Below are 144,179 nucleotides of genomic sequence, written 5' to 3'. Positions count from 1 at the left end.
AGTTGTTCAGTGGCAGTGGCCTTGATAACATATCCAGAACAAAATAGGTTTCCCACAGACTTGTCTGGGCCAAGCAAGAACAATGGGAACTAGGTATCACCCTTTACGCGCTTAGTGTGTGAAGGCAGAGTGTTTGTCAGTGAGGTCCCATAGGAGGCTAATGCCTCTTAAAAGAGGCGCGCCGCGCGCGCACACACACACACACACACACACACACACACACACACACACATATATGGGGAGAGAGAGAGAGAGAGAAACTATTTTAGGTCTAGTAGATTCTGTAAGAAAAACAGAAAAAATATACTCCCAGAAGGATTCCTGGAAAAAGCAAAGTTACTTTGACCAGCTGTGGCAGTGGTTCTTTCAAATTGCCAAAGAGGAGACAGGAACAATTTTCTATAATTTATAATACTAACCCCCAATACTGGGTAGGGTTGCCTGAATGGAGATCCTTGGGAGGCTTTGCTGACCACTCCGGATTTATATCAGGGGCAGGTACAGTATAAAGAGTGCGTGTGTGTGTGTGTGTGTGTGTGTGTGTGTGTGTGTGTGCACGCACACATGTGTATTCTAGCCAGAACACAGGCTAGGCTTGCCCTCTGAGCCAAGCCTGAGACACAGTTCCAGGTGATATCGCAACTCATGTCAGAGCTGAGGCACGACTCAAGACTGTGTAGAATATGCCTAGTCCTCTTCTGCCTCCTTCAGACAAACAACACAGCAGTTTTGCCTTTTGCTACCTGAGAAGCAATGTTTGACATAACATACATGCCACCCTCCCAGCTGTTACCCAGCTGTAACTCAGGACAGCGAACTTCTATCCCCTGCGAATGTGCGAAAGGTTCTTGGCCCCAACCCCAGTGCTGCCCATCCAGTCAGTGCTTAATAAACATTTGCTGGTTATTCGTGAGTGTCTGGTCGCTTTGTGCTGCTACGGACTGGATAACTTATAAACAGCAGAGATTTATTCCTCGTGGTTCTGGAGGCTGGGAGGTCTAAGATCAAGGTGCCAGCAGGATGTGACAGGCGAAGGCTGCTCTCTGCTTCCAAGATAGCATTGCCACATCCTCTGGAGGGTGTCCTCACTTGTCAGGAGGGACAGAAGGGTCAAAGAGTGCTCCCTTCAACCTTGAGCCTTTCATAAGGGCACTAATCTCATTCATGAGGTAGGCGTCCTCATGACTCAGTCACCTCCCAAACCACAGCAGCGAGCCAGAGGACGTTTCCACTTTATACATGGGCCCTTCCGTCCCTTTAAAAGTCATCATGACATAGAGGAATAAGTATTTTAAAACAAAGTTGGTTTCAAATGTCTGATTTGTCTCTTATTAACTGCATATCCTTGAGGAAGTTATTTTGCCTTATATATAAAATGGGATTAATAATGCCTGCCTTAACTGGGGTTATTACAGAGCTTAAGCAAGTTCTTGCTTATGAAATGCCTACAACATCTAGTAAACACACTCAATAAATGCTGGTTAAAACAACTTAAAAATTTTGTCTGTTCTGTTAACTTTATTTTTATATCCATTTATCACTTTGTGTTTTAAAAAACCCTTAAATATAACCTGCTCCCATGCCTACTGCCTCGGGTTGTCTCCTTAAAGGACTAGCATGACAAGAGATTTTAAACAGCACAAGGATGGTTTTTCTTGCCTAAGAGAACCCACACATGCAGTGTACACACACACACACACACACACACACACACACACACACACACACACACAGGCTTTCTAAAGCGTCTCAAGCTTTGGGTTGCCATCATAGTTAAGAAGGGGACACGTTCACCGTGAGAAACACACTGAAGCCGTGGACGTGCAGCGCATCCTGGGAGATGTATTCCTCCCCGACCTGTTTACAAACATACTTTCCAAAGAGCCTGGCAGGAGCAGGGTGCAGGCCCAGCTGCCTGCAGATCAAGATGGCCAAATTCTGTGCCTGTATTGGAGGAAAAACAGGCCAGAATTCAGCAGTCACTTGCTCTAATCCAAGACCGAGGCAGCTGCTCATGAACGTTTAATGGTGATTAGTTTCATTCGCCCTAGAATCTCTGACAGGAAAACTTTCGGCAGAGGTGTGAACAATAGCTAAACAAGGCCACATCTCTAGAGAGAACAGCCAGGCCACTGAAGGGGTTTCTTCTCTAGCCGTGTGTTTTCAATCTGACTGCCTCATGTACAGCGAGCCTTTTCTGTTCTTGCTCATTCTTGGGTGGGCAGTAAATCAAACACCGTCTTCGCATTTCTCTCTTCTGCCAGTGACATCTTTGAATTTCGTATTGCTCAGGGACAGATGGCGTCCTGGAGAGCCGGTGCCAAGTGAGTCAGGAAGAGGAGCCCAGAGCTTGAGGGTCACAGGGTGGAAACCCCGGCTGGAGAAAGGCTGTGGGTGTGCTATGTCCCCAGAGAGGAGAAGGTTCTCAGAAAAATTCTGTTGGAAATTAAATGCTTCGAACGGTTAGAAGAAGACAAGTGAATCCCTTTATCACAGAAAGCTACGAATCTTATAGATAAAGGCGGGAGGAGCCCACGAAGAAAAAAGACAGTTGACTTTTACTTGTTTTAAAAATTAAAAACAAGGAATGCAAAACAGTGGCTTTAAAAAGTCAGGTTTCATTTATGGCTGGTTAAGAGGGTAGAAGTGAAGGAAAGGAAATAGAAAAAAAGATGCTGGGGAATGTGACAGTTTATGAAAGATGAGCTCAGTTCGGGCACACGTTGTGCAATCCCTTGAGTTCAAACACATCTTTACTTTTAGGAACTCGAAGAAGGCGAGAGCACAGCACACACATGAAACAGAAGGAGGCTCTGTAAGCAGTCGTGTCTCCAAAGCCGTGCAAGGGGCACAAGAGGCCAGCTCAGGACAGAGGCCTGGGAGGCTGCAGCCCGTGGGTCCAGGAGGAACGGAGCCCTGGGTGGAGGCCGAGAGGGAGTGGAGAACACGGGCACAGCTGGGGCCAAGACTGGAGAGAGAACTGCGCGACGGCGACCTCTGAAGTCTTGTGGGAGCGCTCCTGGCCACACACCCACCCACGCACTCACATCCTCTTCATCTCCATGGGACTTGGGACTACGAGGCCAGCCTGCTCATGCCCTTTTTCCCTCTTCACCTCTGTCCCCACGAGAGGTCCCAGACTCAAAGAGCATTCCTCATCTCCTGGCCTCTCGTGCACATTCAATCCACCACGTCACATTTGCTGTGTCCATCTCCTCCCCTCCCCTGCTTCTCCCAAAACTCTTCTGTGCTCCCTGGAACTCACCACCAGGCATCAGCAAAATCCCTACATCCACCACTTCTCTGAACGTTCCTCTCTCCCTGCTGAAACTTGCTCTTCTGAGGACACTGCTCGTCCTCAGACTCCCGAATCCATTTATCCTCCTCTCTCACCCCCCAACTCCTTTTTTCCAGCTTAAAGTCCATAGTCAATCATAACAATTCCCAAATCTCCATCTCAAGCTTGGACTTCTCAGCTGAGCTAGAGTCAGAGATCCAATTGTCTATTTGGCATCTCCACTTGGACGTCTAATAGGCTCAGACTTTAACAGGTCTGAAATCAAGTTTATTTGTCTTTCCCAGGTGCTCTTCCTGTAGTCTCCTCTGTTTCAGTAAGTGGTGACATTTTCTTCTAACTGCTCAGGTCAAGGACAAGACACTTGGTGTCATCTTTGGGTCTTTTCTTTTCTCTTATATCTCATAATCTGCCAACAAATCCTGTTGGACCTTCCTTAAAAATATATCCTGGATTTGACGACTTCTCCCCTCTCCCCCGTCACACGCTAGTCCAGGCCACCAACATCTCTTGCCTGGATTCCACAGTGGCCTCCTACGTGGTCTTCCTCGCTCTCTCCTCCTGCCCTCTGCTCCAGCCACAGTGGCCTCCCTGCTCTTCCTCACAGTTCCAGGAGTGAACACCTACCTCTGGGCCTTTACACTTGCTGTTCCTGCTGCCTGGAGTCACCTCTCTAGTCTGTCCTGTCTTATGTCTTCTCAAAGAAGCCTCGCCCTGGCTAGCCCGTCTAAACCCCACCCCAGACTCCTACTCTTCTTCTTGTGTTATCACTGCCTAACATACTATATCTTTTCCATACTGTCGCTCTGTTGTATTTTGTCCTATTTTTGTCTGTCTCCCACTCTAAGAAGGCAGGGACTTTTCCTGTTTACTGCTGAGTCCCCATCGCCTTGAGTAGCGCCCGGCACACTGCTGTGGAATAAATGACTGAGTACCTCAGGCTCTGGGAGCCGGGCGTCAGTGAACACGCAGAAGAGGAGAGCGGAGGGAAACGTAAATGTGCCAGGCTGGGCTTCACAGGAAGAGGGGACTCGGAGGGTGACGGGAAACCCAGGGATCAGGGCCAGACTTCTGGTCATCGTTGCATCTCCAGCACACGACCTGGCCCCAGAAGCCCCTCAGAGATATTTATTGAATAAGTGAACACACTTTCTTCAGATCGGAGATACCTGAACAAGGATAAAGGCAAAACTAATCAGAGTTGTTGACGTCACGATCCTCCTGTAACCTGAAGTTACACAGAAGTTTGTCACCTGGGTGTCCCCTTACTAGGTTATCTTTTTCTTTACTGTTTAAATGAAAACACCTCAAGTCCTGTGGGCCAAATGCTATGAAAAGTCCAGGGACACCGCCCCTGCCCCAAACTCAGTAAATCCCCAAGGCCTAATTGTGCGAGTTACCTCTGTCGCTGACTTCTCGGGCCCACTGACTCCACATCTGACATGTGGCAGAGTAGGCCTGGGGCTGTTCTCTCTCGTCCCGTGGGGACCACTATACCCTGCAAATACAGAGTAGCGTACGCAGCAGCCTCACCCTAAAGTTGGGGATTATGCCACAGCACAGCATATTAACAAACTGAAAATGAAAATTAGTTATCCCTGTTCCTAAAAGTCCCTTGCCCATCCCCCTCCCCTGGGAGCTCTCACTGCCGTACTTTTCTCTTCAGGCCACACAGACACGGGCAGGGGAAGCCTGGCCATAGCTGTAGCTCTCCTCCTTGCGTCTGTGAAAGTCCCCTGGGATGCCTTCACCTGCAATGTCAGGGACATTGAGGCCAGGTCTTGGAAAGTGGTCTTCTAGTTCAATTAACTATGTGTGATGTGGATTTTGAAAATATGGTTTGTGGTTATCTCAGTTAAATGTTTTATAAACACAATTTCCATCTTGCAAATGGTTACAAAATTGTTTCCTTCTCAATCCAAGTGTGTGGTGGGAAATTAAGAACAGCAATTTCAGTGGGCCTCCCCTTACCCAAGAGCTAATAATCCAGACCACAAGCCTCACTCAAACGCCAGACCCATCTGCCACTGTAGGTTTAGGAGGGGCAGTAAGAGGACAGGCACCAGATGGGGTGCTCCAGCTATTACTAGGCAATGGGAAGAAATTAAGGATACAAGGAAATCTGCCTCATAACTCACCTGGGTCATACTCTTTCTAGGAATCAAGTTGCAAATAGCCATTTGCCCTAAGAGTAGGCTTTTCTTTAGTAGAACCAGATGGCCTCCCAGCCTGCCGCCAGGGGGTCAGGAGCCCCTGGAGCGGCACGTGGTGAGGCTGGCTGCTCACACTCTGCCCGGCTTCCCCGAGGCAGCGGCTCTTGGAGTGTGGGCCCAGAACAGCAGAATCAGCATCGGCATCACCTGGGAACTTGTCAGACATGTCCATTCCCAAGCCCCACCCCAGACCTATGGAATCAGAAGCGCTGGGAGTGGGGCTCAGGAATCTGTGTCCCAACGAGCCCTGCTGGTGGTGCTGACACATGCTCAAGTTTGAGAACCACAGAACTGTGGCTTCCTCCCAGGCATTCTGTATAGCTCAAAGTCGGGCCTGCAAATACTGTGTGATGAAATCTGTTCAATCGTTTTCATGTGATGGAAAAACAATAAAGAAGAAACTTTATGTGTTTATACATACAGATGAATGAGAAAAGTCACAGGGAAGGCGCTGGATAGTGCTGCTTAAAATCACTAGGTCCAGCGATGGTCTGCCCATGTTTTTGGAGGCTAAGTGCTGGCAAGGGCAGCCTTCCAACACCCAGCAAAGGACACGCAAGTAAGTAAATAAGAGCCCTGAAATGTCACAAAGCCCCAGGGGCCTTTCTTAGGACCTATTCAGTTTTAGGAGTCCTCTATAGAAGCTGACAAACTAGTGTCTGAGCCCTAGAAGTCTCTGTGCCTGACTCTGTGCGAACATCACTTCATCTCACAACAGTCCTATGGGCAGGTGTAGGTATTTCTTGTCCATTTTATAAACGAGAAAACTGGGGAAATTGTTCAAGTTCACACTGGCAGTAAGTGGGCATGTTGCAGTCCCAACCTTCTGCCCTGGCCTGTCACAATCTGCTTCCCTGTGATCAGAAAAGCTGAGCAGGGGAAGGAAACGCTAAAGCAAAGGAGGGGCCTGAAAGCTGCCATCAAAGATCCACACGCATCTTACACATCTCAGTAGCCCTGGAGCCAGAACTGGTTGGTAACTGGTGACGATAATTCATTTTCACAAAGAAAAAGTTGTTTGTTTACTTCCCTTCAAAAGGTAGGAAAGTATGCAATTATTTTAGAAAGACTAAAAAATGTAACATGGTTACACTGAATGCTTTAGAATAAAAATATAATTTAGTCACTTGGAAGATTCACTTTTATGGAAAAAAACCCATTTATTTATGGTATTGGATAAATGAGATATTATCACAATATATTTTTATTCAAATGCATGGTGAATGTTTTGAAGAATGGGTTTAGTGTTAAATTCTAGACAGCTGAGCAGTGTAGCCATTCTTGCGTTTCACCCCATGAACCCAAGAGATGATGGAGGCAACCAAAGCATTTCTTCTGCAGTCTGGGCAGTCCGCATCCTCCCAGGAATGCACTTTAAGCTGTGAAGTCTGACCAAAGCCAAGAAAATGTAAGCACCGTGTTATTACTATTATTGCTTTAATAAGCATCTTCAGCAAACTTTCCAGTCTTATGTTCCTGAAAAAAAATGATCTAATTCTTTTTCCCTGGTAACAAGGGAACAACTTATGGAAAATATCACACTATAATACTCGGAATGATGCAGTGGTAGGCAACATTCAAACTGGAGATTAATTAGTATTTGAGTCTCCTGCCTATTTCTAACATGTTTATTAGTTCTACCCCTGCAAAGTGGGTTGTGGTTTTCCATATGAAACACTACAGAAGTCAGTAGCATTCCTATTCTGAGGATGGAAGAAACATTAATTATTCCTTTGAATTCTATTGTGTAAAGTGGTTTTTTCTTCCCTTCCCCAAACACAACAGGAGAATTATTTCCTAATAAAACTTCTACTAGGCCAGACAGTGCTGATGGAACATAATTTTTAATATGCAGTGGCCTGGAATCTGACAGATATTGGCAGAGTGGGTGCCCCTGTTTTAAAAAGCTGAATGTGGCTGACAGTAATATCACTGCTTCCTAATGTCTATTATAGTCAGTGCAAGGTTAGACAAATACATTCCCACCAGCACAAAACAGCAACCTTCCAAAATGTATGTCAGTGGTGTATTTACAGCCAAATCCAGAAGGAGCCTGTACTTCTTATGCTGCTCCCATTAATGAGACAAATGTCAGCATCCATAAGCTATTTTTTTGTTCCTGCTTATCAAATCTTTCAAAAAATTGATAACTAGTCTTTATAGATTGTGAAAGTCAGATATAACTCTGAATGTATTACTTTACTGGACCCCTTGGGGTAAACTTATCACCTGGAAACCATTTTACATGGACGATTTGACTTTCATGTGGAGTGTCATAATGCACCCTAGATGGAAATCTAAAATAAAATATCTGGACTACAACCTTCCTCTTGGTGGAATTTATGATTCCCTCAGTACAATAATTTTGAAAATTGTATCCCTTAAGCTACAAGACTTGATATATTATTAACTGCTTGAATTGAAGAAGCTTTCCAATAGGCTTAGGTGCTGTCTAGAGGCACAGATTAATTTCTATGGAACTACAAGCTTATCTCAAACTGTTTTTCAGCAATCTAAACTGCCAGCTTCATCTTCTTTCTAGGACAGAACAGAGTGTCCATTTCATCTCTGGCAGCTCCGGGAGGCGCTGCTTTTAGCAAAGCTCTTCCAGGGGATGATGGCTATTGATCCACTAGAGAATTGGTTGTGTTCAGTCAGTCACACCCCAGAGAGACTGACATCCACTTGGGGCTCTTATCTTTCCATTTCTCATGGCATTTTCTGGTTTTAATTCTCCTCTGCCCCCCCTGAACTGTTGCACAGAGAATGCTGTAAGAGGGAGTCAGCAGGGCATTGTTTTCATGAAGTTAGAGAAGAGCGTTAAAAAAAAAAAAAGCAAACTTGAAGGGGCTTGTGCTGCCAGAGGGAAACTGTTCAACTATCTTCTACTGCTTTTCATAACCCTTCTACCCCCATGACAGACATGAGGACTTGAAGGTCAGCAGTGACCTGGCATAAAGAACCATCAGACTATCCAATGGCAGAAAGGACCAGAAATCTCTCAGCAGGGCTCATTCTTTCCCCATTCACTCATGGCAAAATTGAGTTGGGAATACATTAATTTGGGAATACATTTAATTTTGTGTTTCACAGTCAAATCCTAGTGTAGTAAAGGTATTGCTAACCTTCCTGATATAGGGACAGCTTCCAGAAATACTACTTCCTACTTCTGGGGACACAAAAGTGCAGAGCCCAAGGGCATGTTGCAATAGAAAACAATGCGTCCTATGGCCCCAGGTACTAGAAAAATGTGGTGCTATTTAGGATTAGTCACTACATGAGACAATTTGAAATTCCCTAAAATTTTACAGCTCATATATAATAGAAATAAAGGTTTTACCAAAATTTTATAACAATCCTAAAACTTTACATGAAATTACCTATACAAGTTGTGGAAGCAAAATAAATTTTTCTAAATTGCCACTACTAAAAAACAACTTTTTATCAACCATATTAAAGGATAGACTTAAGAGGCAGTCAATTGTAAGGGGAAAATTTTTAGAGAGATGTGTCAGCCAGTTAATAAAGGTAGATTAGTTTTGTGACTTTTGTGAGGTTTACAATTTTTAAATTTTTTATTTATAATTTGTTGTTTTTCTCATCCTAAATAATCACTTTTGTATCCAATACTGTAACGGCAATTTTGTATTCTTTTTCTTAAAGAGAGCCCTCCAAATTATATAAGCTTCAGGCCTCATAATACCTCCTGGATCCACCCTTAGGTGGCCTGAATCACCCTTTCTAATCCTGGGATACCAAATGTTGGATAATGCATTCATCTTCTATGTGTATAATTTGATAAATAACCAGGACTAATCTTTTTAGAATTTACAGTTTTAAAATCATTATTAAACCTAAACCACCATATGTACTTCCATAAATCATGTTAAGAGAATACATTGAATATATCAGCAAGTTGACACTATGATCCTTTTCCAACTTGCATAATAGAGTTCTCTAAAGTTTTCTGTGAAACACATGTTTATGGTGACAGTCTAAATTTTCCTTTTTCCCTGATATTTAATTATTTATCAGCCATCTTTAATTATCTCTTAAAACGTGTGTATATACCAAGGACTTTATTCATCCAGTAAATGTTAATACACAGGGTTTTAAAATATGTTGAGAATTAGTTACCTGACTTATTTAATAAATAATTCAATGATCAAATGTTGAATTGATATGAATAGAGTCTGTTACTTAAAAGAAGACAAGATATTGATTTTCTAAGTGAACATCTAAAGTTATCACTTAAGGAATCATCATTTATGGGAAAACTTTCTCTCTGAGGGATCTGTGGGCTGACTGGCAAGGTGAAGGCAGTATTATAAATTACTGTGCCTTCCTAGCAGCTAATGTACAACAAGCCGTTTGTAAACAATCCCTATTTTGCAGGTGGGGAGGGAGCCAGTATGCACCCCGTCTGATGCAGGGCCGGAGTTCCAGGTGGATTTCAGGGGCGCCCACCTACTTCTTCCAAGCAGTGTAGAGGACTCATGCTTGGCTGGGTCTCTTGCCAGCTGTGAACCTTAAACCACAGGCCGTGGGGCAAGAAAATAATGGTAGGCACTTGGCAAATTTGTGGAAATTTGGGGGCTATAATAATTGCTGCCCTAATCTTTGAGCCAGACTGTAGGAAAACTTCTTAGAATATGGAAACTGAAGCTTCCTTGGTCCTTCAAAAAAAAAATTGACCCCACGGTGGAGATACTGGAATCAGAGAAAGTTCTGCAGTCTCTTCCCCAGGAAACACCTGGGCTCACAAAATTCCTCGTTAGCTGTGAAGAAAACCAAGTTTGTAGTTGGTAACTTTGGCTGTTGCAGAGCCTATGCATTTGTAGAGCATTTAGCTTATTGACCTAAATATTCTCATCTTTAGGGAAAAAAAGAGTAGTTTAATTAATTCACAATAAAAATCCTCCATTTCATAGAAGATAAAACTCATATAACCCAAACAGAATTGGATGTGTGATATGATGCAGTCATCAGCACACGGCAGCCTTAAAAATTACAGTATCTGACCTTAATATGTGTGAATCTATCAGGATTCCATTGTCGACATGTATATTTTTCAATATTCTTCTCTGAGCTGAAATCATGTCATTTATATGCAAATGACCACATCTTCAGCAGCTGCAGTTTCTCCGTTGAAGCCCAGGGACTTATTTGCACTTAATAAAGCCTCATAAATAGGTTTTTCCTCTAAATGGGTGGGGGAGCAGGAAACCCATCATAGTCTTTTACAGTTACAAGCTTCTTTTTGTTTTGAAAGTGAGAGGGCCACCTCTAACAGGATGGTTCTCAGTTGCCAGAGAAACACAGTTCCCCATCCAGCCACTCGCTCCCTTCTCTCCTTAGAAAAAAGTTCTTTCCTCCTCAGTGGTGCCTTGGTCCCCATCACAGCTGTAGGTATGGTACAATCTCCAGTCTAGGTTGTAATTTAATCCAGAGTTCCTTATAAGGAGAGTTGCCCTTTGAGCATAGTCTCTTGCCAGGTGGTAAGGGCAGGTGTCTAACCAGGAAAGACCCCTCAACCTCCCTTCAGGCTATCCTGTCTGAAGAGAAGAAGAGGAAGAGGGAACTCCTGGAAAGGTGAAGGAAAATTTGTCCTTTCCTGGGTTACGGATTTCCCTTTTAAAACACTCTATTACAGGGAAGGGACAGTATATGTATACTCTGATTGCCTAATCAAATAGCAGTAAGAGAACATTAAAAACTCACCTTAATTCATGTGATAATCACATAGTGCATCTTCTCCTCCCATCCCCACCCTCACCCCACCCCCATTTTCCTAGCTGGTCATTCTTTTTCAACAGAACTAGATGGAAAAGGAAGAGATTATATGAACTTGGTGTGCATATAACATGAATTCTATCCATTTGCTATTAATGCTCCTCTAAACCCACCAATGCTTTTACTTTGGGGTCAACAGAAACATTCCATTTACCATTTAAGACCATGTAAGACAGGTTTTTTAAAAGTAGAAAAAAATTATAGGATAATTGTCTCCTGCTGTTAGATGCAAGACAAACCTGAGGCACTTATGAAAAATAAATAATGATGGGAGGCAGGATCATTTATTTTTAAAGCACTGGCTGCTGATTTGGTAATAATGACCTATTATCCTTGTCAGAGTAATAGACTGTTTCTGGGCCTTCATTTCTGGTATGTGAGCAACTGGCATACTGGAGATGATCACACTGCCTGATAAATGTGGATAATCATCGAAGACACTGGTTGACGATACTATCATTATATTGTCACCAGCTTGGCAAAGAGACAAATATCCCTACCTTGTCAACTTATCAGAGATGTTTACAATTGCTAAAACATCCAGGCACAATATTAATCTAGAAAACTGAAACACACACACACACACACACACACACACACACACACACACACACACACATCCACCTCAAACTTCAGACAGTAGAAGCAAAGCCCCGCCAGGGAAGGTTTGAAAGGGGATATCTGGCCCTGTAGATCAGCAGTCCTGGGCTCTAGTTTCATCCCTCTGAGCCTCAGTTTCTTTAATTTTTAAAATGGGGATTATTTGTGTCCCCCAAATTAGCTAAATGTCTAATTATATATATAATTCATACACACATATACAGTGATATCTAAGAAGTTTTATTATTTATATATAAATTACAAAACTTCTTAATTTTTTATATATGTATATGTACAAAACTTCTTAGATATATCAGTCAGTCTTAATCTAGGGAATAAGAATCACTGGAAAGCCTAAAACCATGCAGGTGCTCAAGCCTCATCCCCAGAGATTCTAATTCAGTCTTGGTCTTGATCAGGCCCAGGTGTCAGTATTTTTAAATTTGCCCAGGTGATTCCTAGCACTTCTAGTGTGGCAAACTCCTGCTAACCTTTATCCATTGCATTGCAATTTAAAATCTGTTAGTCCCTTGCTTTTCAAACTGTGGATTTGGGGTCATATTGTCATCATCACCTGGGAGTTTAGAAATTCAGACTATCAGGCTCCACCTCAGACCTACTGGATCATAATTAGCATTTTAAAGAGATCCCAGGCAATGCATATATGCATTGAAGTTTGAGAAAAGCTCATCAGTGGAGGAGAAAAGTTGATCACCATCAACCACACAGTACTCCTTTTCAAATGCCTGCACACTAATGTGAACAAGTCTTCCTTTGAAATAGTCAAGGAAAGGGAAAGTTAATTTCAACCCTATTGCAAATGTATGGTAGCTCAAGTCAGCTGAATTCTATTGCACAGGGGATGGCAGCTGAGTTCTGGTAGCCATGACTGCACCTTCCCTATGGTCATCACTGCTGCCAGCACTGTAGCTCAATCCCACATCAGCCCCCAAACTGGGCATAAATGGGTCCACTTGCCCAACCCCAGCCCCTGCAGCAGAACAGGGATGGTGTGAGTTATGGCTGGGCTGCCTACAACATTTAGCCCTAGGTCCTCCCCATCTCTGATCAGCAACATGAAAGCACCCACTTTTGACCTCCTGCCCCGTCTTTAGGATAGGTGTTTTTCCTTGCCTTCGTCACAGTGGGTCCCTGCTGAACCATTTCTTAGATCCTTGGGCCATGTTTCAGTTTTAGGACAAAGAACACACCAGGATCTAATGAATGATTGATCTAGGATCTTAATTTCATCTACTCCAGACTCTCATCTACAGAGTGGAATCCCCTCAATAAAGTCCTGGAAGTGGTGTCTTCTCTGTGCTTGACTATTTCCAGGGATGGAAACAAAGTCACAGGTTGACTTATACTAGCCTCGCTCTTGGATAAAACCGTGAGAAAAAAATACAAGCTACTAAGACAGGTACCCCATACTCTGCTTACAGAGTTTGATATTGGAGTATGGTAATAAGACTAGACTTTTTTTGTGGGCACACCTCATACTGTTGGATTAGGTGTGTTGTTTTAGCCATTTGAGAAGTTTTTGGATCTTAATTTTATAACTCAGTATCCTTTCACTGATCAGCACGCTGCAGATGTCAGCATAATAGTCATAACGGTCATTAGTGAAAATGTAGAGAAACTTAGGGCTAAGGGACCACCCTCTAAGTTATTCCTCCTAATAAACTTCTAGATTTATAATACGTCTTAACTAGCACTGTTTGGGTTACTCAACAAGTTTAAAATCCTCCTACCTGTGACAACCAGCCCACAGTCCTTTCACAAGATTCTTGCATGAGATTCTTGGTCATGCTGAAATCCCAATACTCTTTGTCTATAAAATTCCTTTGACTTCCAGTATATAGTCGTTTAGGAAAAGGAAATGCACTTAGGTTGGTATGACCTATTCTTACTGAACTCATGCTATTCCTAGAGATCACTATTTACTTTGGAAACTATAAACAGTAAACTTGTCTTTAAAATCATTAGTTCTAGTCTCATTGACTCCTTATTCATAATATTCATTCTTTCTCCATAGTTTCTTAAAGCTTACTGATGTCATTTCAACAATTCTATGAAAATAATAGTAATAAAATGAACAGCTACCATGTATTTATTATGAGCTAGGTACAATGTTAAAATGCTTTACACTGAATTATCACCTTAACCCTGTGAGGTATGTATTGTTATCCCAACTTTACAAGCGAAGAAACTGAAATTCAGAGCTGTTAAGTAACTTGCCAGGAGAGCACAGTAGACCCTAGGTCAATCTGACTCCAAAGCCTGTTTTCTCAATCAATATATTATTTTCCCTTAGGGTATAATGGTTCAGATGTGGAATATTGAACAGACTGGGTTTCCAACTATGTACTATTTCCATCCTTTCTAGTCAACTCTGATGAGCCATTTCCTTGCCCGGTGGTGGGAGGCGGGGGGAACATAGTAAAATAGGAGTAAAGAGGGTCTACTTCTTCACTGCTGTTATATGTTAACCTAGCATCATTATTTTCAAGCTGGGCCCTTTCTCTTCCTAGAACTCTTTCTGCTCTGAATTTCATGTTGTCTTTAGCATTTTTGTCTCATTCTGAGTGTTAATCTTCCTCCCCAGTGTTCTTTGCTGAGTTACTCCAAGACCTTAGGTATCTGGCATCCTGTCTACCTTTTATCCATGCTCATCAGAAAGTTTGCTATCCAACCTAATTGGTCTCATTAGATTGCTTCAGCTTTTCTTCCTCAGGACCATTGCAATGGTCAGAATCAAAATATGCAAAATATTTATTTTCATTGTTTCCCCTACCTCTGATGGAGTCACTATCATGACATCAGTTAGCAGGCTTTTCCACTGGGCCCTTGAGAACTAGTGCACTTCAGAGAAAGCCAATCTTGCACTGCATTGTCTGTCTGACCATTCTCTGCTTCATTCGGCAGTAGGGCTTTGCTTGGTGACATGTTTCTAGCAAACTCTTCCTCCATTCTCAGAGGTTTTCTAGGGTAGCACACTGAGAACATTGAGAAAACGAATCTGCCATAACTGTGTCATATAGAAAACTTCCCAAGTTTTTAGGTTCTGATATGGAGAAGGGAAGGGACAGAGAGTGTGATAAACAACCCAGGCTTAGAATGAGTCAAGTGCATAGGGAGTCTCCTGTAGGTAACAGTGGAAATGGTGCCATTTCTTAAGTTTTAATTTCCTTAACTGAAAATGGGGGAAAGTATGGGATAATAGGATAATGCTTATGTTCCTTAATGTGATGTAAGTGCTCCGTAGCATAGTAGCTGTTAATATTATCATTATTCAACTCCTTGGCCCCATGCTAAATTTTGATCAGCTGCCCGAGGGCATATCCAAAGCTTGTGACTCCCAGTGAAGGCACTTAACCACTTTCTAAAGCCTATGTGAACATTCTCCTCATCTTCCAGGTGGTTTCCTCTTGTTTAATTTTGAGTGCAGAACGGAGGCCAAATTGATTAAAACATTGCTTATAGTTGTAAATATCTTTTCAGATAATGTATTTGGGTTTTAAAAACCTTGGAAAGGGGACTTAACTCGTGAAAGGTCTGGTTTCTTTCCGTACTTAGAAATCCTCATTAACACTCCATTTCTCAAAAAGCCTGAAAATAAATAGCAAAAAAAAAGTGAGTTGTGATGAGTAAAAGGCAAAGTAAGATCTTCTGCATAGGGCCTCCCTGGTTTGTGGTCATAGTTCTGTCTCGTATTATAGGTGCAGTTTGGGAAAATCAGTTCAATCCAACTAAAAAGATACGAATGTAGCTCTGTGCCATGAGCCCAAAGGTGTTGTATTAGTTTTTATTTGTGCTGTAACAAATTTAGCAGCATAACACATCACAAATTTATTATCTTACGGGAATCAGAAGTCCAAAAGATCAGTGTCACTGAAGTAAAATCAAGGTTGCTTGATTTTAAAATTCAGGGCAACATTCCTTCCTGAACTTTTGGTCCTTACTCCATTTTCAAGGCCAGTAATATAGCATCTTCAAACCTATCCCCCTTTCTCCTTCTCTCTCTCTCTGACCTCTTCCCCTATGGTTACACCTCCTTCTCTGACTCTGACTCTCCTGCCTCCTTCCTTCACTTAAAAGGATCCCCGTGATTACATGGAGCCCATCCACATAATCCAGGATAATCTCTTCATCTTGAGATTTTTCACCTGCACAAAGTCCTCTTTGCCATGTAAGCTAACATATTCATGAAATTTTGAGGATTAGAACATGGACATCTTTGGGAGTCATTATTTTGTCTATGACAGGTATGGACTATACATTCTTTTCTTAGTCATAGGGCCCAGATACTATCAGTCCCAGTTTATATTTTGCAGCGAAGAGTTCTAATGGGACAAGTTGGCATTCAGAGAAGCTGAAGCTAATCAAATAAAAAGCAGGTATCAGCATGCACTTTATCACATCACCAAGAGAATCAAAACAGTATGATAGTAAATTTGACTTCTTGTCATGTTGAATTCTTCTTTCGGTGCTACATTATCAGAAAGAGGCAGTATTGTTATAATGTGATTTATATAGTGCCTTCCCCTGAGTGATGAACAGAATATTCCTTGGTATCCTCAGAGAATTAGTCTCTCTATCTCTTTTTATCCCAGCTCAGCCACTCCAGCAATATAATATCCAGCAATATAATATCTGTGTGCAAGAAATAAACCGACTCACTAAATTTAAGGATGTTCACTTAAAGAAATTCCTTTTGGAGCTTCTTTTTTTCCTCCTCTCATTTGAAAATGCTCTTCCTTGGGTACTATAGAGCCATTGACCCATATTAGATTAATTAGGTCAATTAGCCCTTATATAGTAATTACCACTCTGATGTCTTTGAATAATATCGTTTTAATAAAGATATGACTTGAAAAGAGATTATTGATTTAAATTTCTGCCACACAGTAGCATTAAGAAAACATGCATTTAGCAATTCTTTCTGCAATGTGGCTTTGGGTATAGCAATGATAGTGCGTCGATAAAACTTAAGGACTTTGCTTTGATGAGTTGACTATTCACATTTACACATTGTAAAAAGCCACACGGGTATTTCCCACTTGGAGAAGCTGTTGATAACCCAGAATGCCAAGCCTAATTCAGAGCAACTACCTGTCTTCCTCTAACCTGTCAATATTAATTCCTATGTTTTAGATTCACACTAGACCCAGCACCTACCCTCGGAATCCCACCATTAGGAGTATTTGAACTTTTTTGCTATCTGCTTCTCTCCAACAACATCTGCATATTTTATCTTAATAATGACAATAACTACCAGTTAATGAGTATTTGCTAGGTTCTAGGCATTTCACATTCATTATTCCTATTTGTTACCTTGAGTTAACTCACTAACCAATATTTGTTGAAATATTTGCTCTAAACACTAGAGATAGAGTCAAGTGGATATCCTAATCCCCATGTAATAGTTGAAGAAAGTGAGACTTAGAGGAGTTAATTGACTATCCCAAGGCCCTGCAGTGCCTGGGTATGGCTCAGCCCACCCCATCAGGCCACTCCAGCTACATTATTGGAACTGCTGTCTGACTTGTTTGTTATGTTTAAAAACCTACCCAACTGTTTGGGGCATAAGAATACCAGTGAAGTCAGAACCTTTAAGAAAATTTAAATTGCACTTGAGGAATGAGGTTGAAAAACAGAAAACTCACAATTACTCAGAACATTGGTCCCACTATTAGTAATTATAGGCTTTAACTTTTTTTTTTAACTTCAGGATTCTGATGAACACACAAAACTTAGCAAAAAAAGTAGATGTACTACTGAAGAAAATACATATAAATGGAATGGGAGGTAGTTCTAGGTACAACCCTTCTGCTTCTTTCAGTCCCTAATGTTTAGATCAGATGAAGGCAATGCTAAATTGTCAGTGTGCACTGACATTAACATGTTTCATAATCTTTCATCCCTTGCATGAATAGAATAGAAAGGCTCTGTGAGTAAATTTACTCTACTGCTGAGAGCTGGACCTTCGGATGGTCTGGAATATGGAGATAGTTTTGGTTTTGTTTGTTGGTTTTTCTTTTTTTTTTTAACAAGTGTTTTAAGTTTTAGGAACTTTGTAGGAATCAGAAAGTTTCTTATTGGGAATATAAAAATGGTTCATTTCTGGAGAGCAATTTGATAATTTTTTTCAATAATTTAAATGCACATTTCCAACAAAAGGCAAATAGATAAAACTGTATGTATAAGAATGCTCATTACAACGTTAGTTATAACAAAAACCTGGAAATAGGCTGGGCGCGCTGGCTCACTCCTGTAATCCTAGCACCCTGGGAGGCCGAGGCGGGAGGATCGCTCGAGGTCAGGAGTTCGAGACCAGCCTGAGCAAGAGCGAGACCCCGTCTCTACTAAAAATAGAAAGAAATGATCTGGCCAACTAAAAAATATATATAGAAAAAATTAGCCGGGCATGGTGGCGCATGCCTGTAGTCCCAGCTACTCGGGAGGCTGAGGCAGTAGGATCGCTTAAGCCCAGGAGTTTGAGGTTGCTGTGAGCTAGGCTGATGCCACGGCACTCACTCTAGCCCGGGCAACAGAGCGAGACTCTGTCTCAAAAAAAAAAAAAAAACCTGTAAATAATCTAAATATATATCAATATAATCATTAACTAAATTATACACATCCATGAAATAAGTTATACATAATCATGAACATTTATACTATATTGTTAAGTAAAAATAAAGATTAAAAAACAGATTATAATCCCACTATAAAGTGTGTGTGTGTGTGTCTGCATAGCTACATGCTAAAACATGTTAACTGTGATCACCAAGTAGTGGGATTCAGAGTGATTTTAACTTCTGTATACATTTCTGTATTATCTGAAATTTCTTTTTTTATTCTTTTTTATCCCCATCTCCTATTCAGATCACTTAATACTCCAGCCCCAAACACACACATTGACAATTATTCTAATGTATTTTTTGTTAAATCTTTTTGTTTGTATGCATTCCTACAAAATGTATTTTTGTTTTTTGTACTGGTATTTTAATCTACTTAGTATCATATCCTGTTGTTTATATTTTTTCACCTAGTACTATGTTTTTTAGTTCTATGTTTCTATGTGTACACCTAGTCTATTGCATAAAACAGTTGAATTTTTTTTTATAATATAGATATTGTAAACTCTAAGAATAAGCATGTGCTACTGGCATAATCAGAAAAAATACAATAAAGTTATTTTTATTGTGAAAAAAGAAAATAATCTTTCTTCTCATCTAAAAGCATAAAGTTGTTAATTATTATACATAATTTTATCAGTGGAATTATCCAAATATGCAAATGAAGAAATATTTACTATACTGGAGAGTCCATTTTACTAAGCATCTCTACATTAAATAAGTGTTTGGATACATGGAACTCTTTTCTATAAATATAGAAAATTCAAAGAGAAAAGAGAATAGTTCTTTATGTAGACTCTAAAATGCTTGACTTATTTTAGAAGGCAAAAATTTCAAAAGACAAAGTTATTTTGAAAGTGAAAAGCAGTGAAATGAAATTATTACAGTGTGCTCTCACTATATATTAAAAATGAAATTAAAATCATTTAAAATAAAAGAAATATGACATTGTAATGCAAACAGAAATTAAGAAAAATCCCAAAAGGATAGGAAATGGATGATGGACAGCACAGGAAAATGAAAAGACAGAGGAAGCAATAAAACCTATTGGGAAAAACTTGAAATTTATATATTGAAAGTTCATAATTTTTAACATAAAAATCTAATAATAACTGCTAATCCCTTCCCTTTCTTTAAACTTTAATTTAAGGATAAAAATAGAACTTTACGAGTCACTTTATTCAGTCATATTTTTATAAGATAGATATCAAATACTCTCAGTAAAGATTTGTGTTTAACTATCAAACTTTTCTTCAAAACAATATTATATTCCTAGATGAGAAGTATGAAAAAAATCACATATGAGTATATATTATCGAGGAAAATGAGAGTCGTATTTCAAAGCAAATGTTCCTGAAGCACTATTCCAGTAAAGGACACAAAGAACTGTTTCTTCTCTTTCTTACTCAGGCTAGTTTTCACTGATAACGGCACAGAAGCTTTATAACACAGCTCTGGAAGACAAAACCAAGTTACCCTTACTAAGAGTATTTTGTTGCATATAGGGCCACCGTCCCACCCCCTACCCCCCAACCTCCTCTAGAATATTGGGTTTCCGGATGAAGTCATTGACCTAGGAAAAATAAACAAATAGTCTTCAGGGACCAGAGGCAGGTCAGAGAAGCAACTTAATGTACATAAGCTTAAGTGTTAAAGCAAATAAAACAAAATAATAATCTAGGGGTTCAGGGTCAAATGGGAAGAAGAGATGTATACTAATATTGACATGTGACCTACAAAGGGGAAAGGCCCAGCACAGTGATCAGATTACCTAGGGAGAAGGTTATAGCAGTCTTGCTTTCTCTGGAAACTTTCTCTTTTAAACTAGAAACCAAGACTGTAGGATGTGTCTTGGCTAAGAAGCCTCTTGAATTTGCCTTGGATTTTCTATCAGAAAACTCTAAAGGTTAGGAAAAACATTAATTTTTATGATTTGATGAAACTTTAAAGATGTCAGCATTTCATTCATTTTTAGGCAGAGTGCCATAATGGTTATGCTAAGGATTCTTGAATCCCACAAAGTTCAAGCTTTGCAACCTTGGGCAATTTATTTAGCTTCCTCATTTATAGGATCCATATGTAATAAAAGAATCCATCTTATAGGATTATTGAAAGGATTAAACTAAGCCTTCTAAGAGGCTTAGGACAAGTTCTGCCACATAGTACATATTCAGTAAATGTTAGCTGGTGCTGGTAGTAGTTGTGGTGGTGAGTTAGGGAAAAAAAAAAAAAGATGTTTATCATTTGAGCATCTATCTGCCTGAGACTCAGATCTGAATTTTGATGCTGATTAGTATGTTGTATTGTTTTTGATACATTACATTGAATATGAAGACATTATTTGCTACTAATATTAAGAAATGAGACTTTCTGGGCAAAGCTGTTGGGGGGCCTGTTGGGTGGGAGGTCATGAGGGTGTGAGGGCTTGGGGTCAGAGTTGGGGTTGGTGTGGGGGTTGGGGGGCAACCTTGCAAAGATCTTCTTGCAAAGATCTATCACTATTAATACAGTGGGTACAAATCTCGGTCCACAAACTTAAGCATGCAAAAAACTGTTAAGTTTTAATTTCTATTTCAAGCCTTCATTCCACTAGATGTCGGAAAAACAATCTCAGTCAACTCAAGCAATGTTCCCACCCCCCAACTCTGTTACACTGGGATTACATATATGTTCTGGGGAGCTATCATCTGTTGTCAGTCAGTTGTCATCATCTGGCCATGTTACTATTTGGTGAGGCATATGTTCTGGTGCTGGTTGCCAGTCTACAAAGTTTATAGTTGTGTCCTCCTTGTGTTGGACACTAGCTTCTGTGATTTGGGGGAGAGTGAGAAAATGAATGGAACACTAAAAGACTGCCTCATCCCTCTATTAGCCTCTGGCTCATGAGAAATGATTCTGCTGCTCCTCACTGCTATGCTGGGGCACAAAGCTACTCTATGAGGTTATTTCAGTTCCTCTTTTTAAGTCTAACATACTACACTGCCATCTCTACTATATTGTTTCTGTGCTATTAGCATAGGGTGACTCTGGAGTCTTGCCCCTTTCCCAGATTAAATAGAAAAAGTGACTTTCTTTCTGTTCTTGGATCCCCAAAATTATGCAAAGGGAGATATTTTATTATTCCTTAAGCCTACCTATCTCCACCCTACTTCAGAATGAATCCAGGAGACATCTAGGCACAGGTCCTTTTTCAGGTCCCCAGAATCTGAGCTCTTTTTCTCTGCCTTCTTTCCTTTTACAAGTCTAGAGAATCTTCAGTCTTAGGGACAGGAAAAACTGGCTTTAACCCATCAGTTGTTTTTCTAATTCTATTGTCTCAAGTCTGGATCTTGGCTTTGGAAATTTAAAAAATCAAGGATTTGAATACTCTTCTATGAGGAACGTCTACTTCATAGTCTAGCTGCCCCAATGAATAAGTCCACAGGAAAAAACCCGAAAACAAAACAATCAGCAATATTGGTTAAAACATCAAAATATATCAAAGTAGGGATATTTTTTCCTTTTTATCTAAAACTACATTTTAAATATATATAAGTAAAATACTTTAATTTTTCACAATGAATAAAGTCTTCTAAATAAAATATTTTCCTTTTTTAAAAACATGAATTACTCTATGTACTATTGAAAAAAATAATTGATTTTATAATTTGCTTTCCAAATTATAAATATAAAAGCTTTCATTATATGCATATAGATGATCCTTAACACCAGCCTGCCAAATGAGGGTGCCTCATTGTTTTCAGTTCTTTTCCTTGCCTCTTTTTCTCCTTTAATAATCTGTCAATCTGTTCCTCATTGATCTCTTGTTCCTCTCCAAATTTACTCCCTCCTCTTTTTATAATCCACTATCCAAAAGAATGTGTAGTTTCCTTTTCATAAAATTTGACAATGTTTGCATGTTAAGAAGTTCAGATACTATAACTCTTATATGGAGTCTAGAAAAAAACCTGAAATCAGAAACACTTGGTAATATAATTGGATGGCGATAATAATTTTTAACGCTCTTGATAACTTCAGGGGCCCATATATTCTTATTGCATTTTGATCACTGTTATGTGGAACATCTATGAGCCCCTGGAAATATGACATGGTCTTATTTATCTTTCCAGGACTCGGTTACGATACAATGAATAGCATATAGCGCTCTTTAATCACTATTGAATGAAAGAATAATAAGATAGCTGGCTGTCTTGCACAGCAAAACCATTCTAATCTACCATATACTACAATATATGCTATATTTCAAAAGTGTAAGTGTAGTAACAATTATGGGTAAAATTGTGTTTAGAATGAGCTATTATAGTTCATAGCTAGAAAAGAATTCCTTAACACATTTAAGGAAGAAGAGAATGAAGTACATTTTACATTTCTGATCAAAAGATAAAAAGTTTATATAAGTGAGCATTCAGATATAACCATCAATATTAGGAACTGAAGTAGGAAAAGCAAGAAACCAAACTGGGTTCCAGTTATGGTTCTATAAATTTTTTGCTGAGAAATTATGGGGAAGTTATTTAATATTCTGGGGGGTTCAGTTTTCCCTTCTTTAATTTGAAGTTTTCAACTAGAATCTCTATGTTTCTTTCATTGTACCTTTCAATTATTTCCCTTGTTTAAAAATATAACAGATAACAGAAAGAAAAAAATTACAGAAACTTTTAAAAATAAAACTTATAGTAAATCAGTCATTAAAAAAGACTTAAAATTATTTTAACTTTTTCTGATTCTAAATGGTAAAAGGTTTAAGTTTCCAAACTGATCAATATAGAAACTAAAAAAAAAAGATGACTTTATTATGTACGTTGTTTCTAAAGAATTGAAGCCATCTACTGTCATAAGTAGGTACTTCAGGGAAAATGCTGTCAGCTTAATTTTAATTCCTTTTTAAAATAAAAATCTTATAGCTACAATACATAATATGCAAGTTCAGGTTTACATACATTTTTCTAAACCTTTCACAATAGAATACTATGAGGATTTTTTTGTTTCTGTTTTATTTTGTTGGAGTATGTAGGAATTTATAAGGCATATGTTAGTTTAGGGAAAGGTTTCCAAATTGAAATGAAGATGGCTCTTTTGAATTATCTGCTTTTATTATGTTAATTAAAACAAAACTTTATAGAGCAGCTAAATGCCTCTCAAGCTACATTAAAAATACCCAGTTGATACATGAGAATTATAGAGATAATTTACACAGTTGGTGAAGAAAACAACCTATACTGAAAAGCAATTAAACAAGAGCTGTTATCACCATATTATATTTAAAATAGGAAATATATGTGCAGAAAACCAAGTAATCATCATTACTCTTATACTTGTCTTCTAGATTAGATTCTCTTAAAATTCTGATATTGCCTCCTTTCCTTTCCACCTTAAACAAGTGGTTCTTACACTTTAATGTGCAGTGCACATCCATCATTACCTGGGGATCTTGTTAAAATGCAGATTCTGACTCAGAAGGCCTGGGGTGAGACCTGAGACACTGACCCTCTAACCAGCTCCCAGGTGGTTCCCATGTTACTATTCTTCAGATTGAGTGGCAAAGCCTTTAACTATGGGCATCCAGGATTTGAAATGACAAAAGATAAAAAATGTCAAGGTTTTTCCTTTTGTTTTGTTCCACTAACTAAAACCCAGATGAAATTCCTTAGCTTGCTTACTTATCTTAATTCTAAGCTTAGCTGAGCTTACTCTTCCTTGCCCTGACTACCTCCTCACTGGTGCCTTCTCTATTGCCACAAAAGGAAAAGCTGTTAAATACAGGCACCTGTTACTATCTAGGATGCGGTAAGTAAATATTACCCATGTGACTCATAGGCTAGGAGTCCTCTAAAAATAGTTCCCTCTGTGCTTGATGAGAATTCTTTTCTAGAAATAGGGTCATGGAAAAGAGGGTCTGCATGACTCTACTACGGAGTTAATTGTGCCAAAACTTAAAATATTGAATAATTCAGCAATCATTTTGATTTGACTTTAGCATGTATTATAATAGAAATTGCAGAAGATTTTACATTTTACTTAAGGTAATAACAAAATAGATTTATATGCTCTGACCATACACCAACTAATAGTGTTGGTGAGGAAGAGATGGGGGTAGGGGGATCTGCTTGAAAGCATGAAGTAGTACATGTAAAGGGGAGGTCTAGGATGAAATTTTTTCTATGGATGATACATCTATGGAAAGTCAAGAGTTCATGTGTCAAGTCCTTATACAACTCAATGCAACTCAGATAATACAAATGAATATTGTATTATTTTCCCTCTTTTCAATGTGTCATTTAAAGTGCTGTTAAGGACCTTTTCGGGAGGGTGCGGTATGAACAGGTACCACTTATTGAACACATACTATACCTCCATCCCTAAATTACAAGCTTTCTATGCAGCATCTTATTAAATTCTTACTGTACATGTATTGGCCATTATGCCCATAAGATAAGAAAATACAGTCTATTGAGGAACTTTTTAACTGAGAAGCCTTTTGAAAAAATTTAACCCAACAGAGATTGTTGTGAAAAGTTCCATTGTACGTTTAATTCTATATAAATTAATAAATCTAATATACTTAAAACTTAACAAATAGCAAAACTTAGGGCTACTATTTACTTCATGAAAAGCACAGCTAGAGACTGGACTCCTTCAAATGGTTAGTATATGTAACAGGATTTTTTCTGAGTTACATGTATTTAATGTATACATAATTTTCTAGGTAAACACTTGCATAAAGTGAGACAAATCTACAGAAACATTGTTAATTTACCATACATTTTGATTACTTAGGAGGTTGTCTTAGTCTGTTTTCTATTGCCATAACAGAATACCTGAGACCAGGTAATTTATAAAGGAAAGAGGTTTACTTAGGTCATAATTCTGGAGGCCAGGAAGTCCAAGATCAGTAACCTGCATCTGGCCAGCTTCCGGTAAGAACCTTATGCTTCATTATAATATGGCAGAGAAACAGGCATGTGCCAAAAAAACCCAAACGTAAGAGGCAGCCTTGCTTTATAGCTTTATGTAACAACCTGCTCTCACAGTAACTAAATCCAGTCTGGGAGAGAGAGAATCCACTCCCACTAGAAAGGCATTAATTCCTCTTAAAGACATCACCTCCCAACACCACCACATTGGGGACCAAGCCTCAACGTGAGTTTTGGTGGGCACAAACCATATTCAAATTACAGAATTTTGCTCTTGTTCCCCAAAGACAAGAAAACTCATGTCTTTCTCACAATGCAAAATACAAACATTCCATCCCAATAGTCCCAAGTCTTTTTTTTGGGGGGGGGAGATTTGTTCATTAGCTTGATTTAATCATTCCACAATGTAAACATAGTTCAAAACATCACATTGTACCCTATAAATATATACAATTTTTATTTATAAATTAAAATTAAAATCATATCTATTTCCAAAAGTCGTAAGTCAGTCCAACACCAACTTAAAAGTCCAAAGTCTCATCTGTGAGCCTGTGAAATCAAAACAAGTAATCTACAGGGCAGACAAATCTTAAAGTTAGATATAACCTCCCTTGACTATGTCAGCATCCTCTACACACTATGGTGGGGGTTGGGCCTCCAAGGCTTAAGGCAGCCCCGCCCCTCTGGGTTTGCTGGGTGGAGCCCATGTGGCTGCTCTCATGGGTTGGAGTTCCGAGCCTATAGCTTTCCCAGGCCGTTGCTGCCCACTACTGATAGCTCTAAAATTCTGGGGTCTTAAGAGCAGCTGCACCCTGCGACTCCACTAGCCATTACCATCGTTAAAGATCTCAGCGCTGGCTGCACCCCTGCCACAAGTTACTGCCTGGGCCCCCAGGGGTTTTGATCATCCTCTGCAGGCTTGCAGAATTTGTGCCACGTGGATACTGCCAAGGCTTAGGCCCTCTGCAGCTTGAGCAGCAGCTGCATCTGAGCCTGCTTGAGCCAAGGTGAAGTGCCACCAAGGTTTACGGTTCTTACCTTTTGGAGTGATGGGTTGAGCTGCATCTGAGGCCACTTGAGCAACAGCTGGAGAAGCTGAGGAGGGTTGCTCCAGAATGCAGGGAACAGAAGGGCCCAGGCTCAGGGTAGTGAGCCCTTTCTGTGCTCAAGCTCCTAATGTTCTCTGCCTGTGATGGGAGAGGCAGCCTCACAGATCTCTGAAATGCCTTCGGGCTCTTTCTCCCATTGCCCTGATGAGTAGTACCTGCTCCCTTCTAGCCATATTAATCTCTTTAGCAAATGGTCTCTGGGAACTGCTCCAATGTATTCTATATTTTATTATTACTTTATTATATATCTTAACTTCTCTACCAGAATGTAAACTAACTCCACGAGAGCAAACCAATGTTTCCATTCTTTACAGTACCAAATACAATATTTTTCACTTAGCAGATCACAATAAGTCACATTGAATTAAATTGCTATTTCTTTAGCGTCAGTTTCCGTATGCAAGACGAGCAGACTGTAGTGCACCAATCTTTCATTTTAATGGTGTTTAAGAACCTTTAAAGGTTGTAGCATGATTGATTCAGATGAAGAAACATACCAATTGTAAAGAGGATTAAAATAAAGGAACTAGTTGCCCTTATTTTTCAACTCAGAGACAAAGCCTCTTGGTTTTGTTCTAAGCTTTTTATCTAAGTTTAATACATATGATGCCTCATAAATGTTTACTAATAATAACCTTAACAATTTCATCTGGAAGTTTCTCTTCTTCCTTATCTCACCTCTAAGGTTTTTATGCTTAAAAAATTTTTTCTAAAATGTCTTAAGTAGGCTTCAATTTCACAGAGTATCTATAAATAAATTAGATAATAAGCATTGCTTAGGGTGCCTATATACTACTTATCAATAAATAAATTTGAAATATATTTCATTGGAAAATAATAAAACATCTTTTTGCTTAGTAAAAGTCAACGTAACAAAGTTTTAGAATTCACAACATTGAAAAACAAGCCACTGTAAAAGTGATTAATGTTTCATTTATTATTGCTCAAAGTTAGATAACAATAGATTTAAACAGATATTGAATTCTTAAAAATCTTTAGTAAAACAAAATACATGAGAACAATATTAGTGAATAATCCATATAATAAATAGAGTGACTAACTTAGCATTTTTCCCCATACTTTTAATATCTGGATAACTTAGCATTATTTTACTTTCACAGAATACCTTTCTTCTTGTTAAGAAAATACACAAAAGTTTTAAATTGGTTCTTGCCAAAATTCAATTAATAACCAAATAATTATTTCTGAGTGCAACTTAATTATCAGTTTATTGAAACAAAGCCACTGTGAAAGTGTTTTCCAAGGAGTACAATATAATGGGAAAATAAGTCCATCTATTTTATTACAAGAAAAGTCAGCAAAACTGATCAAATTCAAGATAAGAAAATCTGAACAAACATGACTGACTTTTTAAAAATAAAAAGCATACTTTGTGATTAGGTGTCTTTATACTTTGTCTTATTAACATAAGAAGTATTTGCAGGGGGGAGGTTGTTTTAGAAAATACCATCAAATATTCCCAGAAAAGACTTCATTTCATCAGCTTCATCATCAGGATGATACCTACTGGGGGGAAAAAAGCAAAAGGAAAAATTTAAAAAAATTTTTGTAACAATTTATTTTAAAACACACAGTAAATAGTGTAATACTAACAAACAAGCTTAAAGATTTCTGTGAGGTTAATATATCAAATGACCTCCAGTATGCATAACTTTGTAGGAAATCTATGGGAAAAATTAGACTTCATAAATTGTAAAAGGTAAGGACTGTAAAGGTATTTCTTTAAACATATTAAAAGGTAATGCCATTTAATAAAAGGGTGAACAGGTTGGTCTGAGTGCAGTGGTGTTTACAATTAATTGACCATATCCCACCGCTTCACTTGACTAGCCTAAAAAAAAAAAAAAAAAAAAAAAAGGTGTAAAGAGGTCTCTAACTCTTTAAGAAGGAGAAACTGCTCCAGAGTCTCCCTTTCTAAAATGGCTACCTGTAGTAGGGACGCTGATTAGATTTACTGTGACTGAAATTCACTGAACCTGTTGAATTGTGAAATAACTAGCTGGCTAAAATACAACTTGAACTTTTGAAAATTAGCTTATCTCATTTGGATTTCTCAAGTGACTTTACACTTTACGCAATTAACACACTGTGTTCAAATCTGTAAAAATAAGTTTATCGGCTCAATATGATGTGTCCATTAATAGCATTAAACATATAGGTTTTCAAAAATTAGATATCTGATATTATGAAACATCTTACGGAGCTTAGCTCACCAGCAGTCTAAAATTTCAATGTCTTTAATAAATAAAAAGTTTAGGCTCTGATCGTTAAAATGAACCAAGGAAAAAGGAATGCTGAAATTTCTTTGTAAAAGGTTTTTATTGGCATAATCTTGAAATGTCCTTAAAGAGTTCTTACCCAAAATCAATTTCCTTTTTACATTCACTGTTTCTAATAAAAACATCCACTTTCTTAAAATTTGAACAATTTGATTTTTTTTCAGAGTGAGTAAAGCATAGTTTCTCAATCTCTGGTGACAGACTTTGTTGTTTCCTTTCTTGTAAATGGACCTATATTTTGAGGTAAAAAAATATCAATCATTGAAAGTTTAAGCATTCAGGCAAAACTTAAAAGGAAAAAAGTGCTTTTTCTTACAATATTTTCATTTCCAGCTTGTTGAGGTAGTTTTGTCATGGAGGATGCACCAAACTTGGACATAGCAGCATTTGATAAATAAATATCTGGCTTCTCATGTGATGAAACAAAACTAAAAATTAAAATTAATTATTTGTAAAATATGACAAACAGAGAAATAAACTATTCTAATTTGGATCATGGTGATTTTTTTTAAGAAATATGATTAAATTTTATCACACTTATCACAAAAAATTGATGATGTTTCTTATGCTCATGGAGAACTTGGAATATTTCCTTTCTTTTGGACCAAACCACAATTTATATATTCCAAATTAGGTAAGAATACTATTTTTAAGGGACTACAGAAATAATCATTCAACAATTTTCTTTAAAATTGAGTCTTATGCTTAATTGTCCATTACCTATAATCCTGTAAATCTTTTCTAAATGCTATTTGCTTAACTTTTAATTTCCTTCCCTATTCTGGTCTCACTGTAGACAGACATTTTTAGTTATATACTTACATGAAATTGAATACTAAAATTCACACTTAACCTTCTGTGTTAATTCACTCATTAAAACACATTTATTATTTATTACCATAAGCCAGATATTGTACTAGGAGCTAAGTATAAAGTGGTAAAAAAAAAAAAACCAAAACCAAAAAACCCTCAAGGGGTTACCATCTAGTAGAGGAGCAGACAATGAATAAAAACAAATATATATACAATTATAGGTGTTGAAATCATACGAAGGAAATGAACTGGGTAATATCATAAGAAATAACAGTGTGGAGGCATAAACCCATTTTAAAAAGATGGTCATCAATGCATCTCTGAGGAGGTGACAATTTAAGCTGACAAAAGCTAAAATGTGAAGCTATGCAAGCAGCAATGAGCAGTCAGTGGGGGTAGGGAAGAATCACATATACTGATAGGGTTGGATCTTTTTGTCTTTGACTAATAAATACGTATGTGATCAAAAAAATTAAAATAGTAAAAAGGGCATAAAAAAAGCAAGTCACCCCAGATCCTCAGGTCCCTCAGGCCTTTTTCCCATTGGCAATTTCTGATACCAATTTCTGATACCTCTGATTCTCAGAGGCTTCTTATTTAGGATCCATTTTTATTTTATTTTTTTCTAATTTCTTTTTTTTTTCTTCCCTGCAGCTGCTAACTAACCGAGACGTATTATGATCCATTTTTAAACCCACTTATCTTCTGTTAGTCACTTCTAAAATCTTCCACAATTTATTTGTAGTTTTTCAAAGGTATGGTGCACAAAACTGTTCATGTGCCTTACTATCTTCCTACTTATCTATTTTTTGCTTCTCTACACCCACAGATCTGTTTTACTTTGATGCTTATAGCTGTTTATTCTATATGACTCAGAATTAGAACCAGTGAATAAAAGTGATAAAAAGACAAATTTTAGCCAAATAGTTTTAAAAGCTATTGAATGGTCTGAGAAATCCAAACCTGGAACAAGTGGTTTTGTAGTAAACGAGCTCCTGGGTAGAGATGGCATGATTACTTGCCAGTGACGTTGAATGATAATTCAAGGATCTACTGTGGGGGAGACTAAATTATATTTAAATTATGTCCCCTTAGCTTTGGAATTCTATGAAATCTATGATTCTGTGATGCTAATGCTAATGATCAGTAAAATGACTAATAGCAAAAATTCCAAATGACACCACAAATTTAGTATCTGTTTTTAAAGCAGAGAAATAAATAATCTTTAAGTAGAAAACTGGAAGCTAAATATAATAAAAAGTTGTCAATTTTTTTTGTTTGTTTTAGAAAGTTTTAGCTTTGGCCATAATTTCTCTCCCTTGATTTCGAATCAAGTCTAATATTTCCAATTGCATTTTGCATTTCTGCAAAAATACTTCAAATTGAACATTTCTAAAATTATTGTTTTCCATTCCAAAGCTCTTATGTTTCTTATATCCTCAAATTACATCTCCATTTACCCATTGCCATTGATTCTTCCCTCTTTCTCAGCTATCGTATCCTCTCAATTGCCAAACTGAATCTGCTTTATTTCAGAAAGGTTTTAAAAATCCAACCCTACTTCTCTGTTTCTATCACCTCTGCCCTAGGTTAGACCTCATCATAATCTGGTTTTCTTATTGGCCACCATGCCTCTGGTGGTTCCACTCTCTATAATTCACTCTACATATTGCTGCTCGAATGATTTTTTCCTAATCAAATTGTTTTTCCTGTGCTTAAATATTTTGGATGGCTTCTCACTGCCTACCATACAGATCAAAAACTAGAGGCCGCTTGGCTACATCTGGCCTACAGACATTATTATCATTATTATCATTATTAGTATTATTATTATTATTTGGAGAGGATACTGCAGAGTCCATTACATATTTTTGAAATAGTTGCCAAAATTTAAAAATCATGAAACACCACATAAGATTTCAGATTCCTAGCTTTTCTTGAAAACTAAGAATATTTGACAACACTAGATTCACATTTTCTGTGTAGCAACAACTGGAGAAGAGTAATAGTTGTTCCCTTTATTTTTTTTATTTTTATTTTTATTTTTTTGTTGTTGTTGCCCAGGCTACAGTGAGTGACGTGGTGTCAGCCTAGCTCACAGCAACCTCAAACTCCTCAGCTTAAGTGATCCTACTGTCTCAGCCTCCCGAGTAGCTGGGACTACAGGCATGTGCCACCATGCCCGGCTAATTTTTTCCATACATATTTTTAGTTGGCCAGATAATTTCTTTCTATTTTAGTAGAGATGGGGTCTCGCTCTTGCTCAGGCTGGTCTCAAACTCCTGACCTCGAGTGATCCACCCGCCTCGGCCTCCCAGAGTGCTAGGATTACAGGCGTGAGCCACCCCGCCCAGCCAGTTGTTCCCTTTAGATGGGAAACTCTACAGTTGGCTTTGGCCCACCAAATCCTGAAGGCATTTGGGTTTGTGACTCCTGACTGACTAGATACAGTACAGAGTTTACACGTGATATTCAAGGCCCTTACAATCAGACCTCAGCAATCTCAGCTTTAATGGTGTGGCCATATATACCATACGTTACTGATCCTTGATCATGGAATGCCTTTTTAAGCCTTATCCCTTTACAGATGCTTCTTTATGTCTGGAATGCCTATCTGCCTCTTTTCTATTTGTTAAACTCCTATTTAGTTTTCAAGTTATATAAAAAATGAAGATTCCTGGGCTTCAGGCCCAGAAATAAAGATTCAATAGGTCTAATGTGGGCTCAGGAATGTGCATTTTTAATATGCACCCCTAGGTGGTGTGAAAACAGCACTTTGAGAAACAAACCTCTAAGAAGGTTTAGGTTGGCTAATATCTTATAGCTTTTCTCTGACATCTAATGACTTGATCCCTCCATCTTCAATTATGAATCAAGAGGCTATAAAGTTGTAAATATTACAAACCAAAGTTCTAAAACTTGCCTGTTTGACATTTCTCCTTGGAATTTGCTCTTTGACTCTTGTAGCAGTAGCTTACTTCCCCAGGTAGTTGAACTCAAAGTGTTTCCAAGGCCTACGTAAAGAGATAACATTTTGAAATAAAATACCAGGAAACAGGTGAATGAATTGTTTCACAAGTTCTACAAGGGCTCTTGCCAACAGATACAATCTAGTTAAGGAAGGAATAAATAATCCTTCCCAATCATCAAATTTAATATTTTTATGTTTTTGTAAGCATTTATTTATTTTAGAGATGAGGTCTTGCTATATTGCCCATGCTGGCCTCAAACTCCGGGGCTCATACAATCCTCCCTCAGCCTCCAGAGTAGCTTAGACTACGGATGCATGCCACCATACTGGCTAATCAAATTTAATTTGCATAGAAAAATAAGGGCACAAAGCTAAGGGAATAAAACCATACAACACACAGGTTAGCTTATTAGTCACTATGTTAAAAGGACCTCAAACCACTTGTGATGTTGTTAAATATATATTTGATCTTTGACTCCTATTTCTTTCTCCAGGTAGATAGTGTCAGATTGAACTGCCTTGCAGGAACACAGCTGTTGTCCACTGCAGAATTGATTGCTTGCTTGGTGTGTGGGAGAAAAAAACCCACACATTTGGTCGCAGAACCCTTCTGTTTTGATTGTGGTGTGAAAGCAGAGGAAAAACAGTTTGTGTTTTTCCACTCACCACCATTATTTATATATTTATATTTTAATTCATGAAAATGATCAAGTCAAAATTTAGTCAATATTTTCAATTGTGTGCACATTATCATTTAAAGTGCTTTATATATGGGGGAAATGGCATTTATTGAGATTGATTTTCCCAGAGACAAAGCTATGCCCTCATGATTAGGCTACCTCCAAAAGATCAATACACATTGCCTATTAACTTGCAGTGCACAATGACATTTAAGCTTGAGGTAGGGATTGGTAGTTGTCCAGTGATATACAAAACTGTGCCTAATGACCCCATACTACAGAGATTTTCCTGGCCTAGTTTGTGAATGTGGTCAAATCCTGTTTTTTCTAGGAGTATTAGCTGTTTAGGTAACTCTTAGGGCCCTGAAACAATATTGCAACTTCTAACTATTCCCTTAGAAAGATTTTTTTTTAAGAACATGAGATGGTACAGTAAGAGGCAACTATAATTGTGGGAATAAGAGTGCACTGAGAAGGCTGAGCAACTGATTTCCTTCTGTCACTCCTCATAGGAGAGAGTATCTCAATTTGCTATCGTTTTATACTTTAAGAAGATTTTCAATTCTTAGTTTTAGTGAAATAGCGTGAATTTACCTTTAACTCAAAGAACTAAGTCCCATCATTTTGGGGTTCTATATGACTTAAATTCAATTTCCAATACAGAGGAAACAAATCCTTTCTTATTTATTTATTTATACATGAAAAGTCAATATTTTTACTAGAAATAAAAATGATTTTATTTTATTTGCAAGCAGAAGAATATTTTTTAAAATAGAATATTTTTGTCCTTTACAAATATTTGCAGACCAGGTGTGATCTGAGAATGGAGAGCAGGATAGGCTGGTTTATGTCAGAAAATTCAGTAAATAATCTGAATTTAAATAGGGTCTTTCACAAGACAGGATCAACAGAATAGGAAAAGCTCACTTGCTATATCATTATCATGGAATCACCTGACCTCTGTCCACAGTGGGGGAAAATGCTCTTTGTAGAAGGATCACACTTTCAGTTTTGCTAAAAATTATAATCTTAACAAACCAAATCAAATCTAATTAAACAAGCTCACAAAAAAGGCAAAGAAACATAGTTCTAGGAGCTGAAATAAAAAATATTCCAGGAATTTCTAATAAAATTAATTCATGCTAAAATATAATTTTACCTGACGTTTTTGTCTTTGCAGTATCAGTTGAAAAGCTAGTAACTTCTATTAAGCTTTCATCATCAAAATCATCCCAAACTTCATCTCCTAATTCAAAGTTCACATTCAAAACTTCTGAAAATGGAGAGTTGCTTTTATCTGCATCTGTCAAATTTTGATTTCCAGATACATTAAGATTTCCACTGAATAACACTGTTTGAAGGGTTTTCTCATTTGAAGTTGTAGAATAGTTCCATCTAGAAAAATCTGTTATATATATGTATAAAAGAGTATAGGTACTTTTTTAACCACAAGTATCATAATCTATTGATAATATCAAACACAGCTTTCAACTACTAAACAGAGGTCTTGAGTAGTAGTTTTCAAAAGCATTTAAGCATTGTTGAATATTGTATTCAGCCAATTCTATTAACTGTATTATATGTACTGATACTTGCACTAAATTTAATTTTCAATAAATTTTTTAGACAGAATTAATTTTTCCTCTTAATTCTTATGTAAGAATAACTCTACTCCATGATTGGATTATAATAACTTCTAAAATGTTCTTGCTCCTCCGGCTTTTCTCCCTGCAAGTTAATTTTTGGTATTGTTATAAAATATATTTGTCTAAAATATTTATTTATTTTTTCCCTGCTAAAAAATTCTCAGTATTAATCATTGTTTATAGCATGGGTTGAGAGCTAGACTACCTGGGTGAAAATTCCACCTCTCATTTATTATTAATAGTTGTGTGGTCTTAGACAAATTGTTCAAATTTCATGACTCTGCTAATCGGTGTAATAATAGTACCAACCTCAAAAGACTGTCATGGAAACTAAATGTCTTTATTTGCAGTTTTGCATAGTAGTATAATAACAAATGTTTAATAACTGTCTCTTCAAAAAGCATATGCATATGTATACATACATGTTTATTATAAACTGTACTGATATATAGGATGTGTAGCACACAATTTGTAAGTAATAATAAAATATATAGTATGCTTAAATGTAAATTTCATATATCTAATTGATTCTTGCTGAATGTTTTCATTGAATTTTGCTACTCTTCTATCTGTAGTCAACCTATGGTTGCATCCGATGAATGCAGTTCTCACGTGAATGTTGTTTGATATTTTTGTTGACTTTAACAAGTAAGATGAAAATAAAACAACACAGACACATGTTGGGCCTTCACTCATACATCACTGCCTTTAGCAACTTCTTTGCTGAATTTGATAGTAGTTATTAAATACTAGAAGAATATTCCCTCAATTTTTTGGGTTATTCACAATGTGATGGCTATAGTAACAACACACTGTTAAGTTTAATCTACTCTATTAACATTTTATCTATCACTTTCTTAAGTCTAAACAATTAACAAAACAATAAATCAAACCCTGATTGGTAGTGTTTGCTGATTACCATGATATAAATACTCCCCCATAACTGATGTCAAGCTACTAATGTGACATAATTGAATGAGAAGTTGGGAGGAAATGCACAGCAGCACCCTATTATACAGTATTTCCACCATATAGATAAATAACCTCAAGAACACAGATAACAATAAAATGTGGTAGAATAATTAGGAAGTGATGAATGTTAAGTATTTTTGCCTCTGTTTTTAACATAATTTATAAAATTAAATTTTTAACAATGGCTGAAAGATTCCTAAAAATTTAACAATCATCTCTCATAAGTCAGTAGAATCTTGCTCACGTACACGACTAAATTTCCTCCACTTTAAATATCCTCTATCATCTTCTTCACCTATCCAAATCCTTCTTTATCCTTTAACCGTACCTACAACATTAGTCCACATTATTCTACTTTTGCATGTTGATACATACACTCACACAATATGGTATATACTGAAAATGAAAGTAGCTACAGAGTGCAATGGGAATGCAGAGGAAACAGGAACTAAACCTGAAATGGGAGTGAGACAGACTCCTTTAGGGTGATAACACATGAAGGAACAGCAGTAGGAATTTGAGCTTGATAGAGCCGTAGTTGTGGAGCAGGGCAAGAAAGAAAGGCAAACTATTCCATAAGGGAGAATACCATGTAAAATACATAGCAGTATGAGAGATCAGACATTGGGAAACTATAAGTTTTCAGGATTTCTGGAGCACAAAGTAGAAGAAGGCAGGGCCCATTGCAACTACACAGGTAGTTAAGTGCCAGGTCATGTTCAACCTTGTTTGCCATATTAAGGAGATTTTTATTTTTTTCTTACAGGCAAAGCATAACTATTGAAGATGTCTTAGCAAAAGATTTACATGACCACAGATGCCTGTTAGATCACTCCAAATAGTTATGGATTGAAGGATAATGAGACTAGAAGTAGAGAGAAAAGTAAGAAAGTTATTGCAGTAAATGAGAGATGAATTCTTAGGCTAGAGTATCAGTAGAAATGATTGAGAGGAAACAACAGATATGAGAGGTCTGTAGGAGGTAAAATAATTAAGATTTGGTGATTAATTATACATGGGGTGAGATATTTAGGATGACTCTTTTTCTGCCTTTAGCAGCTTAGAAAAGAAGAGAGTTTATTCATCGAGCTAAGGGAGAAAGAGAGGGAACAGAGTGAGGTACAAAGAACATAGAGTTCAGATGCTAACATGTTAACTTTTAGGTGCATATGCCCAGGAAGGTGATCATATAGTTGAATTTGGAGTTAGACAGAAAGATCTAGATGGGAGACACAGATTTAGAAATCACCAGAACAGAGTTAGTGATTGAAGTTTTTGAAGTGAGAAGAATAAAGAAGCAAAAACAACACCACCAACAACAAAAGAAGCCTTTTGCAACATCAACAAAAAGAAAAGCCCAAGCAGTGGAGAAGCAGTGGAAGAACCAATAGAATGGTTTAATTGAAACCAAAGGAGACATTTCCAAAAGGAAGGAAAGACCAGAAGTATCAAATACTATTAAATACAAAGGTCAAAGAGAATAAAAGTTGAAAATGGTTCACTGAATTCAGGACTTAGGAGGTCACTAAATGGCCAGAGCAAAAGCAGTTTCAAAGGAGTGATGGAGACAAAACCCAAATTTTAATGAAGAGTGACTATGATGTAAGGAAGTGAGCACATTGAGTTCAAGAATTTTTGTTTTGATGAGAAAGCAAGAGATAGAGGGTATAGGAACTCTAGAATTCTGTTTTTTGTCTGCCTGGCATGCTTTCCCTTCTTTTAGGAGGAGTACCCCCCTTTTCCTTTGGAGGAACTATGTCTACCATTCCATGTGATCTTGATGAGGCCATCATTCATAGCACCCTACCTTCCCTGGGGCTACAGGGATAAAATGACCCAATCCCCAAGCTATAGGGATTGATTAAGGAATGAACTCATGACTAAAATGAGGCCAGTTTGAATGAATCCTGGTCTGCCAAAGTGAACAGGGAAGACTGCTTTTTTCCACTGAAGCTGCTAAACTGGGAAGAGGTAAGTTAGGGGTTATCAGGCATGTGAGAAAGGCTATTTAAAAAATAAAGCCAATTAGCAACAAGCACAGCTAAAAGATTGAGAGAAAGCTAGAGGCATGATGAGATTACTTGAATGCCTTGATCTAGCCAAGATTAAAGCCAGATACATGTCTGGGCTTTTCAGTTTATATGAGACAATCAGTTTCCTTTTTTTGTGCTTAAGTCACTTTGAGTAGAATTTGTATCACTTATAATCATAAAGGTCATGACTAGCAAGATGGGAACACAGAGCTGAAGAAAGAAGAGGCTTGAGCATGTTTACATGCTAAAAAGAAAGATATAATAGAGAGAAGAGAATGGAAATATGGGAAAGAGAAGAGGGATAATTGGTCTTCTGAAGTCCCAGGGAAGACAGGATTGGGTAGTATTAAGATTAAAGGGAAAGAGATAAACCTTGAATAGAAGAAAAGATAATTCTTCTTTTAAGACAAATAGAGGGTTAAGTGTGGGTGCAAAGACAGAGAATTATATAGTTGGGGGTGGAAAGTTGAAAGAGTTCATATACTATTTGTTCAATTTTCAATTCTCTACTGATAACTAAAAGTCAATTTCATTTTATAGAAATGGCTTTGGACTGGGAATCAAGAGATATGGAATCTATTTCTGGCCCTGCCATTAATTAGATATGTGATTTTTGGGCAAGTCATTTAAACTCTTGGAGTCTTGGCTTCTTTCACTATCAAATGAGAAATTGCACAAAGGTCCCTTCCAATATAAATTTCATGATTCAACATATTTTCTTATATAATTTCTGATATTTTTTCTTCCCTCCTTCTTTAAACTAGAATAGAGATGATAAAAATTGCCATGTTTTTCTTAAAACATTCTCAAAAGTAGTATTTGAATACATTTAAAGTATGTTTTGCCACCAAAGACTAATATGTGAAAAGTATTATAAATATACCCAATTACTACTACTAACAGTACCAGATATTGTTCTGATAGCCTCACATAAATTTTCTCATTTAATCCTAAAATCCTTAAAATATAACCAGTTGACAGAATTTAGACTACATGAATAAGTGTATTATGAACAAGGTTACAGTAAATGGCGGAGGTAGGACTTGGATCTAGACAGATTGTTTCCAGATCCTGTGAACTTAACTGCTATACTATATGGCTCCTTATAAAAAAAGCGGGGGAGCCCAGTCGGTAAAATAAGGATATAGTTATTTCTGGGGATTAAAGTACCTACGTGGGACTTTACTATCATAATATAAATTGGTTTGGAATCGTGGGTGGAAAAGAAATACAAGTTGGAAACCTATATAAAAACAACACAAAAGTAAGAAGAGGGAAAGATAAAGTCTGATACGGAGAAGAACAGGGAAGAGAGCAGTAGTATAAGGAAGGAATAAGTTAGAGGGCTACTGGTTGATGGGAGACAACAATAAGACGGTTGACTGTTTTACTCCTATCCACTTCGTAATGATATTCAAGCTTTTAACAAGTTAAATAAATGCTCTGATTCTCCAGGTGAGATTAGGGAACTTTTCTTAATCTCACATTGGGCCATGGTGTCATAAGAGGTGGTAGATACTCCAGCCTTTGCCTCTTTAAGGTCTTAGATTATGACAAGAGGAAGCATAAAGTGACAGCATGAAGAAAAGAGTGGCAACAGAAGCCAATGCCAAACATACAAAATTATTTCTATACACAGCCACTTGAACAAACAACTCAATGGCCAAGAATTATTTATCACATGTTTTAACAGATTGGCTAGTAACAGCGTGATCCAGAGAAATGATGCTATTAATGGTAGGAACCAGAATAATGATAAACCAGGCACAGTGTTTAATTTACAGGCATTATCTCATTAATTTAATGACAGACACAAAAAGTAAATTTAGATGACACACCAGCTATATCCCACAACCTAGATTATATTCTCATGTTGTCACAGAAATTATAAGAATCATAGGTTTAAGAACTAGAGAGATATTAAAGATTACCCAATTCAATCAATTCAATACCTTCATTTTAAAGATAAGACTAAGGCCCAAAGAGGTTAAATAATTTGCCCAAAGTCACACAGCTGTTTTGTAAAAATAGACGAATTTTATAAACATAAAATTATCTTAAATAATTCTAAAGATATATTAAAGTAATAGTTCAGCATTTTAACACTCTGTATACCCAAGGATCCCTTATTTTATCAGTTTTTCCTCATATTATCTTTAAATTAAAATAGTCAACACTATGTAAAAATAGATTATTTAAAAAAAAAACTGTGACAGACATTGTGAGACCATCTAAAATAACAGACCCAAGAATTTAAAATTGGTTCAATAACCCAAGAGAAAAATGTTGCCAAGTTAATAATTATAATATTTTCAGATGTTGGTTTTTCAATCATATTACTCGCCAATTCAAAGTAATGATAAACCATATTTTCTGTCAGGTCAATATCAATGGTAATTTACCTTTGTCTTGATATTCAGATGGTTCTTGTTGAACTTCTCCACAGATTTCATGTTGATCCCACTGCTCCATTATCGGCAATTCAGGTACATTTAAATATTGTGATCTTTACAAAGAAAAATAAGACCACAAAAATGTTAAAGAAAATATTAAAATTAATCTTGCCTTGAAAACTACTTATTAATATAAACAGAAAAAAGTGTTTTATCCATTCAACATTTCTATGATAAACTGTACCCAGCCTGGGTAGCAAAGGGTAAAAATAGATGTTTAATGGAAGTGATCAATACTTAGTCATCTTTACATGCCTCCAATAGATATCTGCTGTCTATGTATAGCCTTTAAAAATTTATTGCTAATACTATTTTCAGTTAGATATCAAAAGCTGGGATCTCTAGAAGCAGTGCTGGCATCCATTTTGACTGGTCAGTTCCTATCCTGTATTAGTTGTTAAATATATTGAACATCATCTTTGCATATAGAATGCCCTTCTCTGAAAGGTAAATTACATATACTATTGTCTTCTAGGCAACATGATACAAGAAAAGAACACTGAGTTACCATCTAAGGCTTTCTGCTTGCTAACTCAGAATATGAACTTCAGTTTTTTTTCACCTATAAAATAGGGTAAAAATGTCTCATTTTATAAGCTAGGTTGTTGTTAAAGTCAAAAAAGATAATGCATAAAAATATAATTTTTAAATTACAAATCTGAGGCATTAATAATATAGACTGAGCCCCTGAATGGAAAGGTTAGACTTTGTATACCACCATGATTTCCCTTTTAAAAGTATACTCTTATCACTTAGTTTACATTCCCTATAAAGACAGAACCTGAGAGAATAAACATATAAGTAGTTTCCTGGGAAAGAGATGATTTAATGAATGTTAGGTATTCTATAACTGTAGAGTTCTAAATAAATTGAAGGTGTCAAAGATACTGAAATCTTTATGATGTCGTTGCTTCATTATGGAACTAAATGATAACTGTGATTTGAGGGTAGCTAGTGACCATCTTTCCCTGAATAAGTGATTATATGAAGGAAAAAAAAGTTTATAATGAATATTTTACTTTAGATATTAATATTTGTACCTTGATATTCTTGGAAGGGAAGCTTTTGGAGTAAAACCAAACTCTTTAAGGTCCACATTTTGAGATTTATTCATTTGTATCTATTAATGAAAAAAAATAAGATCAACTATCAATTTCAGATCAAGATTTTTTTAACAAATGAATCAAACAGCAAAATTCCTGCTGATACATAAAGTCCACAAATCAGTGAATTAGGAGAAACTCAGGCTGGTTCTTAAATATTTTTCTCAGGTCCTTCTTCTTAAATCTTGGCATTCTTTATGGTTCTTTACTAGGCCTTCTTTCTCTTCTCACTCTACATGTTTCAGTCAAAGATCTCATCTACTCCCATGGCTTCATTTATCATCAAAATGTGAAAGACTCTCAAATCTATTAATGTATTTCTAGTTCAGATCTCTCTCCTGATTTTCAAACAATTATATCCAACTATCTGTGGATATAGACATCTTGCTGGCCTCCAAATTCAATATTTCCCAAATTAAACTTGTCCTGTCTCTACTCCTCCAAACTTGCTTTTCCTTCAGAGTTCCTACCCTAGTGAGGCCCAGCTTTTCTCCCAGTTGCTAAAGCCAGAAAGCTGGGCATCATTTTTGACGACTTCTTCAACCTCGCCTCTCATAACCAATGAAGTACCAAGGTAGTTGATTCTACCTCTGAAAAATATTTTAAACCTAGTAACCAACTTCCATTGGTATTGCCACTACCCTACACTAGGCCATCATTCTGCTTGGATTATTGCAAGAACCACCTAATGAGTCCCTATGTTCCTATTTTATCATCCTCTAATCCCTTCTCTACATTGCAGCCAGAGTGAACTTTATAAAATGCAATTGTAATCATGTCACTGATTAAAGTCCTTCAGTGGCTTCCCAATACTTTTAGGATAGTCTAAATCCTTAAGACAGCAAAAAGATGTGCATGATCTAGCTCCTGCTTACCTCTTCAGCCTCATCTCTCTCTACTTCTGTACTTGTAATTGAACTCTAGACATACTGTATTACTTCAGTTCCTTTAAAGAGATGCTCGCTCTATCTCTCTCTCTCTCTGCCCCCCCCATTTCTATTTCTCTCCCTTTCTCTCTCTATCACCTCTGGACCTTTGCATAATCTCTATGTCTCGAATATTTTTCTAGCCCTCCCCACCACCATTCTAGTGCCTGCCCTTCCATACATACTTGGCTTATACTTCAGGTCTCAGTCACATCTATTAGTAATCCTTTCTTGGCCCATCAAATGTGGATTGAGTACATTTTCTATCTAAACTCAAGTATCTTACACTTCTTTCGCAGAATTATTCATCACACTATATTGAAAAGGCCTGTTTACTTATTTGTATCTTTCACTCAACTATAAATTCTATGAGGATTGGGAATAAAACTGTTTTATTCATCCCTATATCTTAGAACCTTGGCATATTCTCCATGCTCTATGAATATGGAAAGATAGCAGGAAGAATATGGAAGCCAAAAAGGAAGGAAAGAAGGAAGGAAGGAAGGAAGGGAGGGAGGGAGGAAGGAAGGAAGGAGGGAGGGGAGGGAGAAAGGGAAAACTTGTGCTAGTAAAAAATTATCTCAGAGAAGGTGGTGATCATTTCAAACCTCATGCCTCACCCTGTTTCTCAACATCTTTGTTTTGGCCTCATGACTTAGAATCTTCATTTCTTATAAAAGCCCTAGAAAAGGGCAATTCTAGATATGATGACTTAGGCTTAAGATAAGTCTGCTTGTGTCTAGCCTACCAACTAGGCAGGAACTCTCATTCCTTCATCACTTGGAAGGAAGGCTCTTGGTCAGTACTCATCTAGGTGCAAGAATCAAAATCAACTTCAGATTTTCCAGCCAGTCCAGCACAGATGAAGCCAGGAAAGGGCAATGGGGTCTAGTTTCAGTTGCTGAACCAAACCAAGCAGCATATCCCTCTCCTTTTCCCTCTTCTCTGGTTTAAAAACAAAAACAAAAAAAAAAAAAAGTCTAATGAGGGAGGGGCTGCATAACTATGTTCTAAAAGTAGATTAACAGATTGATTATGAATAATGATTATATTCCTATTCAAGCCCACAAATAATTCTAAAATACACTGTGGATATTTAACTAATTGATACATAGAACAAAGAATATTTATATACATTTAATTACAGAACAAAGGGACAAATGTTATTAAAACTAACCCTCAGACGTTTAGCTGGAGGAAGTGCTGAAACAGCATTCCTATTTCTTAAATCAGATAAATACGAAGAAATTGTTGACTCTTTAATTTCTGACTTCTGTGCAACTCCAGTTTTACCTATATAAAGAAATTTTAGATCTTTTAGGTTAAACTTTAGGTATTGTTCATATAAAGCCAAATTTCTTCAAAATTTAAAATCTAATATTTACTTTTTTTCAGACTACCTGCCAAAGAAAATTATTTGAGAGTTATACTTGCATAATATAAATCTCATACATATTATTGATAATTAGGATGTCGTCTCTATTCGTGAGTTGAAAGACCTTTCAATTTTTAACACCTAAAATAAACTTATTTTATGGAACTCACAGCACTCATGTCCACATGTATGTTTATTTTTACAATGATGATTGCAGTCTCGGTTCCCAGGTTTTTTGCAAGGAGTCATTCCTAAATTAATATAAGAAAAAAAAACCTATTTGTTATGACATATATTATTATGAATTTAATATAATTAATTTTATCTAGTCTCTTTTCTTGCAGATAGTACAAAAAGATTATGATTTTCAGACTTCCTCAAATGTTAACCCATGTAATTTTTTTTTTTGAGACAGGATTTTGCTATGTTGCCTAGGTTAGAGTACAGTGGCTATTCACAGGTGCAATCATCACACACTACAGCCTCAAACTCCTAGGCTCAAGTGATCCTCCTTCCTCAGCCTCCAAAGTGGCTGGGGTTACAGGTGTGTTACACCATGCCCAGCTCTACCCATGTAATTTAAAAAAGATATCTCTGATAAGTTAGTCCCTGCCCCACTATTAGTCCCATCCACAGCTTTTCACAAGGAACACCTAGCCACCTACAAGCTTCTCTTAACCTCCCTGGTATAAATAGAGCCAAATATGGCCACATATCAGTAACTTTTGTCCTAAGTGAGGTACGAATGAAGGTAGAGTTTTAAAATTTTTATTCTGCTTTATACTTAAGCCTGAAAAATATGGAAAGAAGCAAATCTCATGGTCCTTTGATTGTACTACTGATATGAGTTAGTAAATAGGATACCATATATATTTAAGAAATGTTAGAAGTAAGTACCTTAGAGATCTAAAAAATTTGCTAAATGAATTCACAGAAGAGAGATTGTTTCTAGCTTGACCCTTTGAAGCTAGAATTAAAATATCCAAATATATAATTCTTCATTTATTATGTATATTTTTTATTTTTTTTTGATTGGCAAATAATAGTTGCCCATATTGATGGGGTACATAAATTATGTTTCAACACATATACGGTATAGTGACCAGATCAGGGTAATTAGCATATCCATCATCTCAAATGTTTATCACTCCTTTGTGTTGGGAACATTCAATATCCTCCTTCTAGTTATTTGACACTGTATATTATTGTTAACTATAATCATCCTATAGTGGTATAGAACACTAGAACTTATTCCTCCTATCTAGCTATAATTTTGTATCTTACCAAATTTCTCCCTCTCCCTTTCTTTCTTCCCCCTACCTTTCCCAGCCTCTAATAGCCTCTGTTCTACTTTTTACTTCCCTAAGATCAACTTTTTTTAGCTTCCACAAATGAGCGAGAACATGTGGTGTTTAACTTTTAACTTTCTATTCCTGGTTTATTTCACTTAACAAAATGGCTTCCAGTTCCATCCATGTTGCTGTGAATGATAGGATTTCATCCTTTTTATGGCTGAATAGTATTTCATGGCGTATACATACCACATTTTCCTTATTCATTTATCTGTTGTTGGATACGTAGGTTGATTCCATATCTTGGCTATTGTGAATAGTGCTGCAGTAAACCCAGGGGGTGCAGATGTCTCTCTGGTGTAATGATTTCCTTTCCTGTGGATAAATTCCCCCGTAGTGTGATTGCTCAATCATATGACAGTTCTATTTGCAGTTTTTTGAGGGACCTCCACATTGTTCTCCATAGTGGATATACTAGTTTGCATCCCCAGCAGAGTGTATGAGAGCTCCCTTTTCTCCACATCCTTGCCAGCATTTGTTATTTTTTGTCTTTTTGATAATAGCCATCCTAACTAGGGTGAGATAATGATACCTCATTGTGGTTTTGATTTGCATTTCCCTGATGATCAGTGATTTTGAGCATTTTTTTCACATATTTCTTGGCCATTTGTATGTTTTCTTTTGAGAAATGTCTGTTCAGATCATTTGCCCATTTTTAAATCAGATTATTTGTTTCTTGCCCCTGTTGAGATATTTCAGTTCCGTATATATTCTGGATATTAATTTCTGGTTGGATGAGTAGTTTGTAAGTATTTTCTGCCATTCTGGAGTTGTCTTTTCACTCTGTTGATTATTTCCTTTGCTGTAGAGAAGCTTCTTAATTTTAGATAATACCATGTTTATTTTTGCTTTTGTTACTTGTGCTTTTGAGGTCTTATTCCCAAAATCTTTTCCCAGTCCTGAAACATTTCCACAATGTTTTTATTTAGTTGCTTGCTTCATCATCTCAGGCCTTACATTTAGGTCCTTGATCCATTTTGAGTTGATTTTTGTATAAGGTGAGAGGTGGGCATTTAGTTTCATTCTTCTGCATATGGATATCCATATTTTCCAGCACCATTTATTGAAGACTGTCCTTTCCCTACTGAGAGTTCTTGGTACCTTTGTAGAGATGTGGATGAATTTCTGGGTCCTCTGTTCGGTTCCATTGGTCTATGTAACTGTTTTTATGCCAGTACCATGCTATGTTGTTACTATACCTTTGTAGCATATTTTGAGGTCTGGAAGTGTGAGCTCTCCAACTTTGTTCTTTTTGTTCAAGATTGCTTTAGCTATTCAGGTCTTTTGTGGTTACACACAAATTTTAAGATTTTTTTTCTATTTCTGTAAGGAATGTCACTGGTATTTTGATGGGCATTGCACTGAATCTGTAAATTGCTTTGCATAGTATTGTCATTTTAACGATATTAATTCTGATCCATGAGCATGGGATGTCTTTCCATTTGTTTGCATCCTCTTCAATTTCTTTCATCAGTGTTTTCTAGTTTCCCTTGTAGATGTTTTTCACCTCCTTGATTAAATTTATTCCTAGGTTTTTTTGTTTTGCTTCATTTTGTGTTTTTTGGTTTTTCTGGTTTTTTTTTTTTTTGGCTTTTGTAAATGGGATTGCCTTCCTGATATCTTTTTTAGCTAGTTTGTTGTTCATGTATAGAAACACTACTAGCTTTTTATATTAATTTTGTATCCTACAACTTTAATGTATTCATTTATCAATTCTAAGAGGATTTTTGTTATTTAGGTTTTTTAATAATATGTAAGAGGTCATGTCACCTGCAAATAGGGATAATTTGACTTCCTCTTTTCCAATTTGGATGCCCTTTATTTCTTTCTCTTACTTAATTGCTGTGGCTAAGACTTTCAGTACTATATCTTGAATAAGAGTGGTGAGACTAGGCATCTTTACTTATCTTGTTCCAGTTTTTAGATGTTAGCTGTGGGTTTGTCATATATGGCCTTTATTATGTTGAAGTACTTTCTACACCTAATTTATTAAGAGTTTTTATCATGAAGTGATATTGAATTTTATCAAAAGCTTTTTCTGCATCTATTGAGATGATCATGTGCTTTTTGCCCTTCATTCTATTTACATGATATATGATGTTTATTGATTTGTGTATGTTGAACCATTCTTGAATTCCTGGCTTAAATACCACTTGATAATACCGTTTTTTTTTTTTTGATGTGTTGTTGGATTCTGTTTGCTAGTACTACTATGTATTTGTGTTGAGAATCTTAGTATCTATGTTCATCAAGGATATTGGCCGGTAGTTTTCTTCTTTTGTTGCATTCTTGTCTGGTTTTGGTAGCAAGGTAATGCTGGCCTCATAGAATGAGTTAGGAAGAACTTCCTCTGCCTCAATTTTTTGGAATAGTTTGAGAAGAACTGGTATTAATTCTTCTTTAAAAGTTCAGCAGAATTCAGCAGTAAAGCCATCAGTTCTAGGCTTTTCTTTGTTGGAAGACTTTATTACTGATTCACTTTCATGATTTATTACTGATCTGTTCAGGTTTTCTATTTCTTCTTGGTTCAACCTTGGTAGGATGTGTCCAGGAATTTATCCATTTTCTCTAGGTTTTTGAATTTATTGGCACATAGTTGTTCATAGTAGTATCTAATAATCTTTTGTATTTCTGTGGTATCCACTGTGATGTCTTCTTTTTCATCTCTGATTTTATTTATTTGAGTCTTCTATTTTTCTTAGTGTAGCTAATGGCTTATTGATTTTTTTTATCTTGTCAAAAAACCAACTTTTTGTTTCATTGACTTTTTTGTATTCTTTTTGTCTCAATTTCACTTTTCTGCTCTAATCTTTATTATTGGTCCACTTCTACTAATTTGGGGTTTGGTTTGTTCTTGTTTTTCTTTCTTTTTTTTTTTTTTTTTGAGACAGAGTCTCACTCTGTTGCCCAGGCTAGAGTGCCATGGCGTCAGCCTAGCTCACAGCAACCTCAGACTCCTGGGCTTAAGCGATCCTACTGCCTCAGCCTCCCGAGTAGCTGGGACTACAGGCATGCGCCACCATGCCCAGCTAATTTTTTCTATATATATTTTTAGCTGTCCATATAATTTCTTTCTATTTTTAGTAGAGACGGGGTCTCACTCTTGCTCAGGCTGGTCTCGAACTCCTGAGCTCAAACAATCCACCCGCCTCGGCCTCCCAGAGTGCTAGGATTACAGCCGTGAGCCACCGCGCCCGGCCTGTTCTTGTTTTTCTAGCTCTTTGAGTTTTTAATTTTTTTGAGACTTGTTTTGTTTCCTAACATATGGTCAACTCTGGAGAATGTTCCATGTGCTGATGAAAAGAATGTGTATTCTGCAGCAGTTGGGTGAAATGTTCTGTAAATGTTTGTTAGATCCATTTGATCTATAGTAAAGATTAAGCCCAATGTTTCTTTGTTGATTGTCTCTCTAGACGATTTGTCCAATGCTAAGAGTGGGGTGTTGAAGTCTCTACCTATTATTATATTGGTATCTATCTCTCCCTGTAGATCTAATAATATTTGCTATATATATCTGGCTGCTCTGGTGTTAGGTACATATATATTTATAGTTGTTATATTCTCTTGCTGAACTGATCCCTTTATTATTATTATATAATGTCCTTCATCTCTTTTTACAGATTTTAAGTTGAAGTCTGTTCTAAGTATAGCTACTTCTGCTGCTTTGGGTTTCCATTTGCATGGAGTATCTTTTACCATCCTTTCACTATTGGACTATGTGTATCTTTAAAAGTGAGGTGAATTTTTTATAGGCAGCATATAGTTGGGTATTTTTTTTAATCCATTCAGCCAGTCTATATCTTTTAAATGGTGAATTTAATCCATTTACATTCAAGGTTATTTTTGATAGGTGAGGACTTTTATTGATTGTTTCTGATTGTTTTGCATATCTTTTGTTTCCTTATTTACTCCCTTATTTTTTATTTTTGCAGTTGGGTGGTTTTCTGTAGTGGTAAGGTTTGATTCCTTTCTCTTTCTCCTTTGTGTATCAGCTGTACCAATGAGGATTTTTCTTTGCTTTATTTTTAGAAACAGGGTCTCACTGCCACCCAGGCTGGAGTGCAATGGTGGTGTGATCACAGCTCACTGTAGCCTCAAAGAGTGCAATGGTGTGATCATAGCTCATTGTAGCCTCAAACTCCTTGTACCAGTGAGTTTTATAGTTCTGCATGTTTTCCTGATGGTGATTACCATCTTTTCACTTCCTGATATAAGACTCCTTTAAGTATTTCTTATAGGTCTAGTCTAGTAGTGATGAATTCCCTCAGTTTTTCCTTGTTTGTGAAAGATTTTATTTCTCCTTCATTTACGAAAGACAGTTTTGCTGTGTAAATATTCTTGGCTGATGGTTTTTTTTCATTCAGCACTTTGAATATATCATCCAATACTCTCCTAACTTATAACGTTTCTGCTAAGAAATCTGCTGTTAATCTAATGAGAATTCCCTTACATGTGACTTGGCACTTTTCTCTTGCTGCTTTTAAAAATCGTTCTTTGTCTTTGACTTTTGACAATTTGACTGCTGTGTGCTACAGAGAAGACCTGTTCGGTTTGAATATATTTGGGGTTTTTTGAGCTTTCTGGACCTGGATGTCCATCTCTCTCTCAAGACTTGGGAAGTTTTCTGCTATTATTTCCTTAAATATGTTTTCCTCACTTTTTCCCTTCTCTTCTCCTTCTTGAACACCAATAATATGAACATTTGTTTGCTTAATGGTGTCCTATAAATCCAGTATGCTTTCTTCAGTCATTTTTGTTCTTTTTTCTTTCTTCTTCTGCTTTTTTTTTCTTTTTTATCTGACTATGTTATTTCAAAAGGCCTGTCTTCAAGTTCAGAAATCAAAAATTCTTTCTTCTGCTTGGTCTAGTATGTTGTTGTAGCCCTCAATTGCATTTTTTACTTCATTCACTGAATTCTTCAGCTATAGGATTTCTATTTGGTTCTTTTTTTTTAATTAAGACATAACAAAATATCACATTTACTTATTATTGTACATTAATTTTTATTAAAGCAATATAGTTTTTACTTTTTAATTATTATGGGCACTTAATAGTTGTATATATTTATGGAATACATGTGATGTTTTGATACAGGCATACAATGTGCAATAATCAAATCAGGATATTGGGGTATCTATCATCTCAAGAATTTATCATTTCTTTGTGTTAAGAACATTTTAATTCCACTCTCTTAGTCATTTAAAAATATACAATAAATAATTGTTGACTATAGTCACCCTGTTGTGCTATTAAATATTAGATGTTGTTCATTCTATCTAACTATATTTCTGCACCCATTAACCATCCCAACTTTATTCTTCCCTCTCACCACCCTTCCCAGCTTCTAGTAACCATCATTCTACTTTCTATCTCCATGAGATAAATTGTTTTAATTTTTAGCTCCCAGACATGACTGAGAACATGCATAATTTGTTTTTCTGTGCTTGGCTTATTTCACTTAACATAATGTTCTCCAGTTCCATCCAAGTTGTTGCAAATGACAGGATTTCATTCTTTTGTGACTAAATAATATTCTATAGTGTTGGCTCATGCCTGTAATCCAGCACTTTGGGAGGCCGAGGTGGGAGGACTGCTTGAAGCCAGAAATTTGAGACCAGCTTGGGCAACATAGTGAGATCCCATCTCTACAAAAAAAATTTTAAAAGTTAGCCAGGTGTGGCAGCACACTCCTATATTCCCAGGAGGTTGAGGTGGGAGGATCCCTTCAGTGCAGGAGTTTGAGGTTACAGTGTGTTATGAATATTATGCCACTGCACTCCAGCATGGGGGACAGAGCAAGACCTTCTCTCTTAAAAAAAAAAAAAAGTTTAATTATTCCATTGTGTAGATGTACATTTTTTATCCATTCATTTGTTGATGGACACTTAGGTTGACTCCAAATCTTGGCTGTTGTGAATAGTGCTGCAATAAATATGAGAGTGCAGATATCTGTTTGTCATACTGATTTCCTTTCTTTTGAATATATACCTAGCAGTAGGATTACTGGGTCTTATGGTAGTTCTATTTTTAGTTTTGTGAAGAACCTCCATCCATACTGTTCACCATAGTGGTTGTACTAATTTACACTCCTACCAACAGTGTATGAGGGTTCCCTTTTCTCCACATCCTCACAAGCATTTCTTATTGCCTGCCATTTGGATAAAATCCATTTTAACTGGGGTGAGATGATATGTCATTGTAGTTTTGATTTGCATTTCTCTGATGACTAATGATATGGAACATTTTTTCATGTTCCTGTTGCCCATTTGTAGGTTTTTTTTTGGTTTTTTTTTTTTTTTTTTTTTGAGAAAGATCTATTCAGATCTTTTGCTCATTTTTTAACTGGATTATTTGATTTTTTTTTCTATTGAGTTGTTTGAACTCATTATGTATGCTATTTACTAGTCTCTTGTCAAAAGGGTAGTTTGTAAATATTTTCTCCCATTCTACGAGTTGTCTCTTCAGTTGGTTGTTTCCTTTGCTGTGCAGAAGCTGTTTAGCTTGATGTGATCTCATTTGTCCAATATTGCTTCAGTTGCCTGTGCTTTTGAGATATTACTATAGAATATCTTTGCCCAAACCAATGTCCTGGAACATTTCCCCAATGTTTTCTTTTAGTAGTTTCATAGTTTCAGGTCTTAGATTTAAGTCTTTAATCTATTTTTATTTCATTTTTGTATATGGCAAGAGATAGGGATCTGGTTTCATTCTTCTGCATACAGAGATCCAGTTTTCCCAGCACCATTTATTGAAAACACTGTCCTTTCCCCAATGTATGTTCTTGGCACCTTGAGTTCACTAAAGATGTGTGGATTTTTTTCTGGGTACTCTATGCTGTTACATTGGTCTATGTGTCTGTTTTTATGCCAGTATCATGCTGTTTTGATTACTATAGCTCTGTAGTACACTTTACAGTCAGGTAACGTGATTCCTCCAGTTTTATTCTTTTTACTCAAGATTGCTTTGGCTATTCCTGGTCTTTTGTGTTTCTACATAAATTTTGGGATTATTTTTTCTATTTCTGTGACAAATGTCATTGGTATGTTGATAGGGATTGCACTGAATCTGTAAATTGCTTTGGGTGGTATGGACATTTAAAAAATATTTATCCTTCTAATCCATGAGCACAGATTATCTTTCCTTATTTTTGTGTCCACTTCAATTTCTTTCATCAATGTTATATAGTTTTCATTGTGGAGATTTTTCACTTCTTAAGTTGAGTTTATTCCTAGGTATTTTATTTGTAGTTATTATAAATGGGATTACTTTCTTGGTTTCTTTTTCAGATTGTTTGCTGTTGACATTTAGAGATGCTACTGATTTTGGTATGTTGATTACTTTATCCAGCAACTCTACTTAATTTGTCTTTCAGTTCTAATAGTTTTTTGGTGGAGTCTTTAGGTTTCTCTAACTATAAGATCATATCATCTGCAAACAAGGATAATTTGTCTTCTTCCTTTCCAATTTGGATACCCTTTATTTTTTCTCTTGTCTGACTATTCTAGCTAAAACTCCCAGTACCATATTGAATAAGAGTGGTGAAAATGGGCATCCTTGTCTTGTTCCAGATCTTTAAGAAAAGGCTTTCAGTTTTTCTCCTTTCAGTATAATACTAGCTGTGAGTCTGTCATATATGGCTTTTATTGTGCTGAGGTATGTTCCTTCTACACCCAGTTTTTTGAAAGTTTTTATCATGAAGGGATGTTGAATTTTATTAATGCTTTTTCAGCATCAGTTGAAATGATCACATGGTTTTTGTCCTTCATTCAGTTGATGTGATGTATCACACTGATTTATTAGCATATGTTGAAACATTTTTGCATTCCTGGGATGAATCCCAGTTGATCATGATGAATAATCTTTTAAATGAGTTGTTGAATTTGGTTTTCTAGTATTTTGTTGAAGATTTTTGCATCTATGTTCATCAGAGATATTGGCCTATAGTTTTCTTTTTGTGTGTGTATCTCTGTCTGGTTTTGGTATCAGGGTGATACTGGCCTCATAGAATGAGTTTGGGAGTATTCCCTTCTCCTCAGTGTTTTGGAATAGTTTCAGTAGGATCATTATTAGTTCTTATTTAAATATTTGCTAGAATTAAGCTGGGAAGCCATCAGCTCCTGGGCTTTTCTTTGATGGGAAATTCTGTATTATTATTTCTATCTAACTACTTATTATTAGTCTATTCAAGTTTTGGATGTCTTCATGGTTCAATCTTGGTAGGTTGTATGTGTCTAGAAGTTTATCCATTTCTTCTAGGTTTTCCAATATATTGGCATATAGTTGCTCATAGTTGTCTCTAATGATTCTTTGAATTTCTGTGGTAGCGATTCTAATGTCTCCTTTTTCATCTCATTTTATTTACATGGGTCTTCTCTTTTTTTGCTTAGTCTGGCTAAAGGTCTGGCAATTTTGTTTATCTTTTCAGAAAATTACTTTCCATCTTATTGATGTTTTGTATTTTGTTTTATTACAATTTCATTCATTTCTTCTCTGATCTCTATTATTAAATATTTCTTTTCTTCTACTAATTTTGTGTTTGGTTTGCTTTTGTTTTTCTAGTTCTTTAAGATGCATCATTAGGTTGTTTATTTGAAGTTTTCCTACTTTTTGATGTTGCTATAAACTTGTAGCTATAAACCTTCCTGTTAGTACTGCTTTTTCTATATCCCACAGGTTTTAGTATGTTGTGTTTTCATTTTCATTTGCTTCAAGAAATTTTTAAATTTTCTTCTTAATTGCTTCTTTGACCCACTGGTCATTCAGAAACTTACTGTGTTAATTTCCATACTTTCCAAAGTTTCTCTTGTTAGTGATATCTAGTTTTATTCCACGTGGTCAGAGAAAATACTTGATATGATTTCAGGGTTTTTTAAAAATTTTTAAGACTTGTTTTGTGGCCTAACATATGGTCTACCCTTGAGACTAATCAATGTACTGAGGAAAAGAATGTGTATTCTTCAGCTATTTAATGAAATGTTCTGTAAATATCTATTTGGTCCATTTGGTCTATAGCGCAGATTAAGTCTGATGTTTCTTTGTTGATTTTTCTGTCTGATTGGTCCAATGCTGAAAGTTGGGTGTCAAGGTCTCTAGCTATTATTGGATTGGAGTCTATCTTTGTCTTTAGCTCTAATAATATTTGCTTTGTATATCTGGGTGCTCCAGTGTTGGGTGCATATATATTTAGAAATGTTATATCCTCTTGCTGAATTGACCCCTTTATCATTATATAATGACTTTCCTTTTCTCTTTTACAGTTTTTGTCTTGAAAGCTATTTTATTTGATACAAGTATAGCTACTCCTGTTCTTTTTTTGGTTTCCATTTGCATGGAATATCTTTTTCTATCCCTTTATTTTCAGTCTGTGTGTGTCTTTATAGGTGAAATGAGTTTCTTGTAGGCAGCATATAGTTGAGTCTTGTTTTTTTAATCCATTCAGCCACTCTATGTATTTTGATTGGAGAGTTTAGTCTATTTACATTCAATGTTATTATTGATAGGTAAGGACTTTCTACTGCTATGTTGTTATTTTATTTCTGATTGTTTTTGTGCTCCTTCCTTTCTTCCTTCTTGTCTTCCTTTGTGTAAATGTAATTTTCTCTGGTAGTGTGTTTTAATTTCTTCCTTTTTTATTTTCTGTGTATATGTTGTAGAATTTTTTGATTTGAAGTTACCATGAGCTTGCAAAAAAGAAATCTTATAACCAATTATTTCAAACTGATGACACCTCTAATTAGGAAAAGCAAGCGAACAAACAAGTAAAGAGGAAACTATAAAAACTCTATATTTTCACTCCACCCCGACCCTGTTTTTTTACTTTTTGTTTCTATTTATACCTTTTTATACTATATATCTCTTAAAAAATTGTTGCAGTTGTTACTTTTGACGGGTTTGTTTTTTAGTCTTCCTACTCAAGATATGCCTGGTTTACACACTGTAATCACAGTGATACAATATTTTGTATTTATCTGTGTACTTACTGTGAGCTTTATACCTTTGGATGATTTCTTATTGTTCATGAACATACTTTTATTTCAGACTGAAGAACTCCCTTTAGCATTTCTTATAGGGCAGGTCTGTTGTTGACAAAATCCCTCAGCTTTTGTTTGTCTAGCAAAGTCTTTATTTCTCCTTAATATTTGAAGGACTTTTTTTTATTTTTGCAGGATATACTATTCTAGGATTAAACGTTTTTTCTTTCAGAACTTTGAATATGTTATGCCACTCTCCTGGCCTATAAGGTTTCCACTGAGAAGTCTGTTGCTAGAATGTATTGGAGCTCCTTTATATGTTGCTTTTCTTTTGCAGCTCTTAGGATCCTTCATGTGTGTGACTTTTGAGAGTTTTATTATTAAATGCCTTCAGGTAGTCTTATTTGGGTTAAATCTGCTTGGTGTTCTATGACCTTCCTGTATCTGAATATTGATATCTTTCTCTAAGTTTGGAAAGTTCTCTGTTATTGTTTCTTTGAATAAACTTTCTACCCCAATCTCTTTCTACCTCCTCTTTATGACCAATAAATATCTCTTAGATTTGCTCTTTTGAGGCTATTTTCTAGGTCTTGTGGGCATGCTTCATTCTTGTTTATTCTTTTTTCTCTTCTGCCTGTATAATTTCACATAGCCTGTCTTCAAGCTTACTAATTCTTTCTTCTGCTTAATAAATTCTGCAGTTGACAGACTCTGATGCAATTTTCTATTTGTCAATTGAATTTTTCAGCTCCAGAATTCCTGCTTGATTTTTATTATTATTTCAATCTCTTTTGTTAAATTTCTCTGATAGGATTCTGAATTCCTTCTCTGAGGTTGTCTCGAAGTTCACTGAGCTTCCTCAAAACAGCTATTCTGATTCTCTGTCTGAAAGGTCACATATCTCCATCACTCCAGGATTGGGCACTGATGCCTTATTTGGTTTGTTTGGTGAGGTCATGATTTTCTGGATGTTCTTGATGGTTGTGGATGTTCACTGGTGTCTGGGCATTGAAGAGTTAGGTATTTATTCTAATCTTCACAGTCTGGGCTTGTTTGCACCCATCTTTCTTGAGAAATCTTTCCAAGTATTCAAAGGGAATCGAATGTTGTAATCTAAGTCTTTCATCACTGTAGTCATATCAGCACTAGGGGGTGCCCTAAGCCCAATAACACTGAAATCTTGCTGACTCCTGGTGGTACTACCATGTGGGGCTGATTCTGGGTTCTAATGAAGGTGCTTTCTTGTGTGGATGGTTGTTCAATTTGGTCTGCCTGCAGTGGGATGATCATTGGAGGGTTCTATTTGGTCATGTTGCTCCCCCTGCACATGCCTTTTAAACTAGCAATTCTATTTCCACAAAATTCTACCCTCTCCCATCTGTTGTTCAATGATTTGATGTGCAATTTCTTCTATGGTTACCATGATCTAAATGCCAAAATGTCTGGCACCTCTCCACTGCACTAACTCCTGCATCAGGCGCCAACCTGACAGTCCCACTGCACCAGCTGCTGGATTGGGTAGGGGTGGCACCCTAGGAGAAGTTGGAGAAAACTAAAGGGAGGGGGAATCAAGGATAAGGAGGGGAGAATGCCTTCTGGGTTTGTGTATTTGCGGGGGTCAGAATTCATGACCCCTCCCGTTTGGTTCTTTTTTAATATCTATCTCTTCGTTGAATTTCTCATTCAAATCATGAATTGTTTTCCTGATTTTGTTGAATTATCTATCTGAATACTCTTTTATCTCACTGAGTTTCCTTAAGATTATTATTTTGAATTCTTTTTCTGATATATCATATATTTCCTTATGATTGGGGTCTGTTACTGGAATTATTGTTTTCCTGCCTTTGTTGGTGACATTTCCTTGCTTTTTTATGGTTGACATGTCTCTACATTGATTTATACATATCTGGTAGAAAAGTCACCTCATTCAATTTTATGGAGTAAGTTTTGTAGGGCAAGACTTATTCATATGAATGAGTCTTGTCGTATTGGTCCAGTGGAGTATGTTGGCCTTGGTTCTAGGTGGACAAAATAGTGTAGAAATTCCATGTAGTTTCTTCAGCTGTGATCCACACTAGTGACATGTGTGAGCTTCTGAGTGGCCTAGGCTGAGAGAATTTGTGGTGACAGTGGTACAGCTTTGCCAGGGGTGGGCCCACCAGGCTTTTTCTCAGGTTGGGGGTACATGTGTTTACACAGTGGGTCAGCAACTTGAGGTCTGGCTTGCTGGAGCTGGGGCCAGGAGGCTGTTATGGAACACATGGCTGCTCAGCTGGTGTGGGGGTGTACCCACGAGTGGCAACCCACAGGGCTGTTTGTCAGACTTGGCATGCAGGCACATGGCTGCTCAAGTGGCCTGGGGGCTTATCAGTTGGGGGCAACCCATAGGAATGTTTCTTGGGCCTGGGACACAGCTGCATGGCTGCTTGGTTGATCTGGGGAGGCATTTGCTGGGGGTAGCCCACAGGCTGTTTCTCCAGCTCAGGAAACGAGCACACAACTGCTCAACTGACCTGGGAGTGTGTCTGCCAGGGGTGGCCCATAGGACTGCTTCTCAGGACTAGGATGCAGGCATATAGCTGCTCAGCTGGCCAGGGGTTGTGTCTACCGTGTGTGGCCCACTGGGCTATTTCTCAGGTCCAGGATGTGGGTGCACAGCTGCTCAGTCATCTTGGGGACATTTTTGCCAAGGGCAGCCCATGGAGCTGCTTTTCAGGCTCTGATTAAGGGCACAGGGTCATTAGGCCAGTCAGGGGCTTGTCTGCAGGGGATGGGGCACCTCAGTGTTGTTTCTTAGGACCTGGGTACAGGCATATAGATGCTCTGCCAGCCGAGGAGCATGTCAGGTGCTCGGTGGCTTGAGGGCCTCTTTCACTCAGGAGAGTGCATGTAGCAGTTTTGCTGGCTCAAGGGTAGGTTCACCCTGGGCAAGATTGCCAGACTGTTCCTCTGGCTGGAAGTGAGGGCAGCAGGAATTGGTTTCCCTGCTGTGCAGCTCCAGTGTCACAACCATTCCTGGGTCCAGGCTCTGTGCTGCTGGGGTTCTGACACTCAGCCACAGGTGTGGGCTTGGCGGAATGAAGATGCAGCCCTAGTACTATAGAGGTGTAGTGGCTACTGTCTCCCAGAGGAAAGCACACTTCAGAGGTGGCTCTGGTCTCAAGATGGTGTTGTGCTGCAGCAGCTTGGCTCACAGAGGATGAGTAGCCAGTGGAGAATGCACACCTTCTGTTCCTAATCTAGGGCAGTGCAGCTGCATGAATTCCTGGCAGCTCTCTAAACTGGGAGACTGTGGGTTTCAGGTTTCTCCTGTTGTAAGGACCATAGGTGTTTACAGTGGCAATGGAGGCTGATGCGTATTTTCTGTTTACCTTCCCCCACCTGCTGCCCTGCAACAGGAAGTCCCTCCTGACTCCTGGTAGATCTGATCTGAGTGGGGGAGATGGGGTTGCAGAAGCTGGTGCCTGCATGCTGCTCTCCTGAACTTACGACCACCACAGGTGTATCTCCACTCCCCTGCTGCATTCCACCACTCCCCCTTTCTACACCCCAGTCAAATTTTAGCTGTTTATTCATTGCCTTGGTCCTTTTGTTTTCTTGGGGTTTTTTCGCATCTCTGTGGCCCTGGGAATTGTCTGATCTTCATATTTAAGTTACGGAATATTTCTGGTGATAGTCTCAGGCTGTATATTTGTTTGGGTTTTCTGTGTGTGGGGAGCAATGGAGTTAGTTTGCTTCTATGTCACCATTTTAGAACTGGAATCTTCCATTCATTATATTTTTTACATAGGTTTTTTTCTTTTTTTTCGGAGACAGAGTCTCACTCTCTTGCCTGAGCTAGAGTGCTGTGTCGTCAGCCTAGCTCACAGCAACCTCAAACTCCTGGGCTCAAGCGATCCTCCTGCCTCAGCCTCCCAGGTAGCTGGGACTACAGGCGCACACCACCATGCCCAGCTAATTTTTTCTATTTTTAGTTGTTTGGCTAATTTCTTTCTATTCTTAGTAGAGACGGGGTCTCGCTCTTGCTCAGGCTGGTCTCGAACTCCTGACCTCAAGCAATCCTCCTAGAGTGCTAGGATTACAGGCGTGAGCCACTGCGCCTGGCCTGTAGGTTTTTTCTTGATCTAAGCTCTCACTAGTAACATGGGAGAGATGTTTGAACTGGTCTTTGAAGGACAGACAGAATCTGGATGACAGTAAGACCAGGTAAAATATAACAGGTAGAGGGCATGATACCCAAAGGCAGCAAATTACAGATTGCAGGTGCTGAAATCAGCTTATTTTTGCTGAAGCATAAATATTAAGTGAACTAGAAATGCTGGAGACAGTGAAGAACTTTGAAAATCTTTGCATTTCTTGGTCCTTTACTCTTCATTTTCAGTGACATTGTTCAATCAACCTTTTCCAAGTCATGGCACATTTAGACAATGATAATATCTGTGTAGCAGCCTGGGGTAAACGGATGAGGCTGCTCACCATATGAGGCAACTGGCTTGGTCCTTTTGAGGGCCAAGCAGATCAATGTACTGGGTACTGATAAAGCAATAAAAAAAAAAAAATCCCTGTCAACTGGAAGCTGACAGCTAAACCACAGTGTTTCCAACTAAACAAACAATTTTACAAACAATGCTCAGATGAAGCCACTCTGTGACCATAGTAAAAGAAGACAGAGATAAGACTACCAAGTAATTATTTCTGAAACTAGTGAAAAGAACACACAAGAACCACAAAAATAATGAAATATCCCCCTCTTCTGGCTAATACAGACAACTACTATTTTTTAAATCCTCCTACCACCAAGATAAAATGTACCAAAATAACCAATATCTCACTTTCTGAGAGCACCCAATTAGAATTGACCTCAGCTTTCCCTAAAACTTCCTAAGCATCACCCAGCGTAAGCTGAAATCCTATGATAAGCTCCTCTCAATTGCCTGAGATGACTCATAGTTCTGCTGGTATTGTACTCTTGTTTGCTGCACCACGTTAAATAAACCTAACTTTCCTCAAATACAAGTGTGTTCCTAGTGGTCTTTGGCTGAAAGGCTTTGACATTATACTTCATAAAATGTGCCATGACTTAGTAGTCCAGAAGTTTTGCCCGAAGTCATGATCTTATTACCTCTCACTTAGACCCGAACTGGTTTCTTTGAATCCAGTCATCTGTGCTACAATTTATTCTATACATTGTTAGTTAATCTTCTTAAAGTTTAATGGTGATCAGATCATTTGCTCACTTAGAAACTTCAGTTATGTCCTACTGCCAGTAAAATTAATTCCATATTCAAGGTCCTCCACAATCTAATTCTAGCCTCCCTTTCTAGTGCCCATATTAACCCTACACTCATCAAACCACATTCAATTGCCATTCTTCAAATAGTTTCATGCCTTGTTATGACCGGATCTTTGATATTACCTGACTTCTTAGAAGACTTTCAATTCTTTGTCTATCAGAGAAGACTGTCAACTTTCAAAGCCAACTCAAATGGCACCTCTACCCTGGAGATCTATCATGATCACCTCAACTGAAATAATTTCTCTCTCCTTTGGGCCCCTATGGCATTTTCTCTGTACCTTTTGCTTACTGTATGCTACCTTATATTTAATGTATTTATAGGAAAATACAGTGGAGAAGTATAGGGCACACTAGAGTAAAAAAACATGAGTTCTAATATGGGCTCTTGTTTATCTGGAAAAAAAAAGATACCTGTTCTGTTTATCTCAAAGAGATGAAAAGATAAAATGAAATTAAGCACGTAAAAACATTTTTAAAGTGTTAAGTGATAAACTAATATATTAATGTATTATCTCTACTATATTAATTCAAGATTATACAGATAATTATAAAATTAAAATTGTTCTGAGTGCTATGATGGAGAGGTACACTATGCTATGCTATAACAGGGGGAAATGTCCTGATCAGGAATGTTGGGCTGAGGACTGAAGAAAGAGTGAGAGTTAACCTGGCAAAGAGGTAAGAGGAAGGATATTTCAGGCAGAGAGGATAGCATATGCTAAAGGTCTTTGACAAGAGAAAGCATGGCACATTGGAGAAACTGAAAGGTGGTCAGTGTGGCTGATGCTCAGTAAGACAGAGTGCATAACATGAGACTATAGTGGCAATACAGGCAGCCTCCATTTGTAGGAGAACAGCTCCATTAAGGCACCATGGCAATTGCATGATGAGGCCATGTAAATAAGGCTCCACTGTTGGCAGAATGCCCTGTGATCCTCCTTGAACATGGAAAGATAGGTAGTCTTGTGAGATACTTCAGAGGCCATTTCTCATTTGCCTCCTTACCTTGCAGGAGGCCCCCTATCTTGCATGAGGCTGCCATAAGACAGTTTCTCATCTGCTTACCTGATTCCAGTAAGGGACTTTCGACTTTGCCGGTTTCTCAAGTACAGCTACAGGAAATAAAACTGCTTTGCTGTAGCCTAGAGTTCACTGCTCAAAAACAAAGCAACCCACCACTCATGCCGTCTGTCATCTGTCCCCTCTAGTTTGGTGTCATCATGTGGAATTAGGGATGCAAGCAGCTGTACCATACTCATCTTGCTCTGCTGTCTGTGTAAGTAATAAACTGTCTAAATCCATTTGGGTTTCTTGTGTCCTTACCAGCCAAATCTATGGAAGTAAGCAAGACTACATGGCAGCTGCCACCACATTGCTGCTTAGGGACTGGTTGACCATGAGACAATGTGGAACCTTGTAGGAGATGCTAATAATTTAGATTCCAAGAGCCATGGGAAGCCACTGAAGTGTTTTAACCAAAGAGGAGGCATAATCAGATTTACATTTTGAAAAACATCACTCTATGGATTTTAATGAGGAGAATGGATTTGAGATAGAACAGAATGGATGCAAGAAAACTAGTTAAGAGGTTACTCTAGCAGTTTAGGCAAGAAAATGATGGTAATTCAGATTAGAGTGTTGGTGGTAATGCAGTTAGAAAGAATGAACTGATTTGGGAGATATATAGAAAGTAGAATTATTTTTAATGAAGAATCAAATGGAGTGCTTTTCTTTCCTGAGCAGCATTTTGCTTTCCCTGAAGTTTTATAGCCTTCCTTTTAGTCCAGCAATATCTACCTTAAGGTCCTTTAAGTTTATTCACTATTTCAAGGATAAAAGCAAATACATGGAAACACCTCATTCATTTATTACCTCCCCCCCTTCCATAAACTCTCTATTCTTCCCCTAATGCCATCTAGGCCTGTCCTATGGTTGTCATCGCGGAACTTCCTATCATTAAGTTTCTGGGCTGAATCTACGATACCTGGATTTCTTGACTTTTTCCTTCTTGGCTAACTCCCTTATTTTAGTGGTGCTCATCCTCCAGCAACTGCCTAAGAAGGGATGTTTGAGAGTAAAACTTTCTGAATCTTTGAATGTATTAAGATTTCATTTTACCTTCATTCTTGCCTAATAGTTTGGCTGGGCATAAAACAAATCATTTATCTCCTGGAATTTTAAGTCCATTGACTTTTAGCATCCACTGTTGCTGATAAAAAGTCCATTGCAACTTTGATTTTTTGTTCCTTATAAGCATTTATAATTTTCTCTCTACCTACAACGTTCTGAAATGTTGCAATTATGCCTTATGTGTAGATCTTCTTTCACTCACCCTAACTAGCATTAAGTAAGCCTTTTTCATGTACAGATTTATGTCTCATTTCAGGTCTAGAAAATTTTATCAAATTATTTCTTCTGATTTGTTTATTCTTTCTGGTTTTTTTTATTTTCTCCTTTTCATTTCCTGTCCTAAAATAATGCGAGCATGTTCTTTCTTTCTGGAACATTTATTAGTCAGAGATTAGGATCCAAAATTTCTCCCTTTGTCTCTTATATTCCCTGTCTTCTTGTCTGTTTGCTTTTATGTAGATGATACTGATTTTACATTCTAGCCCTCCAGTTATTTTTTTCCCCAATTATAGTTTTTACTTTCCTGTGCTTACTCTTGTTCTTTTTTTTTTTTTTATGGCATCCTATTCTGTTTTATGGTTGCAATTTAATCTTTAATTTCTCTGAGGTTACTAATTAAAATTTTATATTGTTTTATAACATTCTTGAATTATCCTGTTGCTCTTTCATACACTTCTTGAACTTTCACATATTCCATGTTTTCTTCAAATATATGGTAATCCTTGGTTATCTGAATATAAGGTAGTCCTATTATATCCTCATTTCAAATATGAGAAAATTAATTTGTACAGAGGTTAAGTTACATGCTCAAGACTATGTTGATAATAAGCAGAAAATCTGAGATTTTAATTTAGGTAGTCTAATTCCAGAGCCTGGTCTCTCAACCATTCTGCCTCCCTAGTTATACTAGCTGCTTTACTTCTCCTGAAAGGATTCATTTCATTTATTTAGGGAAGGAATATATTGTTTTTGAGACTAGGAGGAAATTCTTTGCAAGTTGTTTTGCCATAAAGGATAAAGAGTTGCCTTCATGTCTCAAACCCACCAACTTCTAAAAAGATATGCATTTCTAAGTGTTGCCACAAGATGGTGCACAATGACTATACACATTTGCTCCCAGTGGTGAAAACTAACTAGGATCTGGTAATCTAACAGTAGAGATTCTGAAGGCTCCCCCAAAATTTCAAGGCAAAGTTGGCAAGTCTTGTCAGGAAATGAGAACTGTAAGTATGCAAGTTTGTTTAGGATACTAGCATATGGATATTAGCTAAGTGACAAGTCAGAACTTTTTCCTGTATTTCTGTTACAAATGGAACTTAGAAAATACAAGTGTTCTGCCTAGTCCACCCTACTCCCTACATCCTGAGAATTGTCTGAAATTGTCTTAGTAGCAAATATAAGCTTACAGAGATTGATAATTATTAACAGAAAGATAAGGTTCTCAGAGAAAATTAACTTAAGCTGTATTCTTAGGGGTACTTTAAAGTTAGCAGATCCCATACTCCATCACTATCATAATCTGAGATGCATGTATTTTCATACTTTTGCCACATATTACATTACATGTTTATGAAGCCCCAAGTTCCAAGTATTTAAAGTAAATTTATTAAAGATACCAACTAGAAATATGTTGAAAGAAAATATTTAAAATTATTTTAACAGGGTCCTCCATCTTTCTTCTTTTTTGTCAAGATTGATTTGGCCATTCTAGGCCCCTTGCCTTTCCATATGAATTTTAACAGCAGCCTGTGAATTTCTGCAAAAAAAACACAGCTGGAATTTGATAGGGATTGTGTTGAATTTTTGGGTTAATTTCTCATCTTAATAATATCAACTCTTTCAATCCATGAACATAAGATGTCTTTCCATTTATTTAGATCCTCTTTAATTTCTGTCATTGATATTTTGTAATTTTCAGCATTCATTTCTTATGCTTTTTTTGTTAAATTTATTCCCAAATATTTTACTCTTTTTGATTCTATTGCACAATTGTTTTTTATATTGATTGTATTCAGTGATATTTCTAAATTTATATATTAATTCTAATAGTGTGTATAGAGTCTTTTGCATTTTCTAGGTACATAACCATGTTGCTTGCAAATGGTGACAATTTCTTTCTTTCTTCCCAATCCTATCTCTCTTTTCTTTTTTTTATATTGTGGTATTGACTACTACTTCTAGCACAATGCTGAATAAAAGTAGTAGTAGGGAGGATTCTTGGATCATTCTCCATCAATAGGAAAGTTTTAAATATTGTACTATTGAGTATGACATTTGTCATAGGTTTTTATGGACACTCTATAATATTTAACAAGTTTCCTTCCATTTCTAGTTTTCTACGAGTTTTTTAAAAATAAGTACTGAATTTTGTCTAACATTTTTGACATCTATCAGGAGGATCACATGGTTTTCTCCTCATTTTTTTTTCTGTTAATGTAGTAAATTATATTGATCTATTTTTGAATGCTAAGTCACTTTGCATACATGGAATAAGCCATACTTAATTGTGCTATATTGTGCTTTTTAAATATATGGCTGGATTCAGCTTGCTAATATTTTGTTAATGACTTTTGGCTCTATGTCCATTAGATATAGATTGCTGAATAATTTCCCATTCTTTTAATGTCCTTCTCAGGTTTTGAAATCAAGGTCATACTGTCCTCATTAAAAAAATAAGAACATTAGAAAATATTCATTCTTTTTCTATTCTCCAGAAAAGTTTGGGTAAGTTTGATATTATTTCTTCCTAATTGTTTGAGAAAATTTACTAGTGAAGTCATCCAAACCTTGGGTTTTCATTGTGGAAAGATTTTTAATACTTGCTTCAATTTTATAACTAGTATCAGACTAGTCAGATTTTCATTTCTTCTGTCAGTTTTGGTAAAGTTTTGCTTCTCAAGAAATTTTTTTATTTTAACTCTACACACATCATATTTATTGTTGTAAAGCTGTTAATAATGTCTTTAGTAACTTTTTGACATCTGTACAATCTGTAGTGATAGCCCCTTTTTCACTCTTGATATTGTTAATTTATGTTTTCTCTTTTTCTCAATCAGTCTTCATAGGGGTTTCTTAATTTATCTTTTCAAAGAGTCAAATCTTAGCTTTGTTGATTTTTTTCTGTTGTACATTTATAGTCTATATTTCATCGATTTCTGCTTTTATCTTTATTTTTTCTTTCTTGCTAAATTCTTTGTTTGATATGGTATAATCTTGAGATGAAAGCTTCTTCTTTATGCTTTTTGCATTTATTTTCAAATATATTTTAAACCCTGTAAGTCACTTCAATTATTGTTTTACATAGTCAATTTATATTTAGCCATGTATATTTACCCTTTCTGCTGTTCTTCATTCCCTCCTTAATTCCCATGTGTTCATCTGGGATCATTTTCCTCTAAGGAACTCCCTTTAATATTTATATTAATGCAGGCTGATAAATTTACTAGTAGTGATAAAGTTAGTTATTTTTTCTCTGTCTCTATTTTACTTTCATTTTTTTTATTTATTGAGGTAAAATATACATATATATCATCTGTACCATTTTACAGCTCAGTATTAATAAATTCATTTATATTCCTTTTTCTCCCGTTCATCTCCTCCTCCTTCCTCCCCTTTCTGGCCTCTGGTAACCACCAATCTACTCTCTATCTTCATGAGATTCACTTTTTTAGCTCCCAAATATGAGTGAGATTTAACATAATGGCTTCCGGTTCCATCCATGTTGCTGCAAATGACAGGATTTCATTGTTTTTAAGGCTGAATAATATTCCATTTGTATATATACCACATTTTCTTTATCTATTCATCTGTTGATGGGTGCTTAAGTTGATTCCACATTTCGGCTATTGTGAATGGTGCTGCAATAAATGGGAGTACAGATATCTCTTTGATATATTGATTTCCTTTGTTTTGGATACATACTCAATAGTGGAAATGCAGGATCATATGGTAGTTCTACTTGTAATTTTTTGAGGAACCTCCATACTCTTCTCCATAACGGCTGTACTAATTTACATTTCCATCCACAGTATATGAGGATTTCCCTTTCTCTACATTCTATCCAGCATCTGCTACTGCCTGATTTTTTGATATAAGCCATTCTAACTGATGTGAAATAGTATCTCATTGTATTTTTGATTTGCATTTCTCTGATGACTAATGATGTTGAGTGATTTTTCATACACCTATTGCCCATTTGTATGGCTTCTTTTGAGAAATATCTGTTCAGATCTTTTTAAAATCGGACTATTATTATTTGCTATTTAGCTGTTTGAGCTCCTTATATACTCTGGTTATTAATCTCTTGTCAAATGGATAGTTTGCAAATATTTTCTCCCTTTCTGTGGGTTGTCTCTTCACTTTGCTGATTGTTTCCTTTGCTATGCAGAAGCTTTTTAGCTTGATGTAATCCTAATTGTCTGTTTTTGCTTTGGTTGCCTATTGTTTTTGAGGTCTTACACAAAAAACTTTGCCCAGACCAATGTCCTGGAGCATTTCCCCGATGTTTTTTTCTAGCAGTTTCATAGTTTTGGGTCTTAGATTTAAGTCTTTAATCCATATTGATTTGATTTTTGTGTATGATAAGAGATAGGGGTTTAGTTTCATTCTTCAATATATACTTATTCAATTTTCCCAGCACTATTTATTGAAAAGACTGTCCTTTCCCCATTGTATGTTCTTGGCCCCTTTGTCAAAGATGAGTTGGCTGTAAATGTGTGGATTTATATCTGGGTTTTCTATTCTGTTCCATTGGTCCATATGTCTGTTTTTATACCAGTACCATGCTGTTTTGGTTATTATAGCTTTAGTAAATTTTGAAGTCAGGTAGTGTGATGCCTCCAGCTTTGTTCTTTTTGCTCAGTATTGCTTTGGCTATTCAGGGTCTTCTGTGGGTCCATATAAATTTTAGGATTTGTTTTTCTATTTCTATAAAAAATGTCATTGGTATTTTGACAGGAATTGCACTGAATATGTAAATTGCTTTCGGTAGTATTGTCATTTTAACAATATTATTTCTTCCAATCCATGAGCATAGAGTATCTTTCCATTTTCTTGTGTCCTCTTCTATTTCTTTCATCAGAGTTTTATAGTTTTATTTGTATAGATCTTTTACTTCTTTGGTTAGATTGATTCCTAGGTATTTTATATTTTTAGCTATTATAAATGGAATTGTTTTCTTGATTTCTTTTTAGGCTTGTTCGCTGTTGGCATTTATAAATGCTACTGATCTTTGTATGTTGATTTTTTTATTGTACAACTTTACTGAACTCATTTATCAGTTCTAACAGTTTTTGGTGGAGTCTTTAGGTATTTCTAGGTATAAGATCATTTTGTCTGTGAATAAAACTAATTTTACTTCTTCCTTTCCAATTTGGATGCCCTTTACTTCTTTCTCTTGCCTAAATGCTCTGGCCAGGACTTCCAGTGTTATATTGAATAACAGCAGTGAAAATGGGCATTTTTGTCTTGTTCCACTCCTAAGTGGAAAGGCCTTCAATTTTCCCTATACAGTATATTAGCTACGGTTTGTAATATATGGCCTTTATTGTTTTGAGGTATGTTCCTTCTATATCCATTTTTTGAGGGTTTTTATCATAAAGGATGTTGAATTTTATCAAATGCTTTTCAGCATCTATTTAGATGATCATATGGTTTTTGTTCTTGATTCTGTTCACATGATGTAACACGTTTATTGATTTGCATATGCTGAACCATTCTTGCATCCCTGGGATGAGTCCCATTTGATTATGGTAAATGAGCTTTTTAATGTGTTATTGAATTCAGTTTGCTAGTGATTTTGTTGAGGATTTTTGCATCAGATTTGTTCATCAGAGATATCGGCCTGTAGTTTTCTTTTTTTGTTGTGTTCTTGTCTGGTTTTGATATCAGGGTAATGCTGGCCTCATGGAATGAGTTTGGAAGTATTACCTCCTCTTCACTTTTTATGAAGAGTTTGAGTAGGATTGGTATCAGTTCTTTAAATGTTTGGTAGAATTCAGCAGTGAATTCATCAGGTCCTGGGCTTTTCTTTGATAGGAGACTTTTAATCATGGCTTTCATCTCATTACTTGTTATTGGTTTGTTGAGATTTTCTACTTCTTCATGGTTACATCTTGGTAGGCTGTATGTGGTCAGGAACTTATCCATTTCTTCTAGGTTTTCTAATTTGTTGGCATATAGTTGTTCACAGTAGTGTCTAGTAATTCCTTGTATTTTTTAGGTCTCAGTTATTATGTCTCTGTTTTCATTTCTGATATTATTTGAGTCCCCTCTCTTTTTCTTAGGTTAGCTAAAAGTTTATTGATTTTGTTTATCTTTTCCAAAAATTAACTTTTCATTTTGTTCTTCTGCATTTTTATAGTCTCAATTTCATTTATGTCTCCTCTGATCTTTATTATTTCTTTCTTTTTACTAATTTTGCATTTGGTTTGTTCTTGCTCCTCTAGTTCCTTCAGGTGTATCATTATTATTATGTGAAGTCTTTCTATTTTTTGATAGAGGTGTTTATTGCTATAAACTCTCTTAGGACAGCTTTTTACTGTATCCCATAGTTTTTTTCGGTATATTGTATTTCTATTTTATTTGTTTAAAAATTTTTTAAACTTTCTTCTTAATTTCTTCATTGATCATTGGTCATTCGGGAGCATGTTGTTTAATTTCCATTGTTTGTGTATTTTCCAAGGTTCCTCTTGTTACTGATTGATTTCTAGTTTTTATTCCAATGTGGTAGGAAAAGATATGTGATGTGATTTCTATTTTTTAAAGTTTGTTCAGAATTGTTTTGTTTCCTAAGCTATGGTCTATTCTGGAGAGTGTTCCATGTGCTGATGAAAAGAATGTGTATTCTGCAGGAGTTGGGTGAAATGTTCTGTAAATGTCTCAGGTCTGTTAGATCTAGTGTGCAGTTGAACTCCACTGTTTCTTTGTTGATTTTCTGTTTGGATGATCTATTTGCTGACAGTGGGGTGTTAAAGTCCCCTACTATTATTGTATGGCAGTCTATCTCTCCCTTTAGATCTATTACTGTTTGCTTTATATACTTGGGAGCTCTGGTGTTGGATGCATAGATATTTATAATTGTTATATCCTCTTGCTGAATTGACCCCTTTATTCTATAGTGATCTTCTTTGTGTTTTATTAGTCTTTGATTGGAGTATCAATTAGTACTCCTGTTCTTTTCTGGTTTGCAGCTGCATGAAACATCTTTTTCCATATTTTCACTTTCAGTCTATATGTGTCTTTATAGATGAAGTGGGTTTCTTAAAGGCTGCATATAGTTGGGGCTTGTTTCTTTATCCATTCAGCCACTCTATGCCTTTTAGTTGGAGAACACTATTACATCATTCAATGTTATTATTGATAAGTAAGAACTTACTACTGCCACATTTTTACTTGATTTCTGGTTGTTTTGAGATTCCTTGCTTCCTTTCTTCATTTCTTACTGTCTTCCTTTGTGGTTAAGTGATTACCACTAGTAATATGTTTTAATTTGCTGCATTTTATTTTTAGTGGATCTATTATAGGTGTTTGCACTGTGGTTACCATGAGGCTTACAGAAAATATAGACATGTTATTTTAAAAGATGATAATTTACCTTGGATCACAAATAAACAAATAAAAATGAGGGCAAAAAAAAAAACCCTAAAAAAACAAAAACAAAAATTCTATACTTTAACTCCACCCCCCCCCCATTTTGACTTTTAGTTGACTCAACCTACATATTTTTATATTATCTATCTCTTTATAGGTTGCTGTAGCTATTATTGTTTTTGATAGGTTTGTCTTTTGGGCTTCATACTAAAGTTATGAGTGGATTGCACACCACAAATACAGTAATAGATTATTCTGGGTTTGTCTGTGTACTTAATCTTACCAGTAGGTTTTATACTTTGAAAAGTTTTCTTTTAAACATTACTGTTTTGTTTTTTTTCTTTCAGACTATAGAACTCCCTTTAGCATTTCTTGCAAGACCAGCCTAGTGTTGGTAAATTCTCTCAGCTTTTGTTTGCCTCAGAAAGACTTTACCCCTTGTTCAAATTAGAATGATAATTTTGCCGGATATGATATTCTTGGATGCCAGTTTTTTGTTGTTGTTTTTTTTTTTTTTTGAGACAGAGTCTCACTCTGTTGCCTGGGCTAGAGTGCCGTGGCATCAGCCTAGCTCACAGCAACCTCAAACTCCTGGGTTCAGGTGATCCTTCTGCCTCAGCCTCCCAAGTAGCTGGGACTACAGGCATGCACCACCATGCCCAGCTAATTTTTTTGTATATATTTTAGTTGTTTGGCTAATTTCTTTCTATTTTTAGTAGAGACGGGGTCTTGCTCTTGCTCAGGCTGGTCTCGAACTCCTGAGCTCAAACGATCTGCCGGCCTCGGCCTCCCAGAGTGCCAGGATTACAGGCATGAGCCACTGCGCCCGGCCTCTTTGAGAACTTTGAAATGATGTTCCACTCCCTCCTGGCCTGTTTGGCTTTTGTTGAAAAGTCTGTTGCCAGATGAATTGGAGCTCCTTTATATGTTATTTGCTTTTTTTCTCTTGCTGCTTGTAGGATCCTCTCTTTGTCCTTGACCTTTGAGAGTTTAGTTTTTATATGCTTTGAAGTAGTCTTATTTGAGTTGAATCTGTTTGGTGTTCTAAGATCTTCTTGTATCTGGATATTTATATCTTTCTCAAGTTTTCTGAAAGTTTTCTCTTATTATTTCTTGAATAAGCTTTCTACCCTTGGCACTTACTCAGCCCTCTCTTGAACACCAATAATTCTTAGATTTGGTCCTTTGAGGTAATTTTCTATATCTTGTAGGTGGTTTTCATTCCTTTTCACTCTTTTTTCTTTTTTCTCCTCTGATGGTGTATTTTCAAATAGCTGATTTTGGAACTCACTGATTTTTTCCCCTGTTCAGATCCTCTAAAGAGTTCTTCAGTTCAGCAAATGTTATTTCTCAGTTCTAAGATTACCTTTTGATTCATTTTTAGTATTTCAATCTCTTTGCTAAGTTTCTCAGATGAATTTCTGAATTGCTTTTCTGTGTTATCTTGGAGATCACCAAGTTTCATTAAAACTACTATTTTGAATCCTTGGTCAGAGAGCTCACAAATTTCCTTCTCATTAGGGTCAGTCACTTGATTTTTGCTTTGTCCTTTTGGGGAGATCCTGGTTCCCTGCTTGCTGTTGTTCCTTGTGGGTATACACCTATGTCTTTGCATTGAAGGATTAGTTATTTATTCCATTTTTCTCTGTTTGGCTTGTTTTGGTGTTTATTGAATATACTTGCTTAGCAAGTCTTTGCCACTAGGTTGCTGCCTCCTTCTCAGCTCTAGGTGGTGTCTTACCCCAGGTTCTCCTCAGCTCTATTCCTACTAAATGGTCAGAGCACTGCCTGTCTCAAATGGAGGAGGTCTCAAACCGATTATCCTAGCAGTGTGAGAAGGCTGGCTATGGTTTTGTAGCCAGAGGACCCATGGAACATAGCTCCTACAGGATGGTGCTGCTGAACAGCCACTCTGATTTGGTATCTCCTTTGGCTGAGTTACAGAGCAGAGTTTCCAGGGCTGGGGATGGTAGTCCCACCTCCTCCCTCTGTCTCCACTTGTCCTCTCCCTTCAGGCAGTCTTGATGCCTCCTGTGGGTTAAGGCAAGGATGGGACTCCTGCCAGGGAACCCAGGAAGGTGGGGAAGCTAGTTGACAACCTCAATTTCACTTTTTCTGGTGTAGAAACCATGAGTTGGAGGGAGATTTTCCATGCAATTGGTGTCAGACAAAATGGGGGGAGGGGAGTCATGGATGTAGAATTCTACTTCTCCTGCCATCTGCTCAGAGTTTTTCTACTCTGTGGCCCTGGAAACTGTCTCTTCCTCATACTTGAGCTCTGGGATGTTGCTGATGAAAATCTTAGCACTATATATTTACTTTTGGTTTTCTGTGGGTGGGCAAGGAGTAAAGTCAACTTGCCTCTATGCCACCATTTTTGATATGCACATTCCCTCCATTTCACTTTCATTCTGAAGGATTTGTTCCACTGGGCATAGAAATCTAGGCTGGCAATATTTTGAAACAAATTATGTTATCTTCTGGTTTCCATCATTATTGTTGAGAAGTAGCTATCAGTTTCACTGTTGCTCTTTTGAAGGTAATGTATAGTTTTTGTATGTCTGATTTTAATATTTTTAGCAGTTTTGATACAATGTGCCCAGCCGTGGTTTTCTGTGTATTTATCTCTGTTTGGATTTACCAAAATTTGGAATCTGTTGGTTTACATCTTTCATTATTTTGGAATGTGCTCAGCCATTGTCTCTTTGAATGTTACTTTTGTCCCATTCTCTCTCTCTATTCTGCTTCTGAGACTTTAATTACACATATATGAGACCTTTCTTTGAGTACATTCTTTTATGTTCTTTCCATTCTCTTATCTCTGAGCTTCAGTTTGGATATTTTCTATTGATATGCCTTACAGCCCACAAATTTTATATTTGGTTATATCCAATCTAATGTTAAACCTGCTCGACTAGTTCTTCACTTCAGATATTGTACTTTTCAATCCTAGAAAGTTTATTTAAATTTCTGTATAGATTTCAATTTTCTGGTTAAAATTTTCTATCCTTTCATACATTTGGTCTATTTTTCCTCTATTTTCTTGAAAATATTAATCATAATTACTTAGTCTTTTTTTTCTTTTTTAGAGACAGGGCCAGCCTTGCTATGTTGTTCCAGCTGGAGTGCAGTGGCTATTCACAGGTGGTATCATAGCATGCTATAGCCTCAAACTTCTCAGCTCAAGTGATCCTCCTGCCTCAGCTTCCCAAACAGCTGGGACTACAGGAGTATACCCACTGTGCCTGTATACTTTTCTTTATACAGTTGATTATCAGTCATATGGTCTTGTCTTCTTGTAGGTCTCATAATTTTTATCATATGACAGATACTGTGTCTGTAGTTTACAGATTATGTTATATTTCAACAGAGGGATTTTCCCTTTTCCTTTGTCAAGTAAACATGGTGAGTGGCTGATCATGTAAATCCCTTTATAAAGCATGGCCTATCTAGGCTTTTAATTAAGAACTTGTGGGTCCTTGACTCCTCAGCCCTGCCTGGAATGGTTTCCCCCTCTACAGAACTTTAGTTCCTTTAGTTGTTACTGCTTCCAAAAATCTCTGATGCCCTATACATTTTTATAACTTATGTAAGTTTTTAAAGTTGCAGCTGTGGAAGCATTGGCCTGCCACAAACTATTATATCTTACCCAGAAACGGAAGCTCTTCTGTCTTCTTCAAAGAGGAAGGGGATGAGTGTTCATGGGCTCACAGAATAGTTCTAAATGTGTTCTTCCTATCACCATTCTACAGTTACTATCTATCAAAACTAACAATACTATTCAGAGAGCATGACTATTTAGATTACTTTGGTAGGAGCTGCTGCTCTCACAACCTGTTAACTGCTTCCCTTAACTGGGCAAAAACAATGAAATAGAATCACGTGCATGAGAAACAATTGCATGGTAGATTGCCTATGCCTCAAGTGTTAACAATATTTAGTGTGGGTTTTGTAGATTTAACTAAAGAACCATGTTTTAGTAATATTTTACACTATTACAAAATTAATTTTTAAAAGCTATCCCTAAAAATATAAAATAAAATAAAACAAAAGAATGTTTACGTGTATCAAGTTGGTGGCATGGCCACATGCAGAAGACTTAATCCAAGTGATCTTTTAAAACATATTAATTTGACTATACATGCCTAGTAAGATATAGCCTAAGAAAAACATACCTGCACAATAATTCTCAAGTTTTAATAATCATATTAAGAGTGACAGAGTTTGGTGGTATTATTCTTGGACTGTTTATTGTGTGTATAATATGTATAAATGACAGAAAATTAGTGACATTCTATCATTTTTGGAGCCACTGAGAACCAAATTTCTCAGCAGGATAGAAAGCATATAGATAATTGGGTTTCAGTATAAATCCTATAGCCCTAAATGTGATTTAGACATATAAATTTGAATTCATGATGTATTCTATATTTTAAAACAAAACAATCACATATTTCCAAACTCTGTACATGAAAAAAATCTAAGATATTATGATCACTCAATGGCAATGGGCTCCTCTGGGACACAGAATGTGGTCTCAGAAAACTACTATCATTAAAAGAAGCCAAGGCTCCTTGCAGAAAAGGCTTATTATACATCCGAAGCTAGAAATACACAAGATGAACCTAGAACAGCATATCACCCTGCACAGTAAGGAAGCTGTCAAAACTACTAGAAACCAGTCAAAAAGACTCAGGAGCCAATGTAGTGTATCTATATGGTATCACGATGGTATATCTACATTTATGAGATAATTTAAACACTGACTTAATATTGGATGATATTAAATAATTTTTAATGTATAAAAGTAATATAGTTTGTATAAAAGTAATATGGCTTTCTTAAAAAAAAACCCTTACCATTTGCAAATATATAATGAAACATTTACAGAGAAAATAATATGATATCTGAGATTTGCTTCAAAATATGGAAGGGGAAAATTGAAGAAAGGTATAGATGAAACAATATTAGCCATAAATTGATCATTACTTAGGGCAGATAATGAGTACATTAGGGTTCATTATACACTTCTGTCTACTTTTGTGTACATTTGAAAATTCCCATAATAAAAAAATTAATTAATTTTCACTCTGGTTTGTCTTAACAAATCTGTAGATTCTTGTACATCACTTATTCTCCCCTAGACAATGGCCATAATAATGCAGTGGGTATGAAAAAGGGAAAATGTATATCAAAAGGCTAATCAAATAATCTGTGCCCCAAATATCATCCCAATTTGACAAGTATTAACTATAAGAAAGAATCCCTACTAAATACTATTAATGCAATTATTATGAAACCTAAATATCTCACCCCCGAGTAGCCACAATCTGAGTGAAGCAGTACTATAACACTGATAATCTTCCCTAGCCATATCTTTGCTTTAATATAAAAGAGGAATTAATATAGCTATTTACCTTTATTGGGTCCTGCTACAGTAGATCTATCTGAATATTTAGAATGGGCAATCTCTGTTTCTGATTTTCTTTGCATAATTATTTGATTTCCAAACCTCTTGGGTCCTAAGTAAAAGACTGTAAATTTCTGCTGAATATCAAGTCCAACTGGAGGGGAAAAAAAGTATACAAATGTTTCTTTATGTCATGTAAGTCCATACATGAGACCATTTATTTCTTTTTGTATCTCTTATATTTTTATGAGCAACGAAGCCCAGGAAATTAAAATATTTTTAAATGAAAAATAGGACAAATAAAAAATTATATATCCATCACTGTAAAAATAAAAATCTTTCTACAATAAGTAAAATTTAACTATCTTTGGAAAAAATCTATAAATGAACAGATAAAATGTTAATTATATTATCCTGGTGCATGCTGTCTTTTCCATATCTAAATACATGAAACATCCTTTAAAGTTTATTCATATTATCTAAATATATTATTTTTACATAATACCATTTTTACTGTTTTTCTATATCAGGATAAAGAAAATATCTTTATATTCATGTTTTCATTACTTCAATTAACTTACCAAATTCAGAACTAATTAGATTTATGCTAAGATCTTCAGATTTAAGAGCTCTCTTCACATCAATCTTTTTAGTCCAATTTCCATCTTTTAGCAAAACAGAATCCCTGAAAAATAGTTATGTATAATTTCAATAGTGACCCAAACCACTAAATGAAATAACATATTAATCTTCAAGGGCTGATTATTCCTAAGATAGGTCCTCTCTAGAAGTAAAGTGAAATCAATTATTGAAAACTGTTTTCCCCAAGATCTAAGGAGAGCAAATAAAGTGACAATGGAGCTATCTTGACCTTAATTTTCTTAACTACAGGTGATTCCAAGTTGCACTGACTCATTTCAGGCTCACCTGGAATATATAGTTGCTATCAATAAACACATGAACTTGCCCCTAAATCAATACCACTTTAAACTGGCTACACATAAGTTACATGTATTTGTGAGAACAACTTCAACAGTATCTTTCAAATTGATATGAAATCGTTTGTATCTAATAACATTACAAACAAACCAGCAACAAATTTTGATTGAACTTATTTTAGTCTCATACAGTCAGGGCTATCACTAGATTTCGCAGTCACAGAGTACAAAGATTTGTACCATAGCATATTCTCTAGAAGTGTGCCATGGTTAGTTGCAGGAGGGCAGTTACCAGTGAAAGGGATATCCTATTAGTCACTGCAGTCCCTTTAGGAACCTTGCATATGATTTTTTGGGAAAGTATCTTCCAGTATACTGGAAGCAATTAGGACAGTCCTGTTTCAGAGTCACTTCCGTTCCTGAACTTACATGAATAGTAACATAGTTAGGAGCATAGGCTCTGGAGTCGGAATATTCGGATTCAAATCTAGACCTTGCTATTAACTAGCTATATGACCATGGTTAAGGTTTGATTAAGCAGAAATCAAACTGATTAAACTCATTATCTCAAGTTCCTCCTCCACAAAATGTGTAGGATGATAGGACCTGTCTCATACAAATATTAAAACAATTCAATACTTGGAACCTATTAAGTGATCAAAAATATTAGCTATGTCTATAATTGACATCTTTAGAGTTTGCTTATGACATCCTGGGAAAAAATAATAGTATTTGGAAAAATGTTGAAGTAAAAATTATAAAATGGCATACTAGACAACTAGGTATAAAGGAGGGCACTTCATTTATATATTTGACCTGGTTGCTTGGATCCCACAATGGACCTATAGTAGTTTATTAGATTTTAGTTTGGAGATACAAGATATATTTTGAGGTGAGTAGGAGAAAGACTGCATCCAAACAGTAGTAAAACCATGGAATGACTAGAGAAAAACAGTAAAATAATGAAGATCTCTTAAAGGTCATCTATTCACTTGTTTCAGACCATGGTGATAGACTTTATACTTTGTTCATTTGAGTATTAAGTATAACAGTTTAAAACAACAGACGCAATGTTAATACCTTCTTTAATAGACAAATGGAAAAACTAACCCATTATTATCTCAGGAAAATATAATTTAATTGATCCCACAGTGATTTTTTTTATTCTTTTTTATAGTATATGCTTAGAAATAAAATCCAAACATTAGAAATTTCAAACTTACATAATTTTGTGCTTAAAATAAACTACTTGATTATCTGCATCACCTATGATTAAGGTAACGTAGTGAGAATCCGGTGCTGTTCTTTTAGTTTGTAGCTGCTCAAAGTTTCTTAATATAATGGTCACTAATATTTCCGCTATGGTATCATTATATCTTGCAATCTTTAAAAAAGGATAGGAATAAAAAGTGTTAAAAAATAACCTTACTACTCATATTCAGCTCCAGGACTAGTTATAGGTAGCTTTATTCCTAAAAAGACAATTAAAATATCTAAAAACCAGAAAATATTTACCTGTTCCACTTCAAGTTTATATTTTGGTAGAAACATCACGGTTTCTTTTATCTGGGTTCCAAAAGGGGGATGTCTATTTAGAATCTAAAAATATTTACATCATTATATTTTTACCACAATACTTGAAATTCTTTTGTAAAATAATTTTTTTTAGAATCAAGTTTCCCAAAACCTTGATAGGTTAAAATATTTATGACTATGAGAATTAAAATAATTTTTAATAGAAATAAAGATATAAAAGTTAGGCTTTAGAATTTAGATTAGAATTTAGAATTCAGGTAACATTAGGAATAAGTGAATACTAAATACCAGTTCAAGTTCCCTTGCATCTGTTTCTTCTATTTTTTTAAAGGAAATCAAACCAGCATTTACCATTGCATTTGACAAAGTTATACCTGTGGAAAATTAATCAAATAGCAATTTAAAAATAATCCACTTTAAATGAAATCTATACATAAATATTTAACAACTAAATTTAAAAAATTTTTTTAAGATCCAGTCAAATAATTAACTTTTAACATTTTTTTAAAAAGTTTTCAGTTGGATTGCTTGGGTTGTGACATTATCCAATTATTCATATTTATTTTTTCAAGCTGAAATGAAATATCCATTTGCTTTATAAAAGAAAGAGGAACTCTCTAGTCCACATACTGACTTAACCCTTAGTTTTACTATGCATCATCCACAGGGCAAGCACCGAGAGCCATGTGCTTTTATACTCATGTTTGAAAGAAAGGCAACATAATTCAAAAATCATGCTTGAATGAGGCAAAGGAATATTGCTTCATGAAGCTGTGGCTCTCTGAACATTTCTGTCTTAGAAATATAGTTCTCTCTGTGTTTCTGTACCGAAATCTGTACCCAAAACTCTTCTGCCTAACACTTCCTATGCCTTTCCATTGCATTTAAGATGAAGTGGCAATTTCCTTACTGGGGCCAAATTTCCTTATCTATATGATTTGACCACAGCCTACCTCTCTCATCTAATTTCCTTACCACTCTCCTCTTGCTGACGACTCTCCAGCCACACTGGCTTTTATTTTGCTCCTTAAATACAGCAAGTTAATTTTCATCTTTGGAACTTTTCTGTTTCCTTATACTTTCAGAAGCTGGAATTTAAAATTCTTACATGCTTATGAATGAATTTACCCAAATCTCAAAATAAAAGATACTGTCAGAATTATAAAATTCTAAAATATTACCACCTTGTCTAAGGCACATATATTATTGATAATGGTATGACACCCTATTTCCTTACTCATATGTTTAACTGTTCTTGCAATTTCTCTTACTCATTCCTAAGACATAGCTTCTAGTATTCATAATTCCTTAATGTTTATTTCCACTTTCCCTCAAAACTTTTCCTAACTTTTAACTTTTTAGTTTATAGTCACTATTAAAAATCAATTTGTATTTCATTATTTTTTTCACGACACTCAATAAGAACTCAGATTTGCTTCTTGTTTGGATTCTCTCACTTTTTTATTGTATGATTTTTTTTCTGGGCAATCTTTGCTTCTTTCTATTCTGCTGTACTGAGTATGTGTGAGGAATAGGTTAGTGTTCAACAATCTATAAGGGACAGAATGCAAAGGATGCCCAGACTGACAATATTCTAGAAAGTCAGAAAGATTGGCTTTTTCAAATATAACAAAACTTATTAGTAATCATTTAACCAAATTCCAAAATTTTCTGTAAGTTGCTGTTTTCTAAATGTTATATGGAACCTCCTTCCCAATTTAGAACTCTCACCTTTGTGTGGGGAATGGGTGTGGCATTTGGTTTGCCAGGACTTCTCTAGGAACGTGAGCCTATCAGCAATCTCTCCCCTATTTTGACCTTACTTCCACCAGCCAATCCCTACCTTTACCTCAGCTCCCAGGACTTCCTAATTCAGCCCTCTGCTATTCTACTAATTTCAAATTTCATGGAAATAAAAATTAGGACTTCCTTACAAAACAGTTGGCAATCTTTGTTCAAATAAATAACAAGACAATCCTTAACAACTCATTACATAATTTTTTAACATTCCCAAGATGCATACAAAATCGTAAAACTAACAAGGCTGTTAGTCATGGGATAAAAACTCTTTTTTAGAATTCTAGCTATCTAAGGAGTAGGGTCACAAAGTCAAAGGTACCAAACTGGAAAATCCACAGTCCTTGAGTCAGATCTAAGTCATTATAAATGGCACCCCTCAAGTTTTTCAACATAGACCCTACACGAGGTCCCTAAGACAAAATAATCAGGCACAATCTTTTGTCTACAGAATCTCTATGAAGATCAGTATTAAGATCCTACTGTTATTGAAAACAAAAAATAGTTAACATATAAATCAGTGACATAATTTCTATAGTGAATTAGGAATGGCTGGGACTTCTAGCTATGTATGTACCTTGTCATTGAAATCAAAATAAAATATTAGTCATAAAAGTGGAACAGAGAGCATCACATAGTCACCTAGCTACTAAAACAAAATTTCACTCTTGGTATGAGAATAAATTTTAAAATGAGGGTATTAATTTTTATTAGGTCTTTCATGTACCATTCAGTTGATTTCAAATGGAATCTTTTAAGCAGGAGCAAATGAAAATAAGATTTTCAAAAGTAAAATATGATACCTTATTTAGGCCTACTAACACATGTTTTCCTTAAAGGTCTATAATCATCAAAGAGTAATTTTCCTAACAGTAAAATACAAAATAAATTGCAGACATTGCCAAACTGCCTGCCTGTATTCAGTACCTACCAATTTTTTCCAGCTGTTTGGATACATGCAGAGAGTTTTCCCAAAGTTTACACCTAAAACATTTAGCTAAAATCAAACTATTCAATAGTACAGCAAACTTCTTTTCTTGAGCAGCCACAAAATCTGACAACCCTAAAAAAAAAGTTTCCAATATTAAATCTAATATACTAATTTACTGGAAAAATATTGAAAATCCACTAATCCTATAACATACATCTTGTAATTCGGGAGCCATTTCTGAAAATCTTCGAGGTATCTTGTGTCAAAGCAAAATCTTGTATGGGAATGCATCCTAGCTGGGCCTGAATAAGACTGAGGCAAAGAAGAAATTTCATTATTTCCTTTTAAAAGTTAACTATCTCACAGTATTTGACATCACTGACTGAAGTATTCCTTCTTAAAATTTTTCTCTGCCTTGATTTCCGTGACACTACATGATTCTATATCTTGCATAATTATTGTTGCAAGTCAACAATAAAACTTCATTCCTTTTTTTGCAAGGCTAAAAGTTCAGTACTTGTTTTTTTACTCTTCTTTATTCATTCAATCTCTCTCTCAAAAACTGCATTTCTTCTCAAGACTTTCCTTATAATCTCTAGACTGATAAATTCCAAATGCTTATAAAACACTTTCACTTAGACTATTACTTTAATCTCAACACATCTAAAATTGTTGTCATATTTTCCTCCAATACAGTTCTGTCTTTTGGCTCTATTATTTCTTTTAAAGGTATTATAGAAAAACAATACAATTTGTTTATCAATAAATATTTATTAAGTGCTTATTGAGTGCCAGTTATAGTGTTAGATGCTGAGGATTCTGTTCAACATATGGTCTGTAGCATATCACTTGGTTATTTGAAACCAGCATTGTTTGGCTACTAAATTTGAGGTGATGGTTATAAGAGAAGAGAAAAGATGCTAGTGTCTATTGTGCCTACTATATCCCAGGTTCTTTGCTACCTGTTTATTTCTTTGCTACATGTTCTTTGCTACCTCTCTTTATTTACCTAATCAGATACTGATATGCAAATCGTCCATGGTTCTAACTAAAATTATTAGACATATTAGACATATATTACACTCTTGGGGATCCCCTGATAAGACCAAAACAGTCAGGTGTACAAAGAGAAAGGGTAGAATAAGTATATTTCATACCTTAGTTTTAGCAGAGGATATGTGAAAATAGAAACAATCGATTCACTTCTCAGAATTAGGTGTGTATAGCTGAAACTTAGACTACTTACTTCTTTTAGCTATAGTACATGCTTCTGAAAATCATGTTAAATCATCTTTTAAGAAATGATTATAAAGTTACATGGTTTATATTAACAAAGAAAGAACTGATGGAAAAATGTGAATGGGGTGCTTTTAAATGTTGGATAAATAAAACTCCTTATGAAGCTATCTAGGGATAATGAATGTGGGGTATGTATAAAATTGCTATAGCAAAAATAAGACTTTTGAAGTAATATTTATTTATATTTAACACCAATAAGCGTTATTGTAAGGATTAAGTAAGATATGGTATTGACTTGGTTAGAATTAGGTCCAACCATAATGAGACCATATTGGTTTAAATACAAAGGGTTTATTCTCTCGTGTTGAAGAAATCCAGAGTTAGGCAATCCAGGGCTTGGTACAGTGGCTCCATATCACATCCTTTAAGTTCACTGAAAAATACTAGTTAAAGAAAACAGAGCAGGTGCTAAGAGGGAAGACCCAGGAATTAAAGCTATGAAAAATTGTAAGAGGCTTCAATTAAAAGGACAGAAACTTGAAGGATGAAATTCTAAAATTAAGAGGATTAACTTCTACTTAGAAAAGAACAGATCTGAAATTCAGCAAAGTAACAGGGATATGAGAGAGTCATGAAAGTGGTAACTGTTAGCCATTATCACCTACCCAAAGACTATAAATTTTGGATTAAGAGAAGACCCCCCTGACACACAAACTCTCTCTCTTCTTGGCTATGCTCAAATACGATACACAAAGGTGGGAAATTATAATGGGAATCTAAATTATGATATGTATAAAAACAATTATATAGTCACCAACATTTATTTTAAAGACTTGGGTTTTAAAAAAAATTTTTTTTTTTTACTTATTTTTTAGAGATGGGGTTTTGCTCCATTGCCAAGGCTGGAGTACAGTGGCATGATAGCTTACTACAGCCTCAAACTCCTGGAATTAAGCAATCCTCCTGCCTCAACCTACCTAGTAGATGGGATTATAGGCACATGCCATCAAGCGCAGCTAATTTCTTCCTTTTTTTAGAGACGGGGTCTGTGACAACTTTTAAATCTGACAGCCCTAATCAAAAGAATGTATTACCCAATTTAAGGCTAAGTTAATGGAAGCACAGAAATTACAAATAAAGTGTTTCCAAGAAAACAAATGTGGAAAGATACCTGGATTTACTTTGACTCAATAATTGATGCCACAGAATACATTGGAAAAAACATGGAGAAAACTAAGAGCTCTAGATTCTGTAATAGTTCTAGCTCAGTTTTCCATACAGCAACATAACCTTGGACAAGTCACAACTTACCTGGGCATTACTTACTTCATTTGTAAAATGAGAGATCTAGGCCATATGATCTCTAAGTTCACTATGATCTCTAAGGATATTTGAATTTTTAGAGAAATAACAGCTAAGAAACTTAGTAACTTCTGTGTTACAAGCTATAGATCTGCCTGATAAGTTGTCTACAACAGTGAGAAGATTGCTTTGTAGACTTCAAGGTATTTGGGACATAAAATTCAATGAGATGTTAGGAAGCATCCCAACGAAAGAATGATCTCCTTTAGCTAAAGAAGAAAAAGAAATTCTTTGGCTTATTGGTTTTATTGAGCCACATAAAAAAAAAATCATTTCACCTTAATCTCATAATTTAAATCATAAAGTTCTAACACTAAATAGTGTTAGAGTAGTGAGTACTTAAGTACTCAGAAAACCAAGCACTTAGCATAGCAGAAAAGAGTATCATTGCATTTGTAACTGCAAACTGGGTAAAAGTCACTACAAGTTACAAGTGCAACCTTAGTTTACTTTTTCAATTACTACTCCTCTATACAAACCCCCATTTTGGGCAGAATAGTCAACCACTGGCATATATGCACTCCTTCACTTATGTGTTTGCTTTTACTATTTGTCTTTCCCACAATGCCACTACCATTCAATAGACATTTATTACATGGGTTTTCATACTATCCATTATTTTTATATGTATGACTCTCATTCAAGCTAACTTGAAAGCTCTTGCTGATGAGAAGCATAAAAAGTATGCCTTCTATCATCCACCTTGCCTCAACAGAACACACTGTCAATAAATGTTTGTTGACAAAAAATATTCACAAGTCATCAAACTTAATTAAAGTCCAAGAGTTCTAGGAAATTGATTTGATGTTTACATTCTGACTCCTTATTTTTATATAAGTATGTTATTTTTTAGTACTAAGGAAAACAAATTTAAGATATGCTTTAAAACTAAAAAAATAAACACTTTATAAACATGAATCATGAACTAGTAAACCAGTAGTATTTTAAGACATTTAAAAATTATCTTTACCAATTTACTTTCATTTCTCTTGTTTTAATTCTTCCTTCCATTGGAAATCTATAAATAAAAACACACAGCAATATTTTTATTATTATTTATTGTAACTAAATAAAACCTCTTAAAATTATTTAAAACATATGTAACTTCTGTACCTGATAGTTATTCGATTTCGATCTTTGTTCAAAGTATTCAGTGTTTTCTTTTCATTTATTCTTAACTGTATATCTAGAAATTCCTTGCAGCCGGCTATCATTGTGACCTATAAAATTTCAGCATTTGTCCATTTAAGGAAGTTCATTTTTTTTTTATTTCCTCTCACCTTCTTTCTCCAAATTTATTTGTTTTTCATGCTTCCTTGAGCTATCACAGTTTTATCAATTGATATAAGAGTTAAAAACCTGCTTTATACATTTTGCTTCTCTAAGGATTCATTCATTCACTAACAAATGCTTATAAGGACCTGTTATATGCCAGACATTGTGTTAGACACTAGGACTATACCAGTAAGACTATGAATATTAACAAGACATAATTTAAAATATTCAGTTCAGTGTCTACCACATAGTAATAAGCACTCAATAAACATTGCTTTTCTTACTACTACTTCTATCATTATTCACTCTTCTACAGTTTGCAAATCATTACTCCAATTAAGGTTAATTTAGTAATAAAAAGAATGCTTTAGCTATTTTTAAATTTGGATTCTAAAGGCTAGTTCTGCCAAATGACTGGGCAAAGCACTCTCTGTGCTTTGATTTCCCACACATATAAAATGGAGCTAACACTTGTTTTAATTATACACTTGCTGAATTCAAGATCAGATGAGTTAATGTTAATAAGGGTATTTTCTATTCTTGAGTCATTCTTAGTTAAGAATAATATTTACATGAAAATACAAACTATCTACTTTTCATCAATCTTTGTTCATGTGGCTCCTTAATAAGAACTGAAATTCTGTTGTGCAATTTTTAGTATAATAATCTTATCAAAGTAATCAACTTAGATATTTTAAATAAAAATGAATAGTTTAAGTTTGAAAATAAATAATTTCTTTTATAAATATCTTGTTTTATATTCACTTCCCCAGTACAGGGAGAAAGGACCAATACAGTTACCAGGTACCAACAATATGCCTGTTGTTCTGTTCACTGCTGCAGGTGCAAAGTTGCCCCCACTGTTGATATTTTAGTATAACCTCTTATTAAATATTATTCCCATTTTCTCCACAATCAGTTCTTTTTTTCTGGGCCATCAACAGTACTATTCTATTTCCCCTGTAATTGCTATTCTGATCAAAAGATTTAGGGAAGGGTTACAAGTACATGACACACATGCTCCAACTCACTCTCCTTCTCTCATGTCAAACTTTCCTAAATATATCATGCCACATATCTTTCTCACATATTACATTTGGTAGCCAATACCAAGGCAATCAGCATTATCATGTAAGTTGTAAAGTAGCTGCTATACCTACTTTGGATATGTATATAAATTTTCTTAGCTCTGATAAGAGATGACAACTGAAAATATTACATAATATATTCTAAGGAGGAATATTCCATATCTCGTGATCAAAGGTATACTGGGGGAAATATAAACATTCTTAGAAATGCTTTGCTTTCTGCTCATTCATTCTTAAATTATATGATATACAAATTAGTTCTTTCTCCAACATTATTTTATACTATGTTATTTATTTTCTACTGAAAATTAATTTACCAGATCCGATAAAGTTTCTTTTCCATTGAGTGTACAAAATTTCTTCACTGTCTCAAACGTAATATAATACCAAGCCATCAATCTTCCTGCCTCTGTGAGAAAAGATGGAAAAATAAAACATTTTCCCCATCAGCTGAAACCTTAACATCTACTCTGTGCCTGTAATAACACCAGGCACAAAAGATACACCAAAAGGTGTAAAAGATGCAATCTCTGGAACTTATAGGTTGGCTACGAAGATAATTATATGTGAAATAGTTAGAGGACAAAATTCAGTTAATGAAAATATTTACATACAAACTTAAGTACAGGGGAAATTAAAGCTAAAAGAATGGTCTGTGTGGGATGGCCTAGTATAGGCAATGATTCGTGAGAAGGGTTTGAAAAGTGACTAATATGCCTTAGCAGAGAGGAAATAAATCTATTATGATCTTGGGAAAAATCTTGTTTATCAAAAGAGTAAAGTTAAAAAGACTATCATTAGGTCGGGTGCGGTGGCTCACGCCTGTAATCCTAGCACTCTGGGAGGTGGAGGCGGGCGGATCATTTGAGCTCAGGAGTTCGAGACCAGTCTGAGCAAGAGCGAGACCCCATCTCTACTAAAAAAATAGAAAGAAATTATCTGGACAACTAAAAATATATAGAAAAAATTAGCTGGGCATGGTGGCACATGCCTGTAGTCCCAGCTACTCGGGAGGCTGAGGCAGAAGGATTGCTTGAGCCCAGGAGTCTGAGGTTGCTGTGAGCTAGGCTGACGCTACAGCACTTTAGCCCAGGCAACACAGTGAGACTCTGTCTCAAAAAAAAAAAAAAAAAAAGACTATCATTAGAATACTGTAATGAGGGATATGGCTTGAAAAATATATGACTTGATAGTGATTATGAGTTCAGGTCAAATTGTCTTGGTTAGAATCCTTGCTCCTCCACTTATTCGGTAGGTAGGTAATCATGTGCAAGTTACTTTATCAGTTTCTTAATGTAATGTGGGGATAATAAAAGTACTACCTCAGAAGTTTTTTGTGAAGAAGACTAAATCCAATTTAAAAAACAGATATATAGTACATAGCATGGTGCCTAACAGTTAAATGTTGCCTATTTTTATTATTAAAACATTATGAATGATAGAATAGAGAGGCCCTGAAAGAGTCCTGAAATGATACTAAAGGAGTTTAGATTCTGTATTTGATCTGTAACATAACAGAGAACCACTTACAATTCTTGAGCAATATTTCAATTAAACTAGAGCTTGAAAATAAGTTGCTTTGGAAATAGAACAGCAAGTTGGTTGAAGGTAGGGGGAGTGGTGGACTGAAGGTAAGTATTCAATGCAATGGAATTCATTTAAGAGGTTAGTGAATTCAATTATAAATTATCTAAAAACATTCCAAAGAATTCCAAGCCTTGTGAACACACAGAAAACATATGGGAAGAGTAAAGTAGCATGCTACTTCTCAAGGAAAGGGCTAACATTTATCTATGTGCTACATGTTTTGCTAAAGAAAAAAGGGTTTTGGCATTCCAGAAAAGTCGTAGGCATTGAGGGCATGGTACAATAGACAGAACAATCAGAGACAAAGAAGTAGCCAGGCCACCTTAAAGCCATTTTCCAAATTAGCAGCCATGTGAATATGTTCAGCTGAAATGTGGATAATGAAGTAGTTCATAAAAGGGAGTTGCTGAGAGAAATATGTGAGATATCAAGAATATGTTTACCAAGGGAACTAGTACATTAACCATTAATGTATATTTAAAGATGGTCCTCTTACCTTAGATGTTTATAAATTAATATATCTCCCTACTAGGGAAAATGAAAGGTTTAAAGAAAAGATTTGATACTTGTTGGCTTATTAGTAGGGAAGAAGCTTTCTCAGGTAAGATATGAAAAAAAAAAAAAAAACCCTAGAAAGGAAATCATAAAAAAGTGAGTCAAAGTACAAGGAATCAAATGAAATAAAAAAGATTTACAAGCTAAGAGAGGAAATAAAGAAACAATTTGCTATGAATATAGCCATTGAATGAAGAATATTTTCGTAGTAGGAAATTCAGGATATTTCAAAGTAAAGTACATAAAATGTATCAGTGGGAGAGCATTTAGGCCATGAGAATGCACTTTTCAGATCTCCTACTGCAAGAAGTATCAATGACTGCTTGGCCCCAGCTGCTGTGCTCTGAATCCATCACCATATTTATATAGCGATCACGCTTTCCTGAGATGCTCCCAACCAACAACTGAGCATGGCAAGGATACTAAGGTAGACCTATGAGACAAGGAACTCCCCTGATGGGTGAATTTGGCTTGAAGATGCCCTATCAGCTTTGCCAAATTTTCTTAGGACTGCATTGAAGGCTAAAACTTTACTTCTTTTTTTCCTTCCTTCCTTTTCTCCCTTTCCTTCAAAGAGGTAGGATCTACATCCCAGTTTAATGGCTTTCATAGCCTCTTGCAGGTATCACCTATTTTCAGAAAGTTAATCCTTCTTAAATTCACACTAGAACTTGGCCTTTTGAGGCCTTCTCCCAGTATACACTACCAGGAAAAATAGATAAAAACCTTGATTTGAATATAAACTTACAGATGAAAATACCTAGATACTTGAGTATGACAACCATGATCTAAAAAGCAAAAACTATACAAAGCAGAATTATTGGAACATACAGAGTAAGAACTCATATACAAAACTAAAAGAGACAAAAGAAAATATTAGTAATATGAAGGAAAAACAAGTCATAAAAAGAATTAATTAGAAATACTATGGAAGAAGTTGTATCTACATTAGTGACAGGCTAAGAAATTATGAACCAATCCTCCTGCTAAAGGCAACTAAAAAACCTACATCAAATAAAAGTATTTTCTATAAAGCATCAAAGAACTAAGAAAATATTTATCTGAGAGATGTCTTAAACCCAAAGAGATAAAATTAAAATACCTACGCTTTACTCCTAAAAATTGAGGTTTATAAGTTTGGGTGGGGTTAATTAATTGCATTTTTAACATAACAGCACCTCAGTTGATTTTGACAGCAAGTAGTCAACGCAACACACTTTAATAAAGTATGTGATGAGGAATATTTTCAGCTCGAAGATTGTATTGTCCTTTTGGTGTTTGATGACTGCATGGATATGGAATGACTGATGAATCAAAGAGAAACCAAAGGTATCAAATATTCTATAGTGATCTTAAGCTTGGCAAAAGTGTTAATGAGAATAATAGACAAATAAAGATATATTTTCTTAGCCTTGGACAAAAGAGAGCAACCACTCCTGTAACAGTAAGATGTTTTTATATTCATTATCCCATTTGATCATCACAACAACCCAAAAAGGTAAGTAGGACATGTGTAATAATATATTTCTATTTCTCAGATGAATAACTTAAGGCCCAATTAGCATAAGGTCACAGTTAACAAGTAGTAGAACTGGGACTAAAATCCAGGTATATGGAACTCAAATTCTATGTTCATTCTGCTTTATAAGTATTCCAGGTCAAACTAACTCTTAAATGCTTCTGGGTGTCAAGTTTCATGTCATATATGTAAGTGAAGATTTCCAATAGAAAACTGAGGATCAAATTTTGTAGCAAAGGTGAGAGACCATGATCAAAACTACAATTTTGAATTCATTTACATAATGACCACAGATACAGCAATCAAGGTAATTTATGTTTTCAAAGAAATGAGCACAAACTCGGAATAAAGATCCAAGGCCTGAAACTTTAAGAAGCCCATAGGACGGAAAAAAGGTCAGCAAAGAAAGATTGATTAAAGAAGCAAAATGAGAACCAAAAGAATACAGTGTTAAGAAGAAAAAATTAAAGAGTAAGCACTCACTGATGACTAAGAAGAAAACATGTTATTATAGATCATTTCTTAGGTATGTTTAAAGACAGGAGGAATAGTATCAGTGGACTCAAAAAGTACCACAGAGAAGAAATGATAGTGGGAATAGGATTCTTGATGAGAGTGAAAGTATCTAGGAATAGATAAAGAAGTTACAGTAAGTGATTCTTATCCCTCCTCTAGTGAAACACCCTAGAATACACAGAAGATAATTCTCACAAAGAAAATTAGGCCTATCACAATAAGGACCAAGGATGAAGAGGAAAAAATGTTATTAATCTAGGGCTGAGAGTCCAGGCAGTAAATTGTTTTAAAAAGTTAACCTTATATTAAATATAACTAAAAACATGATACAAAATCATACATTTCTATAGTATGGTTGCAAATATGTAAAAAGATATTTAAAAATGTAAGGGTAAATGATAAATGTTAAAAAAAACTTTTCTATAATTCCTAACTTTAATACAGTAAAATACATTTACTTTCTTTTCTTTTTTTTTTTTTTTTGATACAGAGGCTCACTCTGTTCCCCTGGCTAGAGTGCCTAGCTCACAGCAACCTCAAACTCCTCGGCTCAAGCAATCCTCCTGCCTCAGCCTCCTGGGTAGCTGGGACTATAGGCACATGCCACCATGCCCAGCTAACTTTTTCTATTTTTAGTTGCCCCGATAATTTTTTTTCTATTTTTAGTACAGGTGGGATCTTGCTTTTGCTCAGTCTGGTCTCAAACTCCTGACCTCAAGAGATCCTCCCAGAGTGCTAGGATTACAGGCGTGAGCCACCACATCTGGCCAGTACCTTTTCTTAAAAGGATTAATTAGAATAAAGAAGTCAATATTTTCCTTAAGGAAACTTATAATCATGAGTGCTAAAAACCATAAAACATTCTTTCCCTCTTCCACTATACGCTGTAAATAGAACTTAGAGAGAGAGAAGGAGTGACATGGTTTAGGACACGCTACCCTGAAATATGGCATCTTGGGATACTGAATATATCAGGCTAAAGGAATTTGAGAAATGGCATATGCAAGGACTTTCTGACCTTCCCCTGAAGCAGGTCATAAAACCCGTATGTGAGAGGTGCCTCCCTGTAAGAGGAGGAAAGGAGCATCCTTATCCCTAAAGATAAAGGACACAGCAAGGAATCTGAATGAAGATGCCTTGCCAAGTTTCTCCTACTTTATTGTACTTAGTTCATATCCCCTTTGTATTACCATATTTCTCCATGAATTTCCACACTTTGTCAAACCTAGCATAAAAACAGGTTTAACTATGTCTTTGGGTCTTCATTTCCTTATGAAGGCTCCCATGTCATGTAAAACTTAGATAAATTTGTATGCTTTTCTCTTGTTAATCTGTCTTTTGTTACAGAGGCCCCAGCCAATCTAAAATGGGTAGAAGAAAAAGATTTTCCTTCACCTTTTAGAAGCCTAAGTAACCATCCAGATAATCAATGGTTGAATATTTAAGGACTAGTAAAAGGATATCTATAATATTAGTTATAATATGTCTAAAGCAACCTAAACATTGGAGCATTTCAATCCTCTGCTAAAAGTTACCACAATCAGTGAAGACAAATTGTGTGCCTGTCAAAAAGAATCTCTATAATTTTTTAAGTAGGACTCATAAATTTATTATGCCTTATGGTTAATAATAATGATACCTTGTTGAGAACTGAGAACACAATTTACTTTTACCATAATCTAAACTTTAGTAGAAGAAATCATTAATTTAGTCTTAAGTGAGCAATGGTTAAATTTACTAACAATGTAGGAAATTACCAGTTGGCTTGAAATTAACATCTTCATCCATCTTTATTAAGTCCAGGGATGATAAATCATTCAGATTCTTCAAACATAGTTCTGTTCAATTATAGAAAACACATTTTAGTTTTAGTAGAATAGGAAAGTGGGGCAAAATAAAATTTTATTATTAAACATACTAAAGTTGTGTTACTGTGTAATTGTTCTGGGAAGAACCACAATCCCTAGGTGAGTGGTAAGAAAAACCTCATTTAAACAAGAACCAACTAATATGCTAAAAAGGTTTTTTAATAGTAGTAATAATGCAAATAATAAAAATAACATTTAATAAGTGATAAAATAACATTTGCAACTTGGAACATTTTAAATGATATACATGTATTACCTCATTTAATCCTCAAAATAATACAATAAGGTAGGCATTAACATTATTTTCATATACAGGATAGGAAACTAAGTAACTTGCTCCAGGTCTGTCCTCCATTATGGCAGTGGTTTTCTTTTTCTTTTCTTTTTTCTTTAAACTTCTATCAAAGATATATATCACAAAGTATAAAGAGTTAAAGTTCTACAAAGATTATTTCAAAAACCACCAGTCTTTTCCTCCCTCCCTATTAGCCACTTTCTTGAGGCAGCAACTTAAAACTGTTTTAGCTGATGCTTTTAGTATTTACTTTCATTTCTCTGAATATGCTACCTGGAAGGATCCTCCAAATAGGAAGCAACACTAATTCACACTCACTAACTGACCAGGATCAGAGCAATTATAGTAATCTGCTGTTGAGTAGTTCTCTTTCTGTCCCATGCTACAGCCCAGGAGATAGAAGGTAGTTCAGAGCAGACAATGGAATTATCACAACCTGTTCAATCCTAAATAGGGTAGTGACTCACAGAAAAGTCATTAGAAGGCAAGGTTCTTTGGGAAATACTTCAGTTTAAGCAACATTATTTAGGCAGCCTGATAGTTTTAAGTGTTTGGTTAAGTAAAGCTTTTGAAGTATTTTCTATTAATAATTTTCTTATTACCCACTATTAAGGCAGTTCATTATCCACTATTCAGTCAGTTAATTAATTAATGAGGAATGCTTACTATACTATATGCTGAGCACTATTCTAAGCTCTAGGTTTACAGCAGTGAACAAGACAAGGTTTCTCTTCTATAGAACTTATATTTTACTGAAGAAAGCAATCAATATACAAAGAAATAATAAAGTTCAGGTATTAAAAGGTAATATGAAGAAAAATGAAGCTAAGGAAATACCAAGAAAACGATGGAGTAGAGTTTTTTAAGCTTTTAACTAAAGCTTATATGTATTTCTGTATATGCTATATAATTTCTGATCTAGAATAAGGATACAGTCACCCTAATTTTCAAAATACACTTATCACCTTTTCCAAGAACAAGAAAAACAGTAACAACAACATCATGGAAATAATTTGTCTTCCTCTCAGTAAAGGTGGATTTATATAAGGATAGTACAGGAAGACCTCTCTAAAAAGTCAATATTTGAACAGAGACCTATATGAAATGAAGGTGCATATCATATGAGAAGTGTCCCAAAAATAAAGAACAGAGAGTGTAAAGAACCTGATGTGGAAACAAGCTTGGCATGTTTAAGGAACAACAAGGCAGCCAATTTGGTGAGAGTAGAAGAAAAGCAGGAAAAACTGACTAGAGATGAAGTCAGAAAAATAGGCAGGAAAATATTAAGTTGGACTTTGTAGGCTCTTGTGAAAGTTTGCATTTTATTCTAAGAGCGATGGAGGAGCTATTAGAGGTTATAGAGCAAGAAAGTATAAGCAAGTTTAGGGAACAGCATATGCTATGCTAAGGATCCTGCCTGAGGGATTTAAGGATAGTGACAAGGCTCATAAAATGCTAACTCAAAGTACTTTGTGTAAGGTTTTAAGAACCTTTCTCTGGGCAGCGCCAGAGAAAGAAAGACAAGCAGAGTTAAAAGGGATAAGTAAAGAGGCTTTATTGGGGTGCTCCCGGGCGGGGGTAACGCGTCCCAAGAGAGGGGCCCGGGCAAGCCTCATGGTCCCACGAGTGGAACCAGAGAAGGCGCTCCGCCCAGAAGTCTGGGTGGGCTTATATACCTTTTTAGGGGTGGGGGACGGGAGTTTCTCTGGAGGGAAGGTTTCGGCGGGAAGAGTGAGGAATTTCTTTGTTTCAGCTTTAGGGCGGGTATGGAGGAGTAGGAGGGGCTTCTTTTTCCATTAGGGAGGAGAGGGATGCCTGCCACCAGCCTTACACTTTGAACTAAAGGAGACTGGGAGGGCCTCAGAAGCAAGGTCAGCCTGACCTTCACTTGCCTTTCTGTGTGAAGCATAGTCATAAAGGAATTCTCTGACCTACCTTGCCTGAAAGTAGGTAAGGAATGGTCCTGCCCTACCCAAGGGGAAGGAATGCTACACGGAGAGGCCAAGAAGAACCTTAAACAAACAGACCTTGCTAAATTCTCTCCAGTCATTACCATTAGATTGTATCCTTTTTGTTCAATCATGTTTCTCCACAACTATTTCTTCCATTACACTTAGCATAGAAACACACAGTTCTCCCTGAGTCTTTGGGTGTTCATTTCTGAAGGCTCTTGTATCACATAAAATTTTGACTAAATAAATTTGTCATGCTTTTCTCTTGTTAATCTGTCTTTTGTTATAGGGTTGTCAGCTGTGAACTGGACAATGGGTGAAGAAAAGATATTACTTTTTTTCTCCCCTACAATACCAAAACCTTATGTGCAGTTATATCATAAATTTAGCTATTCTTTTATAAGGCAAAACTTAGCTATCCCTATAATGACTGAAGATAAGGCAAATATGAACTGTTATTCTGCTAAATTTAACAAAAGATGAAACATTAAAGATATCAGCAAGATATCTCTTGGACTGTCTAATTTTTTGAATGTATTTGATAATTATTACCAAAATATATGCTTTAATTTTTTAAATTCCATTATAAAATTGATCAATAAATAGAAGATAATACAACTATTTCATAGATCTGTATCTCAACAGCAGCATTATGAACATATGTTATTGCTTATCACCATGTTTCAGCAACAAATTTATTCTTTATCAAGGCTATTTTACTGTTTCATCCTTATCTCTGCATTTTTACTTGCCATACATGTATATCCACACAGAGAATATATCAAAATTGGCTAAATATTTTTAGTGGATCTAACACTTTTTATTTTACTGGAGAAAGACTCTCAACACAATAAAGAGGGAGAAATTTCTAATCCTAATACTAAGTGATTAACTAAATAATAAAGCTGGGGTTTGATAGGAATACATTATAGCCACAGGTTGGGATAAGAAGCCCATAATCAAGCCAAGCTTATAATCTCAATTAAACTAGAAAAGAAAATAAAAATAATATGTATCTATAAGCAACATTTTTAAAGACCAAGGAAATTTTAAAAATAAAAAACAAATGAACCAAGTTAACATATTATACAAAGAAAGATACTCTGATAGAATTAATAACCAGATTAATTCAGCAAAAAAGTGCCAAGCTTTATTTATGCATGAAAAAAATTCACATTTTTTTCTGCACGTTTCCTTTAAAAAAATAATTTACAAAAGAGTATTCTTACTTTCACAACTAATTTTTATCATTAAAATTTATAGAATATAATTTTTTGAGGGAAATGCATCTAACCTTGTAATTTTGCTTCAATTCCATCTTTGTTCAATCCAGATGCAAAACCTATATGTCATGAAAATTCATAAAAAATAAAATAAAATGGACTTAATTCATCTATATAGGCTCAGTTTATACTCCAGTTAACTAGAGAAGAGTAGTTTAATTAAATTTTATACAGGAAAAAAAACCATTGTATCGAGATCAAACAAGTCTTAAATATCTGTAGAAAACAACCACTGTTTTAAAATCCTTTCAACATCATTTGGGTATCTTTTATATCTGTCAAGTGATTAATATTTTCTAATGGACTTTCATTTTAAAATGGATGTTCCTAAGAAAACATGTTTGGTAATAAAACCATTTTGTGCTATTTACCAAAGTTGAAACTATACATAGTTTATAACACAATAATTTCACTCCTAGAACATACCCACAGATATACATGTACATATATATCAGAAGACATATATAAGAATGTTCACAGCAGCATTATTTAAAATTAACAATTTCCTTTCATCAAAAGATTCCTTAAGAAAACGAATAGTCAAGCCACAGACTGGGAGAAGAGATCTTACTATATATATGCGACAAAAGACTCATTAGAATATATAAAAAATTCTTATATATTAATAATAAAAATATAAACAACCTAATTTAAAAATGGATGAGATGTGAATGGGGCACTTCACAAAACAAGATATACAAATGGCTAATAAACATATGAAAAGATCCTTAGTGCTAGTACTCATCAAGGAAATGCAAAAAGAAACTACTACACACACAAGAATGGCTGGAATTTAAACAACTGACAAAATTAACTGTTGGCAAACTCAGGTAGGGCTCTCTAGAACTCTCATACATTGCTGTTGAAAGTATAAATCAGTTCAACTGTATTCTGGGGTATCCACTAAAGCTAAACATAGTTCATAGGCCTACCCTATGAACTAGCAATTTTACTCCTAGCTGTATATTCAAGAAAAATGAATGCCTACATCCATCAAAAGATGTATAGAAGAATGTTCACAGTAGTTTTATTCATTATAATCAAAAACTGGAAATGACCCACAAGAGAATGGATGATTAAACTGTGGTATATTCATATAACTGGATATTGCATATAACTGGATATTGGACAATAACAAAGAACAAACTACTACTAATGCACCCAATAATATGGATGAATCTCATAGACATTATGTTGAGCTAAAAAAAAAAAAAACAGACACAAAAGAGTAAATACTGTATAATTCTATTTATATTCAAAAATACATTAGCTAACCTATGGTAACAGAAATCAGAATAGTAATTACTTCCGGAGATGGATATTGACTGAGAAGGTGCATGAGGGAACGTCTGGAAAATGTTCTACATCTTGATTTGGGCTGTGGTTACATGTGTGTCTGTGGGTGTGTATACACACATATGTAAAACTTCATTGGTCTTTATACCTAAGATTTGTGCAATTTATTGTATGTCAGTGATTTTTCAATACAAAAAAAAAGTAACTACAAAAAATAAGGTAACCAAGAGAAGGAAGAAATGCAAATTAAAACATAAAAAGATACCATTAATTACACATAATATTGGTAAAAATACACAAGTATATACCCTGAAGGTGAGGCTGAAGAAACAGAAAGAGTATGGCACCCTTGAACACTGCTGGTGGCTATGTAAGCCACTAAGGTAGCAATTTAGCAGTAGCTATCAAATTTATAAATGCATATATCCTTTAATGCAGTAATTCCATTTCTAGGGATTTATCATACAGATAAGTTCACACATGTGAAAAATGCAACGGTTTTTTTTGTTGTTGCATTGTTTGTAAAAACAACTATAAAAAGTATAAATGTCTATCAATTGGGGATGATTTAAATAATATATTTAAATATTATTGATGATTTAAATAACAATTTAAATGATACATGGGTAAAATGGAATATTATTTAGCTATTTAAAAAGCTTCCAAGATATATTAAGAAAAAAAGAATGTGCAAAACAGTAAAATAATCATGGTTTAAAAAATATGCCCACAAATTCTTTGATATTCTGCCCTCTAAGAGGTGAACCTAATTCTTCTTGCCTTCATGTGGCCAGGACTTAGTGACTTGCTTCTAAAAAATAGAATAAAGCAGAAGTGATAATGTGTAACTTTGGACACGAGGTTATAAAAAGACACTGCAGCTTCTGACTTAATCTGTCTGTCTGTCTCTCTTAGATCGTTCATCCTAGGGAAAGTCACCTGCCATACCATGAGGAAAGGTCCACCCTGAGAAAAAGCGAGGCCTCTTGCCAACAGCCAGCAAGAAACTGAGGCCTCTAACAACCCTGTGAGTGAGCCTTCTTAGAAGTGAATCCTGAAGTCCCAGGAAGGCCTTCAGATGACTGTTGCCCTAAGTAACATCTTGTTGCAATCTCAAGAAAGACTCTGACCCAGAATGACCTAGCTAGACGTTCCCAGATTCCTGACCCACATAAGCTGTGTGAGATAATAATTGCTGGTTGTTTCAAGGTGCTAAGTTTTGGGGTTGTCACAAAGTAATAGAAAATGAATAAAGTATGCCACCATTTGTGTTTAAAAAGTGGAAAACTAAAAAATTATATTTTCTTATTTTTTATTTGCTTTTATATGCAAAAAAGGAAGATTATAAAAAAAAGGCATACCAATAATTATAGAACTGAGTGAGGGAAACAGGAGAAATAGTAACTGAACAACTGTGAGGATGGCATAGAAGACTTCATATATTCTTATACTTTATGATTTTTGAACTAAGAAAATACATTACCTAGTTGAAATATAAATTTTTAAATGATAGATGTTTATATAGTCTTTTACCAAAGACTTACATTATCCTTAGAGATCTGAAAGTTTAGAATCTGAATGGTATTGCAATGAATCATGTTTTAATCTGATATTCAACAATCCCACATATTTTTATTTTATAACCTGTACCACATGAAAAAACTCTCTAGAAGCAACAACCAGATCTATGTTGGCTTTAGAAGCAGGATAAAACTTCCAGCAGCAATAGTAGTAATATATACTTTGATTTCTTATAAATTGAAAAATGAACAGTCACAAATTCACAATAAGTGAGTAGTTAAACACTAAGTACAGAGAAAATTCAAAACTTTTTAAAACTTTAACTTATTTTAAGTGACTTAGGCATTTTTGTTATTTTTATTGAAGTTAATTTTTTTCTACTAGGTCTATTTTTAATGCTGCTGATTTCAAACCTTATTGAAATAATAAAAATAAAATGGATAAAGATTTCTCACTTTTGTCTATTCTTGCCTCTGAATGTTTTTGTGACTGTTGTTACCTTTTGTTTCTGTTATCTAATAGTTTCTATAATCTATTCTAAAACCCATTAGCATAAATACAGTCCTAGTTGGCTTGAAAAAATTACTACTTTTCCAAGTGAAAATAACAAACCATAATGAGATGGATTTTTCAAGGCTCTGATATAAAGCAAGGTTGATCGTATCCATTCCAAAGCAATATTCACATCTGTGATGGTATGCAAAACTATTTCTGCATTTAAATGCTCAATGAGATGTCTGTGCAAACTAATGGGAAAAAAAAACAATAACTCTGCATTACTAATATGCATTTCAATGCCATAACTCTGACTTTTTAAACTTTAATAATATATAATATACTTATTTCTACTTTAATGATTCATGAAATATAACTTAATTTCCAAAAATGTAAAAGAAAACCTTAAAAAGTTTGATTTTTTCTTAAAAGACTTGAGATTTCTCTCTACTCCATGGCTCTAAAAGACAGATTATTGCTTTAAAAAAGAATGGAGGGTGAATTATATTCTATTTTCTCCAAAAGAAAATAATCAAATACTTTACTAAAAGGCACCAGATTGCATCTTTTTTTCTTTTTTTTTTTTTGAGATAGGGTCTTGCTCTGTTGCCCAGGCTAGAATGTAGTGTCATTACTATAACTCACTGCAACCTCAAACTCCTGGCTCAAGCAATCCTCCTACCTCAGCCTCTCGAGGAGTTGCAACTACAAGTGCACTGATTTTTATTTTTTTAATTTTTTTTGTAAAGATGGAGTCTTACTCTGTTGCTCAGGCTGGTCTCAAACTCCTGGCCTCAAGCAATCCTCCCACCTTGGCCTCCCTAAGTGCTTGGATTACAGTGTGAGCCATCATGCCTGGCCCTCTCTCTCTTATTATTAACCAATTTTTAAAGATGTGAAAATGATATTTCTCCTCTTATTACAAATCAGTAATTACAAATTTATATAATTTAATATATTAATATAAGTTATAATAATAAGGCCTTATTACAAATTAGGCCTTGTTATAAACAAGGATACAACACTGAATAAAACTATTATCTTCTTAAAAAGAACTATGAAATTCCCTAAAAAGATACAAAATTTCTAGTTTAATTGTTGAAAACTTTTAAGAAAATGGTCTTTAAAAATATCCAAACCAAAATTCCTTTTAATATGTTAAAAAGAAAAACAGGCTATATTAACATTATTATATTTTTGGAATATTTTCTGTATTACCTGCTTTCTACAGTGTCACTACAAGCTAACATTTGAATGTACTTCTCTTTTGTACTTAACCGAGTCATAATAACTGCAGTAGCTGTAGTGTCAAACTAGGAAAAAAACAGAGAAATTTAATAAAGAGCACATCTTGGTACCAGTTCTCTTCAATAACTCGAGACTTTCATTTTGTATTAAACAGTCCCCTGGCCTTAAATAACAGTTCAAAAGGCCTTTAAAAAGTTTCTGAATTTGAATTTTAACTGAAAGTTTAATTTAAAAATCTTCCAAGAGTATAGCTGTAAATACTACTTTGGTTTCAATGTAACATAATTTTGGCCAATGTTAAAATCAAAACAAACTTTGGTAACTGAATAAGAGTTGTAACATTTGGGTAGTTTACATACAATCTGATTTATTCTATAAAATTATAAATTTGTATAATGTAACATTTTGATTCTCTTTGAAAAGATAGTCTTCTTGAATGTTCCTTAGTACCTATATATAGAATGACTTTTTCATTCAGGCATTTGTCAGAGGAGTATGTTTTGAAATATATGTGAGCTGGCTTTTAATTGTGACAATACCTGGGGACCACTATTGGTATTTAGTTCTAGGACCTAGAGATGCTATTAATACATGTTCTGTAATGCACATAGCAGTCGTACACAATGAAAAACTGCACCATCCAAAATGACAAGAGCATCCCCATTCAGAATAAAAAACAAAACAAAACAAAATAAAAAAACTGAAAACCAAAAAGACCCTCATCAGCCAATGAGAGCATACAGGGAATGGAGGAAGTATGTCTCAGTTGGTAGGTCTCGTTTTAGTTTTATTCTTCTATTAAGGTAGATTTTCTCTGTTACATTACTTTTAAACCTAATCTAATTAAGAAATGCTAATCAAAAAAATACACAAAAATGATTTTTTGGTTTTACCATGTCTGTAAAATAAGTTATAAAAAGAAAAGTTACTGACACTTACTTGAGGTCGACCAGCTCTACCAATCATCTGTAGAATATCTGTTTCACTGTACTCTTCAAACATTCCTCCAGCATAATGCATTGTAGATTTTATAACTACTAGGTGAGCAGGCAAATTTACGCCCATAGCTAAAGTACTAGTAGTAACTGCATCAGAATAACACATAGTAATTTCAAGTCATATCACTTCAGGAAGACATTTTCTTATAAAAGACATATTCTTATAAATGCCATAAAAATTCATATATAAGAAATTTAGAAAAGAAGAAAGAAGAAAGAACATAAAATCACAAACCTTAAAACAAAAAAACTATTAAATTCTTATTTTTCAAATTGCACTACGTTCAATAACATGAAAAAGAACTGAACATCTGCCAAAGAATCTACTGTAGCATGTACATGCATGGGTAATTACACAATTTTAGATTCTTGGAGGAAAGGCAGAAACAAGTCAGTATATTTAAACTTTTTACATTTTTTCTTAAAAATAATTTTCCAAAATATTTTATAATATGTCTCACTTACAAAGAACTGGTAAATCTCCAACAGTAAAAGCTCCTTCAACTACTTTTCTATCTGACAGCTCCATACCAGCATGATGATAAGCAACACCATGTATTAAGAAATCTATAATAAAAATATATCACTTGTTGGTTACTGTTAATATTTCATTAGTAATTGACTCCTTTTATCTGTATCCAAAAATGCTATTCAAAAATTATTTCTAAACCTACCTCTCAGTTTTGAATCTCTTATGGAATATGCACACTTCTGTAACCTATTTAAAAATACCATAAAATTATTGGGTTATTCCCAGTAACATCAGAAAACCATGAAATAGTTTATCAATTATTTTAAAATTTAGAGATGTCAAAAGATTTTCATAATATTATCATCTGAAAACTATCTTTAAGAAGTAGAGAATATCTAACTTTCATATTCAGAAGTCCCTAACTTATCAGCTATAACATTAAAGCTTACTTTTTAAATCAAGAATTTAGAAAACTCATTTTTCCACAGGAAAAAAACATTATAAATAGTGATTACGTTCATAGGTCAGAATGTAAAAGTCTATTCCCATAATTTACCTAAAAAATATTTGTAAGGAATAACAATTTTTAAAACTCTATTACATCACTAGTAAGCCAAAAAAGATGGAAATAAAAAACAGTTGTTTATTGTGCTCTGAAATATGGCACATAAAGAAGACTAGGTTAGGAAGAAGCAAGAAGGCCAAGAAGAAGTGCCTGACTCTCATCCTGATACCCCAAAAAGGACCAAAACAATGAATAAACAACTAACTGCATTTTGACCAGAGAGACTAAAGGAAAGTGTCAGGGTACAGCAAGGGAATAGTAGAAACACTGAAGTACAGAAACTCCGAATGGCCACATAGGGGAGGGAAGAAAACACCTTTCTTCTATCATCTTATCCCCTAGTCAGGATCAGCTAGAAACCAGGAGGAAAAAGGTAAGCAGGTCCCCTCAGCAACCCCCATCACCTCCATGGACATGTGCTGTCTTAGCTACTGGAGAATCCTGCAGTCTTCACAGGCCCTGAGCTCAGCTTAGGGAGCTGCCTATAGTTCATACAGATGTACTACTCCAGAGAAGGAGCTTGCATTGTGTCCTACTCCCCATGGCCCAAGCTGCTACTACACAACACCATTTTGAAAGTGGAGCCACTGTTAGGGTACATCCTGATCCAGGGGCCAGCAGCCACTGCATCTCTTCATCCCTGAAACTCTGTTATCATCACACCATGCTAACACATAGTACACAATCCCCCAACCAAGCTGCTGCAGCTCCCTACTCCCTTGGGCTAAGTTACTTCAGAGGCAGTCCATCTATCTACCCCTGTCCATTTGCAGCTGTGGCCCACATCCACCCCTCTACTATTCAGAGCCTAGGCCAATGGAGCAGCCACCCCTGGCCCCTCTGCCTTCCAACCAGCCTGGTGACCAACTCACATGGTAATTGAAGTGCCTAGCAGAGCAGCTGTACCCCCAGTGCCCTTGCCAACAAGGTGTACTATACCCCTTGGGGATCAAGAGCCCTAGCCCAGTGAACAGTGGCATCCCAGGTGCCCCAACATTTGGGGGACAAGGAGAATGAATTTAACCAAGTAGGTAAAAGACTTGTACACTGACACCTATAAAACACTGATGAAAGAAATTGAAGAAGACAAAAATAAATGGAAAGATATCCCATGTTCATGGATTGGAAGAATTAATATTGTTAAAATGTCCATACTACCCAAAACACTATACAGATTCAATAGAATCCCTATCAAAATTCCAATAGCATTGTTCACAGAAATAGAATAAACAATCCTAAAATTCATGTGGAATCACAATAAACCCCAATAAGCCACACAGAATTGAGAAAGAAAAACAAGGTTAGAGGCACTACACTTCCCAATTTAAAATTAAACAAACAAAGCTATAGTAACCAAAACAGTATGGTACTAGCATAAAAACAGAAATGTAGACCAACAGAACAGAATAGAAAGCCCATAAATAACTCTAAACATGTAAAATCAATTAACTTTTGACGAAGGCACAATGAGGACACAATAGGGAAGATAATTTCTTTAATAAATGGTGCTAGGAAAACTGGATTTCCACATGAAAAAGAATGAAATTAGACCCTTATATTATGTATATAAATCAACACAAAAAATGGATAACAGACCCTAATGTAAGACCAAGAGCCATAAAACTCCTAGAAGAGAACAGGAAAAGCTCCTTGATTTTGGCCTTGGCAATGATTTTTTTTTTTTTTTTTTTGGATACCAAAAGCTCAGGCTACAAAAGCAAAAATAAATAAATGGGACTACAACAAACTAAAAAGCTTCTGCATAGCAAAGGAAATAATCAACAAAATGAAAAGGCAATCTATGAATTGGGAAAAAATATTTGCAAACCACATCTCTGACAAGGAATTAATGTCCAAAAGTTATAAAGAACTTTTATAACTCAATAGCAGAAAAACAAATAACCCAATTAAAAAATGAACTAAGGACCTCAACAGACATTTCTCCAAAGAAGACATAAAAATGGCCAATAGGTAAGTGAAAAGGTGCTCATCATCACTAAACATCAGGAAATGTAAATTAAAACCATTATGAGATAACACCTCACACCTGTTAGGATTGTTATTATCAAAAGACAAGAGAGAACAAATGTTGGCAAGAGTACAGAGCAAAGCGAACCCTAACACACTGTTGGGGGGAATGCATATTGGTGTAGTCATTATGGAAAGCAGGATGAAGGTTTCTAAAGATATTAAAAATAGAATTACCACACAACTGACCCAGCAATCCTTTCTCTGGGTATATAAAAGGAGATAAAATCATTACCTCATAAAGATATCTGCACTTCCATGTTCATTGCAGTACTATTCACAATAGCCAAGATATGGAAACAACCTAAGTGTCCACTGATGGACGAATGAGTAAAGAAAATGTGATATATATATACAAGGGAATTTATTCAGCCTTAAAAAAGAATGAGATCCTGCCATTTGCCATAACATGGATGGACTTGGAGGATGTTATGCTATAATACTTAGTGAAATAAGCCAGACACAGAAAGAAAAATATGACATGATCTCACTTATATGTGAAATCTTAAAAAAAAAAAAAAAGTCAAATATAGAGATGGAGAAGAAAACAGTGGTTACCAGAGTGAAGTGGAGGAAGGGCATAAAATGGGGAGATGTAAGTCAAAGGATATGAAGTAGCAGATATGTAGGATAAACAAGTCTAGAGATCTAATGTACAACATGAAGACTACAGTTCATAAAAATCACACTAGATTAGGGATTCATGTTAAATAAGTAGATATCAGCTGCTTTTATTAAAAAAGTAACTATATGAGATGCTTCACTCTTCACTATAGTAACTATTTCACTATCTATATGTACCCTATAACATCATGTTGTAAACCTCAAATATGCACTATAATATTTATCTTAGAAAAAAGAAAACTAGGTTAACTTAGAAGAGGAAGTTAAGAACGTTTCTTGACAATCTGAAAAAAAATTCTGAGTACTTTCAAAGATTTTAGAAGTTGCTAAGCTTGGTTCATAAAAATATCTAGAAACTCCGAAATTTGTGTTTTTCCATTTCCTTGTTGCAGATCAGACATTAAGAGGCATTATTTTTACATGACTCATGATTTTTTTTAAGGATTCACAATAGAATGAAGAAAAGGCAAGAGGAAAGGGCATGTTACTATTAAACACAAACTCTGTGCTACATACTGTTAGAGATCTTAGAAATGTTGCCTTATTTAATTGTCACAATAAAATGGTGAGATAGTGATTCCCACATATCTAACCTTGATTAAGAAACTAAAGCTGACCGAAGTTAAGTAATACGCCCAATGGTACACAGCTAGTAAAAGTGGCAGCACTGTAATTCAAATCTGGGTCTCTAACTTCAATATATTTCTAATACCAGAATTTTCTTCCTGAAGAAAGCATGAATAAAAAAAAAAATGAAGAAAGAAAAAATAAGGGGCAAAGAGTGAAAAAAGAAGAGAGTTAAACGAGAGAAAAATATTCCCTGAGTAACTAGGTAAAAGTCAGAAATGAGAAAAGGAATTAAGGTAAATGCTTTCTGCAAGAACATGATTATCTGAAACAAAATTAGCTAATTTATGTGCAGCAGAGAACAGGAAAAAAGGAGAGGGTAAAATGTAAATTAGTTTAAAGGGACCTTATAGCCTATCTATTTCAGTTCCCTACTCATATAGGTAAGTTTAGTTCAAAAATATTAATTATTAAGTATTCACCTTAGGAGGCTACACAGTTATCCTATGTGAATGATCCCACCATTACACAAAGAATATCATAAGTCTTTCAAAACTGCCTTCAGAGTTACTTTATTAGCAAGAAAATAAGTCTCATTACTTGATATCCACATTTTGTTTCTGACTAAAAGTGACATGGCCCACCTTGATCACCTAGTTTATTCGCCCAACAAGTAAAAGGCTCCAAATTACTTATAGCTACTTATAACCTCTCTATCCTATACCTATGCTTTTAAAAAATTCCAGTTTTACTTTTATTCTATTACTAGTTTTATAATGAACTGAACTGGTCAATCTGTTTTTGAAACCCCATCTTTGTTAAACAACATTTAGAAAATTAATAGTCAATGTTATAAAACCATGTACAGCTAGTATGAAAACTCAATCATTATTTCGTTAGCATTAATTTCACTTTCTCCCTTTCTGTCTACCTCTCAGACCTCATCTATTAACACTTATTGGCTGTAAGCTTTCTGTTGGTTTTTCTCACTCTCTCTGGGTCTCTTATTGTATCTTACTGCTTAATCTTGCTTTGTTGATGTGTATAATAAAAGAACTACTCTACATGCTGCACAACCCAGACATTTTTTTCATATGGCAGTAACCAGGTTAAATCCTTGAAATGGAAGTAAAAGTATGAAAATAGTGTCTAGAGTACGAATAGGTACCTATATTTGTAATTCTTTAATGGACAAAATGGCTAGAGATCTATTCTTTTAGTGGATAGAAAGCCAAAGAATGTAAAACAAACAAACAAAAAAAAAACCAAAAAAAACCCCACAACAACAACAACAAAACTCAGTCATTTCCTCTTGGCCTGGTACATGTCTTTGGTTGACAAACAACCAAAGATGGTGGCAAAGGGACAGACTGGTAATCGGAAAGCTGATCTGACCCAAAATGGAAAGAAGTACATCCCCCCACCATACAAAATTAGACAGACAAATCATTATCTGCTCATATCCACATGTAATTATCCAATCCAATTTTAGTCCAAGGTCTACCACTAAATATATTTACTCATTCCCAGAAGTTGTTATTAATAACAATAAGCTAATATACATTAAGCAGTAACCATATACTAGCACTCTGCTGAGACCTGCTAAGATTGAGTGGTAAATAAGATGAGCATAAGTCCCCATTTCTTCAATAAATTTATACTCAAACAAATAGAACAGATAATAAAATAACAATTAAACAAAAGGATACTACAATTATATTAATAGTAAATGCCATTATTATCAAAAGCTCAGCACTCGTCCCAGAGGCCACATCAAAAGAACAAGGACAAGTGGTTTGAGGAGAAGGAGAGAGAAGTTTATTAATTTGCTGGCAAATGAGGAGGTTGTCAGACTCCCATCTTAAAGTACCAACATTCTGCTTCTGAGAAGGAATACAGAGCTTTTAAAGGGGAGGTTTTCAGCTTTAGGCTACTGCTATTCAACTATAGCTGATGGTTCTGATTCATCCCATTTTGGCTAAGACAATCTCTCCTGACGTCCACCTGGACAATTCCCTTGAGCCATCTCCTGTGGTCCAAAGAACAAAAGGCACTGCCCTACCCCTCCTGACCACTGGCCTGAGACAGGGATGCAGGTTTTAATTCCAAAGGAATGGGGGAGGTTTTAGAGAGAAAAAAACATTTTTATCCTTTTTCAGGCCATTCTCCCTGTTACACTAATAAATAAAAGTAAAGGGTGTTTATAAAAGTAAATAAAGGGAAACCGACAGTCGTGGAAAACTGATACTAAAGGCAAGACTTGAAAAATTAATAGGAGTTAGGTAAAAACCATTCCAGGAAAAGAAAATATGATACAGGACAAACCTTTATAGGGTAACAGTTTGGTGTATTCATAGAACAGAGAGGCCAATATGGCTTGACTGTAGTGAGTAAAATGGGAACATGACCATAATGAGTCTGGAAAATTTGTTAGGCATCACATTATACAGGTTATTGCTGGCCACACAAAGGATTTAGGATGTTATTCTAAGGACGATAAGAAGCTATTAAAGGGTTTTAGGCAGGAAACGGACATATTTAGATGTGCCATTTTAAACAATCATTCTGCTATATAGAGAATAGATTAAAGTGGGATAAGAGGGTGAGTACAGTCAACAGAGAAAAGAATACAGCCCAGGCAAGAGATTAAGTGACTTGAATTAGGGAGGTGACAGTGCTGATGGAGACAAAATGACATATTTGAGTTACATTTAGAAGTAAGGATAAAAAGGACTTGGTAATTGATTGCCTATGGGGTAGAAGATGAAGGAGATTATCAATGATAGATTTCTGCCATGAACAACTAGAGAGATGATGTATAATTAAGATGGGGAACACTGAAGGAGGAGGTGGTTTAAGAGAAAAATCAAGGTTCTATTTTGGACACAAGGAGTTTGAGATGCCCATTAAGATATACAATTGGATGTTAGTTAAACAGATGGACTATAGGCCTGGAGTTCAGTAGAGATGTCTGCGCTGAAGATATAACTTTGGGAATTCATAGACATACATAAATACTATATAAACCTCATGTGAGTAGATACAAACACCTCGGAGTGGGGAATTAGAAAGAATGAACCTCAGATAGAACTCCCCAGAATGTCAACATTTAAAAGTTGGGTAAAAGAGGTGAAAAGGGGACTAAGAATGAGCGGCCTGTAAAGTGGGATGAAAATTGGTAGATGATGATCATGGAAGCACAGAGTCCAGAGAGTTAAAGTGAGGTAGAAGTGGTCAAATGCATTAGAGATTCCTGAGAGATTAATTAGCAAGACGAGCTTTAGTGAAAGATTATACTAGACGCTGGACTGAAAGTAGGTAAAAAAAAAAAAAAATGAAGATAGCAGTCTGGATAATCTTTATCTTTCATGAAATCTGGCTATGAAATAAAGATTGGTCATAACTGCATTAAGATTCATTATCTCAATCCTCAAAATTGTTATTATTCTTATTTTATGGATGAGGAAACTGAGTGTTGGACATGTCGAGTAACTTGCCCAAGGTTAAGGGATGAGGCTCGTTTTCTTTTCTCATCTTGATGATCCCTAAAAGTCCTTCTATAATACGTCCATGAAAATATGAAAAACTATACCTCTGTTTCTGTTCCACAGCCATAATAAATTTAGCATCTTTCACAAGAACAGAAGCAGCCTGTTGTACACCTTTCCTTGTTGCACAAAACTGAAAATAAATTAATAATTTTTTACAATCATATTAAAACACTGAATATTACATTAAAAAATAAACAACCAACAATCCATACCACAAGTGTTGGTTTCTGATCAGAGTACGTTTGTATAACTCTGGCAATTTTGTAGTTCAGGGTTAAATCAAACTTAAATTCAGTTTGGTTACTACTGCAGGGAAATCCAAGGACCACTTTCCGAAGTTTCACCGGTCTATGGCTTTCATCCATTTTTAGACAAACAGCAGGTCTTTCACCATCTGAAAGCCATTCTGCAATCTTTAAAAAACAGAAATATGTATATTAAATTTTTTTCCAGTAAAATTCTATGGATAAAAATAACCCAATTATAGACCACATTAAAGTCAAGGTATAACAGTATTTAATCAAGTAGTCTTTTTCAATATTACATACTATTCCATTAATACCATTCTATTGACATATTGGTAAATACTACCAATAGCAGTATTTTAAGATTATACCCATTCGTCACCATGTTAAACTTCTAATTGATTATTATTGTTTTATTTCTTTCATAAGAGTCCATAGTAAAATTAAAAATTGATTTTGTCATAGAAATCAAATTTCTCACTATCATTGTAACTTTTTCGTTATTTTTCAAAACTATGCCTTGAAATAGCTGACACTCCTTTTGTGTCGTCTTAAACACTAGCTGAATAGTAGCAAGGTAGTGGCTGACTAAGGTTGGCAAGGGTTGACAACTTTTAAGCAAATAACAAATAAACACTTGAGAGATGGCAGTGAGATTCAATGCTAGAGTCACTAGTTAGTTTCTGGAGCTGTGATACACAATCCTTATCTTCACATACCCTGGTTAATAATCAGGCTCCATGCCCTGCTCTAAAATTGGCCATTGCTTTGACAGAAAGAAGACTGATTAATGAGTTTCTTGTTGCACAGGAAGTAAATGTTAAAATATTCTCAAGGGGGAGGGATAAGATCACACAAGAATTCACAGTTTGAGGGGAGCAGAAGGCCAAGGATAAAGACCTTAATTTAGGGAAAAATTGAAGATGTGAAGAAAAAGATGGAGAAATAGCATTTACAGAAGTAATGATTACCACAAAGGGGAAGAGAGTTTCCAGAATTAGAGGACATGGGTATGCAATAACTGCTTACAAATCAGTAAAAAAAATTTAGTATACTAATGTGAAAAAAGAGCAAAAGGCATGATGTTGCAAGCTGCAAAAAAAGAACTTATAGCAGTTGATAAATATATTAAAAGTATTTGCTTCAGTAGAAATCAAAGAAGTGAACATTTTCAAAATAAGATACTATGTTAAACAATAAACCTGACAAATATTTTAAAATAATTTTATTATTTTACTATCTAGTATTAGGATATAGGGAAATGCTGCCAGTAGAAATGTAAATGAATGCAACATTTATTGAAGGCAGCGTGTCCTTAGAGTTTTATATATCCTTTGATTCAGTAATTTTATTGTAGAATTTCAAAGATATATTAATTTTAGCACTGTTTGTAACAGCAAAAACCGGAAATAACAATCTTCCATTATTATGGTGTTAGATAAATAAATGATAATAAAACCACAAAAATAGCATTGAATAAGAATATTTAATGATATGGAAATGTTTATAGGTAAAATGCAAACCAAAAAAGAGTGTGTACATTATGATTCCACGTATACATGTGCAAGGACAAACACTGGGATTTAGTCTTGTTTTAATAAACTTTAAATTTTTCTATATTATTCTTGAATATGAAAAAAAGCTATCATCCTAAGAATAAGAAAATGATTGATTGTGCCAAATTAAAGATAAAGACAAAATTTTTTATTGAAATACACAATATAACAGCTATTTGTGAAAATAGTTTCTAAGCAGTAGTAGAGGGAAAAAGCAATATTACAGTAGGCTGAGAAGCAAGTAGGAGTGAGAAATTAGAGTGAAACTATTTTTTTCAAAGTTTACTTAAAAATTGAAGAAAAAATTAAGTCATATATTCATTATGAAAAGTGTAATACTGCACCCAAATTTTTTCTTTACATGTCCATGGAGCCCATTAACGATGAGATCCTCCTCAAGGACAGGGTCCCCGTTATGTTTTCACTCTTGTACCTACTATTAGTGCTTACAATGCCAAGCATATAGAATTGGGTAAGTAGTAATCATCTAAGCAATTATTTTTATTTTCTATTATACTTTGCTATACAACTTGTGTCAGCTGCTTATAATGACCATAACATATTAGTCAAGTTATTATGAGGTGTCTGAAATGCATGAAACTAAGATTTCAGATACTAGCAAACAATAGACTTCCATGAACTGTTTTATTCAACCTGATCTACCAAATTTTATGGACTTAATACTGTCATACCCATACGATTTAGCCATAACTTTCCACAACATACTTTCCAATTAAATTTGTTAGGCAACTGAAAGAAAAAAAAAAACAAACCTCACTTTTCCCTAAGATCAAAATGATTAAAAATTCCACAAATCATTAAAAACCTCGTAGACTAAAATTCTAACTTACATCCTCAGCATTTGGAATTGTTGCAGATACAGCTACAAATCTCACTGGAATAACAGTGCTAATATTTTTTAAAGTCTGAGATACAGACTGTACAGTTTTCATTCTGCTGACTACAACTTCAAGAGTTGGACCACGATTTTCGTCTTTTACAACATGTACCTAAGCAGGAAATCAAGAAAAAATCATCAGTTATTGAACTAAAAACCTATTTAATCAATTAAAATTTACAATAGTATTTTTTTTTTTTTTTTGAGACAGAGTCTCACTCTGTTGCCCAGGATAGAGTGCTGTGGTGTCAGCCTAGCTCACAGCAACCTCAGACTCCTCGGCTCAAGCAATCCTCCTGCCTCAGCCTCCCGAGTAGCTGTCACTACAGGCATGTGCCACTATGCCTGGCTAATTTTTATATATATATATATTTTTTTTAGTTGTCCAGCTAATTTCTTTCTATTTTTTTAGTAGAGATAGGGTCTAGCTCTTGCTCAGGCTGGTCTCGAACTCCTGAGCTCAAACGATCCGCCCACCTCAGCCTCCCAGAGTGCTAGGGATTACAAGCATGAGCCACCACGCCCGGCCAAAATATGCAATAGTATTAACATCCTTCCTTTAGAAAATGAGTATTTTCCACTCGAAGGGATAAAACAAACATATAGTTCGGTTGAAAATCTCTTGCTTCTTTCCATCCATTCTAATCATCTTTTTATGTTTATCTCTGAAAGTGAATCATGCGTTCACTACCTCATCAATGAGAAACAGTCGAACCAGCTGGACCAAAGAGTTATCTCTCCATTTCCTAGTCATGCTATCCCATTTTTCCTAAAGAAAGAAAGTAAGTAGTTAAAGTAATAAGGAATTATAATAAATATTATTTAATATATAAATAAAATTTTTAACATGACATATTACAAATAATGGGCAATGTTTTGGTTGATGCCTTAAAAGTATCCTGAAAAACATTTAAAGATCAAAAAAGATTTAAGGAATTTTAACAGTCCTACTGGGCCCTCAATTGTTTTTAAGTTGAACACAATATACTCAAAGTTTTATTACCTATTTTTAAGTGCTACCAAGGCCATGCCTCTACAGTACATAATACTTGGGTAAAAAAGAATATAAGCAATAAATATGATTATATATTATCCAGAATAACAAATTGCCTATTTTTTGTCTATTTTTCCTATTTAGTCATTTGTCTTTTACTTATTGATTTATAGATATTCTTTTTGAACCCTAAATACTAGTTACTTTTTATATTTGTTTATATTGCAATGCTTCTAGTTTATGTTTTTTTTTACTTTTTCTTCTTGGTGAAGAAACATAGATATTTTCTAACAACCAAGGAAATAATAAAGTATAAAGAATACCTACTGGAGTTGTCATAATAATATGAGCATGCTGAATCTCAAATAGGTCATCCATTACTGTATCTCCAGTGAGTTCTTTACAATTCAGTCCTATTGGTCCAAATTTCTCTTTCCAGTCATCAAAACGCTGACTACACAGGGCTTTTATTGGTGCCACTGTAAAAATGTGAGATATTTATTTTGAACATTAGTGAAATTTTAAAATTATTTTCACAAACTTTGGTTAATAAAATTAGGGTAAAAACATACATCTAGGTACTGCCTAATATTAATAAATTAAAAGTTAACAATACAGGCATATTGTTTAGAAATATAAAAGTAATAACCAAAAAGAAAACTAACAATAGAAGTGATTTCTCAAGAAAGTGTAACTAAGATTGGAGAAAAGTAGATTATTACTTTTCATTACAAGCCTTTTTGTAATATTTTATTTTTTAAACCATATGCATATGTAACTTTGATGAAAAAATTTAAAAATATATATACCTAAGAAAGGAGAGCAGAGGTTCCTATACAAATTTCTAGAATTACAAAACGTTTGGTTTTATTTGTTTGTTTTGCTTGCCTTTTTACAAATAAGTATGTAAAAGTCAAGTTCTCCATTCAAATATTATTCTTTATTTATAATGCTGGGAAAATGTGTTTTAAATTTAATGTCATAGACAAGACCAATTGTGGTATATCTTTATTAAAAATGTATGGAAAACCAAGTAATAATTCCTATGGCCTAAAATTGAATTTACTTCATTTTGTTTCAATGGTTTTTCATTATTATAATTAATCATCACTCTTACAATATATAAATACTTACTGTAAACAATTTTAATATTCGACCATGGCAATGGTACTTCCACTAACAATCTTGTTATAGCTAGTTCAAACACTACAGTTTTTCCAGAACCAGTTGGAGCACAAATCACAAAATTCCTATCTGTGTAAAGGAGCTAAAAAATAAAATTTAATCAATCATGTAATATATAGAATTTTTCAAACACATTCTCAATTCATTTTAAAAAATGCCTTAGGAAGAGTATAAGAAATAGTAGTTCAAGCATTTTTACCTCTAAAATCATTAAAATTGTAACCTTGCTCAGACCCTCCACCCTCAAAAAATAACATTATTAATATTTTATCATGGTATTTTATTTGTAAAAGTAATATGCTAGACCTAGAAGAAAATCATTCCTTTAGCTTCCTGAAAAATTCTAATCTATATAAACACAAATGAATCCACCTATGAAAAGCACATGCATTCATTTAACAAATAATTTCTGAGCTCCTATAATATACTAAACTCTGAGTGTAGCACTGGGGACATAAAGATGTGATATAGTCCCTGCCCTCAAAGAAGACACAATCTAGTGAGAAGAGGCAGATAAGTAAGTAATTATAGTAAAATACTTACATCATCAAAGGCTTTGGACTGTATATAGTTGAAATATGGGAATTCTTTGAAAATACTTCTAAATTTTGCCGCTTAGAATAATATTAAGGAGATAATATTTCAGAATTTTAAAAATTGGTTACTTTTAATTTAAAAATTTAGTTAAACTGATATTAATTCTGACAATATTTAATGATAAGGCTTTAATATTTGCTATTTTGGCAACTTAAGAATTAACAGAAATTATTCTAGCCTCCAGTCACACTCTATATTCTGAAAAGAACCTGTAAAGTTCCTAAGGGGAAAACAAGAGGGTTACATAAGGGTTATAATTTGAGAGTTCAATATGATGGAAGAGTTACAAATACATATAGGCAAGTACACCATCACTACACTTCTAGTTTATCTTTTCCACAATAGTGCTTTTTTAAATTCACCTTGACTAGGCCACTTGATTTTTATCTCTTCTGTAATGTTTAGAATTTCACTTATTAACTATTCATTGTGCCCCATTAGCTGATGTGCATTACTGAATCCCTTTGTTTTTGATACTTTAGGTGTGTTAAGTGGTAGATTTAATTGTACTGGTTCGACAGGAAGAACTTAAATCATCCTTCCTCTATAAGAAAGTTCAAAAATATTAATAGATAAGAAGAATAAACTGTCCCCTCTCCAAGATGAGGGTCTATTGACAGCTTGGAATATATTTGTACTTATATGGTATTCATTTCATGAAATGTCAACTACATTTATTGAGCACTATATGCAGAATGTATTTCTAGATTTAGAAAGCTGTGGGAAGCTGTAAAGAAAGAAGAAAATTAGTTCCTATAATTGAAGCTGTTATAATCTATTAGATTTAAGACAGTCATTATATCTAAGTACAAAAATACACAGTTTTTTTAAACAATTACATTTTTACAAAGATATACAAGAACTGATGAATTGCTGTAGTAATCCTGTTAAAATTGAGATCATATGACTTCTCTGCTCAAATTTCCCTACTTCTCTTGAAATATATGGCTGCAAGGCCCTACATGATCTTGTCTCCACATTGCCACTCCCCGCATCTTCCCTCACCTTAATCTCTCTGACTTCATGTCCTACTACTCTCCCCTGACTCACCTCCTCTAGCTATATGGGACTCTGTTGTTCTTCAAAACCATCAGCCATGTTCCTGCCATAAGGCCCTCTCTCTGTCTGCCTAAACTGTTCTGCCTCCATATTTCCTTGGCTCTTTCACCTCTTTTAATTGATGAAATCTGAGCTTCTCAAGGCCTACCCTAATTACTCTATTTAATTCTATACCTCAGCCCTGAATCCCAACATTCCCAATTTAATCCCCTTACCCTTCTCTACTATTATATTTTCTTTTCCCATAATATTCATCACCTTCTAAAGTACTATGTGACTTATTTATATACTGTTACAATCGTTCAGATCTATCTTCTTACCCACCCTTATCCCAAGAATGTTAGCTCCTCAAGGGCAAGGATTTATTGCTTTCTCAGGTGACATATCCCAAATACCTAGAACAGTACCTACACAGAATAAGAACTTAGTTAATATAGGTTACTTTCTGTTGTGCAGAGTGTCAGAATATTTCTGCCAAAACAAAAAAGTAATTTTGAGTTTGTAAATCCATCAGCATTTGAAGGAATCTCGTTTTTCCTTCAAAATATGTCTCTTTTTATAAAATATTTATTTGTAACAGGCCTACAAGTAGGCCAACATGCTGGTTTTTCTCTCATTAGATAGTTCCACATCAATTTATATTCACAAAAATGAATCTTTGATTCAGAGTAGATGTAGAATCGAGTTTCCAGCTCATGAGAAAACTCAAATACTAACACCATTTATCATCACTATCAAGATTTAAAATCAAATTTTTCCTTTTGTCCAACACACTCTCAGCAGTGTCACTGCAATTATATGTTATAATGGAGAAAATGTCTGCGGAACTGAAAATGACAAGAGTACTGTGGCAAGATCAATCTGACAAAACTTCTAATGTCCTGAGGATTCCAATACAGTAAAATATTTTAAAAGAATCAGAAAATAAGTTGTGTCCAAGTAACCCACAAACTCTCAAACTACCATGAATAGCATTTAGTCTTCCACTTTGAATACATACTTGGAAACAATAAGGTATATACAATGAGTTTGACAGCAAAGGAACTTTTTGGACAATAAATCAATGGACACAAGTGTAGGCAGTAGTCTTAACTAAGACAGCTGAACAACAGAACCACTTTGGCTGTGCTAATAGGGCATGAAGGCAGTGCCCCAGCCCCTTGGCTTGCCACTTTCCAGGTGTCCTTTATCACTTTGACGGGACTCCTTGGTCTGTGGAAAATGTTCTATCTTAGCATGCTAAGACTGTAAGATTTGGGTTTTGTTGTTTTGTATTTTGTTTATGATTATACGCATCTTATACTTCCCTGAAAACTAAATAAAGTTTTTGGCCTTTTTAACTGACCAAAAAAAAAAAAAAAAAAAAAGGCAGTGTCATATTATAGAATAGCTTCCAGTAAAGGATAAGAAGACTCTCCCATCATACAGATAATTAAATAATCTTTAACTGCTTACTGCTAATCTATTTTTTTTTTTTTGATCACCAGAGAAAAGTAAGTGCGGCAGGATTGAGATATCACGTTCAACAAAGTGCTAGAGACTGGCGATGTCTACAGTTATATCATCACATATAATTCTCTTATTGTCTCCTCCCCCCATTTTAACTCAATTATCTGCATTAGAGGCAACTTTTCATAAATGGTCAGGCAAATATTTTCTAACCATAATTCAGAACAATCTCAGATCATTCCCAGAGTACCCAGGATTAGAGTCACTGTTGCCTAGATTTCTCTGGCTCATCTGCCCAATATCTGGAATTTGCTTTCTGTTTTTTCAATTAGACCATAACTTTTGTGGATTCTAGAGTATTCCCTACTGTTGACTATTTCCATATTCCTAACGCATAGTTTTGATGATATAACTTGACCTACTCAAAATATTATGTAGTTTCTTCACATTGCTTAATAGATTTATTAAATATAAAAACAAATGGGGCATGTTGGCTCATGGCTATAATCCCAGCACTTTGGAAGGCAGGAGGATCACTTGAGGCCATGAGTTCCAGACCAACCTGGGCAACATGCAAGATGATCTCATCTCCACAAAAAATAATAAAAATTTTTAAATAAATAACTAAATAATAAAAATAAGATACTAAGAGAATAGATCTTAAGTATTCTCACCACAAAAAGAAAATGGTAACTATGTAAGGTAATAGATACATTAATTAGCTTGATTGTGGTAATCATTTTCACAATGTATACATATAACAAAACATCATGTTGTATATCTTACATATATGCAATTTTTTTAGAGATAACGGAATTTTAATGATTTCTACCATTACTGACTACTCACTACATCTCCAACACTGTGTTAAGTACTCTGCATATATTCACAGCAACCCTATAAGTCCCATTACTTCTTATCCTCATCTTCAGATAAGAAAAATGATGCACAATATACAATTTTTATTTGTCAAATACACCTCAGTAAAGCTGAGGAAAATTTAAATTAAAAATAAAAACAAAAAAACCTTGACCTTGGTATTCATGGCATTAAATGATCTGGTCCTAAGATACCTATCTAACATTATTTCCTATTACTTCTTTAATCATATCTTTTACATCAGCCAAACTGGACTGCTTAGACATTTCACACTTTACCTCACCCTTGCTCATGGCTATTCCTTTGCCAGAACAACTTCCTTACTTTATTTGCCTTTCAATGTCTTTAGGGATAGGAAGATAAATAAGGCATGATCCTCGCCTTCAAGGAGTTCATAGGTCATGGGGAAATAGTCACATAAATAGCTGGTGAATTAAAACAGAATAAGTACACTGTTATAGATATACAAATCTGATTTGGGTACTTACATTGTCATAGACTGATAAAACAGTTCATAAATTGCCACCAGTGTACAGACCACACTTTGAGCAGCACTGTTACATACATTTATCTTTTATATGATCCAAAAGATTCACTTTTTCCTCTTTTTCTTTGTCAACCAAAATAAACAAATAGAAACACAAACAGAATGTTTAAAAATTATTATTTCACAAATATAAAGTAGCTGTTGTAAATAATTTAAAGGATACGAATTTCTGTCACAGCCTTCAAGGAACCTAAACCATTTTCTGTGATCCCTAAAAAAAAAAAAAATCCTACGTATTTATATATTTTTAACCTTTTCCATAAAAACTGCCTCAGTAAAACTTGTATAACTTTTTATTGAGAGCAAAATTAAAAGTATTTTTTAACACACAGCTAAAAATATTTTTAACATAGTACAGCTAAAAATAATACAACATAATAAAGAAATGCAGAAATTGCACATAACCTCAAATTTACTATATTTTTGTATTTTTCCCTATGCTAAGAAATGCAAATTAGTTTGTACTTTTAAAAACCAACTGAAAAAAACCAAGTAATTACCTCGACTGTCATGAGGCTGGGAAGCAACTGAAAAAGATGGTGATTTGAATATGGTTTCTCCAATTTCAGAAGCAGAAAAAGCATCATTTGCTAGAAACACATTTGCAGAATATTGAGGTTTCTGTTTACTATTGCTATAGTTCCTTGATTTCCCTTTGTTCATTTCTGTTTGAGCAATTTTCACTGAACCAATGTGAGAGTCGAAGTTTGCACTGTCATTGGAATAAGCACTTCCATGTATATCATCAGATATTTTAAATAATCTGCAAAAAAAAAACCCAACAACATGTTTTTCACTTGTAACAGTTGCTCAGAATGTGAAAAGCTAGCATAAAATTGGCCCCTTTAAAAATACTCATAGGTTATAGTTTATTCAAACAAAAAAATTAATCATTCTCCTAAAATATGATTTGCTAAGTTTACCACAGAATTATGTCTTTTCACTTCCCTGAAACTCAGATAAATCTATTTGTGCTATCCAGCCTCCAAACTGGCCCCAATGATCTTCACCTGATCCTCATCCTTTTGCAATCTCCTACAAATTGAATTGCTGAATTAGGATTGGCCTGTGTAATTAGTAGAGTACTGTAGATGTGCAGGTGTATGATTTCCAAGGCTAGGTTATAAAAGACATTGTCCCTTCCACATGATCTGTTAGATCTCTCATTCTGTAGGGACCTAGCCACCATGTCAGAAGAACATTCAAGCAACCCTATGAGAGGCCCAAGTGGTGAGGTACTGTAAACAACCAGCACACACTTGCCAGCCAAGGAGGGTGAGTCACCTTGAAAACAGATCCTAGAGTACCTGTCAAGCTTTCAAATGACTGCAGCCTGGCTAATGTTTTGATTGTAGCCTCCTTGTGGGAGGCCCCCAACATCTGTGCACATTCTCATGAGAGGCCCTAAGCCAGAACTACTAGTTAAGTTGTTCCTAAATTCCTAACCCACAGAAACTGTGAGAAATAAATGTTTATTGTTGTTTTAAGCCACTAAGTTTTGGAATAATTTGTTACACAATAGATAACTAATGTACCATTTAAAGTCAGTAAAGTGCTTAAGAGAGAGATAAAAAAGCTACTAAATATAGTTACAGTAAAAGAGACTTTTATTCACCTACTAGTAATTAAATTTAATTGAAGTAATTCAAGTTATAGAAATACATTAACATACTTATGTTAAATTTATAGGAATATATTAACATATTTGTCATGAATTAAAAGTTGTCAGCAACTGCATTTGGCTCCAAAGGAGCTACCTAATAAAACATATATGTATTTCCTAGCCAATCAAATCAGGGCTGTATGTCCTCCCCCAAAAAGGAAGGGACGGCAATGAAGTATATTAGCAGATCAAGTCACCCCAAACACTAACCAGTAACCATTTTAGTGTAAGAAATACTTCTTTGCAAAGTTCTAGAAAATAAGGAAACACTGTCTTTATGACTACATTATATTCAACTGATAAGGAGACAATCTATCAAAGTAATTTGTTCATAATAGCTCTAAGGGATAAAGTAACAATTAAGGTTCCTAATACAACACTCACACTTTATAGAATAAGTAATGGGGATAAAAGCAGGTATCAATCTTACAGAATTCTGTACGGAGTGACACCCAAACAAGCACTGTGCAAATACAGAACACTTTCTAAATTATTTTTACTATTAATCTCAATGACATGTTTTTGTATTAGAACTAGTCTTTCAGAAAACTAGATACAAGAATGTAATTTAGTACAAACTCTGTAGAGTTGTAGCCTCCAATGCCAGCAGTTCTATCTCTGAAGACAGAAAATTCAAAAGCAGATGGTTGGTGAATGATATAGTAGAATTCAATTACAAAATGGTATTGGGTACAAGGAAAACACTTATGCTATAGGATGACTCCTACCTATATGTTGTGATATTGGGTAAAACATGGACTTTGGAATCAGACAAAACTTGGATTTAACTCCAATGAGGGTGCCATGATAATCAACAGGGAAAGAATAGTCTTTTTGACAAATAGTGCTGGAACAATTGATTATCTACGTGCAAAAAGAATGAAGGTGGACTCCTAGTTCATCCCATATACAAATAATAACTCAATAGGGCATATGTCAAAATATACGAGCTAAAACCATAAAACTCAGAAGAAAACATAAGAGTAATCTTCATGACCTTGGATTAGACAACAGTTTCTTAGATATGACACAAAAAATATAAGCAATCAAAGTAATACCAAATAGATATGACACTAGAGCAAAAGCATAAAAGAAAAATTAGATAAACTGGACTTTATCAAAATTTAAAACTTTTGTACTGCAAAAGACACCATCAAAAAAGTGAAAAACAATCCACAGAATGGGAGAAAACATTTGCAAAATATAGAGCTGATTAGAGATTTTTATTGAGAATATTTAAAGGACTGTTTACAACTCAACAATAAAGACAAATAGCCCAATTAAAAAATAGACAAAGGATTTGAATAGACATTACTCCAAAGAAATACAAATACATGGCCAATAATCACATGAAAAGATGCTCAACATTGATGGACTGGATGTTTATGTCCCCACCAAATTCATATGTTGAAGCCCTAATCCCCAATGTTATGGTATTTGGAGGTGGGGCCTCTGGGAGGTAATTAGGTTTAATGAAGTAATGAGGGTAGCTCCCTATGATGGAATTAATGCCCTTATAAAAAGAGGACAAGATATGAGATCTCTCTCTGTGCATGCATCTGTGCATGCACCAAAGAAAGAACACGTGAGAACATAACCAGGAGGCTGGCCCTCACCAAAAACCCAACCATGCTGGCACCCTGATTTCTAACTTCCAGCCTCCAGAACCATGAGAAATAAATGTTTGTTATTTACACCATCCAGTCTATGGTATTTCAGTATAGCAGCCCAAACTAAGACAATTAGTCATTAGGAAAATGTAAATCAACAGCACAATGAGATACCTCTTCACACACTTATAAGGATGACTATAAGCAAAAAGACAGACAACAAGAAGAAATTGGAACCCCCATATATTGCTGATGGGATTATAAAGTGGTACAGCCACTTTGGGAAACAATTGGGCAGTTCCTCAAAAAAGTTAAATATAGACTTACCATATGACCCAGCAATTCTACTTCTAGGTATATATCCAAAAAAACTGAAAACATATATTCACACAAAAACTTGTACACAAATGTTCATAGCAACATTATTCACAATAGCCAAAAAGTAGAAACAACCCAAATGTCCATAAACTGATAAATGGATTAAATAAATGTGATATATCCATTCGATGGACTATTATTCAGCCATAAAAAGGAATGAAGTACTAACACATGACACAACACGGATGAACCTTGAAAATGTTATGCTAAATGAAGGAAGCCAGACACAAACAGCCAGATATTGTATGATTCAATTTATATGAAATGTCTACAATCTATAGAGACAGAAAGTAGATTAGTGGTTGCCAAGTGCTGAAGGGAGGAAGGAATGGAGAGAAACTACATATTATTTATCAGTATGTAGTTTCTTTTGCGAGTAATGAAAATGTTTTAAAATGAGACAATAGTGATGGCTGCACAACTCTGTGAATATTATAAAAATCAGTGAATTGTATACTTCAAAAGGGTGAATTTTATGATACATGGATTATATCTTAGTAAAGCTGGTATAAAAAATTATAGACCTCAACCTCAACTGGGCCCTTTACAGGGTCCAGCAATCCTACCATTATTCTAATTACATTGTTTTCCCATTCTCCATAATTTCTTCCACTCTTCTCATTCTTGCTCACTTTTTCCCTCAGACACCACAGATAACCTCATCTCCCATGTCATAGAGAAAACAAAAACTATCAACTAGACTTTTTCTGATCTTGAACCCATATATCCAACTGTCTTTCTGGACTATTTTTAAGTGTCTAAAATCAACACGTCCAAAGCTGTACACATCACCTTCCCCAAAACCTGTTCTTCCTTTATAGTTCTCTGTATCATAAAAGGGCATTATCGTCCTTAATCATTCTGGCTTAAACCAGAAACCCAGAAGTTAGATCTCATATCCAATAATCATTTAAGTCTTGTGGAATTCTACCTCCTAAATAATTCTAGACTTCTCCCATTCCTGCTACCACAGTCCTACATCAGTCTACCATTTTCTCCTACCTAGACTAATAAAATAACCTTTAAAGTGGCTCTTCATAATATATTTTAATTCCCTTCTAATTCAACCTCCATATTGGGACCAAAATGAACTTTTAAAGAAAACAAAATCTAATTTCACTCCTCCACCTTAAAACCCAGTGCTTTAGGGAAATGGTTCTCAAACTTTAGTGTGCATAACAATCAAATGGAAATTTTATTAAAAATGAAGATCCCTGTGTCCCACCTGTACTGTGGTGGTATCATTTGTAGCAGATAAAAGGGTTAAATATTACAATTATGGTTATTTTTGTGGGTAGGACTAGGACTGTGGTAGCAGGAATGGAGAGAGTCCAGAATTATTTAGGAGACAGACTGTAATCCTAGCACTTTGGGAGGCCAAGGGGGGAGGGTCGTTTGAGCTCAGGAGTTCGAGACCAGCCTGGGCAAGAGTGAGACCCTGTCTCTACTAAAAACATAGAAAGAAATTAGCTGGACAACTAAAAACATATAGAAAAAATTAACCGGGCACGGTGGTGCATGCCTATAATCCCAGCTACTCGGGAGGCTGAGGCAGAAGGATTGCTTGAGCCCCGGAGTTTGAGGTTGCTGTGAGCTAGGCTGATGCCACAGCACTCTAGCCTGGGCAACATAGCGAGACTCTGTCTCCAAAAATAAAAAAAATAAATAAAAAAAAAAAGGACACAGAATTTTGCTATTTTTCTCATTCAGATTCTGCCATATTTAATACTCTTGGATGTATATATATTCAACTTTATTCATTGAATATTATTTATTTCATTTAATTAATTACCTTTTCCGGAATGCTGATATGCTGTCTCCTTTATCTTCTGCAAAATTAACTAATTTTGTATCATCAGGAACATTTTGCTCAGGTGCTATTTCACTGCCAATATGATTTTTACGTTTCTGACAAAAACTATATGTCAGCTTGCCAGCAACATGTGATAAGTCATTGTTAATTACCCCTCCTAAATTTAGATCATCTTGTTCATATTTATTAGAAGGGAAGACAAATTGGATTTTTTGTGTTGGTGAAATATAATTTCTATCTTCTTTAGTTATCTTTAAATTTGATGTTAACATTTTTGGTCTCTTTTCTTGACCTACAAAAAAGGAATATATTATTACATATTCTCCATGAAAATAACTTTCAAAATGATGAAAAAATTCAATAAAAATTTTCAAAAGAGTTTACCAGTTAAATATGAAAGCCAAAATAAAAGTATTAATACAATAACAAAATAATACCATATATGGTTTTAAAATACAGGTGATTGTTACTCTTATGGTATATTACATCACTGAAGAACACTCAAATTAATTCAGAATTATTGAAAATAAATTTTAAATTTATGTGGAACCTATATTATAAAATAGGTTTAATTCCTGACCCATAATTTAATAACACAATTATAATATTTAACTATTTAATCTACTATAATTATGAAGATTTTAAAATTTATATAAATAATTTACACACAGAAATACGATGGCCAATCATATAAAATGCTACTGAATATGATCCAGTATTAAAATATATGACACAGTCCTTTTAAGTTTGTAATCTTACTCTTAAAATCAAGATAAAGGAACATCTTCATCACAGTGACAGAATTTCAAAGGTTTCTTTACAGAGACTTTATAAGAATCTTTGGGAGGTTTAGTAGGAGTTTGGAGCCCTTATTATGGCTTAAATTTGCTTTAGCATCTATGTATATATAAAATACTATATGTGTTATATATTACTTGATACGAGAGTATATTTATCTATAAAACATATATGTAAATCATGAAGCTTAATAATAAAATGTATATATATGAACCTATGACCGAATTTAAAAATTAAAATTGTACCAATATTACATTAGATCACAATATATTGTTTGTTCTTGTTTTTGAGCTTTATAAAGATGGTATCAAACTATATATAATCTTCTCCATCTTGCTTTTGTCACTCAATATATTTCAGGGATCTGGTTACCTTTAGTAAAGGGCAAGGCAAACCGAACAGTGGTGATTAAATTTTAATAGCAAGAGGAAAACAATATTCACAGAACATTAGTCAAAACAAGTGTGTGTGATACCTTACTGTGCATAAATATGCATACATATGTATGTGTATGTATGTATGAAGAAGGAAAATCTTTTAGATTTTAAGATTTGGTGAGCATTATTATGAATAAGAAGTCTCTGACTTTCATTTTATTATATTTCATTAAAATAAAGGAATTTTTATCATTTTATATAATGATTGTACATATTTCTCAGATATGTGTGATACTGTGATATAATGTGTAATGATCAAATCAGAGCTTTTTAATATTGACATGAACTACATGGGTTTAGCTTCATAACAAATATGTGCTAACTTACATAATAGTTTATAACTTTCTATTTCTTCTTCTAATTCCTGAGTGTCTGGAATTTCTGAAATCAGTGGAGCAGGAGGAAGAAACCAATCCAATGACTTTTCATTGTCTGGGTAGCTATATAAAACATAAAAATGTGAATACATATGTTAATAAAGATATAACATCAGAAACTGTATTTATTAAACATTACTCAATTACTGAGTCTTGCATAAACATGCTGTAAACTAACTTTCTGTCAGCACTTTGATTTATCCCTACACAGCAGCACTCTCAACATTTTTTCCTTTATGTGTCATAGGATTAAGGATACTGCTATGTGAGAGATATGCTACCTAAATAATGGCAATAACTCCATCTCCTTTTCTCCAGTTCAAATTCTAATGACAGGAATCTTAAATCTGCTCCCATATTTTAAAAAAAGTAGTAAATCATTCTCAAACTTTAGCATTTTAACTATTACAAGTAACAAGTTACTTATGACATACCTCACAACTAATCATGGGTCATCAATGTGTAAATGACACCATTACTGGTATTCTAGAGTATTCCTACAACATTATTACAAATTAATGTCCTAACCCAAATATTCTTATTCTGGAACCATCTACAACCCACAGAAAATCTGAGAAACCAGTTGAAATTGGAAATCCCTTTATAACCCTGCAGTAATTGATAAGATTTTTGCCACCCTGTTGGCATCTTTACCCCTTCTTATTTTTCAGCTGTGATCCTATCAATTGATACTGCTTTAATGGTTCTTTTCCACTCAGAGATGATTTGTCCTTCATTAGGACAAAAAGATTAGTGTTAGGTGACAGGAAATAAAGTTGAGAAGAGCACTACATATTCTATCTATTCCAAGTCCCAAAGATTTTATGATTTATTTCTTATCTCTTCACTTAGGACGTTAAGCACTCTAAAGTGAGAGACTTGGTGTTTTATTTTTCTGTCTCCTGTAGTACCTAGCACATAGCTACTATGGTTATATTTTCCAAATAAAAAATCTACAACACATATCTGACAATGTCTGACAGAATGTCTGCCAATAAGCCAGATTATTTAAAATTTTGTCAGAGGGTTCCCAATGTCACCCCCAGTTCAATGATTCCCTAGGATAATTCATAGGACTGTACATATAGTCCTACTCATGGCTATGGGGCAAAGCCCAAGGGAAAGCAGACACAAGCTTTCAAGTGTCTCTCCCAGCAAAGTCACAAAAGATGTACTTAATTCTCCCTGTAATAAGTTGTGACAACACCCGTAAAATGTTGCCAAAGAAGGGAAGCTCATTAGGGACTCAATGCCCAGCATTTTATTAGGGGCTAATCATGCAAGCAACCCCTGTCTGGCACCTACCTAAATTTCAGAATCCCAAAAGAAAAGCAGGTGTTCAGCAGAAACCATATTATTTGTATAAACAGTTTACACACAGTAAGCCATTGTTATCAGTTAATGGTGGGAATCTTCCTGAAATCTAAGTTCTCAGACTCCAGCCATAGGCCAGGCTTCAAGTAAAACTTTTCAAGAATAGCAGTTTAGGCCTGCTATGTTAACTCTTTTCTGCACACGAACTATTCCAGAAGATCCAAGAAAGAAGATAATAGCTCTACTATTCAGCCTCCTGATGATTTCCCAATTTTTTTCCAGAAGTGCCATTATTCTCCCAGTCACCCAGGATCCAAACTATAGTATAATCTTTTTTACTCACTATATCCAGACATATATCAAGTTTTACTGTATCTTCCTTATAATGCTTCTTGAATTCATCATTTCCTTTATATTTCCACTGCCACTATCATAATCAAGGCTCTAATCAAGTTATATCTGGTTGAGAGCAATAGTATCTTAATTGCCCTCACTGCCTCCAGACTTTATCTCTAGTATATTTTACACATTTTTACCACATTCATTTGGAATTGTTTTCATCATATTACTCCAAATTCTTCAGTGGCTTCCAAAGAATGCCAAACTTTCTGGTGGCCTTAGCCCACTTATAGTTTTAACTCTCCTATACATATCTGATAGTCCAGGCCAAACTGAACTACTTGCTGTATATCAAATAGATAATACATCCTGTCTCTTCTTAACTTTATTCAAAGATATTCACTTTATTTTGCTTGCCCTGTGCCCTGACCCACCCTCCATATCTACCTATAGTAGTTCCACTATTTTATTCATTCATTAATCCACTAATAATTATTTACTGAGTACTATGTGCCAGGCACTGTTCTAGATACTAGAGTTTATATTCATTGAAAGTCCAACTCAAATCCTAATTTTTCCAAGATATCTACCTAGGTTCCCAAAGATTTTTCTCCCTTTTCTCTTATTCTTCTCTTTTTTTTTTTTTTTCTTTTGAGACAAGATCTCACTCTGTCACACAGGCTACAGTGCAGTGGTATCATCATAGCCCACTGCAATCTCAAACTCCTGGGCTCAAGCGATCCTCCTGCTTCAGCCTCCTGAGTAGTTGGGACTACATGTGTGGGAGCTACCACACCCAGCTAATTTTTCTATTTTCTGTAGAGATGAGGTCTCTCTCTCTCAGGCTGGTCTCGAACTCCTGGCCTCAAGCAATCCTTCTGCCTCGGCCTCCCAAAGTGCTAGGATTACAGGCGTGAGCCACCACAACTGGCCACCATTCCCTCTTCTTACAGACTGAACCTATGTTTATTATAGTCCACCCTGTATTGTTGTGGGGGGTGTGTAAAGAGATGAGAGATGATTAGATACACAGATATTTAATACCCCCTCTAGATTGTAAACACTTAACAGTTTGTTTTTATTTCCACTTACATCAGTGGTACTTAGCACAGTGCTTTATATAATTAGCTATACTATTCAATAACTGTTGATTTAATTCCATGACTTTTAAGACATAGAAAATTATGTCCAAGATCCTTATTCTGGCATTTAACGCCCACCACAACCTACCCTTACTCTACTTACTTTTCTAACTTTATGTCCCAGTGTTTTTCCTTTATGAATTGTCTACTCTAGGAAACTTCTCTATACACTATTCTGTAACCATACCATGAACTGTCCCATCTCATTCTTTCTGTCATGCTATAGCACTGTGCCTTCAAACGCCAAATTCCTCTCTCCCTATAGCAATTAGCAAATCCTTCAAAGCCTGCCAAAGTCTCCCCCTATTACCCCAAAGCCTGACCTGATCATGTAGCCAAAAATGACTTTTCTTCCAAATCTGAAATTTCATCGCATGAACATATGCTTATCATTTGCTTTGTACATATTGCTGGCTTTGTATTGTTAGAAAGATGACCTTTGAATATGTTCCAAAATTTGCATAGGCCAGTTCTGATTAACACCTGTTGCCCCAGTTGGAGGTACTCTTTCCCTCTCAAAACTGTCCCAGTCTAGGTGATGAATTACATGGTCACATTATTTATTAATGACCTTCCCATATGGGTGTTTAATCTCCTATACTAGATTTTAATGTTTTTGAAGTAAAAGTCTATTTCATCCTTTTTATATCCCTTTCATCATTCAATCAATATTTGAATAAATAGAAGAATAAATGAGGCAATAAATATGCTTCATTAAAATAAGATAATACCATAGAATACACAGAAAATTCAGAATTGAGAGCAATTCACATGTGAAAATCCATAAAAGCCAGTATTTAACAGACTACCTACTCTCTATTCTTGTTGCCTTTGGTCTCCTATCTTATTTTCACCCCTACTTCCTGCCTGCACTGAATTTCCTATCACACTTGACCTTTGGCACATTACCCATTCTGTTTCCAAAAGGTACCATCATTCCTTGTCCTGAGCTACTCTTTGACTATTATTTCCAGTCTTTTACCTTGGCCAAAAATAATTTGAACAAACCAGAAATACAAATAAATGGAAGCCAAATAGGTAAAAATCTATTCTATTTAAAAAATTATAACATTCAAAATGTTAAACTTCAGTTATTCTCTTATATCTGAATTCCATGTTTACCAAATATATAACTGAAACATCATTCTGTTGATCCTTCATTTTTTATTTACCAGAGAGAAAATTAAAACTCCCTAAAATTGGAGAAAATAACCCTTTAAAAATACACTATGTTATCATCCTTTAAGACAGACTTACTTTTCAACTTCACCTGGTTTTTCAGAAAACAAATTTTCCAAAGAAAATAAGCAGTTATTTGATTTCAGCATTGTTGAAAACTGGACTTTGTCATAAATCTACAAAACATAAGAAGGTAATTTATATATTATTTAAAAGTATATAGCAAAATATTTTTAGATAGGAAAACTATAATTATTAATTTCCCACAATGTCCTATAAAATATAACCACAGACCATCCTCTCAGTTTTATCTTCTACAACTTCCTCCAAAATTCTTCAATATTCAAATATGTTATTCTGTGTTCTCCACTCATTCATGTATTTTCACACTTGCACCCCTCTCTTCATGAGACACTAATGCTTAGAATGTGTTTTCTTCTATTCTCCATCTGACAAATCCCCATCCATCCTTCAAGGTATAGGTCAAATGTCATTTCTTCTTCAAAGGCTTCTGTGAATTTGTCCTCTTCCCCAAGACAGAATTAATCATTCCTTTGAGTCTAAATATGTTGTTCATACCACTATTTTTGAGTTAAGATAGTATATTTTATCATAATGTGTATACCTCTAACAATACACTATGTACATATACAAACATTTGCTTCAAAATAAATGGGGAAAAATAGAAGTACTGATGAAATAATGTCAATGAGTTGATAATTGCTAAAGCTATGTAATAGGTACATGGGATTCATTATAATATTGTTTACTTTTTGCATGTGTTTGTACTTTCCCAAAATAAAAAATTTACAGGCTTAACATATTATGCATATTTATATTCATATTATGTAATACATATACTACATATGTATGTTTACATTCTTTTTAAAAAGATAATTTTTACATTCACAGATGTTATCTAAATGGAAAGGATAAAAACGTTCAGCATTGGCTACCTTGGAATATAACAAAAATCCAGGGCTGAACAAAGACGCAAATGTGATAGGAGACCATTATTACAGATACATACATTGCTCCCTTCACATTGCAATTACTTCTCCCTGCACATCAACACTACATCCCAATTTTTTTCTAAATTCTGAAACATGACAGAACATTCTATATGACAAAACATGAAATAAAATGCACAAATCATAAGCCATAAATCACATTTCTATTTCTTCTGTAATAGTTAATGCACTGCAAATTTGTCCTCGGGATAGAAACTAAAATCAAAGAAACTATATTAGCGCCATCTTGTGGAGAAACCCACATTACCGTGTCAGATTATGTCTGTCCAATTTTGAATCCTCCCTGATATGGAGTAAGATACAAGCCGGAGTCATGCGACAACGGAGAAATGTTTTCACCCGCACCCCTTGACAAAATGCTACTGTTAAGAAGACTAAATCTGTATATACTTTAGGACTGTTTCCCCCTTCCATCTGTTTAATTTAATCATTCTCTTAATTTTTCTCAATTTATTAATCAATCACCAACAAAGAAATAGTAAAAAGAAAAAATGAAACAAATTAGTGTGGTTCTATAAACGTCTAAAACAATTTAACTGTATGAAAAATAGAAACCTAGGATAATAGGACAGGAAATAGAAGGGAGTCATTCAAAAATACACTAACAGAGTCTTTAACATCTTTCTTTAAGTAAATAATTTCAGAACTTGAAAACAACTGAAAAAGTATAAATGAAAATACTAATCATGTTTTTATATTGTTCACAAAGTAACAAATATAATGTTCCCTTTCTAGTTTTAGGAAAACTGTATGTTTTTAAACAACAATAACAAAAACAAACCTTTTTCTAAACTAAAATTCACCAGACCACTTTTATATATGGCTTTGCTACCTCAGAATTTAAGTAGAAAATCTTTAGGCTAACATTTACGTACTTGAATTCTTTATTCTAAAAGAAACTGCAAATAAGACACTAAAACTACAAATTTAAATTATTTGGGAAAATGTTATAATTGAAAAACCTATATAAACAGCATGTATTTTCAAAAGAACTTTTGATTTCTAGTTCTAGCATACACAAGAATACAATTTGTTTTGGTTCGGAACAAAAATATTATGTATGTATTTTAATTCTGATGGACCCCTATGAAAAAAATCACTTAACTAATATTGTTCATCCCCTTATCCTACATTATCTTTCTTCATAATGAGTTGATAACTGACATTATATTATGTTTAGCTGCTATCTTTCTCCTCTGAAAGCAAGCAGGGACTTTGGTCACTAATGTATTCCAATAACCCAGAACAGTGCCTGGCACATAGTAGATGGATCATAAGTATTCACTGTGGAATAAATGTATTAGCAATAATAAGTTTATAAAAAATATTAAATAAAAATAATTTTCCATAATTCTGAAACTTAAAATTTTACCCTCCAAACTCTAATGTTCAGTTTAAAAATGTGAATTTTTTTCTAGTTCAGGATTGATGTCATCAAATCATGAAGGTTCTAAAGGTGATGAATTTGGCACTTTCATTATGTAAATAATATACATATTTTTAAATACAGGCCCTAAAAGGGATCTTCGTGCATTTCAGGACGAGTTTGTGATGTGAAGGGATGCTAAGTTTTGAATTAATTAAATTTAAATTCTAGGCTTAGATTCAGATTTTCTAAATTTCTTCATGTTAGATTATTTATTGCAAAGTTCTAGTTTCAGCATGTGGTACAAAATTACATTGCAAAACACAATAAACAATATCTTCCCCAAGTGGCTTTAAGTGTCTGCTCCACTCTAGTCACTTTTAAAATACTTAAACCTATTTTTGTGACTACATAATTTGATGCCTTTGGAGCCCACCTGCACCTTCTTTAATTACACTGACAATTTAGCATTTTCTTTCTTATAATCTTTACTTGTATAAAATTTCAGATCTATGAGTTATTCCTTACAATTTTTACTCTCAGAAACATACTTCTTATTTCAAAAGTGCAGAAACAGTTATAAATAAATAATTGATTTGCTAGAAACCGTCAGTGAAGCTGGCGAGACCAACCTTCACGGATTAACCGACCATCACACGTGACTGCAGAGAATTCGACAAAGTAAGGGAATGGGAGCAAGTTATTCCAGGAGGCTGGAGCAGAGAAAGGGCTACACAATCGTCAGAGCCCCAGATCTCACTCCTCCTCCTCAGGTACGACGGGGCAGGGGAAGGGTCTGGCCTGGAACCGAATGAGGACCTAAAACAAAAATATCCCTGTGGATTTCCTCGTGCATATCCTAAATCCAAGCAAGCCCACCCCGACTCCTACCCGCCAGGCAGAAGCCTTCGGGCCCCTGTGTGGCTCCAGTCCCCAGCGCTCGGGCCGGTCACCCCACCACCGGGTCGCAGTTCCCATCGCCGTACAACGAGACGGCTAGAACAGAAGCGCAAGCCGCACCGGCTCTCGCTCCGGGGGCGGCACACACCTGAACACAAACACACGCAAGAGACCCGGGGAGTCACCAGACCAAACCCCCCGCAGCCAGCTCCGTGGGAGCCCCACCCGAGCCCGAGCCGGGCCCGCCCCGCGCCGGAACGCGCCTCAGGCCTCGCGGCGTTCTGACTGGAAACGCGGCTGAGGAGCCGAGCGCGGGCCGGGGGCTGGGGCCGGCTGGCCGGCAAGAAACCGCGCCCGTCCGCCGCCCGCGGGGCAGACGGCTCCAGAGGCCGACTACTGCCCCGGCGGCTGGACCCGGGCCCCGTGTCCCCGCGAGGGTTCGGCCCCGCTCCCCACCTTCCCCGCGGGGCGAGCGGGCCCCGTCCTCACCTCCCCACCGGCAGCTCGGAGGCCGGCCGAGCGCCGATTCACCGGCCCCTCGCAGGACCCCAGCCTGGCTAAGCCGAGCTCCAAGCAATGGATCGCCCGGGCCCCCAACCTCTCCTTTTTTCTCCAAAAGTATAATTGGTTTGGAATCTATCACTCGCAGGATACTATCTATTTTCATTACATAAAGCTCTTAATCCTGGGTTTCAAGGATCTACCAAGTGATACCTTTTCCCTAACCAAGCCTGTTTCTCTACCCCCTCCAACAACCACCTTCCAAACATACCCCAACCTGCCTGTCTCCTAGAAGTTAGCCAAGCCTCAGTTTGGGGGCTTCCATTCTCCTATTACCTAAAAAAATGTTTTACTGTATTACTTATTAAAACATCACAATGACACCCATAGGTTCCGTATTACTGATGAACTTATTTCAGAAATAAAATTAAATTTCAGAAATAAATATTTTAAAATGCAATGACGTCTAAATATGTTTAGCAAACATATGTGCAAACAAAACAGCAATAATGTGTTCTTACGCTATAAACATGAACTATAAAAGTTACCCTTTTAAGTTTAACAGAATTGTTCTCTGAAAACTGGTAGGGAACGTTTCGTAGAGGGTAAAATAACTAATCAATGATGCCTTTCTTGCAGGCATATTTACCCTTTCTATTGGAAATCCCCCACCTCTGACATCAGGGCCCACATATTGCGTCTGACTGCCCTATCCATATTCCTATTCTCGCTTTTCTTTGCAGCTTTACTTACTGTTCATTAGCTCTATGACCTTGGAAAAGACCCAACCTTTAAGTCTTAGTTCGTCGTTCTCAATGATACTATTGAGAATAAGCCCTAACTCGCAGATATTGTTGCAAAGATTAAATAAAAAAGTATTTATAATAATCCTACCACATAGTAAATTCTCAGTAATATTAATTTCTTTCACCTTCTCTGAAGTATAAAATTATTCCAGTAATTTGATAAACCAATTATTTTGATAATGATAAAATTGTAAGTGTTGAGTCTTTGGGGGAAAATAATGAATATTTTGACTGCATAAATTATTCATAACAAAAAGCCTGAATTATCATTCCTCTCAAAGGTAAAGGAGAAAAAATATATTTTCCATATACTGCATAGAGGAAAATAACAATTATGGACTGAATGTTTGTGAACCTCCTCAATATGCTGAAATTAATGTGTTGAAAACTAATCCCAATGTGATGGCATTTAGAGGTGAGACCTTTGGAAAATAATTAGTTCATATGAGTGGAATCTTCATGAGTAGGATTAGTGCCAGTATAAGAAGCCAGAGAGCTAGCATGCTTTTCTTCTGCCATGTTAAGTTCGTCTGTGTAGATGTTCCCTAGTCCCCTGGTTCCCAGTGTCAAGAATGAGTACTGGTATCAAGTTGAGCCGATGATGGAATAATCACAAACACAGAGCAACTTAATACAGTTTATCATATAAAAGAAAGAATGAAAGTAAAGGAAGCTACACAAAAGGAAAATAAGTTCCAGAGAGAGTGGAATGGGTCAGTCTCCAGGAGTGGAGAAAGAGGCTGGAGGCTGAGCACTTATAAGCCCACTAGTTTGTCCGCCTATCCCCTGGCAGGTTTGGTTGCCATTTCCGGCCTTTGGGGATAACTGACAGGTTGGTGTTATATAACAAATCACATGACAGGTTGCATAACAGGATAGGTTATATAACAGTTTCCCTTCCTGCACATGCATCTTTTCTAGAATTTTCCACAAAGCTCCACCCATGTTATGCTAATTAGATGGTAATAACCTCTAAGTCAGTTAAAGGTTACTAGGAACTTTTTACCATGTATGTTCCCACCAGGGAACAGTTCCTAGCTACAGTTCAGTTCTGCTCTCCACCCTTAGCCACTCCCTTGCCACCTGTTTACCCTTCACCAGACCTAACAATGTGAGGATACAAGACAGCCAGGAAACAGGCCCTCAACAGATACCAGATCTGCCTGCACTGTAATGTTGGATTCCCAAACTCCAGACCTGTGAGAAAGAAATGTGTGTAGTTTAAGCCACCAGCCTATGGTGATTTGTTATAGCAACCCAAACTAAGCATTTGAATGATAGAATTATGGGATTCAGGAATAGGCTTGTACAGAGGGACTCTTACTGTAAAAGCACACAGTAAGAAATGGCTACCATGTTCATAAACAAAACCATTCATTCATTCATGCATTTATTCAAGAATGCAGTAGGGATTCTGTAGAGCCTTGCCTTTCCCCTAAAATAATGAAAATGTCTGTCAAGCTTCAGTTTTTCAAAAAACGTTAGGACAGTGATGGAGTTACTAAAAATCCCATGCGGGGGGTGGGGGAGAAACACCTTGGTTTTTAGTAATGTTGCCACGTTTCTCAAGAAAACATTTTAATCCTAAAGATTTAATTTTATAACCAATGCACTAATGTTATAACCAATCCTTCAAATTAAATGACATAACTAACATTTGAAATAGAAAATCATCCAGATCAACTTCTGGCATGACCAAATAAAGAGCTCCGCTAACTCATTTCCCAGTGAAAGTGGTGAAAATTATAGAAAAATGACTATATATACCCTCTGAAAATGGTCCTAAGGGCAAACAGCAAAAGAATAAACCTCTTTTCAAGAAAAATCTATAACAATTTGGTAAGAATGGCAAGAGTCTGTGGTGTTTGTTTGATCCAAGACTGCTTCTTTCCTCCCTGGTCCCAGCTTAGCAAGGCAGAAGCTCCATTCCAGACTGCTGCAGCCAAGAACACAGAACTCTCTCTTTCCCCAGCTCCCACCTAAAGGGTAGAAGGGCTTCGCTTCGCTTCTCTTCTCTTCTCTCCTCTTTTCTTCTCTTCTCTTCTCTTCCCTTCTCTTCTCTTCTCTTCTCTTCTCTTCTCTTCTCTTCTCTTCTCTCTCTTCTCTTCTCCTTTCCTTTCCTTTCTTTTCCTTTCTTTTCTTTTCTTTCCTTCATTTCTTCCTTTTCTTTCTTTTTTTATTGTGGTAAAATAAACACAATATTTATCATTTTAACCATACGTAAGTGTGTAATTCAGTCAACAACACTCACAATGTTGTATAACCATCACCCTTATCCATATCCCAAACTTTTTCATTATCCCCAACAAGAATTTTCTACCCATTAAACAATAACTTCTTTTCCCGCTTCCCCAGCTCCTGGTAACCTCTATTCTATCTTCTATCTGTATGAGTTTGCCTATTTTAAGTACTTCATATAAGTGGAATAATACAGTATTTGTACTTCTGTTTCTGGCTTATTTCACTTAGCATAATGTTTTCAAGATTCATTCATGTTATAGCATGTGTCAGAATTTTACTCTTTTTCAAGGCTGAATAATATTTCACTGTATGTATACACTACATTTTGTTTATCCATTTGTTATCCTGGTCCATGGACATTTGAGTTGTTTTCACCTTTTGGTTATTGTGAATAATGCTGCTATGAACATTGGTGTGTAAATATCTGCTCAATTCCCTACTTTGTTTTTTGGTTTTTTTTTTTTTTTGAGACATAGTCCCACTCTGTCACCCCAGGTAGAGTGCAGTGGCATCATCATAGCTCACTGAGCAACTTGAAACTCCTGAGATCAAGCAATCCTCCTGCCTCAGTCTCCAGAGTAGCTAATTTTTTCTATTTTCTGTAGAGATGGGGTCTCACTCTTGCTCAGACTGGTCTCGAACTCCTCAGTTCAAACAATCCTCCTGCCTTGGCCTCCCAGAGTGCTAGGGTTATAGGCATGAGCCACAGTGCCCAGCCTCTACTTTCAATTCCTTTGGATATATACCTAGGGATGGAATTGCTGGGTCATGTGGTAGGTCTATATTTCACATTTTGAAAAACACAAACTATTTTCCACGGTGTTTGCCCTATTTTTCATTCCCACTAATAAGGCACAAGGTTTCCAATGTTACCACATTTTTGTCAGCACTTGTTATTTTCGAAACACTTTTAAAATTATAGCCATCATAGTAGGTATGAAGTGGTATCTGCTTGTGACTCTGATTTGCATCTCCCTGATGATTAAATGTGTTAAGCATCTTTTTATGTGCTTAATGGCCATTTCACTATCTTCATTACAGATGTGCCTATTCAAGTCCTTTGCCAATTTGAGGGGGTTATTTAATCTTTTCATTGTTGACTTGTCGTTCTTTTTATAATCTGGATATTAATCACTTATCAGATATATGATTTGCAAATATTTTCTGCCATTTAGCAGGTTGTCTTTTTGCTTTCTTTGCTCTCTTTGATGCACTAAAGTTCTTAATGCTGATGAAGTCCAACTTATCTATTTTTTCTTTTGTTCCCTGTGCTTTTGGTGGCATATCCATGAAGTTGTTGTCCAATCCAATATCATGAAGATTTTCTCCAATATTGTCTTCTAAGAGTTTATAATGTTTAGCTCTTATGTTTAGGTCTTTGATCTATTCTGGGTTCATGATAAACCAACAAGGAATATTCATGTGTATTATGGTTAAAGAAGGGTGCTATTTCAAATAAAAAGTAGGGGAGTTTAGTTTCCATAAAGACTGGGAGAGCTTAAAAGACAAATAATAGGTGTTCATGACAGAGGAGCAAAATAGTTTTCTACTAATACAGCTGATGTCAGGCGTTCTGGCTCATATTTCCAATATAAACAAAATATTCTCTACTTTGTAACCTCCACTTCTTTTAAACTCTGATTAGTCAGCAGGAGTTGATATTGAAAAATTAGTGTTGTTGGCTCTAGAGAAGCAGGAACCAAAAGGTATTGAGGTTTCAGGACTATTTTTCTGTGGGTGACAGCCAGAAATGTGTTGTGTTATTTATGGTCAGATTTGGATGAGAAAAGGTAAGATCATTTGGGAACAATCTGAAAATTACAGAATTAATGTATGAGAAAAGAAAAGAAAAGAAAAGAAAAGAGGAAATAAAGATAATCTGGTATTATGGGATTCTTCGTGGAAAAGAAAAGTTTAGGGAGTTAGGCACAATTCTGTGTGGAAGAGTCCAATGTTATCTATGCATTTAGTAGGTACTTAAATAGCAAACTGAATGCAGCACAAATCAAAGAATATTTGTTCTTTAGGAAAAGATTTATTAAGTATCTATGTAACCAAGAAAATAATAAACATAAATTGATTAGAAAGTAATTCCCTGGGTTCCAGCTGGCTAAGGAAGATGTTTAATGATGTTGCATAAGACTCTGATACTCATATTTCAGGAGATCTGTTTCTATTTTTTTCTTTAAGCAAAAATTGACTCCTCCTGCCAAAATGGATTTAAAATATCTTCTGTTCTCCAAAGCCAAGAATGTTGATACTAATGGGAATGCCAGACAGAGTGGTCCAATTAGACCCAGAACCAAAGTATCATACAGCCAAAGCCAGCCACAGTGTATTACAAAGAATATAAGCCTTCCATAAAAATCAGTTGATAAAGATTCAGCATTCAATGTCTGTTCTTTGGACTTGATTGTATAAGTAGAATGTAAAATATAAGAATTATTTTCTAATTAAAAATTAATATCAGTTTTTCAGGAGGAATAAGTAGAGACTGGTAACCAGCATATGTGCCTTAAGATTAGTTGTATTTAGGCTTGTGAAGTAAACATATACGCTTCTCATTGCAGTTATACTAGGTTTAGCCATTCTTAGCAAAAGCTTTTGCCATTATTATGAAGTCCCTGGATAAATAGAAATTAATAGTCCCATCATACCAGACTATCTTTATTTCCTTTTTTCTTTTCAGACATTAATTGTATAATTTTCAGATTGTTCTCAAATGATCTCACCTTTTCTTGTCCAAATCTGATCATTCTTTCACATGGTTAGTATCTGAATGGGGTAGATCTTAGTTGATTACTATAATCAAGATTCTAGAATCCAGAATCTTATGTAATCTTTTATAAGATTATCTTACTGAAACATGGAACACATTATATCTCCAAAAAAGATTATTTAAAGAAACTCTTAAAAGCCACTGACACACATTTTAAAAAGATATTTAAATGTCAGGAGTCAGAGTATAAAGCAGACTTTAGAAACAGGTATTTTTCTTTTGTTTTGTTTTGTTTTTTGTCTCAGGCCAAAAATATAATTGGCCTGTTATAATATGATCAAGGATTAATTAATATTGTTATATATATTATTTAGAAATAAGATAGTTTCTAGAGATGATATAATTTTGTAGTTAATCCAGAGATCTTGCAATGCTACAAATAACCAGTTAAGATACTAAACAGATTGGGGTGTGGTCAGAATAATAGAAATAAGAAACACTATGAAACACTAGAAATAATGCATTTGCCTAGAATTCTTTCCAGGAAAGGGGAGGAGAGTGATGAATGATGCCATTGCAACTGGCAGATATAAATAATTATTTGTTTGTGATATATGTTGGGTTAAGATGCATTTAAGCATGGGCTCTCCCATGTTTAAATCTGTCAAAGCATTGAGAAAACACAGTACCTATAATAGTATATATTTTAACATTTTGGGTGACCCTTGGAACAAAGTTAGGAGTGATGTATCCATGTCTGCCCAGAGTCTGGAGCCACCCCAAAGGGAAACAGACACATTGGCTTTCACACAACAGCTGCCACCATCAATAATTACCAGAAAAGGGAAGGGGATAAATTTGAAGATGTTCTCTAGAAATTCTGGCTGCTCAGGACTCTCACCAGTCCTGAGATAGCTTTCTGGAGGAGAGTAGGCATGTTGACGTGCACAAGGAATACAAGTAGGTCAGTGCTAAGGTGAGGGTTCCCTTAGCCCCCATGCTAGATAGGCATCCTAAGGGAGACACATTCATATCCAGGGAGCAGCAGATAGTGCAAGCAGCAGCAAGAGAAGTGGCCGCAACCAGGCTGTGGAGGAGAGGCAGCTAAGCGATACTCACAGATCACTCCCTGGGCCTGGCCCCACAATGCCTTACAGAGTCAAGGGTCCTACCTCAGGAGACATCTCCTAGCCTTAGACCAACCCATTGTCAGAACAGAGGCAGTGATACAGGCAGCAGAACTGTCACCATGGCTGCAGTGGCAACTCTAGAAGTAGAAGTGAATAAGCCAGGAAGGTAAGCCTGCCTTATGAAAAGTATATGCTATTGATGATGGTTAACCATCTGATTGCTGAAGCCAGGAGAGTTTATCAAATTCTTTCCCCTAGTTGTCAGCAGGGAAACAGGAGGGATTATTAGGTGGGAGTGTCAGAGAAGCTAGGATTCTAACAATTAGGGGGCATGGGCTCAGACTGATAATTTTTTTCATGGTCTTTGGTGGGGAAAGCGTTACCTGCATTATTACCTTGCTTTGTCTAACTCAGGTTAGTGGCCTATGAAACACCAGTGTCTCAAAATTTATATAGCACTCTATGGTTTACAAGCATTTGCTCATTTAATGGTTGGGAAAATTTTTCTGAGAATTCATATAAATGGTATGTGTGCATGCCTGAGTGAGTGGGTGAGAGGGTAAATGCAATGTGTGTGTGTGTTATGGGGAGGGGAGGAAAATGCAGTGGAACCAAGCAGATGGAGAATAGATTATATATTTAAGGAGAAGGAACATTGTTCTTCCATTAGTAAATACAGCGTAGATTAAAGCAAGTCCAGGTGAAAGTATCTGGCCAGGAATACACACCAAAAGTGAAGGCTGAAGACTTAAGAAAAGACATGGAAATTAAGTGGGAAGTGAAAACCTCGTAAGCCCAGAAAACAAGTAAGATAAGCGAGTGATTAATATGAAAGCTAAATGAGTTAATGTGTATCGTTAGAAGTTTTTCAGATACTTGTGGAGTAAAAGAGCTATCAAATTATAAGGTGTCATTGAACATTTGGAGCTTTATTCACCTATTCTATGTGTTTCTTAATTAACAGACACTTAAAATTTGCTCTCCTAGAAAAAAAAAATCATAGCATTAACTCTAAGAAGTGCTGCCAAAGCTCACAACTGCTCACACTGTCTATTCCATCCACTCATGTAAGAATGAGCAAGTAGCCAGTAGGAAACTTCTTTTTCCAGCAGGATGTTTTATATCTCAAGTCATTTGGGGAAGTTTTGACAAAATTAGTTATTTTGTAGGCTATATGCTGTAATACTGGAGAGTTTAAACATTTTTTTTTCTTGGATAAAAGTACCATCCACATGATTTCGCTGCAATTTTCCCCTAAACTAAGAAATACCCTAGAGTCGAATATTCGACATCTAATACAGTGATTTTGCCTGAATTTCCCTTTATATGGTCTCCAGCTCTTTCTACAAACCACTATTTCCTTTGAACAGCAGTTGCCACTGATGTTTGTTGTTGCTATTTAAATGTTAAACAATTAGAAAAAGTATACTTTAAAAACCTCCGGCTTTTAACAAATTCTCATTTTATTTGTAACATCTACTATTATCTGGAGTAAAGTACAACAAAGATTTTTTTCTTTCAACTTCACTCCAAAGTGGCATCTTTCTTAACATATTCGTATACACAAATCACATAAAAATATGTATTGCAAAACATCGTCTGAACAGCTCTGAAATTTTCAAATATTTCATTTCTCCTAACCTAACATTTGAGCTGCCATGTGTTTTGAATTTTTCCAACTCATTGGAGATTGCATAGCAAGTCACAAACCTGCATGGTCTAAAGCACATGATCGGATTGCTTCTCAGCCTTTTGGCTAAGATCAAATGTAGTATTAATATCTGTTCTCATCAGTTTAAAGCATATAACTGGAAAATCTCTAACATCAGAAGTTAGGGGTTATTGATACACATACAAATAGAAAAATGTACATTCTTCCAAATACAAATCTGATAAAAAGCTTAACAATTCTTTTCAAGTTACACCAAAAAATATTTTTAAGCCTCAGTCAGTCGTAAACAGAATTTCTCAGTTGATTTATATTTCCTAATTAAGAACATTTCTCAAAAGTCTCTTACCTATACTTTCATTTCTGGATACTAAAAATGAATAAACTCTTAAGCTAAATAATAATACCAACTCCTCCATTATACTGAGAAATCTACAGTGATTGATTTCCTTAAGATCAAAAAACTAGTCATCAGCAGAGCCAGAGAACTCAAATTTCCCTATGCCTGGTCCTCTGCTCTTTCTAAAAACCATATTAGTGCCTTTGAATACGACTTAGCAAATAGTACATGGAGTATTGCATTCAGTTTTAGATAATTCATTTTATAAAAAATGTTGGCAAACTAAAGTGTGTTCAAAGGTGGGAAAAGAGAAAGATTAAAGAACCTGGGACTTAAAGAGTACCTATAGAAACAGGCTGGAGGATTGGGGAGGGGTACTATATAATATGGAGAAGAAAAGACTAAGAGGAAATAACTGGTTCTTTTCAAATATTTGACGGACTCTTGTAGTGGAATAAATATACTTTGTTCATGCTTTTATGGGCATGGTTTCAGAAGGCAGAACCAGGACCACTGAATTAAAGTTGTTACTGAATGAGAAATAGATTTCAGCTATGAAGAAGGATATAAAACAGGCCTTACTATTTTTTAATAAAATTTATTGATAAAAAAGTATATATAATAAACTGCATTTATTTAAAAGATACAATGCAATGAGTTATAACAGTAGTATATATCTGTGAAATCATCACCTTAATAAAAAATACAGAACATTTGTAGGACCCCCAAAATTCTTCATTTCCTTTACAGTCAATTGCTTTATCTGCCGCTGGCCCCAGGCAACCACCGATCTGCTTTTTATCACTGTAAAGTAGTTTGCATTTTATATAAACAGAATCATATATCATATACTCTTTTGTGTCTGGTTTCTTTCCCTCAGCCTAATGATTTTCAGATTCATCACTATTGTTTCTTATATCAATAGTTCATTCCTTTTGCTGAATACTATTCAATACAGTTCAGTACTATTTGGGGCATAATATTCCTGTATGAATATACTACATTTTGTTAATCCATTCACTGTTTGATGGGTATTTGAGATGTTTCCAATTTGGGGTTATAGTGAGTAAGGCAGCTATAAATATTTATGTAAAAATGTTTATGTGGTCATATGTTTCCATTTCTCTTGGCTATATACCTACGAGTAGGATGAATACATTGTGTATAGTTGAGTGTTTACCTTTTTTAAAGAGTTTTATATTGTTTTCCAAATTGGTTGTACCATTTTATATTCCCACCACCTGTGTTTGAATTCCAGTTAATCTTCTGCCTTGCCAACACTTGTTATTGTCTGTCTTTTTCATTTTACCCCTTCTAATGGATGTAATGGTATCTTGTTATGATTTTAATTTGCATTTTCCTGATGACTAGTAAAGTTGAGCATCTTTTCATGTACTCAAGATATCTTTTATGAGATGTTGAGTTGTCTTCTTTTATTTATTCTGAATGCCAGTTCATCCTTTGTCAGACATATGACAGAGAATATTTTCTCCCATTCTGTGGCTTGCCTTTTCCTTTTCTTGATAGTGTCTTTCAAAGAGAAAATATTTCATTTTGATAACATCCAATTCACAAATTTTTTCTTTCATGATTCATGCTTTTTGTGTCCTAAGAAATCTTTGCCCATCAAGCTGGCAATGTGACATAGGCAAATATTTTCTCCTATTTTATTTTCTAGTAGTTTTACAGTTTTAGCTTTTATCTTTAGGTCTATCATACATTTGAGCTAATTGTACATATTATGTGAGGTGTAAGAGTAGATGTTCTTTTTGTTGTTGTTTCCTTGTGGATATCCAGTTTTTCCAGCAGTGTTTGTCAATTTTTCTTTCCCCATTGAATTGCTTTGGCAACTTTTTTGCACATCAATTGACCATATATGTGTGGTTCTATTTCTGGACTCTAATCCCATTAATGTATACATCTGTTTTTTTACCTTATTTGTATGTTTATATTTAAAGTGCATCTTTATAAAGTACATCCTTGTAGTCAGCAAATAGTTAAGTCTGCTTCTTAACCTTGTGGTAATCTTTGTTTCTTCACTGGAATGTTTAGTCTATTTACATTTAATGTAATTATTAATATGGTTGGATTCAGGTCTACTATTTTATTAATTTTCTGTTTATCATCTTACTTTTTTGTTTCTCTATTCTCCCTTTCCTGCCTTCTTTCAGATTATTTAAATATTTTTTAGATTTTTTATCTTGTCTCTTTGCTTTTTAATCATACCTCTTCACAATTTTTTAAGTAGTTGTTCTAGGTATTGCAATATACATCCTTAAATTTTTCATAGACTAATTAGAGTTAATATAGTACTTTGCAGCTATATAG

General features: G+C 35.3%; 1 protein-coding gene across 1 annotated transcript; it reads right to left on the bottom strand.

Annotated features, from left to right (window-relative positions):
* Window positions 1-27,597: 27,597 nt before the first annotated feature.
* Window positions 27,598-129,318, bottom strand: HFM1 (helicase for meiosis 1). Its single transcript, XM_045547552.1, has 38 exons — window positions 129,227-129,318; window positions 125,125-125,237; window positions 123,542-123,854; window positions 118,599-118,861; window positions 118,262-118,309; window positions 114,111-114,181; window positions 113,517-113,649; window positions 112,710-112,861; window positions 112,080-112,157; window positions 111,342-111,500; window positions 108,902-109,102; window positions 108,731-108,819; window positions 101,557-101,600; window positions 101,348-101,449; window positions 100,824-100,969; window positions 99,855-99,949; window positions 98,754-98,887; window positions 95,336-95,383; window positions 91,684-91,764; window positions 86,067-86,158; window positions 84,500-84,606; window positions 84,357-84,404; window positions 81,000-81,097; window positions 80,786-80,917; window positions 78,346-78,431; window positions 78,037-78,120; window positions 77,745-77,905; window positions 76,165-76,268; window positions 75,591-75,737; window positions 44,005-44,085; window positions 43,637-43,752; window positions 41,471-41,550; window positions 40,380-40,483; window positions 34,486-34,731; window positions 32,599-32,689; window positions 29,179-29,290; window positions 28,942-29,093; window positions 27,598-28,089 (listed from the first exon to the last, which is right to left on the bottom strand). The coding sequence occupies exons 1-38, from the start codon at window positions 129,295-129,297 to the stop codon at window positions 28,020-28,022; spliced, it is 4,452 nt and encodes a 1,483-aa protein (XP_045403508.1). The 5' UTR covers window positions 129,298-129,318; the 3' UTR covers window positions 27,598-28,019.
* Window positions 129,319-144,179: the final 14,861 nt, after the last annotated feature.

This window comes from Lemur catta, chromosome 3 (genome assembly GCF_020740605.2).
Source record: "Lemur catta isolate mLemCat1 chromosome 3, mLemCat1.pri, whole genome shotgun sequence".
NCBI classification, from domain to species: Eukaryota; Metazoa; Chordata; class Mammalia; order Primates; family Lemuridae; genus Lemur; species Lemur catta.
Note: the sequence above shows the minus strand (reverse complement) of the source record. Positions and strands in the feature narration are given on the sequence as shown.

Excerpts from the sequence above, each read along its gene's own strand:
- HFM1 (XM_045547552.1), bottom strand. The coding sequence starts at position 129,297 with ATGCTGAAATCAAATAACTGCTTATTTTCTTTGGAAAATTTGTTTTCT. Across the intron at positions 111,501-112,079 it reads GACTGTTTCTCATTGATGAG|GTACATGTTGTAAAAGACGA; the intron begins GTAGTGAACGCA and ends TTTCCTGCTTAG. Across the intron at positions 98,888-99,854 it reads AGTGACACTGTAGAAAGCAG|TTTGCACAGACATCTCATTG; the intron begins GTAATACAGAAA and ends TTTTCCCATTAG.